Source organism: Anopheles ziemanni, chromosome X (genome assembly GCF_943734765.1).
Source record: "Anopheles ziemanni chromosome X, idAnoZiCoDA_A2_x.2, whole genome shotgun sequence".
Taxonomy (NCBI): Eukaryota; Metazoa; Arthropoda; class Insecta; order Diptera; family Culicidae; genus Anopheles; species Anopheles ziemanni.
Window position 1 is genome coordinate 10,935,458 of NC_080707.1, and position 114,602 is coordinate 11,050,059.

The window sequence follows — 114,602 nt, forward strand, 5'->3', positions numbered from 1 at the left end:
TCAGGTTGAAACGGCAAATGGCATGATAGAAAACGGTACGGCAAATATACAAATATCGGTAGAGCGCATCTTGCATCGTCGATCTTGCGCAGTGGCGAAACACGAAAGGGGTTTGAATACATTAACACTATAATATTACGATTTCTACCTCATTTGCTATCGAAGAAGTTATTTAGGGTTGAATCAAGGTTTCAATGTGTAGGGTGCTTCGAGCCAAACGTATTTGTTAGCGTTGGAAAGTTTCCCTTCGGCCGAGGTCACCGGCGGTGAAATCACGGTTGAGAATTGGTTCACGGTATCGAAAAGATGTTTTTATGCGCCCTAGTACGTGAAAAACAGCATAAAGTAAATAATTTAACGTTTGCTACCCTTCGTTCATTGATCGATTTAACATGAAATGAAAACTCTGGCTATGCTATCACAAGAGTTGCGCCTTGTTAGTAAAATTTATGCAATCGAAAAATGTATTTAAGAAACCTAAATCGCATTGTCCCACAAGCGATGAGATAAACATTCTCATGCAACATTCCGTGACGGGTTTGCTGGGTTGTTTCGTCCGTCCCGCTCGCGGACATAAATCTACCCGCCCGTTACCGGAAAGATGCGCCACAAACTCCCATTTGTACCGGGGTTTACGCAGCAGTGAAAGTGTTTTTTCGACTCCGATATCGTCGGTCGAGCTTTCGCCCATTTCATAATGTTTATCGGCGGACGCCGTAAAGAAAGATTAGCGTTTTGGGTAGCGCGAAAATGAGTTCGTCCTGCAGCGGCGGCGGTGGCATGCCGGAATTCGATATTCGGCAAGAAATAGCACCTTGAGCACACCCGAAAACCGGCCAACAGGTTTGTGCTCCGAACCGCCGCCGTTAGGCTAGGAAGCCCCCCCCCCCAAAATGTGGTTCCACGGCAGTCCTTCGGTCGCCAAACACCGCCAAAACGCTGCGCGGATGCGATGAGATGCAAAAAGCCTCCAAAAAAGTCAAATCCAAATGAATCCATAATTAGAATGGGAAAGTGGCAGTATGTAAACCTGTTCCGGGTGCGCATCTCCGCGTTTGTGCCATCGCCGCCGATATCTTTAGCGCATCGGTCGGTTCGCGTAGATTGTTCCAGTTGTCTGTCATATACCGGTGTCTGCTGCTCTATCTGGTCAGTGATGGCTTCCATCGGCTGATAAGCAAAGCACGCCGATAAATTTGCGCCCCATTTGCGTGACGATGTCCGGTGCTTACTTCCATCCAAAACAAGACGTTTGGCTCAGATGCATAGACATCAACAAACCTTACTCTAAGTGCCGAATATATTCTCATAAAAAAGTAAACGTCTTTTTCTTCATAGCACTAAGTCTAATTTGAGTGATTATGTTTTTAAATTAGTAAGATAGAGAGATTTAAATAAGATAAATTTTCTCTTTTAAAATAATAATTATAGCCTTTCTCGATAAGGAAATATCTGGCCACATTTGCATGCACACCTTTGAGCGAAGCGGAATTTTAGAACCGTACCATTTTTCTATTGGTATTTGGGGTTATAGTTTTGTTGGATCTTGGACCTGTAGATCCACAATCTGTCTACATGGAACGTTCTGAGACAGATTCAGGACATGCGAAATGACAAAAGCTCTTCCAGTCTGCAGCGAATTGCTATATAAACATTTGTTCAATGAACGATTTCACATGTCCGTCAATTTCGACATTTCTTGATAGCTTGGCTATCCAGATCTTATTTCAGAATAGTATTCATGGCCATTTGGAACACATTAAAAATCGGTAGCCATTTTAAGTATTAAGCAGTTTCTGTTGGCCCAACTCCCAGAACTACGATTAATCCTCGCTCTTGCTTGCTCTCGTTCCAAAAATGGCAGACCAAACCTGTTGGATCTTTTAAGAAAAATTGTAATGTACAATATTACAAAGCTATAAAAGAGAGAGTGTATGAACAGTAGCGTCTCCTCTGTGACTCTAGTAAAAAGTGTATGTAAATATATCGGACACGGTGTAGATCGCCCACTCTTCGCCCGTCAACTTTCCTCCAACCACCCCTCGTTCATCATGACACGCTGAAGATTGAATTCAAAAATCTACATTTGAAAAGCATAAAGCAGCGATCCGCTGCCAGATAGCGTTTATAGGCTGGAGTCCTTAACGAGAATCGATAGCAGCGGACCGTGACCCTGATCAACTCGCCGTCTCCCCAGCTCCACTCGCATCTGGCGAACTTTCCCAGCCCCGTACGGTGTTCGAAATTGCCGTTACGCTCAGAACATTCGACCTGTCGGCGTTGAGTCGGTCGATGAGACTTCAGGAAGGACTACTACCATAAGACTGAAAATGGTGCGCTTCGGCTGCGGCCGAGCTTGTGCAAGGCCACCTTCCTGGGAGGGGGAGGCGAAGGATGGGAAATAAAATGATAGGAGAGAAAAAAATGTCACAACTAGCTTAGCCCCCCGTCGAATCGCGTGCGACATCTTCGCGGCGAAAAGAAACGCGCAGGAAGGAATTCGTTTCGGCGCGGGAAGAAGAAAAAAAAGCGAAACAAAAATCATAAAACATAGAGCGGTAGAAAACGAAAGACGAAAACACACTACTCCCGGGGCTGGCATTTTCCCTGATATTTGCCGAATTCGGCGCGCAGTTCGTCGTGCGGTTGAACTAGTAGGCATAAATTAAGTCGCCATCCCAAATCGTAGGCCGGATATAAAACGGCTTATCTCGCGCGTGGTGCTGCTCAGTTCGTTCGCCACATCGGAAACGCAAAGGTGCTCCCCGGGCTTGAGAATGCAGGTACGAGCAGGTGTCCATCGTGATCGTGCGTGTGATTGTATGTGTGTGTATGTGTGCTGAGAACGATAACAGAACAGTTCCAATTCTAACCGGAAGTGCGGCTAGACGACCTAGCCATATTCGAAGAGTAGTCCAGAGCTGAGTAGTGAAAAACTTTTTAGTCCGGAATACACAAATGTGTATAAAGAGCTACTTAGCTACCTCTGTGCCATTTTTCAGTACCCCCGCGACGAAGTTCCAACTCACAAAGCTTACCGATTTCCTCTGATCTTCCTTTCCTCCCCATCTCATAGCTGTTGAAAGTGCTCCTCGTGGTGTTGCTCGCAGTGAACTTGAGCGCCGGGTTTTTCTTTAAGAAGAAGAAAGTGTACTCCCATCATGCGGCGCCGGCCCCAGCATATCATCACTATTCGGCACCACCACCCGCCCATCACCATTACCAAAGCTATCAGCAGCCGGCAGCGGTGGCTCCAGGGTATGCCTCCTACTACCATCAACCAGTCCATGCCGCCCCCGCGTACCATGCCCCGGTAGCACCAGCTCCACCTCCGGCCCCGGTGCCAAGCTATCACGCACCAGCTCCTGCACCAGCTCCAGTATATCATCAACCCGCTCCAGCTCCTGCACCAGCTCCGGCTCCAGTGTATCATCAACCCGCTCCAGCTCCTGCACCAGCTCCAGCTCCAGTGTATCATCCACCCGCTCCAGCTCCGGCTCCAGTATATCATCGTCCAGCTCCAGCTCCAGCTCCTGTCTATCAGCCTCCAGCTCCAGCTCCAGCTCCTGTCTATCAGCCTCCAGCTCCAGCTCCTGTTGCGCCTACTTTCCAACCTGTGCCTGTGCCGGTGGTTGCCGTTGCTCCAGCACCCGTGGCTCCGGTACCAGTACCAGTACCAGCTCCAGCACCAGCTCCAGCACCAGTATCAGTACCAGTGCCAGTACCAGTACCAGTTCCAGCACCAGCACCAGCTCCAGCTCCAGTACTACTTTCAGTTCCCGTTCCGGCGCCAGCTCCGGTTCCTCAGCGTCCCGTCGAGGTGCTGCCAGTGCAGAGTCTGCCCGCCTTCGAGCCCGCCGCCTTCCTACCAAGCACACAGCAATCGGCGTCGTCCGCGTCGGCGGATGCAGGCAGCTTCAGCATAGTGCCCTCGATCGGTACCGAGCTGGTGCCCTCGGTTGGCGCTATCAGTGGTGCCAGTGCCAGTTCCAGTGCCAGCGCTCTGGCGAACGCAGGCAGCTTCGAGATCGTACCCTCGCTCGGCTTCCAGTCCGGCTCGTCGACCGACTTCATCGAGATCGTCAAGTCGCAGGAACACTCGTACGATCTGCCACCGGAAACAATACGCATCGACGATGGGGAAGCGGGTGCTGGAGCTGTCAGCTCGGCGGGTGCCAGTGCGACGGCTAGCGTCGTCGAAACGGTCCTGAACACACAGTTTCCGACCGGCGCCGCCAATCCTGTCCCGCTCGCCCTGGAGTTGGATGTTCGTAACAATGCGGTGGAGGTGGAACCAGTTCCAAACACCGGATCTAGCTTCAGTTCCGCAAGTGCTAGCAGTTCTGCCAGCGCCAGCAGTTCGGCCGTCGCTCAAGCCGCAGTTGAATCGGATGTAGGCTTGGCACTGAGGACCGACGAAGATGCCGGCGTGCAAGACGTCCCGGCGGTACAACAGCTTCCGGCGCTAGCAGTAGTCGACGTCACCGAGCAGCCCGTCTACGAAGACGTTACGCTCGATGGCGCAGCGCTGGTGGAAGACGCGGGCCTCAAGGATGCCGCCGTCGTTCCGACCACACTCGGCGTAGTTCCCCAGTTCGCCACCGGGTCCGTCCAAAGCGAACCCGTGGCACGCCCCGCCCTGACCAGCGCGGCCGCCTCCGTCGCCGTTTCGGCCGACGCGGTCAATGAGGAGGGTCTCACGAAGCTTACCAACCAGAACGTCATCCTCACGTCCGTCGATCCGAACGGCGATCCCGACCTCGACCCGATCAACTTCCCCGAGGTCCAGCAGCTGCTGAACGAGCTCGTCAACGGGCGGCAGGAGCAGGAGGAAACGCGACGCAAGAAGCACATCGCGTCCGGCGACGACCTGAGCGTGTACAAATCGGTCGAGATTGATCCGCGGGTCAGCTACAGCAGGGTAGCGCGACAGTAACCGACACCGGAAGCCCTCGAAGATCGAAAATACATCGCATCGAATGCGACGAACAAACCTAGCTTTAGCGTTTATGTTAAGACAAGTTGAACAGATGGACGACACTAAATAAAACGATCATTTAACGCACAAGAAACACGTCTTTGTTGTATTACAAATTACTTTGTTATATTGCGTTATCGGTTATCGAACAAACCGTTTTAAAAATCGATCTAAACCAATATTTTAAATAAAAATTCACCCAATTGCCTACATTCAGGCGCCTTTATTTTGGCTTTGTCGAACCAGCCGAAAATACCGTTACTTTAATTTTAAATGAATGGAAATTATCCTACAAAACCAACACATTTATTGTAATGAACTGGGGCGATATATAAGCAGATCTCACTCGGAAAGTCTCAAGCGGACGTGAAACCGTGTGAAACAGTGGACTCATATCTACATTTTCGTGAATGTTAATCACCAATGAAATTGACATTCGCGTCCTGGATATGGTTTTGTCACATCTGCTGACGACGACGCATTTCGGGGATCTCTTCTGGTTTTGCGTGCACTAAAAACAGTTGCGGTTGACATGGTGCGACGATCGATACAGATGTCCATATTGATTCCCACAGCCATAATTTGTGCGAGCGGGTTAAGAAAGGGGGGAGGGGTTTTGGCGGAAAAGCTTAAAGGTCATTCGCAGAGAAGCGAAAAAGTTCATCCTGGGCCTGCCGGGGAGCGATGAAATGGGGCTTGCACCTTACGTCATAGCCTTTGGCTAGGGTGTTTGGTCTTCGAACCGAGGCTGCTTCATAAACGCCCATAACCGCCCGTCGATGGACGAATGATGCTGGGATCGGTGCTTCTCCCTCCCTCTTTGTCTCGTTCGCAAACATACACTCTCGCATGTAGGGAAGGTTACGTTACTGTTCCTCATTTTCGAACAAGAGTGTCAATCAATCCACTGGAGAAGACTCACTTAAACTCGAACAGAAGTACGTCACCGACGCCGACGGTTTGCGGATTTAATGAGCCAGCCCCGTGTTGTGCAGTAAACTCCGCTTTATACGACGTAGAAGCATTTTCAAAGCGTATGCTTATGCTTATCGGCAACTGGTACAGCGGTAGAGAAGTTAACCGAAGGGTTCCACTCAAATACACTTTGCTTAAGGTGTGATAAATGAAACATCCGAGGAGAAGAAAAGTAGCGAATACGAAAATTCCTACCATTGCCCCCAGACGCCACTCTGTCTGCGGACACATCGGTGGTGGCGGGAAAGTGAAAGTGAACGCGCAAACAAACGCAGTGCAGTGCGGCCGCCACGTGCGTTCCCGCGTGCGCAAGATCATGGTTTCGAGCCTAACCTGCCCTGCTTGCTCGATCACGGCCACCGGGACCTTGAACAGGGTCCGCGCAATTGCTCGCCTGAACTCGCGTCACCCACTGTCACGTCATCCACCTTCCGGGTGGAGGGAGGGAATGATAAACTCCAGCATAAATATGCGTCAATAGAATCGACAAATAATGCAAACAGGAAACCTGGTCTCTTTAGTGAAAGAAATAAAAGTACAATTTACACATTTATGGTATATTTGAAACAGGCAAATCGACAAATTGCTCTTTAGTAAAAGAAATAAAGTTATAATCTACACATTTGAAACATCATATGAAACAAACAAATTGATAAATTGTGCAAACAGAAAAGCAGTTCCTTTTAACCCAAGAAATAAAAATAAGATATACAAAGAAAAGTGCAACCAACAATTTTGTATAAAACTTAAAACAGGACAATCGACAAATAATGCAAACGTAAAAGCTGGTCTCTTTATCAAAAGAAATAAAAGTACAATATATACATTTATGGTATATTTGAAACAAGAAAAATTGACAAATAATACATACGCTCCCTTTAATCCAAGAAATAAACGAAAAATATAAAAGAGCAACTAACAGTTGTCTGGAAAATTTAAAACAGTGCAATATAAAAGCACAGTAACAGTACAACAGGCAAGGTGCTCTTTTTAAAACAAGAAACGAAAATACAATATACAAATGAAAAGTACAATACAAAAACTTATGGTAAATGTGAAAAATATCAATCGACATATAATGCAAACAGGAAGGCTGTTATTTGTAACACAAGAAAATCAGGCAGAGCGACCTTATTTCTTCAAGAAAATGTATAGTACACAACTTTCTGGTTTATTTAAACCAGACGAAATGACAAATTATGCGAACAGACAAGCTGCTCTTTTTAATACAAGAAATGAAAGTACCATATACAATTTTCTGGTATATTTGAAACATTTATCGACAATTTACAAATACTGCTGCTCTTTTTAACACAAACCAAAATGAGGCGAAACAAACATATTTATTAATAAAAAGTGTAATATATAAGTTTCTGGTTTATTTAAAAACGGGTCAAATGTAAAAACAATCCCCTTCTGTTAATTGTGGTGTACAGGCAAAACTATGTGAAAATCATGGCTTAAATCAAGTTATGACATAATTTACTAAATATTTACCTTACCTTCCGCAAAGGGGGGGACTGTTTGCACACGTCAAGTAGCGTGAGAGGTTCATCAACGCCATTTATCGTGTTCTGTCAAGGTCTGACGGATGACTTCCCAGCGGGGCAGAAGAAAGTGGACACTCACGCGAATCATCGGCGAGACCAATTAATCCGATTTAATTTGCCGGGATTTGATGGTTTCGGAAAGAGGGAAAAACTCATCGCCACCACCCTCCCTGCCCCGTTGGTTCGGTCCGCCCACTCGACGGCCGGAATCGATCACGCCACGCTTCTGTCGCCAGGGTTCACCAGCTTGAAGCGGGATCTTGCGCAAGCCCATGGGATCGAACGCTGTTCACACGGGCTGTGGCCTCTTCCTCTCCGTTTCGGGGAGCGGCAGCCTCAGAAATCGATGTCTGATGGGTAACGCTGAAGATTTCTGCCGAGAAAGCGTCGATAAAACACCTCTCCTCTCTCACCCCAGAACCCCTCCGCCTGTCCCTTAGGTTATTACCATCGTTTGGGGGTTATTTCCACCCCGAAAACGTTTTGTGTTTTGTTTCTCCTCACTTAAGCTTCCTTCATCGGTTCGAGGCCCCTCTCCCTCCCCGTACTCTTCGGATGCGCCTATTGCATAACAGTGCGCGGGTTTCCATCGAGAGCCTGGGCTAGGAATGCTGCGCTGTTTCTTTCCCTCCAAAATTGATTTTCCCTTTTCTCATCCTTTTCTCCCAGCCACCTAATCGAAACACACATTGTGGGTTATTAGGTATTGCTGCTTGAGTTACAACGAGAAGAGAGTTAAAAACACGATGGAAATTGCTCTTTAGCGTACGTTTATCTACTATACCACTGACCTACAACGCGTGCGTACCCATTTAAAGGGAAATTGTACATGCAATTACACTATTCGATCGCAGGTGAACACTTTTAAAGATACCGAGATTGCACAATGAAACTGACATAACACTGTTGCCGATAGAGATAGGTAAACAACGATTGCTTTCAGCATTCCGCAAGCTACCGGGCGTTTGCCAAGCATGCAAAATCGACAATCGACAAACAAGGTAGACAATTGCAAACAGTTCGAAGGATTGTTAGAATCCGGAACTGGCTGGACGCTGGACGAGTGGCTTGTAATAGTAAATCAATATTGGTTCACGCAACATACGCTGAGCAAATGGCTAGAATTCATGGGAACGGCAGATCTCACGGATGGCTCGGTAGCGAGGCATATCCGTCCGTCGGCAGGGAAGCATTTTTGATACGTTTGACATTTGAACGAGCACGGATAGACACGGGGACTCCCAGACGCAAATGCTCATTGAATCTGGTGTAGTGAAGGTATGATCTAACGGAGAAACCAACATTGGCCGCTGTTGACACGAGCGTACGATCAACGCCGTCGTCTGACAAATAGAGATCCGCGGTAAGCGTGCCGCTGTAAGAGGCCTTACTTCCTTGCACTCAGCCGTGGAAAGAGAAAACACATTCTAGGCGTCTAGAGGGGCCTCCCCAAGGCTACCGAAGTGGGTGCGTGCGCCGTGTGTGTTGCCCAACCGAAGTTGACGCTGGGGTTTATCTACAGTGCGACCCCCATCGTCGCCGTGGACACCGTTTGACATCAGGCGACGGCACCGGCGGAGGTTGAAGGTTACTGGAAAAGGTGGATCCGATAGTCGGTGGTCGAACGGATTGGGCAAGACCCGATGCCACCAGGTTGATAATTGGTCAATTGGCTGGTGAGGGTGAAGATGCAGGACTGGGCGCGGGGCGGTCCGAGTTTGCTTTTCACTTGTCGCGGGGGAGACGGGGCGCGACCACACTTCACATTCGCAAACAGAGAAAGAGCTGAGCTACGAGTGTACAGCGATCATACTACTGGTTATCCTCTGGGAGATAGGAAGATCAGACTTCAAGACTAGACCCAAAGCAACCTCAAGGGTAGCTCCAAGGTGCTCCACCTGCTTTCCATCGGTTGCGTGGTAGCTTAGAGATTGGATCAGAAACCTCATCAAATCCAAGGGGAGACTTCCCCCTGCTGTAAAGTAATACCTTTAGAGCTCCCTCCAAACTAGTCATCACTTTCGTAAATAGAGATATAAATATAAATAACCTAGCAAGAACTAGGAGATAGGAGAATCAGACTTTAGGACTTCACAAAAAAAAACTCCAACAGAAGCTCAAAGTATTGTCCAAGGAGTCCAGATACTTTCCATTGGATGCGTGGTAGCTCTCGTATCGGATTAGAAACCTCATTAAAACCAAGTGGGGGATTTCCACCTGATGTAAAGAAATAACTTTAGGGCTCGCCATAGTCCAATCTTTACATACCCACGCTGAAAAAGAGCTGGGCTACAAGAACACAGCGACCATACTACTGGTTAACCTCTGGCAGATAAGAAGATCAGACTTCAAGACTACAGCTAAAATAATCTCAAGAGTACCTCCAAGATTCATTGTATGCGTTTTACCTCCAGCATCGGATTAGAAACCTCATCAAATCCAAGGGGGACTTTCCACCTGATGTAAGGTAATAACTTTAGGGCTCGCTTCAAAGGCGCTCGTTAATGTAGGTCAATTAGTTGTGAACCGTGTCTTCTTCCGTTACTGGTTACGTCCGTGGGAACGGGTTGTGACATCAAGGGTCATGTCACGGCACTGGACACCATTGGGGTGGCATTGTCCGGCAAGTGACACGATTTATCAATCTTTGCGTAACGACCGCGTAAGCGTGCGAGATGGCAATCCACGCATGGGATCTACATACAAAAAAAACACTCGGCACTCGCCAACCCACGGGTATATGCCCGCTGATCCCATTTATCGGTATGCGGGGTGGGAGATCTCTGGTACCATCTTCCCTTCTCCTTCTCCTTGCTTTTCCCACTCCCTCCCTCTGGTGACGAATGCCAATTTATGCAAAGTGCAAGAGGTGCAATGTCTCCTTCGTCGAGATGCTGCTATTCGTCAACAATCGGTCTACAAACCCTCAAACAAAATGCGAAATCGTGACAACAAGCAAACAGTTTGAGACGGAGGGAAGCGTCACGCGTAGGTGTTACTTTACGCATCGGACTGGGAGGATGGCGGAACACTGATATAGCAGATGGAGTGTAGACTGATAGGAAAACACCTGCCGCAGTGACCATCAGTGTGAAACAAAAAGTTCGAAACAAGCTGGAGCAGCCCAGCTAGGAGCTTTTTGTGTGTTTCCAAAACGCAAACGATTTTGCAGTGACGTAACGCCCGTAAGGCATAACCCGGGTGTTCGATAGTCCGAAATGTCACGCCGATGATCGGGTGATCGGGATGAATATTTACCGGTCCATCTTATCCTGCGTGAGAGAAACACTTGTGGAATGGGAAACATGGTGGACAGGAATCCGACACCAACGTACCGAAAGGCAGCACCGGGGTTTTTGGGGTGAGCGCGTGTAATCGCAATCAGCGGAATATGTTTCAAGTGCATCCCGACGCACAGCACGGCACAGTTTGTCATCTTGCGACCACCTCCTCGTCCGCGTCCTCGGCGCAAGCCGTGTCAAGCCGTTGCATAATCGAGACGCACCACGAATTCAATCTTTCCATCTTCCTTGTTTTCAAATGTATTGTTATGCATGATACGGGTTTGGAAATGGTTTTTTTGTTTTGTGGGGATGCTTCGCTTCCTCAGGTCGCCTTCGATCGGCTCCCAGCCGACCGAGATGGGTGCCGATAGTGGCGGATGTTCGATGGAGTCTGTTTTCATCATCTTCATCATCACCATCATCATCATCACTCGTTCCCCGCGATGGGTTGTGGTTAAGCTAGATACTCACCGTTGCGGCTTTGGCAAATGAAGTGTTGAAGACATGATTGTATCCTTAATGGAGAATGCTGTATGATGATCCAGATGCAAGAAGGGTTTGCAGAATTTCAAAACGATCGGAAGTAAAAGTTGGTACCGGGAGAGTCCGTCCCTATCGGGAAACGGCATTCCACATCACGCGACACAAGTGATGAGCTGCACCTGCAACGTTGTCACTAAAGAGTCGAGGAAATCGCCGCAAATACCTGCCACAAAAGGGCGCTGATTATCTACAAACGACCGCTTCGGTGGCGCATCAGCCTCAGTGCTAGCCATTGTTGCCACGAGCCGGGAAGTGGAAGCACAGCCCGCAGTCGGCTAGGAGTCTCATCAATACCGGCGAAATGCCACCGGTTACCTGAGCACTCACCTCACCTCAGATTAAACAGCGCAACCGCTGCAACGGTCATCGAAGGACCGGGCGGCACGGATCTGAGGACGACTCCCAACAACATGTCGAGCCTTCCGGGCACGTCTCGGCACGTTCCGGTGCCGGGTGAGGTTGGATGGCTGGTGGCCTATAAATCAGTGCCGTTGCGTCACAGTCGAACTTCGCACCCGTTGCTTCACCATCTATATGTATACATATATATCGGGCTCTGGCCATCTCCCCACAGTTTCTCCACTCGACATCCTTGTTCCCCTTTCCCTCTCTTCTCTCTCCGTTTACGACACTCGAAATTTCCAACCCACCACGGGTCAACAATGGACATAGGAGACGCTGACCGCCGACCTCGCCGGCCCGATTGAACACGCAAAATCTTATCGTGATCGCGCCTTCGCGAGGTCGCCCTGTTACGACGCTCGCAAGGGCCCTTGGGCATGCCTCGGGACAGCAAGCCGTGTAGACACGCCTTCACACGCATGTTCGCACACTCGGTGGTCTGGACACGACTACTAGATTGCGGCTAGGTTCGATTGTCGCGCCTCCGCTTTCTTATCTTCTATGGCAGCTTCCAAATATAGTCCCCGGCCTGGGATGCGCCTGCCGCCCTATGTTGTGGTATTTACAGCTTACGAACCCACTGTCGATAAGGCGAACAGGCAAAAAGTCGCCAAAAATTTGCATTGAAAACTCGAAATGACTTAATGAGTGAAGAAGTCTTATCTGTTATTCAAATCGTCGATGACATCTATATCTACCACTCCGCACTGAGCACCAAACACTCTGGATCGAATTTCACCAAAAACCCTGATGTGGGGCAGTCTTATGTTTTCATTTATGTATAATCAAACTGCTGATAACAAGAAGTACCGCATAGTTCTTATGAGTGTAAAGTACCCATTAAAAGCCGCCAATCCCTTAATATCTGTCCAAGAAAAAGGGTGCTCCACCGGAGAGCTCTAGGCGCGGTGAGAGTTCGCTCGGGGTTACGCAATACTTTGGGAAAGAGAAATTTTATTCAAATCAGCTCCTCATTAGCCTTGGGCTGCGGGGAACACGGCAGGCGGTAACCTACTTACGGTGCGCCGAAGTGGTATGTTCCTGCGCGTGCCAATCGCCCTTCCCGATCGTGTCCGCAACAGGGGCAGGGCAGCGGAGCTGTAAACACACACACACACACCGCACGGCCTTGGCGTAATGCGTGAAGATTCGCCCCGAGGATGCGCTTTATCGTCAAAATCAACTCGTTCCGGACAACAGGCAACTCCCGACTGGTTCGCTGCACGGCGTCTTGAAACAAAAACCAGCTCCACGAGGGAGCTCCGTACTGGCATATGCCATGCGACGCGTTACCAGCATTGTTTGCAGCTTCCCCAGCCAGTCCGGAGTCCGGACCCAGCCCGCTAGGCGGCGTGGAAGTGTGTATGATATAATAGATGCTATTAAAATAATTTGTGTTAACGTCACACTCGTCGCACTGCACAAACAAATCGGCACCAATGCGTGCTGCGCCTCTGCCGCCGGTGCTGGTGGTGGCGTTTGCCACACTTGTGTGTGCATTAGCCAGGCGATTGCCATCGGTGTGCACTCAGGATCACAACATGCGCCGCCTCAGTCTTTCGAACGCCTCGAACGTCAGAGATTCTCAACTGGGCCGCCAACGAATCAATATCCGAGGATGACGGCAACCTGTAGGTACCGTAGGAGAAATTGCTTGAAATTAGGCAGCTCAATCTCAACATCACCACATGCTTCAGCGATGCTGCGAATCACTGGCCCGCACACTGGGATCAATCTGTAGCCATGGTTAACCCAGAAACATCTCAATTTGAAGATTCCACAAACATCGCCGCAATTAGATTCCATTAATTTATGTAACAATTTCTACGAAAGTTGTCCAAACGCGAGCTGGCGTCACGGTTCGTGTTGCCGAAGCGTCTGTACCTAACGTTATGTCCCATAAAAAAATGCAAAAGTTTTCAATGCGTATTTTTGGGTAGCTTTAAACACTATTTTTGCTATTATAATTTGTGTGTGTGCAATCATCGGACAGAATACTCTGAGACGATGTAATCAAAACCTTGGTTCTCGAGTAAGAAAGTTGAGTAAAATGTACGCCAAGGAGATTCTGCTAAGTTTGGTATACGCTCAAAAGCTTGTAAAATAAATTGTAACGTAAAATCACATCAGATCGATCCAGAAATTGGCTAAGGAAGCAGATATTTAAAAGTCTACCAAGCATCGGTTCGTCAAACATGCCTTGAAATGGTCGTCCAGAGCAAGAGTAAAGTATTACATTTTAACAGACCGAATCAAATAGCTACGCCAGAAGCTCTTGAAACGATTGGTACCAACATTTAAATAGAGAAATACCAGCATAGTCTGAGAAAAGGTTCACCAAAGATGCCACACCTAACACGAACGAGGTTAATTTCGTTGAAGAAGATTGAGGATGTTCCAATGAAAGTGAAACTCAACTTTAAATTGTGGGCGATTACATTTTCCCTGAATCCTTTGGATTACTCGCATATGTTCAGGTTAAAGCCTGTGAACGTTCTCCCATCGTTGGCTCCCTGAAAGCTTCAATTGCCAAGACATAGAACTCGACGACTAACTCATACATTGAGAAGGAGAAGGTGATGGAGAAAAATGGTGGACATATTGAATACTCATCAAAGGCTTACGAAACTATTCCCTAAATCTTATTTGAAGCTAAGGTATTGATTTTCGCATTTGGTTTATGGGATATACTGTAAAGCGTAAGGTGCTGATGCTTTTAATCCGTCATCGTCTAAGTACTAATCATGTCTGGTTTCGGCACGCGGTGACAACTGTTCAGCCCTCGCGCCTGATGACTTCCGAAGCTCTAAGGTCGCAGGCATTGGGCAGGTTGACCATGGACCGTGAACAGCAGTGCAAACACGCACTCGCTCCTTCAACCATGCGTCATACACACGCATCGTTCCAATCAACCGTACCAGAACGACCGGCGTTCGATAAATAGCGAAAGTTATTAGGCGGTTCACGGTCTTTCCTCCAGCAGTACCTCGAAAGGATCGGCCTACGGGGCGCCTAAGCCTAGCCCACGTCCCAAACGCTCCACGCCATCCAGCGCATCTTTGGCAAACATTTACCCTCTCGAGTGGATGACGGAGGGAAATGCACTCCCTCACTTACCGACTTACGGCCGGCGGGCTAGTTTTTCTTCCCCGATTATGACATTTTCCATTCACTACTTGCGGCGCTCCGTGAACTCCAAGGCTTCGGCGTGTGCTGTTGCAACGTGTCGACAAACATTCGGCTGGACGTGTCATCCGCGCACAACATGGCTAACCTTTGAAGGGGTTGAAAATTGTATCGAAAAACATCCTCCTCCGCCGCCCATCCTCGGCTACAGCTGCACCTTGCGTGTGCGCGCCGCGGTGACCTCTAAAAACCCGCCGCCTCAAAGGTAATCAATGCAATCCGACGAGTTTTCCATTTGGACCACATTTCTCCCCGCGTTGGACCTCGTCCTTCGAAGGTAGGAGCGCTTTCGGAGCCTAACCAGTATCGCCGCTTCATTGCGCTTCCCGGGCCGGGCCCGAAACCTTTCGGTGACCTCGCGAAAGCGACCACTCCAGCCTCCAGTCTCGAGCACGTGCCGGCGGCTGTTCGCTGCCTGGCCGGGGTATCTTCTCCGGCACAAATGATAAAATAAAACCACATTAGCATAATCATGCATCAGGCGCGCAACAGGTTACGCGGTTTTTAGAAAATTGGAAATCGACCAAGAGAGACGGTGAAGCGTTACGAGTAAATCATTTCGATTTCTGATGCGGCATTAGGCGTCTTTGGCCGTGGCCGCATAGAGAGAGAGAAAGAGAGAGAGAGAGAGAGAGAGAGAGAGAAAACCAACACGCGCGGAAGCTGCTATAATTATAATTCCTAACTTAAATATTCCTCATCAGCAATTTGCTTATTAAGAGCGTTATGAAAATCCGCCACCTTGCTAAGGGCTATGTCTCAATACTGCGGGGTCTACTTTACGCGCTACCGCTTCAGCTCAGTTCAGATCCGGACAGGTCGATAAATCTTTCCCATTAGGATGCCGGATGCCGCTCCCAGTGTGGAAAGTGTTCGCAGATGCAGAACGCTGGCATTGCGACAATTGATCCATACTAATTCCTCGCGTCGACGGCGCCAAAGTGAGTCGTCATGGGCCGCGATGGCTCTCCAGCACAAAGGTGCTCGTTTATATTCTCCGCCCGACCCAAGGAAGTCAAAATGTCACCACTACCTGGTCGGTGACTGTGGAATGTTTTTATTAACACGCTATTAAAACGCCATTGCGTCATGGTCGTGCATTTTTATATTTCTCTATGATTTCTCCCGCAAAGGTCCATCATTGTCTGTACGCCGACACCTGACACCTTAGTTAGTTCGAGCGCCTAATAACTTGGGACCCCTTTCGACACCAATGAGCGTTTTTCAAAAACTGTCCGTTAAACCAATCGGAGGGTTTACCGAAAAATAAAAAGGACATAAATCTGACACAAGGTTTTTTGATGATATCTCGTGCCGTTGGATTTGGTGACAGGGTGATGCCTTCACCCGCAATCCTTTGCCTAACAGCTCAAAACTTAAAACTTAACATTTATGATGCGGTGTTTGCTTTTTTGCGATCTCAGCTTCTGCTCGACGACGGCATCGATGCCGGGGGATTATGGTGACCGGTACAACACCTGCACCAAGATCGTCGCGGATTCTAACCAAAGGCGTATAAAACCTATAATAAGAAAACCAGGCGATTCCCACCAAACTTGGGAATATGTTGCCAGTTGCCTTTCGTCTTCGATTTGACAAAAGCTTATGTGGCTCCGGTTGTAGCTGTGTAATAAAGTTGCCAAACGGCGGGAGCCCGAGACCGGTCAAGAAAACAGGGAAGCCGGCTGGAAGGCCATCGGGTTAATGCGAAAGCGAGAAACCCAATGGATGGCTCTGTTACACATTTGGAGCTCGCTAACGAACCAGTTCGCATAAAATTTAGCAAAATTGTGTATCTCCCTGCGTGAAGATGTCGGTATATTCGATAACCCGATCAGCTTGGCTTGTAAACCATCCGACAGCAGCCTCCCAGCGTCGCTGTTAAGTAACCGCGTGGTGCCGCACTGAGCGCTGACCTGCTTCTTGTAGGAAGGATACAGATGTGATGATGAGCAGCCAATGGTTGACGGCTTCGTCCAGCGCGTGTTCCAGGGATGCTGGCAGGCTTCACTCCAACTCCAATGAGGCGAAATAAGGACGACTCGCTGTCGTGAATCTCTCACCGATCGAAGGCAACTCCGATCGCACAGAAATATCAACATATTTTCCAAAACCACCGAGAGACCGAGCGCAAGCAAGGGGAGCATGTTGAAATCTCCATCTGCCACACCGCCTCCTTTCCGCATCCGTTGTCACCCGGCATAGGGACCCCACCCCAGCGCCTGGTTTAGGGTAGAGACTCGAGGATGCGTTCCATATGTTTGAGGTCTCCACTGGAACTCGGAAATTTGAATGCTTATGGGTATTCGCTAAGGGAGACGTCGATCGTCCCCAGCCGTACGCTTCCATCGATGCACCTTTTTATCTTCTTCCTCTTCATCGGCAGCCGAATGGGCGTTGTTGACCGACGCGTCCAGGGGCGCGGGTCCAACGAATGGAAGGAGAGGGGCACGTGTTTCATAATACCATAAATATTGGCCGCGGCGGACGTCACTGGGCTCGGGCTTGAAGGCTAGTCGATCACCTGTTAGGGGAGAAGGAGAAGGACGGGACGGGAACGCAGATAAACTTCAAACCGAAAAATGCAACAATGAAAACTATGTTGAATAATCAAAAAACAATTTCTCCCTCTCTCTCTCTTTCTCGCTCCCTCACTTCCAAACGCCACCTGTTCGGGGTCTGAGAACCTACGAAGAGAGTACCAGAATGAACTATTTAACACTAAGGTTGGTGACATCTTATTCCGTGCAAACAACTTCCGTACGTACCCTTCACTTACCGCTGACTAACAATGCGTTTGCGAGAGCCGATCCGCCGATCGATTCGTTGCAGCGTCGCTTCAAACAACAAAGCACACGACCTGGACAGCCCGGTTCACAGACGGTGCGGATGATGATGGTGATGATGAGCGCGCGCATGACAGCATCCCCACGTCCATCAAATCCGGACCTGCTCGGGGTAGGAAGGTAGGAAGCGTGCCGAACCGAAGCTGAGATCGCACCGAAGCGGCCGGCCCCGGCGTAGAAGGGGCAGCAGGAAGCCGAGGGAGGGCGTTACACAATGGTGCGCCGACTACCGACAGCTCGCGCGTTCGGCAGATGAAGATGCTGTGGCGGGCAAACGCGAGCCCGAAACCGGCCGCCCGAAAGAAGCGGGAGAGCCCAACCGACGGCGTAGGGTATAAAATCGGACGCATCTGCGTTACCAGTTATCAGTGTGGCAGTGTCTCGTGGATCTGATACAGCACGCAGCCAACATGAAGGTTAGTGTCCAAAAAGCGAGTTGTCCCCCAATTTTTTGGGGAGATCGAAAACGAAACGAACTGTCCGGCACACGAGGTGCCAGGATCTAGTGCCTACCGATTCAGGAACAAATAGTGCCTCAAACCATAGTGCAAATGCTAAAGTGTGAACAACAGCGTCCAGAAGAACAGCTCAGAGTGGCAAACTTTGTGATACGTGATTTGCGAGAACAGAATGAACAGTATCTGTACACCAGGAGCATCCTACGGGAGAATCCGTTGCACGGAAGTGCTACACTGTGTCGCCCGCTTTGTTTTAGAACGAACTCATACAACCACAGGCTGCACAACCGTCATCATCATCATCATCATCAGCGATCAAAATCATCGGGTCAACATTCAAGCCATTGTTTTAACGCTCGGGAACAGCTTCTGTTGCTGAGGTGCAACCGACTACGACCGACAGGATTAACGATCCTTGTCAGCGTTGGTCTAGCATACCTTTTGGTAGTTCACTGGAGCCCCTATCTGGAATATCGTGATCGTTTAGCACAGATGTGTCAACAAACTTACCAGTGTGCTACCGATTCTCTAGCCAAAGGGAGCAAGTGCTGTTTTTATCCCTCAGAAAATGTGAAACGTGACAGCTGCACATTAGCAGATCGGTCATAGTTGGAGACCCTGAAAAGATTGATTGGATGATTAGATTTACACCGGCCAAGCGGTATGATTTGAGTTCATAACAGAATTTTCGAGATTCTGTAACGAGAGTACTCCAGACAAATTAGTGCGTGTCAATGAGAGCTTAGGTTTGGCAGGTTTTAGCTCCTCGAGAGTTGGAGGATATAATGATTAATATAGGGCACTAGTGCCTTACAAGGAATTTTGAGATCCGGACATCGATAGAATGATTCAGAACTGGTTAAGGCACCCCAAGAATAGCTTTTCGATCTGTGGTACTGTATATCAAGCTGCATGCGACTAACCAGTACGTTCTGTGCCTTCTGCTTACCTCTCTTCTCCCAGGTCCTTTTAGTACTGTGTGCACTCACGGTGTGCGCATCAGCCACTTTCGACCAACTGTTTAAAGGAAAGAAGGACTTCGACCTCAGCGGACTCTTCGAGGGTCTGTTTGACAAGGGAGGTCACTCAAAGGGAGGACCTCCGCCTTCTTCCTACCACCCGCCGCCTCGTCCCGTCTACGGACCTCCACCAGTGCACCACGCACCCCCACCACCGCCGGTGTACGGTCCGCCTGCTCCAGTGTACGGACCTCCACCAGTGCATCACGCTCCGCCACCTCCACCCCCGCCTCCGCCAGTGTACGGACCGCCTGCTCCGGTTTACGGACCTCCGCCAGCACACCACGGACCTCCGCCGCCGCCACCTCCGCCACCACGTCCCGTCTACGGACCTCCGCCAGCACATCACGGACCTCCGCCTCCGCCACCTCCGCCACCACGTCCAGTCTACGGACCTCCGCCAGCACATCACGGACCTCCGCCACCACCTCCACCACCACCTCGCCCGGTCTACGGACCTCCGCCAGTACATCACCACGCCCCTCCTCCACCACCACCACCACCACCACGCCCGGTCTACGGACCTCCGCCAGTACATCACCACGCCCCTCCACCACCAGTATACGGACCGCCTCCGGTACACCACGCACCTCCCCCACCACCGCCACCACCACCACGTCCCGTCTACGGACCTCCGCCAGTGCATCACCACGCCCCTCCACCACCCCCACCACCACCACCACGCCCCGTCTACGGACCTCCGGCTCCTGTGTACAACCCACCTCCGCCACCGCCAGCACCTGTGTACAGCGCTCCTGTATATAGCGCTCCTCCTGCACCTCTACCACCGCCACCGCCGCCACCACCGCCGCCGCAGCCACAGCCGGTGTATCAGCCTCCGCAAACGTTCTACAGTGCGCCGGAGCCCATCCAGCTGCTGCCGCTCGAGCACAAGCCGGTCAGCTTCTCCGGCGTCAGTTCGGCCTCGGTCGCGTCCGGTTCCGTCACCGGCGAGGGCTACCACTACGGTGTCGGGCACGGCTCCGGCCACTAGCGGCCGCCACCAGGCACTTCCCCACTTCCTCTACCCCACCTCCCGCACCGTCCCTCCAACCAGCCAGCAAGCAGATCCGCTGATGGATTGTGTTATACCAAAAGAGTTTTTGTTTATGTTCGTTAAAAAGATTCGCCTACCCGTACTCGTCATCGTATCGATCGCACCTTAAGCAGCAAACCGTCAACGGAGGGCCAAAAAAAAAACAACAACCCGTGCCACGTGTCGCACCGATTGCGACCCGCCAGCAAACCGCCCAGCACCCCCCTTCGCTTTCTAGTTCAGAAAACTTCAATCTCTCCTCACTTCCTCCGTTAAAAAAAACGCTGCAACGCGCTTGGTAGGACCAGCGGCTCCGACAACGGGTAGCCAAGATGTCTGTGAAGCAAATTGCTTTGTAGTGAAGCACACCGAGCGCGCACGGTTCCGTACGGGATGCGCGGTTCAACAGTTTTGCTCAAACGTGCCGTCAATTGCCATATGCCATATCTTGTTCGCAGACGACAAGTTACATTTACGGAACGACGAAATCATTTCTAATAAAATGACGTATTGTATCAATTATCGTGTGCCTTATTTTTTAATTGTCTTCCAATCGCCTATCATCCCGAGGAAATACGAACAACAGTTTGTTTTGCGCTCTTCTTGTCGTCAAGGGAATTTCGAAGGAAGTTCGAACGATTGCACCTGAATGTATGCAAACAGTAAGCCACTTTCAAACCAACACGCCGTTGAAAATATTTAAACGCATAATCTAAAACCGTTTTTTCTGCTTATATAACATCCCCTTTGTACATCAACAACCTAGTTTTCGATTTGTTTAGCATAAAAGGAGTGTTATGTGATAACTTTTTAAGTTACTAAAAAAACATTGAGCTTGTTGTGCAATCTTCTTAATAATAAAAGCAAAGATTAGCTCTGTTATTCGCACAATAAATACTTTCGTGTTGTTGTACTCATTATTATTTTAATCAAATAATCTACTTTAATTCCATAGTGTTTCCGATTCTCTCTTTTTAATTTCTTGTCGATTTGGGACTTCCAATTGTTCGCAACACTTTTAAGCTCCGTCAGCGCTAGAAAAGCGATAGTTTTCAATTTACAACTTAAAATATTCTTTGAAAAGAGCTTTGTTCGGAAAGATCAACTTCAACTAGTGTTGTGCTTAATGAATCTTTCGATGAGATTCATTCATATGAATCTTCTGCAATGAGTGATTCGATTCACGAACCGAATCTTGAATGAAAAAATCTCCACGATTCATGAACCTTCACGATTCTCCTCGATTCTTCGGAGAGGTGTGGATTATGCGACCAAAAAAAAACAAAAAAGGGCCCTCAAGCCAGTTTTGGCTGATGTCTTTTCCTCACTTGGTGTGTCTTGAGGATTTTCTGATTCATGAATCTTAATCAGATTTTAGACAACTTTAGTGCTCTCTGATTTTCTTCCTTCTAGCTCTAGCAAAGCCGGGTTTCATTAATCTTGGAGATTCGTTAATCTGAATCTGATTCGCACAACAACTTCGTACAAATAACTTCAACGGATGGGGTTGGACTTTCAAAAGAAGTGTAAACAAATAGCAGTAGAACTAATTCCCCTGTACAACATCATTTTTACTTTTCGAAACGATTTTAATGGTTGTGTTAAATTGTGCACAACGAAACACGGTATATTTTGTCCTTATAACATGGACGATAAAATATAAGAAAGTTGAATGCAACCATTCAGGGTGTTTTTTGTATATTACATAACCGAATGTTATTCCAAAGGGATGAAACGTAATAACTTTCTAGTTCATGGTACCACTATAATATGTAAAAAATGGCGCTGATTTCGTAAAGTCCACTACAACAATTGTATGATCAAGGATCTTTAAGTTTATTCTAAAATGGATTAAAAAAACCTCATAAGTGAAATTTTCATATATTTGAAAACTCTAGTAAAAGTAGAAAACTGCCCACAAATTATTACTACATACCAAAAGTATGCAATATAGTAGTAATAAACATATCTACGTGACATAAACCATGTCATGCAAATTGCATACCTTTAGGCGCCCGGAGTCGATTGGGGTGGGTCACTTATGTGGAAATTCAAATTGTTTCAAATCATCACGCGTTAAAATTATTCGAAAATATAAACGAAACATTATAAAACCCTTGAAACTGAAAGATTATTTAAAATTGAGTCCGCCATCTTTTCGTTTCGCGTCTATCGCAAAAAGTATAGGATAGTTGTAGTGGGCGTTTCCAGATGGAAATATAACGATGCAGTTGGCTCCGACCGTCAATCGGACATAGAGTATCCGAGCGCTCATCGTTTGAAAATAGTCTTCCGGCATATTAACCTTCCACTAACGTAACAAACAAACCGACATTTCATTTCCGTGCCTTTCCTTCTTTCACGCCATTTGCAATGACGTTTGTCTTGGTCGATATAATAATTACAACATGCTCGTAATGGACAACAGTATCCTCGTTGCGTTACGAGTTTTGTACGGCTCATCCCTAAAAATATGGCATGCGTACGTGTGGCAAGTGCTCGAGCGTCCAGGTACTGTTGATGTCCAACTCCCACGAGTCGTAGCGTTTACATCTGACGCGAAACAATTTAAAACAAGTCCAGATCGCACGTTAAAATTTGTTTTGCTTTTGTTAGGTTTGGATGGAAACCACATTTGAGAACAAGACATCAACCGTCGGAGATTTGTAGCGCCAAGGACATCGTTATGCTTATTATGCGGACAGCGAAACATTGAGTAAAAATAGCTTCCCATTTTTCATGTTCTTGTTTATTGTATTGTGTACTTTTTAGGTCCGTGTTTGCGATTTACTTGCTGGGTGATCTCCAGGAATTGAGTTTGTTATTCCATTTATGCTCTAGTGATTTCCAACTCCGGCATTGCTTGATCTTTAAGTCCGACTTAGTTTTTGCCGGAAAATTTGGTTGGTTTGATCAATCGAGCCCACGATCTTACAATTTATCAAATTTCTCTTGATGGAACAGGTACTTTTCCACACGTGGGATTTATTTCCGTGTCCAACGTCTTTTGATGTACGCCTGTTCCGTACCCCACGTTATAGACTAACGGAAATTTCAGCTCGTAGGTGTACTGAGCTGGTTGGATACCGATCTACGATGATCTCGGGCATCAGCATTCGCTAGTGGGAGGTTGGGCGTATTTACTTGAAGTAAAATCAACCCATATTAAATTCCCCGCATCAGCACGCATCTTTAGATTGCCCACAACACGTGGCAAACCCTCAAGCTGCTCAGAGCGCAACGATCCTCGCACCGAAGTGTTTACAACCCTTTTTCTACCGGGCGAAAAAAAATGCTGTCGCCAACATAAGTACGTTAACTTTATTTTTTACTTGTTTTATTCTATGCTGGCTTCCTGTTACTCGCGGGTCATGCCAACGAACAGCGAAAGAGAGGGAGAGTTTTCCACTGGAAGAAAATAGGGAAAGACTGCTATTATGCAGATGGAGAGAGGAATGTTTCTCGGAAAATCACGCCTGGAGCGCCTCCAGTCGGTGGAAATGGTGAGAATTTATCCGTACCGTATGTGATTTCGAGCGCATCGCAGACTCTCGCTAGATGTGCTTGGTAGAGAGTTTTTTAAGTAATGCTGAGCAAAGCGCACTGTGGTACTACCGCGAACAAAATGTGCGGTCATTTACCAAAAACCCTTAAAGTAACAGTGGAATATGAGATTTTATATTTATTTATTAATTTGTAAAATCGATGATAAACTGTTTCGGGCTAGACAAGCAAAGTTTGGAAATTCTAATTAAATTTAAACTAGCGTTTACCACTTAACTTTAACTTTACCGCAAGAAAGCTTACTTGACTGGTATCATTCAAAGTTCCACCCTCCTATCATTTGCATTTAACTCGTAATCAAACAGTATTGAAACAATTATTGATCAACCTATTCATTGTAATTTGTCAGCAATTATTATTTTTTCTAATGGCTGGATGTTTATAAAATCCAAAGCAAATTAGCCTCCAATCTGTCATTTGGGTAATTATATTTAAGGATGTAATATCGGAGTACATCGATTCGGTGGCGAATCGCACGAACGATTTGGTCTAAGACACGAATCGTTGTAATCAGGTTTAACGATTTGGTCTAAGCTTGCTCTATTCCCATAAAATCCATTAAGAAAACAAACACGCTCATTTGCTCCATAAAATAATTAATTCCAAGTCGTCTTTCGACAAACATGGAATGAAGCAGGAAAATGAATAAAGTTGTTGAGGCTATTAAAATACACACTAAAATATTTTTGTGGACATTTTTTTCAATGTGTGGAGAAAGTGAAAGTGCTCGCCACTACGAACGATATTTTTATGCGTTTTTGTTTGTCCTTTTACTAAACTTGGTGGTACGTATTATGCGTGCTTAGTTTTTTCCCGTACAGTACTCAAATCAAAGAGTGATTTTCGACAACGAGGCATGAAAATGCTGACTATCGTTTTTTCGGTAAAGATAAGGAAAATTGATGAAGTTTCCTAGGAAAGAGCGCAACGAGCAAAGGAACTGTGAAGCACCCCATGAATGAGTTGGTTCGATGATCCATCCAAAATAGCTCCAGCAAGGCGTTATGCACCCACCAATAGAAAGACCTATTCATTTATGTTGTCAAAATTGGTTGGTGGTTGTACATACCTAGGAAGGGCCAGCATTGCGTTTGCCGATTGACTCGGGTTGCACTACTTGGAACATCTCGATTACCGCCGATGCTGCTACTGATGACCATACTCCACTTCATAGGTACGAAAACTACCGAGAACAAATGAATATTTCAACTGCAAAACTAATTAAAAGCAGTAAAACTTATAAACAACAGACACAACACTGCACGGATGTTAGCGGTCCGTAAAAACAAAGCCGGGCCTAGCTGCAGAAGCTGTCAAAGGTTCGTAAGGAAACAAGGGCGAGAAAAAATAGACTTTATAATAAGTGTCGGGGAAATTTTTTGAAATTGGTTAACAAAATGTTAAAAAGTGATGATACGATAAGATAATACTTATAATGCTCCCTTTTGGGCTCCGAATAGGCAATCGCTTAAAAAACTAATTCATGTACCGTATGTCCACGGTTCCGGCCTACGGTGCGCTGCTCTTGAGCGCCATGCTCCCGTTATCTCGCGGACATCGCGGAACGTGCGCGTGCTCGCCCTTTTTCTCTCGCGCTCGCCGGCTTCTTCAATCGTTGGCGCGCGTTCTGTGAAGAGCGTATCGGTTGGCCGACCACGGCACAAGCCACAGTTTCATCCGAGCTAGCGACCGCGGTGCACGTGCGAACCGGGGACTTCCGTTCCCGCGCCATCCGGACGCGTGTTTAGGCGTGCTTTTGCATTCGGTGCTACGTTTCCAGGAGTGCTAAATTCGGTGTCCACCAGTTTCGGCAGTTCAGTCTAGCGTAGTGCTTCGGCGGACGAGGTTCGCCAATACCCGTGAGTGTTCCCCCAGTGTTAGGCCGGCGTTGGCGGGTGGGCTTTGAGTTCAGCTCATCCGGGTTTTGTGGTGCAGGTTGAGTCAACCGGCTTAACGGACGCCTCCGTTGTTTGGTTTGGGGCCATCTTTTTTAACAATTAATGGTGACGAAGCTGGTGACACTTGTTCTTCAAGGCTTCTTCAGCCCTGTGGCTCATGATTCACGGTGATCCCACCCGGTGAATCAGTCTGCCCTGGTGTGCCGATCTCCTGGCGCTGGAGATCCCATTCATTTTAGGTCCACCATTTCTGAGTAGGAAAGATAAAGTACAGTGGGAGTGGTGGGGGACGAAACACACACACCTCGCAGCCTCCGGTTTCCTTTCACCGGAAAACGGTGTACTTAATCGAGCGAGCGAGTGAGAGGGCGTGAGTAAAAAAAACAACCCAACACCCCGTCTTACAAACCGAAGACAAACAAACGTGTCCGGGGCAAACACCTACTCCAACAGCTGGCTCTGGCACCTTATCACCGGTGTCTTGGGGTGTTGTGGGACCCGAAGCGTGCATGCTTCATACATTTTATTCGGAAATTTCAAACAATTACTCACCTATCCGCGCCGGCTGAGATGTTGTTTTCTAACTGTCATTAAGATAGTGAAGATTTGATTTATACATATGCACGTTTGTTTCCGTTCGCCTTCCATCTCATCAGTGTCGACCCGAAGTGCATCACCCAGGTGATACCAAGTGTACCAGTGTTAAGGAGAGAGTGAGTGAATGTTTTTGCCAAAAAAAACCCACGGCTGAATCGTGATAAACTACAATCAATCAGACCAAACGAAAGACAGATCAGCAACGCGTGAGCCAATCAGCCTCCAACCAACACAAACCAACCAACCGCCGGAAGCGGTGCTAGGGGCACCAGCGGGAGTCCGCGGTTTCTTCCCGGAAGGGCGCCCGAACCATTCAAACTTGACGCGCCGTAATCAACGTTCTCCGGTAGACACGTGTTCAACTCCAAGGTAGGTTAAAAATGTTCACGAAGCAACACTTTTACGATGCGATTTTTAAAGACCGTTTTTAAAGAGCTTTCGGTTGGCGCAAAATGCACACAACCGATGCACCCGGTGGTTCCGATGCGATTCGACGCGGATTGAACTGCAGCCCGGTGTGCCCCTTTTTCCTTGGCGTTCGTTTGCCGCAGGTTCCTATCTCTCGCTTTATTTCTTACTTTTGTCATTAATTTTATCGGCACTTTCCTTCGCTTCGCTTTGGTATTTCTTTTGCATTTTGGGAGTGCAGCCCCGAAACAGAACACACAGTAGGGGTGTAGTGAAATCGCAAAAAAAGGTCGGGATTTTAACAGAAAAACGACTGAGTAGAGCAGTGCTTCTCAACCCATCCCTGTTTAAGGAATATCATCAGAATGTTTTTTAAACAAATGCAATAATTCGATTTGCATTCCGCTAGTTACTAGAAGTAGTTTAAAGTTTAATCGCCATGATTTCAAACCAAATCGGGGAAAAATGATTAATTTGGCATTTCATAGACTCTGAAAACAAAAGCGCAAATTATACATCATTATGTTAAATACATTACTAAAATGAGTAGAGCAGAGTTTCTCAACCTCTTTTCCAAGTACGATATTATTTCGTTGTTAAAAATAATGTTGTATGTGAAACATTTTAGGATTCGATTTGCAATTCCGGTATTAATAAATAAAATATTTTGATCACTATGACTTTTGAAATTTGCTATTTCTAGAAATTTACCGTCAAAATAGGCTCTTGCAGAAGACGTTTGACATAAAATATATGTCCGTTCGTTTTGATCATTTTCATGCTTGAATTTAGCTTTCTACTCTTTTCGTAGAGTAGCGAACGAAACGGGTTTCAAAAAGTACACAAATCGTCACTTTGACACAAAATTTCCGGGGTCCCGTTTGTCGGTAAGGAGTTATTCGGTCAGGCGCGATTTAACGGTACTTTGCTAGGCACGGATGACAGTAAAAAAAAAGTTTGATATACCGTAGAAAACTTAACTCAGACCGGTAAAAATGATTAATTTAACGTTTCATAAAGACATCAAAAGGAAATGGGCAATGAATGAGTAGGACAGAGTAACTTAACCCCTTTTCTGAGGAAGATATTTTTTATAGATACTTTCGATGACGATTTTCAAACATCTTACAAATCGATTAGTCGCCATGACTAAAGAAATTACGAATATTACCAAACCGGTAAAATTCAAATCGAACAGGTAAAAAATGATTAATTTAATGTTTCATAAAGACATCAAAAGCAAATGAGCAATGAATGAGTACAACAGAGCAACTTAACCCCATTTCTGAGGATGATATTATGTACTGATGATTTTGATGACAATATTGTACATGAAACCAGTTTTCAAACATCTTTCAATTCCATTAATCGCCATGACTTAAGAAATTTAAAATATTACCAAACCGGTAAAGCTCCAAACAAACCGGTAAAAAATGAACAATTTAGCGTTTCATAAAGACAGCGAAGGCAAATGTGCAAATCATGTGATGCGATGTAAAAGGCATAGATAAAATAAAAAAAAAACCCCCGTCCCGTAGTCGTCGCTGGTGCACAAAAGTGGGTAAGAATCACTGGTTCGCGGGAGAGCAGGGTGAAAAAAAGTGCGCTCGGTGCAGAGAGGGGAAAAAAAGTGTGCAATCACGCGATATTGAGGCACGCATGTTGCACATTATCGCGCGGTCTCTCCCGCCCTGCAGCGAAATGCATTAATATTGGGCGTTTCGCTCTTTTCCGGGCCGGGTTCGGGTCGGTTTTCGCGGTCGCGCATAAATCTTCCATTTAGCGCTGCACCTCCGGCAGGATATTTCCTCCCTCGACCCCCTCCCCACCCTTCCCATCCGTCCGGCAAGAGTACACAAAAGACGGAAAAAACGCATTCTCTTTAATTACCTTCCATTGGCGGCGTGCTCCGAAGTGCTTCCGCGCACGTTTGGCGACTTCGGGTGGCGCGAACACACGCACTCCGACGCGGCGCACTGGCCAATAGAATAAACAATTCGAGTTTACTCTGCCTTGGGGGCTCTTTATGGCTACTGGGCATCACGATCCTCCAGCGAGCCTCGCGCCATAATGCCATAAGAAGAAATTTGCGTCAGGTTTTTATGACGCCTTTGTTGCACAGGCCGGATTTATGACTTCTCTAAAAGGAGACATAAAGTCGGCGATGAAATGTGTGCGTAAGGTTCATCCAGTGCCAGGATTCTGCCCTTCTGCCGGTAACACATTTCGCTTCATTTCAAGAATAGACGCAGTTAATAGATCGGTGACCCGAGTCTATGTCCAAGAGTTCCTTATTCTTTACTTTATTTGCAACATTCAATTGAAATGAAAAGGATAAAATAGATGATGGTGGATTTATCAATTCAACACTGTCCACTTTCACCTTAACCCCGGGATCATATTTCGCGTGCTTGTTTTGCGTCTATTTTGGAGCACTTGTTAAATTACGCTGATTATCTTCCGCCGTGTGTTCTGCCGACAAGAGTTCAAGCTTATCTCCTTGGCTTTTGATCCACCGGCCTCACCACTGTTTACTTCGATCGGTTTCCGATCGTTTGTGTGCACTGTTTGAACCCTGCGAACCGGCAAGGCACCGAGATGTCGTGTTGGTTTCATTCGTCGATTCTAATGTTGCGTTAGTGTGTCTAAAAGGTGATTGACGCTCCATGGAGTCAGTAAAATGAGGCTGGATTTACCAGATCGTCTCAGAATTGCAAGGAACTCTGGATGAGGATATAGTCCAATCAGCGAACGGAGCGGTATCAACAACCAAGGTGATTCCTCACCGACTTTTCTGACAGTTCTTTTTTAGCTGAGGAGGATCCCGCCTTCCCGTAACATAGACGCCTTTCGAAGTGAACCGCTGTGATCCTCCCGCCGATAAGTGGTACGCATCTCTGTCGGAAATGGACCTGCACAACTTGGCTCCATTGCAATCACTCATGGTGTTCCCTGTCGGGCGGTGTTTAGAAAGCTGTCCACGTAATTAGTCAACATAGGTTCGCTTGATACGCCCGATAACCACCATCGTGTGCTTATTTGTTGTTCACAATATTTTTGAACCTAACCCTTTTCTCCCACCCTCCCCTCTCACCCCTATTTGGGTGGGAAGAACCTGACTAACTTTGCAATCGTACGTATCGCATTCGTCAGCTTGTAATCTGCGCTTGTTTTGCACTCGAACCTGCACCAAAGTGGCGCCCGGAAGATCCAACACATCAGGCTGGCTGAGGTTCGATTAGATCAGGGGTCGGCATACGCTCCCTGAAAAGGGTCAAATGATGAAAAAGAGCCCGAAAGCGCGGGTTAAAACGATTTGTTGAAAGTGTTATTAACCTTTTCACAGGTTTTGCCCGAGCCCGACTCGAGCAAGCGGATGGAATTTGTACTGCTTTTTTGTCGCACGCTTTGTTTCGACCTTCGTTACGCGGCATTTATTTCGAGTGCACCTGCTTCGTAAACTCGTTCTTATGTGTTTGTAAATGTTGATTCATTTATTTGACTCTATCCGATGCAAGGGAACCAAAGTTCTGCTTATTATTGGCAAATTATTACTGATTAAAATCACAAATGGTACATATGCAAACTGACCATCATTTAATCAATGAAATACTAAAACTTTCAGGAAAGAATAATTTTTCTTCAATACTAGACCAAAAACTATACAAAAATGTAAAAAAAACCAGTATGACAATTTTTGAGCTTTTTTCTCAACTTGGCACTACTGTGAAGGGGTTAATCCTATTTGTTTTATTATAGTATCATCTTTCCAATCCAGAAAGAAACAGAACAATAATTTTGAATATTGCAAAGCTTTAATCCTTACTATTTATTTAATACTCATTCTTGGAATTATGTACTTTTTAGAATAACTTTGAATTATGTACTCGTAGGTCGATTTGTCTTTCATACCTAAAATGAGTACTCTAATAACAGCTTCCGGATGTTTTGAATTTTGTTAACTGGGGACCCAAAGTAAGGACTTTAGTTTATAGCTGAACTCTGGACGAGATTCACGAGATTTTTAGATCGTTCGATAGTTATAACACGATCGAAAAAGTCTAATAAAAGTACCTCCTCACCTTCTAGTACCTTCTTACCGACTGGACTTTGCCGAACCCTGGATTAAATGATGCCTTCTGCACGTCTCTTACTCGCCGGGTAGGAGAGCTCGTCTTCCTTGACATAGCTTCCATCAGTAAATATAATTTACTTTCTCCATCCAACGGTGAACTTTTCCTCCCTGGAGCTACTTCCACAATTAGCCTACCATCTTTACCTTAAATTGTTTAATCAAGTAACGCATAAGGTTATTGCCGACGCTCGCTAGTACCGAGGAAACATTCCATTGTTCCCGGAGTTCGAAGAACGAACGCAAGCCGGATTTATGTGCATCGCTTTCCATTACCGTTGTCCTGCGAGGAGTTTAAACTTCTTCCCCCAAGGGAGAGTTCGACCGAAAGCTGGTGCACCGCAGGCCTCTGCCGTGCCCTTCGGAGGCGCTCGATTTGCACTGCAGCACTCCAGTTCCTTTCCAGCGAATTCGGGAGAGGTGTTTGACCGCACCGGTGACCCACTTCCAGCAAGTTCGCTTTTGGCTTTTCTTCCTCGGTCCAATTTCCAAGGGCCTTCCCCCACACGGTGAAAGACAACAACAAACGCAACGTGAGAGAAGGGACAAAAGGGACACCGAGCTAGAGAGATATAGAGCGCGGAAAAGCGAATGAGAGAGAGGACCGTTGAGACATTTAACTGTTACGCAATAAAAAAGTCCCAATTTGATAGTTTACGCTAATTACGCCCGAGAGCCAAACGGAACCGCGCACGCTGGTGAGGTGATATACCCTGCCTGCCTGCCATCCTTCGGAAAGATAAAACGGACGCCCGGGAAATGGAATGGAAAATCGCTAAACATGGACCCGCTTGTCGGCGGTCATGGGTTTATTGTTTTTCCTTCGCGGAAGGCTGCCAGACACAAGGTCTGGCCGGGTCGTGAAATGGGGCTCGGATGGGGCCACGACCAGACAGGCCAGAAGCACAAGACGAACAGTGCGCGCATCGACGGTAGCGAAGGTCTCCTAGCAATTTGACCTGAATCGAATGTGACCCAATGTCTGAAGGGGGGAAAAAACGTAGTTCTGGTAGGTTGTGCTTTCCCACCAAATGAAAACGGAAAAATACCAAGTTCTCGTCATAAAGAAATAAAAAACTATGATGGCGGGTAATGTGTGTTTCGCACTAGTGATGAGATTAAGAACTCTTTTCACAGGTTTGAATCAGACTAAACAATCCGAACATTTAGTTACTAGTTACTCTCTATTGATTTAAAATTCGAAAAATAAGTTCGAATAAGTCACCACCGAGATTTAAATCCTTGACAGGGATTCGAGTCCCAAAAGAGTGATTCAGTGAGTAAAAGAGTTGATAGAAAAGATTCGAAATAGAGATTTGAATCCATAGTAGGGGTTAAGTGAAGTGGGTGAGTGAAAAGAGATTTGAAATTTTAACAAGGAATCGAATCCTTAACAGGGAGCGGAATCCCAACCAGATCCAGATACATCATCAACACACCTTCTCCCTAGATTATTTACTCTTCAAATTACTCTTATGGGTTTCAAGTTCCTGTTTTAGTTTCAAATCCCTTATTAAGGTTTGAATCACTAATTGCGATTCATTTCCTTGTATGGATTCAAATCTCTGTGTGGTGAGTAGTGACTCCTTTATTTACTCAGTCCTTCTTTAAGGCTACAAATCCGTGTTAGTGATTCAAATCAAAAAAGGATGGAAAGGAAACTGTCCGTGGTGATTTAAATCAATTAACTCAATGGTAACATTGTACTGACACACTTATTCTCTCTCAGTACGCACATCACTATTTCGCGCCACTCCTTTTAATCGCATTCGTAGGCACCACTTGTCGTGTGCTGAATTTCCGAACCTTTTTTCATTTAACAGCCTCATTAGTTTCCAAATAGTTCACTTTGGAAATTGCGAATACATCGCGTTTACTGCACGGAACACTCCGTTTGGAGAATGGGTACAATATTAGACGGACTTCTTTTCTACTTCAATACCGCCCATCATTTCCAACGTCGTTCAATCAAACAACAGTCAAATGTTGGCGCTTATCTTGTTTCCACTGTTTGGCGAAATGATCCAACCTCTGTGTGCGAGAGGGGCTTGCGTTATTGCCCTTTTCTATTTCTCAAACAAGCGCATTCATATTACGAACCTACGAGCGTAGGTACCTCTTGGAATGATTAGTGCGTCGTGGAAGACACACCAGATAAAGATACATGTTGAGAAGAGAAGACAACGTCGGAGAGAAATAGTAGTAGAAGTAGTATTGGCAGTAGTAGCAGCAGCCACCACACATTCCTTCTCCCATCGGCGTTAGGCGCCAGCGGTTTCCCCTGCCCACTATCGATTTTGTATTACTTTAGCTCCCCGTTTCCTATATCTCCGGCGTCCGGGACTACAACAAAGTCACTAAAGTTGACGCCAGCGTGTCGTATCAGCTGTGCCAGCGGTGTCGGCCAAATCTCGGCCACCCCGGGCGATAAAAAGCACTCCAATCTGTTGTCGGCGATGTGTGGAGATGACCGATTTTACCGCGCCAGTTCCTGTGCGTCATTAAACACCGACCGTTTTATGTATCGTGGAGTGGTTTAATGTCCGGTACTTTTCGTTTATGCTTTGCTGCTCATTTCAATTGTTTACCAGTCCGAAGCTAGGTAGTTTGCTCTTTACTTATATCAGAATTCTATGCAATTTATTTGTTTTAAAAGGTTGGTACATATACTTTTATCCTAAACGCATCGAGTATCAACTTCAACTTCCAAATTAGATATTTGAGTTTTCAGAATACAAGAATTCTTCGGTTAGAAATAGACTTATCAGTTATGTACCAATTCGTCTTATAAAAATCAGATGAACTGCAACGAATAGTGGAAGAAGTGCAATAGTTTGATGCAACTGCAGTAGCGAGTAGACATTCGTGAGGTCACTGTGTGCACCTCGTCGAGCGGTGCCTTTCACCAGCTAGTTCCGCAACTCGGTGGCGCTCTGAGTCACGACGGTTTCAAGGGCTACACTTCGCTTCTCCCCTTCCCCACCTTCTCCCCTCGCCGCACCACCCCACATTGGGGCGTTTGTCATCCCGACGTCACCTTGGTGCTATTTTTACCAATCTCTGCATCGAACCACCTCGAGGGCTTCTAGGTGCAAATTCGTCATTTCTTGCCGTTGCGAACGTTTGAACCCCCGCAGAGTCATCCTCCTCCCCCCTCCCACCCCAAGCATCACCTTTTCTTCACCTGTTCAGGCAGGCTGGCGGGCGTACGTGGAGTATGAAACGAGCGACCGATTAGCCACACCCATCAGCTCACCGAAGGCTCCGCTGAAGAACACTCTCGAGTGAAGGAGGACCAGGAAAACGGGGGGAAAAAACGAGGAAACGTTAAGAAAAAAATGCGAAAGTCTCTACCCCCGCTATGAGGCCGCGGATAGAGTGGAGGATGCACACGTATCCGTTGTGTGTGGCCACTAAAACCGAAACCGCGCTTGGGAACGGAGCGCCTGTAAACGATCCGCCCGGAGATTCCAGCACAACGGCGACCGCGGCGGTCCAGACCGGGTGGTAATGTACCCGGTGCACGCCACCCCACCGGTGACAGGGATGGCGAACTATCCGTGGTCAAGCGGTGTCAGAAGACAGCTGAACGTTGCTTGTTCAAACAATCCATTGGGTGATTGATTCATTTTCCACAGCAAATAATTGATAGCGGATCGGTGCGTATCGCTTCTTCCAGCAATAACCAACACCTACCAGGAAGGATGAACCCTAATAGACCGACCTGTCACCGTACTGATAATGAGTCTTTTTCGCTCTAAAACATTAGAATATGTAAATTGGTCGGAACCTCTAGCCCTATCTCGGTTGAGCTCATCGCTTTTACTTATGAATCAACTGCTGGAATCGTACGTGTCGCATTTATCGCGAAATAAAAGTACTCACTCGTCAGATTCGTGTCCAAGTATGACGGTCCAAGATTTTTATTGACGACACGTAACTCGATGTGCAGTCCCGGTGCGTGCCGTGTTGTGGTTCTGGTGCTCCTTTGTTAAAGGTACAAAAAGAAAATACAATGAGAACTCACAAACTGTTGCTCACGAGAACTAGAGTAACTAAGGATCATCGCGTGTATCGTCGATAGCGTCATCTGTGGTTTATTTATGTTTCGCAATTTGGTTAAAATTGCAGCGTTGTTTCAAGCTAGAGCTATTAGTTTGTTGTTTTACAATACTAAAACTACACTAAATAACCACAGAATTTTGATAGATATTCGATTAAAGTGCGATCGAATGAGCTAGTGGTTCGTTTGTTTACGTTTTGATAAGATTACAGATGCGATTATAGGGTATGAATGTCAAAATTCTTTTTTACAGATTGAACAGTGGAATTGCACGATTACGTTTCGTTTCCCGTTCAAAAAGGTCTAAGTTCCTACGACAACACGGAATACCAGAAGACGGGACAGCAGAAATTACTTAATTTTGCTGGAAATGGTTCAACAGTGGTTCTAGCTTGTACGGCTGTTTATATTCCGTTCAAAGCAGTGCTAGCTTGGTTAAACATCAACACGAATGTGGGGCGTTTACATATACAGCTGCTAGAATGACATTGCAGAAGTGACATATATTTTCATTGCAGTAAACCATTGCATTCGACTTCTAGCGCCATAAAGAGACAGTTTGCTCTGAATTCATCGCAAGCTCTTGGATGAGTTCGCGCCTCGAGCCATATTTCGCAAGCAAGTCAATGTTACGAATCAGAGTAACAAACTAGAGTAGAAAAAACACTTTGCTTTGATTTTGAGATTCATGAATCCGAAATATTCATAGATACTTAGAGAACAGAAGAAACACCTTAAACATGAAAAAAAAAAACTGGAAGAGAGTCCTAACCCCCATCCTCTTTTTGTCGTTTCATCCACGTCGATGACAGAATCATGATGATTCGTGAATGATTCAAGGTTTCGAAAGATTCATCAATATTTTGATAATCGAGTCCCAAAAGATTCATGAAATGAAATCTTTTCATTGGTCAATCTAGGTGAAAGATTCATATGAATTAATATCGCCAACAGATTCATAAGACATTACTTCGAACTGATTCGAAGACTCTAAAGCTATTGCTGGTAGTGTAGAAATTATCGCAGTCTCGTTGACTTCCGGGTATATGATAAACATGTTTGGGGTTTGCCATCGCTGATGAGTCCCTCCCCGATCGCGCGCATTCCCTTCTCTTAACCGTACCGAATCCAACTGCACCGGCAGCAGTACCAGCAGCAGCGAAGGGTGTGCCCTTCTGCATGCTAATAGATAGTTTGGCCCCGGCGTTTGGTACTTCGCTGAGAAAAGTTGTCTTCGCTGCACGACCGTGCAATCGATCGGTAACGGTCGAACGCGGACAGGAGGAGCGCGAAAATCGATAGTGAAGAGTCCGAAAAAACCGCAACCGCGCAGGGAGCGCTAGGTTCTAGGGCTTCGGGACACATCACGTCCCGCGAGGGCTGCGGTCAACGCTGTGCAGCGGAGATTGGCCGGAACTTTGCCGGTTGACAGGAAGCTGCAGAGGCGTTTCGCCGGCTCGGGTGTTCTGTTGCACCGTTTCCTGCTCCGACCGACGCCGCCGAAACCGCACACAACGTCATCGCGACACTCGGCAAGATGCCGTACTTTGCGTTGAGTTCAACTTCAGATCTCTCTTCAGGAGGAGGATGTAAACACCGGGCCAGAAACATGTCGTTAGGTGATGTTCACCATTGGTATTTGAATGAGCACAACAACACTCTAAATTAAAGACCGGCACTGACAAGGATACTCGCGACCCTCCCTTCCCCCCTACTCCCCTCGTCCTCTTGGTTGTCTGTCACGGTTCTTCTCGATCGATAGATTATCTTCAGATGACGATGCTACATAAACATCACGCACCTCTCCTGTCCCCTGCTACACCTTGCACCTAACACCGAGCTGTTCTGAGTCGCTAGCGTTCACCTTTATTGCATCCCTCTTACATACCACGCAGACAACAATAAGCGAACCCCACTCTGAGTCATTTGCGTTTGTGAATTTAATTGAGCAACTCGTTGATTCCCTCCCGTTGTCACCCGAGCGAAGGGATGGATTAAAGATAGGATGGGAGGGAAGTAGGAGTGTGCGGCGGGGGAGTGGAGGGGGGGTCTTTTTTGTCTCCTTTTGCTACGTCCGCCGTATCGTCCTTTTCCATCCGCACCCGTGTTTCGACCGAAATCGCGAACCGTCGTGCGTTTATATTTTTAGCGTGCCTTTCCCTCCCAGTCCCCAACCCCCGTTCCCCGCTCCCAACCCGAAAAAATGTGGGTTAATAAATAAATTCTTGCGCGACAACACGAACGATTTTCCACCTTTTCGGTTTTAAAGCCGACGGTCTATTTATTCGCCAAACCTGTATGCCACCTCATTTGCTTTGGCGGGCGGAAAATTCGGCCAACGCGTTCGGGGAAAGTTCGTTCTCTGCTTCTCCGTACCTCTTCCCCCCCGGTGGTGTGTCTCGCCACAGAGGTGGGGCAGAGCAGTGACAATTGATAATGATCCGCATCCGTTGTCTGGTCTCGTCACCGTTTTTTGAGTAGTTGTTTATGTTTCAATTTAGACATGTTTTGATTTTAAATTGCTGTTGTTTTGCTTATAAGTGGACCACAGGGATCGTTACGGGGAGATGATTATCCTCACACGATGTATTAGATTACACTAGGGAACAACTATTAAAAGTGTCAAGAGCAGAGAAAACCATATCATACAACATTCAAGCTCCCGAATCCACCGGATACGATGGGAATAAACATCTTAAGAGTGTTTGTGGCAAGGGTCACATTACGGCGCCAAGCATAAACACTATCCTGCCGGAAGTAGGAACATTTTGGAACACGCTTCCCTTCCCACATTTATCTGCACAGCTTTGAACAGATACTGCATTGGATAGAAGAAGTTGAGGAGTGGCGACTTAGGAGGGCCTTAGTTTATAATTTGCGACATCCTATCCTTCCCCAGCTTGACACAGAGTATTGCACGGTATCCAAGGTGAATCTCTACCCAGCAGCCTTCTAACGAGATCATTTCAAAACAAATCTGGAGTTGTGTCTATACGTCTGGTAACTTACATTTGGCGTTTAAGATACCGCCGCGCTCATTGTGTCTATGTACTTGTTGATCTGTATTGGGCGTAGTGAGATCAATCCACGCTAATTGTCTCATCAGCTCCCGTTATCGCATTTGACGTACGTTGAGGTGTTTACGACTCAAAACAAATCCAGAGTTATGTCTAGACGTGTGGCAACTCATGTTTTGCACTTTGTGACAATTCCTTCCACATTGTGATCTAAGAGATTGTTGATCAATGCAAGTAATTTGTTCGTTCCACTTCACCAACGCATTGGAAATACGTTGAAATAGAGATGTTCGAGATCTTGGCGTTTCAAAACAAATCCGGCGTTGTGTCTATACGTCTGAACTCTCATGTTTTGCACTTTGCGATATCTCCTCCCTGGTTGTTAATCCTAGCTGTGCATATTGTGCTCAATGCATGCAATTAGTCTCATCAGCTCCCATTATCTCATTTGTTATTGGTTGAAATGACGATATTTGAGTTATGTCTACACGTCTGGCAACTCATGTTTTGCTCTTTGCGACATCTCATGCCTCATTGTGTCTATGTCCTTGTTGATCTGTATGCGTTTTGAGATCAATGCGCGCAATTTGTCTCATCGTACGTTGAGATATCCACGACTCACAACAAATCCGTAGTTATGTCTACACGTCTGGTAGCTTATGTTTTGCACTTTGTGACATTTCCTTCCACATTCTATGATCTAAGAGACTGTCGATCCTTTCTGTGCATATTCAGATTAATGCAAGCAATTCATCCCTTGATTTGAACGTCTCAAAACAAATTAGGAATTGTGTCTATACGTCTAGTAACTCATGTTTTGCATCCCTCATGGAGATCAATGTAGGATATGTATCTCCTCAGCTCTCGTTATCACATTTTTAGTACGTTGCAATGAAGGTATTTGTGGAGCACACGGTGTCATTTGTAACTTTCTAACATTTTACCTAATGAGATCATCAGTAAACTTGGTCGGCCTTCCATTAGGCATCACGTACCTTCGGACCTGAAGGACACCATTCCGCTGCAAGGAACGCGAGACAAGCGTGGGAAAGTATGTACTACCGTCGGGCGACGGTCATGCATGATTGAACATAAACATTCTAAGGCCTGGCTCCTGGCCATCCCCAGACTTAGAGAGAATAGCCGTTAGTCCGTCCGTCCGTCCGTTCGTTGGCATGTGGTCACCATGTGGTCATCGGTTGCACATTTGCTGTAAATATTTTGTGAACTATCACTAAAATTAACGCCCGGCCCGGGGGGGGGGGTAGCCGGACGGGGACGCCTACGGTAGAGGCGTCTGCCTAAACAGTCGCACCGCAAGCTGGGGCAAGGTTGCATCGGACATTATCGAATCGCGCGGCGACCGGACCGGCGACAGATAAATAAACTTGTTTATTATTGAACACATTGATTGCAGCTGAATCGATTTGCAATGAACACGTTAACTGACCGCCTTTTCCCCTCTCCCCCACAGCGTCCACCAGCAGCGGCGTATCCTGACCAACCTCCGTCGGTACGGACCATCGGGATCGGCATCGGAGCATCGTCTCTTCTGGCATCTTTTTTTGCGGAACAATCGTACGGCAGACACCGCGCCGAAATGGACCCGGGCGGCTACGTCAATGAAGGTAACGGGACGATACGCACACCTCACACCTACAGATAGTTTCCCATTTTCCCCCGCTGCTTGCCGCTTCCGCTTCCTCCCTACCCCCTAACCCGCACCACGGCCACGGCCAACAATAGATCGCGCAGCCGGAGACGCGTCAGATTAGCCCGCGTGTTTTGTCAGCTGCTGCGTGCATATGGTGAACACGTTGTCAACCCTTGAATGAACCGCGACCGGCGAGCCGAGGCGGGGTTTTTCCGCAGCATAAGCAGATTGGACCTAGTGTTGTGCCTTATGAATCTTTTGACGGGATTCTTTCACATTGATCTCTCACATTAGATTTATTCAGATGGATTCATGAATCTTTCAAGATTCGAATCATCAAACATTTGAATGAATCTTTCAAAACCTTAATGAATCTTCATGAATCTTTCATGGATCTTTCACGAATCTCCATGGTTCTTTCATTCACTTTCACTTTTCATCAGTTGATACATCCCTGGGATTCATGAATCTATCATTATAAGATTCATGAACCTCTCAAAAGGCAAAGAATCATTCAGATTCATGAATCTGAATCTGAATTACGCAACTCCAGTTGTACCTTATTGGCGCAACGTAGCAAAAAAAAGGGACAGGTTCGCTTCGATGGTTGACAAATTCGTTTGGAGCTTGAGAAATGGAGAGCGGTTGACAAGTGATGAACTGTTCATTCGCTTGCCGCACGTCAAGGGTTCGGATGCGTTGGTTAGCCGGCGCATCGGACGGCCAAAAAAGAAAAGATAATGAGTCGGCGACGGCGGAGAAAAGAGTGAGTGCCTTTCACCGCCCGGATCGACCTTCCGCGATGAGGTGAAATATTTTCTCGCGTCGGGCAGATGCTGGTAGAACGGTTTCCCTTCCGCAGACTTCGCGAACCCCCGGAAGGGGGGGGGGAGCCGGTGACCGATTAATTGAGACAATTTTTCCAACCCCGGGTTTTCGGGCTCGGAACTTTGTCTCCTAGCGCGGAACACACAATCAGACTCTTTTTCTTCGCACTTTCTTTTTCTCTCTCTCCCTCTCTCTTTCGCTCTTTCTTGTTTTCTTTCTCCTTCGAGCTAGTCTTCCTTCATTCACCGGATTTGTAGTCGAACAGATGAGCCGGTTGCAGTGCAGTTGCAGCTTCCAGGTTCCGTTCTATTAATATCCGCCCCGCTGCCTCGCGCCTGCTAACGATTTTCCCTATCCCCCTCCCCCACCGAACTCCTCGCTACCCACCCCTCTTAACCGTGGTTGGAAGGCGAGCTCGCCGTAGAACATTGCCATCATGTGCTGCCATTGTTACCATTCTATCGTCATTTACGCCCCTCGAAACTAATACCTATATTGTACATCTATTCTCTTTCCTCTTGCACACTCGTTTACTCACGTGCTGCGCCGCAAATGGAAAATGGTGGGAAAATAATTAACGCAACGCCGATCACCCGATGCTTTTTTTTCTTGTTCGGTTTTTAATTTTACTTCAATCAATCATGTGCTCACCTTTTTTGAAATTCCTACCTTCACAACACCGTCGCAAAATGCACAACATCACCAAAATTGGGATAAAACATCTTTGGAATGCAAAAAAAACACACACACACACACACACAATAATAATATAATTATAAACACGTTCCGCAAACACACGTTGGCAGATGATGAATTGGAACCGGTTATGGACGATGAAGGTAAAAGGAGATGCCGATTGCAGAAGTTCCAGCGGCTCGTTTGATACTCCCCGGGGTTTGTTTTGGATATCGCGATCGCTCTTCTCCCTCCCTTCCCCTCTCGCGTTCGTTTGTTACTCCACGGGATGGTTTCTTTTCCATTCTGTTTGGTTGGTTTTGTTTTCATCTCCTGTTTTCATGTGATTTCCAGCATCTTCCCCCTCCGCACGCCATTTCGCACTTGACCTGAACAAAAAGGCCTCGCTATTATGATTGGGAAACTCTATCCCTCGCGCTTCCGGACTTGGCCTGGGGAGTGATGGACCCAACTCCATAGGTTTGCCGGGGCAGGGCATCTCACTCTCGGGGGGTGATCGATTATTTCCTTCGTGCCGAGTACTTGGCAGATGGGAAGCGAAAACAGTACTCAATCAATCTGCACGGGTCAATCGTCATTGCGAGGACAGGCACACTCGAGCGACACTTTTCCCGGCCGTGTGCGTCAGAAGGCGCCCGTGGTCCACCAATGTTCGAGAGCGCGGGGAGGAATCGATACCATTTCCCCCGTAATGGCGGACCTCGATTAGCGAGCGGTCCCGGTGCCTGTTTTGCTTCCTTGTTTTTCATTCTTTTATAGCTGCACTAGTTTATACGCCTTCGGCGAAGACGTTCCGAACACCGAGCGGGGTGCGCTTAATTGGTGTGTTTGCTACTTTGCTCGCTTAACCTAGGCGGTAAAGCACTCACCCACACACACACGCATAGTCGTAGCAGATCAAGGGCAGAGGTTATGCACTGATTGATTTAGATTTATTTCGCGTACGGTCATTACGCTCGATTACGGACTGTGCTGCGAATTGCAACCGTCACTATCTAACGTCACCAGTAAGTGTTTTGGAGTTAGTCTGGGTGTATGTGGTTGTGCCCTCTATTTGTGCGCTAGATGATAAACGGCGACCCTGCGGTGCACTTCGGTGCCTACCTCGGAGTTCCGCGAAGGTGCAGAACGTCACGTAGCAGGAACGGTCAAGGTGCATCGTCCACCGTGTGTGGCATCAGCTTCCCACTTCCCCGGCCGGGGAGGGTCCTATCTTCACTGCGCAGGAACCTGGCCCCACACAGCCACAGATCACCCGGTTCAGTCGACGCCGATGACCCGCGGCGGTGACTTATCAGGATGAAAGTAAATTGCGCGCCTAAGACTAATAGGATCGCCCGGCCAACCTTTGGACCATCGCGCCTGGGAGGAGTATGCGGCCGTTATCAAGCCGGCCCTCCCAGTGCCACCGAATTCCTAGAACGGAACACTAGACAGCCTCACTAGATAGCCGCCTTGGAGATGTCACAGCGATGCCGCCTGCCGAAGTGCAAGGTTGCGTCTAGAAAGGTCAGGCCACCCGCGGCTCCTCAATAAACGGTCGTTGTTCGGTCGAGTTAATTTTCGTTCATTGCGAGAACCGCTGAAGTTCTGGGCGTCGCGTCCCTCAGTAGGCGTGTGCCAGCTAACGAGCCGCGGCGGTACATTGTTGTGCAACCGTTGTTGCCAGTCTCTGTATCAGCACACACACACACACCCACCCACAACCCTGTATGAAGACTCCATTGTTTCCACTCATTGGGTGGCCGCCATCTGCGCTCGTAATGCGAAGATTTTGATCGATATTTTTAATTTCATTATCCCGCGCCCGGGTCTCTGGTTTCTGGTTCTTTAGACCATAATTTGTAGCCAATATCATCGCCAGTCGCGAGTAGAATAGCTCGGAACAGATTTTATGACCACACACTTGGGGTGCTATTAGGCGACCGAACCCGTTTGTAAAAGGGGTAAAGAAAGGTCTATCACGATGAAATGAAGTGTTTATTATAACAGAAAAGTAGACAAAGTGTTTAGTAATAAAAAAAAAAACATGGCGTGCTGAAACATGCGGCTCTGGAGTTGGTAATCAATGTTCCTTTTGCGTGCCAACCATACGTCGTCAAATTTATCACTCCAACTGGTTCCGATATTGAGTGCACTTCTGAGAGGGGCGCTCATGGCGCAGCGGTAGCGCGAGGACGCAGTACGCTAAAGGTCGCCGGTTCGAATCTCGAGTCGACTTGTTCCACTGGAAAGGATGTCGAGGTCTATTTGAGAAGGAGAAGAAGTACCATTCCTTTCCCATTTATACGTGAAAAATTATATCTTGTATTAATGCGTACTTGAAGCTTAATTCATTCTAAATATGCAACCAGTTCGTCCGGTTTCGCCTGGAGACGTCAAAGACGATTTTGTTTTTTTACCTTTGGACGTCTTTTTGAGGCCAATATCAACCGGGGCGCAGGTTGTTGGCAGCGAGTCTGAACGACGCGTCTCGTTAGCCAAGCATGACAAACTGTAATTACGGCCAGTGGTGTTCAACCACTTGTGTTGCTGATGCGATTTGTTGTGTTACCGGTACTTTCGCCGTTTCCATTTTCCAGCCAACGGCGAGGTTGGGAGATGGTGGAAAATTCGATGGGGGGGCGCTTGGGCCAGCATGGATTGGGTCACAATGGTTCGCCGCGAGAAAGAAGCATTATTTGCGCATCGATATTTTGGGAATGACGTTGCATAGACACAAACCCTTGACCACACGCTTGGGTTGTACGAAATTTGTCTCCTCCCGTGTGGAATGGGTGATGACCTAAGCTAGGTATGGATACAACACCTCGCGAGTAGGTGGATGACACCGCATTCCTACGCCCGGTTGCACTTCGTTCCGGTCCGCCCGCTCGCCCCCCCTCTGCGGGGTCGATAGTTTTCCCAGCGCACGGTCTGCGGACCTGTCGCCGCGCCCGGGGGAGGAGGCGGAAAAATGTTGCACGCTGTCGGATAAATTGTTTCGGAAAATGAAAAACCCAGTGTACCAGCTTACCTGCCAACGGTGGAGCGGGGGGGGGGGGGGGGGCATGGTGAGATGAGCAGCCGCGTGCTAACGACGGTGCGCCAGAAGGAAAAAAAAAGATTGGCAAACCGTGTGGCCTTGCGATCGCCACCGACTCGGGTTTCGGGGAGGAAAATTAGGTGAAAATGTGTTTCCATCGTGTAGTGCAGCATACACACACACACGCGCGCTCACACACGATCACGCGGAAACCTGTGGTATGCAGTTCCACACACCCGAATGCCCTGGATTGTGATCTCAAGTGGTCAGGGCGGCGAACGGTGGGAGCGCACGGTGCGCCGAAGCATGGACAAAGGATGGAGGAAAGATTAAAAAACCATAATGGATCGGGCGCAGATTGCCGTGCAAACGATGGGAAGAGTGCGCACATAAATTATGGTAAAAATCAGGCAATGGGGAAGAATGGGATTTTAGCACAACATTAAATCACCCGCCCTCCCTCCCTCGGTAAGCGGGTAGCGGAGCGCAAGGAATGACCTGCAACGGCTCGATGTGAAAAAAAAAACAAACAAAAATCATATCCAAACCGCCACAGTTACACCTGACCAGCAGGAAGATGCGAATCCCACGTCAACGTTGAACGGGCGCTTAGGAATCAGCGACATAGACATACGGCAAAACTAAACACACAAACCCAAAAGGAAACAAGTAACCTTTTTCGGCCGCCATTTAGAAGTCGTCGCTTCGCCCCCGGGCCAGATGTCGATAACGGCTGCAATGCATTGGCGTAAGCCGTAAATGCGTAAACAAACCGCGATCATACCGCCCACCCGCGCACGCTGGTCGAGCGAGATGGACAACTCGGATGGATATTGATCGGTTTCGGGCAGTGAGTTATGGGTGAAAGTAATATTTCCCTATGCCAGTGCCATTCCGGACAGTTTTCTTAACGCAGTGTGTATTTTTTCACAAAAAAAACCAAAAGCCTTGAAGCCGTTTGCGTCTCTGGTGCAGATGGAACCCTGTTTGTCTCTAGAAATAACAGATCAATCAGCAACAGATCATCAGCCGGCGAATTTCGACACTCTAGTTTTTTTTTTTTTTTTGCCATTTAGGCAGCGTCAACTGTCGTATGGAAAGTACGTGATATCCCAAGCAAATTGGTTTTATTGAGGTTTTGCATAATGCACAACAGTTTTAATAATTTGAGCATCTTTTTAACCTTTTAATCCGTTGACTGCCAAGCGTTTTTAGCACACTTTTACAACATTTTTTAATAACATGCGTGTATAACGCTCATTAAAGTTTTCGAAGGCTAAACAAAAACTTCCGAAAGAATTGATATTAGATATTACTATAATTTTCAAGTCACATTTTCATTTATTTATGGGTCAAAAACGCTTTAGAACTAATGACAGCTGGCTATCAAAAATGATAGCCAAGGTAGTCAACGTGTTAAAGAGCGCTATAAAGCCGACCATTAAGAAGTTTTAAAGGGATTTGAATAACTTTTGTTTCTAAGATTGTTTTCAGTCTAGAAATAGGTTTAAGGAATGGTTTTAACAACGTCTTACATTTAAAACGGATTTGCGAAGCTTTTATCTCAGCACTGAACAATTTTTACTCTTTAAGGATAGCATTAACAACATTGTTAAAGTCATGATAAAACTTTAAATGTTATTTGGTATTGTTGTTTTAGATTTAAGTTGACATTGGGTAATAGAAGCCATTTGCTGTCATTTTCTTCCACGATCGCAAGCAGCCTTTGATCGTTTGCATGAAAATGTCCGCGCAGGTAAAGACACTGAACCACAGTGCAGCGGTGCTTAGAGCAGAAGAACGCCCGGTGTTCTATTCTATAGCCCGGTTGAATGCCGATGGGAAGCTCGGGGGAGTTGGTTTGTAAACATGCCATTCGTTCGGCCGGTCACGTTTCTTGTTTCTCGCCCTGGGCGAGTCTCTGGTGCTGGCTAGTGCAAGGCTAGTGAACCTTTCGCAACCCGTTGTACGGGGACCTACTCCTGTTCGAACCCGGAGGAACACTCTTCCGGAGCGGAGGTAAATCGTTCCGCTTCGTTCACGCGCGAAAATAAAGTCTACTTCCGATCCTTCGCTATGTCTCCAGAAGCCCCAAAGAGAGACTGAAGAGACCTTCAGCCCCTCCGCTCCGTGTCGGTCCCGGCAGGAAATTATGTCATTGGTGTCGATGGTTTTTTTTATGGTGTTTCGTTTTTTTTTTCTTCAATGTTCGATAGTTTTCATAGCTATGCTTTCCTCGTGCTGGTTTTCGCGCGACCCCAATTGTTCCGGGCGTTAAGTGAGGCCGCGTTCGAACCTTGCGCAACACGCACTGCATCGCTGCACTCGGATGCACTCGGATTGAGGAGACCTTATGTTTGCTGTCCCCACACACTCCCCCCGCCCTCGGACCGTGCGCACCCGTGCAAAGATCTCAATTGATGAAAAGCTGGTAATAAAATTCGCATTTACACTCGTTGCCATCGTAGTCCATCGTCATAGTCTAGCGTCCCTGTTGGCGGCGCCGCGGCGATCGGGGATGGCGAAGAGTGACATCACCCGTTCAGGCGCATGTGCGAATTGGGTAGCGGACGCGATTGCGAAGTAATGTACGTATCGGGGAGTCCCGCCGGGAAGTGCTATACGTACGCTTGTACGTACAAAGTGTTAAATCGAGCGCGCGCCGCCTACAACCGGCACGCATATGCACCACGTCTTGCGCAACGGGCGGTGGGCGATGCCAAGAGGTGCAGTTTGCATCGGCGGAGGGTATGGAACAGCATGTTGCATCGGGTCAGCTGGGTGACTCGCGTGCGTCGAGAGTAAGCTGGAGCGTTGTTGTGCCCTTTGCCGGACCATATTAGAAATGCCTCGTAAAAGGCAATCTCCATCGAGTCGATGTGTTTTACACTGCTTCTAAGTATCAAGAATGTCGGAAAAATAAACAAAATGCTTGTAGAATAATGCTTGCAGATTAATGATGTAAACTGATAGCTGTAAACAAAAAGGTATAACTTTTCGCCACGTAGCCTCGCGCTGGTGCCCCACTGTGCCCTTTTGCTACCACCGCAGCCCAAGGGTGCTTGGGTGACGCAGACGACACCCACTGGCACACGCACATTGATAAACGACGTATCATAATCATAATGAACTGATGGAATGCTAAAGTTGACCGATAAACTACGCGGACTTTGGGAGACTTATGCCTGCCGAGCGCCGTACACTCCCAGTCGTCGGTGTCTGTGTGGCGCGAGCGATGTCGGCGACGTAGGCGTCAGACAGGCAGAGGCGGGAAACCTGACGATCGAACACTGGCACCTCTCTAGAAGCCGTCTATCAAGATCTCGGATAACATATATACCGCATCGGCGATTTGTAACCGGACGGAAAGTAAATCGTGTGGGTGACGCGACTCTCACTCTTCGTCGGTCGGCCTGCCGAAAATCTAGTCCACGACTCCCGGACTGGACCGTCGCTTCGGTGAGCTTTGGCGTGTTTACGTTCCGCTTTATGGTCAGCCGGGCTCTAGTTATGGCTACGGTCAACCCAACCACAACCGAACCGCAACTTCCTCCATCGCCCACCACTCTCTGAAGGGGTGAGCTCTTCCCGAATGCGTGCCGCCGGTCAGGTTCAGCTCTTTTTTGATAAGTTTCCGGATGGCGACTACGATCTGATTCGCGTCGAAAGGCCGTGCCAAACTTCAACGTGGCAAAGTGTTAATTGAGACGTTTTTGGGAGGATACTTCAACGAAGAAAAATGAGTTCATCCAGGCATTTTTGCTGACTCAGGTCGATGCCTTCGCTTGGGTAGCTGATGAATCCCTGAAGATCGACGATGACTCGGTACGATATAACCAATTTGCATGTAAACTGCAAAGTATTACCCAAATACCGACAAGGGTGTACCACAAATAAAATATTATTTCAAGAAGTTCGGTGTCGAGTGGTGAAGGAAGACGAACTGTCCACTTCTCGCCATGATTTCGATGCAGGCATTCGGGCCTGTGTGGGGTGCGCAACCGGCAACAGGTAATCCAATGGTGGACACAATCGAATCCAAAACCCTTGGAACGCAACAAAAAATTACAGGTTCGCTTGACGGCTGTTAGACCTTGGCTGTCAAAGGGTGTTGCCTAACCAGAGCTTAACGCAACAGCAATACTGCTGGAGGAGTAGTAGCACTTCTTTTCTTAACATTCCGATTTCACATGACTGTCAAATGTCCAGAGTGGCCAGGGCTTCCCGCCAAAGCGTACGTAAGCGCTTTGCGGCGACCCGAATTGCCGAGGGGAAGAAATTCGAAAAATTTAAAAATCCATAAGATCGATTGCATTTAAGATTCGATTGCGAGCTACTGCGCACGCCTACCATTCCCAGGTCACCAGCGGCGCCACCGTCGGAACATTCGGCTAAGAGCAAATCGATGTACCACCGAGGGGGTAATTGGCGCGAACGCCTGCATACACAAATGCCGATTAGTCCGTCTCGATCCCGACGGGTCGCTGTTGGGCACGTAAGCGAGATGGGGCGTCAAGGTTTGGGCCGGCGTGAAGTCATAGCGTAATCCCATGACACGGATTACTTCGCTCGAACGACACGATGGCTCGGTACGTGTATGTCCGTCCAATTAGCATACGGTGACGATTCTCAATTCTAAGTTGTTCGACCTGACTCCAGCAAGTGCCTGTAGTAATATGTAACTGCAACTAGCGGTTTGCGAGTGCAGAATGCTCAAGCAGCGCTGCGGATGTATCTTTCTCCTCAGGCATTGGCATGCTAGCCGGTCTTACACCCGGTGCAGGGTAAGTTCATGTCCTGCCTGTTGCAATTGGCAACCAGGTCTCTACCATCGAAATCACCGTCAGGCAGCGCGATGTAGTGTGCGGTGATGTAAGCGATTAGCAGGCAACCGCGACGTGTGCTACACCTATTTTGCAACCCACGCAATCCGGCCTGATAGATGTGATGGTGATCAAGTGTCGGTGGCGCCAATTGCACCCGCGTCTACCACTGCAGAGAACATCTGGCGTCGTTATGGTCCGGCACAGCCAGCCCGAAACTCAGCCCATTGTCAGAGGTCAAGCAGGTGCCGTTTGTTGTGAGAAGCAACATCAAACGCTATACGCTTTTGGGAACTCTCCGCATCAGCGTTTAATCCGCAGAGAGTCCTCCATTTCGGGGGCTCGAAACTGCGTTGCCCTTATCCTACATTCGTAAACCGGGCGTCCAGGGCAAACCGGTTCGAGTGATGCGTGATTCATTCATTTCTGACTCCCTTCACTCGGTGAACTTTTGCACGCGGGGACGGTCGTTTAGCGACTCGGTTATTCGGTGGAGAGGACACATTCTGAGCGGGCGGCACATCGCCCCGGTTTTTTTTGCAAACGAAAGTCATGAAGTAGCCCCGAAACAGTTGAGTAAACAGCGGGTTCGTCAGCGTTTGGTGCGACGTGCGTTCCGAATTCCTATGGCTTCTACCGGTAGTACTCACCCTCCCGGTCGTATCCAGATCGCCAAAGGTGAAGTGCGTGTGCTATCTGTCGAAGCTAGCCGATCGAACTCGACCACTACCTTCTCCCTGCCCGTTGCGTGGCATTTCGTCCGCCTGTCAACCCGCAGGCAATCGGGCTTGTCACGCGTATCTCGAGGCACGGTGACGTACATTATCTGCCGGTCGGCTTCATCCTGTGACAGAATCTAACGCACGTTCGGTTGTTGCTGCTCTCGCGTTTGATAATGTAGGGTGTTTGTGTACCGCTTTTGTTAGTTTTTCTTGTGTTTGCTGCCGCCCGATGCCGCCGAAAAAACCGCCATACAGTCTGTGGTATGTTTATTTATGAAATATTTCGTCTCCGCGCCACCCCTCGCCCTGGGACCACCATCGCTCCAAGTGTCTCGAGATGTGGGCCGGGGTTCTGGTTTGGCCATCTTTTTTGGCGCGCTTTCGCTCTCGGGAGAGATTGCGTGGGCATATTTTTGGATCCCCGCCCCGTGTTCCCTTTCGTTATTCAATATTTCATACACTCGAGCCTGGCAATGCGGACGGACCACCGCCGGCGTACACCTTCACTTCAGTTCCTTCCCCAAAAACCCACGATGCCGATACCCATAACTCGTACCCATTGACAAATAACACACTGTCTTCGTAAGGAGACTTCCGCCTAACATCTTTATCAATCGCCTATAACTTGTATCCCAGTATCTTGAGACCTACTGGACCTACTTGTCCATGTCTACTTATCGGGCGTTTCACAACAAACCGTCAGCCATTTCATCCTTCATGAGTTCATTTTCTTCATTCTTCTCGATCGCATGATTCCCTCGGCAGGTGACCTTCAATTGCGTGCGTCCTTGTTTTCCACAGGTGGTCAACTGAAGTCCAGCAATGGGCAGAAGTATATCATCAACAATCCACCAAGGGGCCGCTACTGCTCCAACTGCACCATCGCAGCGCTGGTTGGACTCATATTTCTGCTGCTCGCTACCTCGATCGGGCTGCTGGTTCTGGTGCTGCATCCGGACAGGTGTGTTTCGAGATCCAACGAACATAGGTATAGACGCGTACAGTGATCGACTATCTACGAACTATTTCTTCCAGCCTGTGCACGAAAACATCGACGCCCGTCAACGGAGCCGTTCAGCATGCGTCAACCTTCGGGTTTACACGGGCTCCAGCGAACCCGAAGCTGAACACCGCTCTCCGTACCCTGGAGGATGGCAGTGCTGACGGTGCACGCAACGAGGACTACATCGACGATGCCGCGGAAGCTCAACCCGATCCCTTCCCCGCTGAAGCGAACAACGACGCCAAGGATCCGGCAGTCCAGCTCTCGCGTGCCGACTTCTGGCTGCCGCGCTCTTACAGGTAGGCTAATGTTAGCTTCTAGCTTAATCTGACCTGATTCGGCGAGGTTACTGCACTTCTGCTTCCGTTCGGGGAGATATTTCTGGCTCGGGAAACGGACAAGCAGCTCTAGCAGATCGTCACTCCAATCCTCGGTTTATTGTTACCACATGTTTCTGCATGTACGAACCATTTCCATTGCCGTTGCGCCCATCCATTCCTGGTTCCATTTTCCGGACAATGATTGTTCTATTCTCTTCGCTTACGAGCATGTGTCAACCGACGTGTCGACACATGCAGACGAATCCAAGCATTTTCCTCGTGAATGCACTTCATTTGTCTCATTGCGCATCCTCGCGTTCATTTTCCGTTCAGTGGAATGGTGGATTTTCCTCTTGGCTATTTCCTTTTCGGTGATATACGACGCCACTGGCACGTACAGCATCCGGTCGGTTGGCGACCGCTGTCTGCGGGTTAAATTTTTTAACTCGAACTCGAAGCAAAGGGAAAACTGTCGAAGCTAGCGCCCACGATGGTTGACACTAGCCCGCGACCAAGTGGTGCGAGCGTTGGAGCAGAGGAACGATGGTAAATCATAATTTAACGATCAAGTCTTCCTAGGGTCGTAACCGTGGGCTGATGATCGACGCACGTACGTGCTTTTTTAGCAGTTTGCTGATGCAGCAAACAGGCTCTTTAAGAATCTTCTGGACGGGGACCTGCTGCCGAAGGGGCTATTAAAACCGATCCATCCGAGCTACGATGGCGCCGCATAAAGGAGACGATTGTGTGGCGTAGCTGATACTGCCGAAGGAACATCCAGGCAATTGAAGCGGAATGAATCGCTATCACGTTCGCGCTTGTCCAACGAGAGGGCCGGTAAAGAAGCTTAGGTTTCACTTTCACCGTCGTTCGATGGCTTCGAGGCTATTGGGACGCGCAATTGACGCGGAAGGTTGACAACTTCTCCTAGTGCTTAAGAGTTACGCCACGGCGAACAAAGAGTGGTTTATTTGTTTGTTTGTTTAAACAGGCCGGATTTATCTTAAAGCGGATCAGCGCTACACGCGACCCGATCTCTGACGGCTCAGGCATGGAAGTGTTTACATTATGCTTCTATGCTGCGTAGCTCATCTTCGACGAGGTATAAAAAATGTATCCGATCGTGTGACATTGCACCGGCCTATCAGCACTTCTCGGGGCACGAAATTCGCTTGATCGAAACGTGCCTTTTCAAGGATTACATTCCCGGGCCGCCGCAAATCTGGCACATCGCATAGCTTCGGGGTACCTTTATCGCTGAATGGCGCCTTAAAACCCAAACATGTCCCATGTTCTACGAAAGCAGAAATCGGAAACCTCCTGAAACGGGCGAGAATAGCATTTTGTAAACTAAACAAACCCTTCATCGAGAGGATCATGTTCCACATCACCAATAACTTTCAATAATTTAACAATGATACTACACTCCGTCTTGGTTGTCACTCCAAGATAATGTCAACGATATGTATGAGAGTACCCGTGTGTTTATCTTATCCAGCATCATCCCTTTGCGCGTTTTTTAGGACTGAAAGGTGCAGAATTACTCCAAAGCTACTTGTTTACGTCAAACGTTTGGTATCAAAGGTAGCATTGTATCGCTCCGCAGAACCATCATGTACGAACTATTTCCTGGAGTGCTGTTTTGGTTGTTTTTGTCAGCGTCAACATCTCCGTCGCAACCACAGATGTTGCGGTGGTTGCACGATAACATCGAGAATATGCACGAAAAGACTTTACTGAAATCACGCACAAGTGTTTTTATTGTGCAACATCAAACCTTCGATCGATTCTGAAGACAATTCAAGGTGCAGAATTACTTCAAAGCGATGTTTGTGACAGGATATACCAAGATCTAGTGGGTTTTCTTTGAAATTTACTATTGATTTAAGTAAGGTTTCGTTTAGACAAATATCTGCATCAAAGATACGCACAAGTGCATTGTACCGGGCGGCAAGATCATTCTCAACATATCTCCGTCGGAAGCACAGATGTTGCAGTTTTTGAAAGATAACATCTAGAATAAGCACGAAAAGGTTTCCAGATGGTTTTGTGCACGCACAAGTGTTTATTTAATGCAACATCAAGAGTTGGACCGATGCTAAAGACAATTGCTGATGCAGAATTACTTCAAAGCAAGTTCTGTGCATCGTTTCTTGCAGAGGATACACAAAGATATTGCAGGTTTTCTTTAATGTTTACATTTGATTGAAGTAAGGTTTCGTTTCGTTTCAAATATCCGGATCAAAGGTACGCACAGGAGCATTGTATCGAGCCGTATGGCCACCGTGCAACTATTGCTGGAGTGTTGTTGTGTTGTCAGCCTCAACACAACTCCCTGTCGGGAGCACAGATGTCGGTGGTGTTTGCACAACTGATTCCATTGGGGCAGAGTTCCGCGCGCACGTTCGATAACTGCAGAGGCTTTGGGTTCTACATCGACGTTCACGGTGCACATGTGAGCTAACATGGCCCGCGGTACAACTACTTTCCGGACTGCATATTTCTGCCTTGGACAATAGTAGCAGGGCCCGAGAGAAAAAAACCCCCAGACACCGATGCACTTTGCAACGTTCGAAGGCATTTTCGAGCTACTTGCGGAAGACACTGCACAGCAAGATGGGGGGGGGGGCGAATGGCAGATAAAAATATCTCTGCTGCCCTGGCGAAAGGTGTTCGTATGGTGGCGAATGTGTACGGGTACCTGGCACCTGGTAAGAGGGGTAACGGGGTGATTTGGCATTGTACCCCTGCCGCGTTGGGTGGTGGGAAAACGGTACCATCTCTCCCCATTGAGGACACGGCCCTGTTCCGCTTTGGAGAAGTTGTGAAAACTCATTCCACGCTAGATTAGTTTAATATTCTTATTCAGAATATGCCCCCCCTCTAGCGGGACTTGTGGTGATCTTTCTCCTAGGAGAGAGTTGGTCAGCAGCACACACACCTTCGTTATAACGGGGGTTCTCTCGAGGCTCGAACCCATGACTTCCAGCGTGCTGTGTCCTCGCGCTACCACAGGACCACGAGCTACTGATCAATGCGGACAGGTTAATTTTAATCGGGTCTAAACTGATTTCCTAACTAGAGAAATTTCCTTCCGATATCGACAACAATCGGAAACCCTTGTGGAGTGTCTTTCCCAATACCGCTTTCCAGCGAAACGGTGCGTTTACAGAGCTGTCTATTATCAAAGCTCGAGCTAACGAGTTCAACGTGCCCTGGGTTTGGTTGGAACGTCCAGAGCGGGCGCCCTCGGACCCTCGCCTACATGGGAACAAATTAAACATCGATTATGCGTACTGGCGTACCTCCACCCACCTCCCCCAAGGCCATAAACCGTTCGGCCAGCCACAGTCTTCGGACACGTGCAATCGAAGCGAAAGAGAGAGAGAGAAAGAGAGAGAAAGCGAGGTAGCCGGGAATAGAAAAGAAAGGTGATCGCCGCGGCCGAATCGATCGGCGATCGGTTCGAAGATTTCTCATGCGTTTGTTTTATCTTCACGCAACGCCACACACGCGGGAGAAGGAAGCCGTTCGCGTGCGCCTGCCGGCTGCCGGCGCTGGCTAATCACCGGGATTCTAATTTTAACCCGAATCCCGCTCCTACTGCTCCAGCGCACACGGGTTGGCGAGGTGGGGCAGGGTGATCCCCTTGTTGGGGAATGCGTTCTCCAATTCTGGGTAAATAAAGCGGGCCTCGGCACGACTACGGTTCCGGGCTGAGTCAGCCGCGCGCCGAGGTTGGGACTGCTGATGTCGTGCTGCCGTCATATACGGCAGAGGTCCGGTGGCTCGGACGTGGGCGCCTCGGTCCCGTCCACTGGTCATCCGGTGGTGGGCGAGAGGTCGCGATTCGGTGTGAGATAAATTTGCTTTATACGTTTCTCCATCGCCTATTCGCCGACCTTCACCTTGCCAACCTCAGTGACCGACAGCGAAAATCATTTTCAATCAGCACGCATATGAGGTGGGAAGGAACGCTCCAGATAGAGCTCACCTGATGAGCAACAGAAGTGTGCGTGCTGGGGAGAAGGTGGTCACAAATTATGTAAATGCTTCAATACGATGAAATATGTATTCATCAATTACATGGACATCTTTTCCGTATAAGCGTTCGTCCTGTTAGATCTAGAGTAGTGCCTTATGAATCTCTCAACTAAGATTCATTCAGATTGATTCATAATTCTTATAGGACTTAAATCTCAAATCATTGATGAATCTTTGATGATTGATTTGGTTATAAAATTTATCAAACCTACGACTTTCCAGAGGATATATTTTGCAGGTTCCTATAGCCTTATACTATATAAGGGCACTACTGGATTAATGTTAAACGCTGATGTTGATTTCCGCTGTCACCCACGAAACGAGTGACGTGGCAGTCAACGTGTTAATCTTAATGAATCTTCAATGAATCATCATGATTCTTTATTGGGCATGACACAAGTGACAAAAAAGGAGGTCTTCGCTTAACTTTTCTGTGCATCTTCGGGCTTTCGATGATTCACGAGTCTCTCATTCAGTGATAAATTCATTTCAAAATCAAAGTCAAGATTCATTCAGTGTCATGAATCTGAGTTTGATTAAACCACCCTCTGTTATTACCTGTTGCTGACACAACCAAATCAAAGATTATCTAGTGTTTAACGTAGATTAACTTGAGCTTCACTTTCGCATCGTGATTTTATCCACATTGCGATTGGAAGCGGCGTGCGGAAGCCGCGAAAAGCTGATGGAGCTTATCATAATCCCTCGAACAGCTCCAATCGAATGCGATAGTGACTGACAGCTTGTTTACGAGCCGAATCGCAGGAGGTGCGGGGGTGGTTGGGGAACGTGGGGTTTAAAAAAACGGAACAAGCTAAGGTTGGTTTGTTATCAAACGCGGCGCAATGAATTCGCGCAATGTGTTGGAAGTTCGCTGGCGGTCACTTTTAATTTTCCCAACCGTACGTGTGACGTATTGACGATCGAAACCCCCGTATGGGAAAACCCGGGGGGGGGGGAAAACTTTTGTGGGAAACCTTGAAGAAATAAAAAAAAAACAAGGTAAAGAAAAGCGATGGCGGAGGAAGTGAACGGAAAATAAAACAGTAATAATAAAAGCAGTAGGAAAAAAAAGGTTGGAAAAACAAAAATACACCCAGCAACATGTTGTTCCGCACGTGGGTGTTAAAATCGGTAAAACATCGATCGTTGATGTATGTAAATTGAGTAATCCGAGGGGAATGAGATAGAAAGAAAGGCGGTCGGGGGAAGGGGAGGGATAGGGGGAGGAGGGGGGGGGGGGGAGGATGGTAAGGAGTCACCAAGGAAAACAAGCGCGCAACGTGGCTACTCTGGGCCGGTATTTTGTGTTTTATTTTTTCCATTTCTTGTCAATGGCAATCGATGGATTACGAGGTTTCAGCGCAGGGAGGGAGATGTGAGGGGGATGCGAAGGGAGGAGGGCAAGCATAAACAAAGCGGGCCCCAGCATACCACCCCACACGCCAGGAGAGCCGAAGCGGAATCAATCGAATGCTGCGTTGGAAACACAATGATGACGCATGCTAGGATAGAATTTATTTAACCGGATGGCGGTGATTTAATGTTCCAAAAAGCTAAATGTTTCTTTAGCCAACAAAACAAAGCACAAACAGCGCGGAGCCACTTCCTCTGGCGAATTTGCGCTGCTTTTGCGTTGCCGCGTTTGCTGGAAACGGTTCCGCAAGCAAGGGAATCCTTCCCGGCACGTCGAATACCATCCCGGGAGGTGATGGGTAAGGGAAAACAACACAAGTCAAAACCGGCTCAAATGAGGAGAAACCGGGACGACAGGATCGTAAAACAATCGGAACAAGCAGCTCGGGCGGGAGGTGACCGAAAATAAACCCGCGCCGGGAACGGGAAAAAAGTGGAAAACGAACATGGCCAAACACCAAAACTCGACTCCAAAAGGCCACAAACCGGTGACGACTTCGCAACTCCCGACCCGCTTCCAGCTATGCGCAATAATACTTAGCTTAGGACTGCCGGTTAGGCAGTTGCGCGCGTTCACACGGAAGGCTATAGCTAGGCGAGGCGCCAATCCGATTTTATTGCAGTTATTTATAGTGGGCACACATGTGGGCCCCGACTCCAGCGACCGACGGCAGGAAGGACCTGTCGCTCAAGACGCAGGAAAATGGCGTGCAGTGCGTGTGCCGGCCGCAGCTGGCCTTTTTTACTACCCCGAAGAACGGCGCCATCACGCGAGGCGAAGGATTTGCTGGCGTAGAACATGATTAGTGCAGCCCGCCAGCTGCCATCGCTCACACAACAACATTCGATCAAACCTTTCCCCGTCCGATGGCTGTCCGTTAACTAACGGACTTTTGCAGAAAGATAACATTTGAATTAACTGTACTGCAACCAAGAAAAAAGAAATTAGCAACTCTCCGGTTGCTGCCATTTTCCTTTTTCAAATACAGTTCTACAAAGTTTGCCTCAATACAAGCACGGTTCATGTGATAAGCTCGAAAGAAAAACCTCTGTTTTAAGTTAATCAATTTCATAGAATTCGGTACCGAAAAGAAACAAATACAAAACATCGGCTTTCGAAAGGCTTGTTCAATCAAATAACATTCAAAATAATGTATAGAACATAGAACACGAGAAACTAAACAAGTAACTAAAGCTTACATTTTACTTTTTCTTCAAAACGCTCTAAAATATAGCACATGGGGTTTCCTGCAATTGAAAGGAAATGTAAAATTTCCTCTACAAGTTGATAGCGCAAAGAAACAACATCAAAACATTGGTTTTAACACGTTCTGTTACGTCACCCATATATTGGTGACGCTGTTATTCGTGTTAAACATAGATTTTCGAATACTCCATAACTTTTTTTTCTGTGTAAGATATGGTTAGTTTCGAAATGGCTGATTAATGGGAAATGTTAACTGTTACAGCTGCATTATTGGTTGCTTTTTTCTACCTCCGCAAAACTGGCAAAACTCGTCCGTTGATAGTATTATTTTTGGTACGGAACATGTTAAACAATTTTCACACATTTTGCTTTTTGAGTAATCGAATGCAAAAACAAATAATGTATTATTATTATTTATGGAGTAATGACGGACGTTGCCGTATTGTTATAAACAAATAATGTATAGAGCATAGAAACCATGAAAATTATTTAGTAGCTATAGCTTACATTTACATTCCAATACACTTCTGCAAAATATAGCTCGAAACAAGCACGCATCATGTGGTTTTCTAGAAACGTTTTTAACTTTACACGTTAGTACAGCAAAGGAGCAACTAGAAAAATTGGTTTCATCCAGTTTTATACATTTTTTTGTGCGTAATCGAATTATCGAAAACAGTAAAACATTCCTTTTCTACTAAATTCCACGTAGCTTGCACTGCACGTAGCCTAACAAGTCCTCAAAACAAGTTTCCAGTCCTTTTTCTGGAATGGAAACCCTCTGCTTAAATTAGTCAACTTGATTTACAAGTTAGCTCCGATACAAAGATAACAGAAAAACTTAGTTTTCTTTACTGTAATTGTACAATTGGGATGATTTTGTTACAACGTTTTTTTGTCACCAATTACCCTATTTGAGTGCTACCACTGTCTGATTGCTCGTATTGCTTCTGCTTGTGAAAAACGGGCCACAAACGGTAGCATCCAGTTGCACGCGAGTAGCTAATAAAGCAACAAACCTCAAGAACAGGGTTGGCGCAAGGGTACCATGCCCCGTTCGTGGCCAGAACCTTGCGTAACCGGACCGATGTTGCCCGGCAGGACTTTATCGTTATCGTGTGCTGTTCGATGAACACGCTGCGTGTCTTATCAGCCCCCTTGGGCTGGTAAAGTGGGCCAATCTATCCCGGGCGGGTGGAGCGGGTTGTTTGCGTGTGCAAGTAGTTTTACCCCACCCGCCCTACAATTGGTTGGATGGAAACACGCTTTTCTTTCGATGAATGAAAGTGCATCGAATGCGGAAAAAGGACTTCCTTCCAACAATTATATGAAGTGACGAAGGCTGAAACGGTGGAGTAGATTCTTCCTTCCATGATGTCATTTATGCCGGATTCCGTAGAACTATCGAGAGCCCGATGGTTGAAGTACCGTTGCCGGTCCAGCAACACATTGTCTTGCCGGTAATCTAGATGTGAAGGGCACCGCCGAGGGTGATAACACCAACACACCACCTTATCACATCACAACCGGACCGGTACGGAAACAGATAGGTACGGTGTGTTGATATACGCCGGTGAACGGGAAGACCAAAACACAGAGCACAAATAAATCAACCGCAAACTAGTCGGTAAACATAGTTAGATAAGTTCCGACCCGGTACAACAACGCAATGTATCGGGCCGTTATGCCGTAGCAAGGAATGTGCGACCCTGAAAAACAAAAAACACGGCACAATTTCGCCCGGGGTGGGACCGGGTGGGTGGATTTATGGTGAGCTTGTTTGGTCAGCTTCGCCAGCCCTTTTTCCCGAAAACTTCCTGTGTTCGGGAGTAGTGGAGGGAGGGGGGGATCGGATGACATCAACAGCCCTTGGGTTTGCGTAGATTGTTCGACTTTGCTGGCAAATATTTATGCTTCCTTACCTCTCGGCTATTTGCTCCGCAACTTTACCATTAGCAAGTAATCATCTTAAGAAGATTAAACGAAAACAACACACGCGCACTCACAGAAAAAGCACACCAACTAACGAGATCCAACTTCGACCGGTCTTATGTAAAAGCGTTGCCCTAGGTTCACTAATTTTGCTCGCATTAGTGCACAATTTTGGAAACTAATCTACCGCGCAATCGAACTAATTGATTATGACGCATAATGGATACACTTTGACACATTTGACAGCTTGATAATCGAACCGAACATCACGAGCGCGATCAACAACGGTACGGTAACGATCGAGATCGAGCGGAACAGACGCTCGAAGAGCTATGGAGGCTCTGCTGGCGACCTTCCACCGGTGGTGTTGGACATCGAAGATATATTCATCCTATCAACCTCGGGTAAGGCTCTGAGGATAGCTGAGGTTATCCTTCGGATTGTGCAAAACCGCTTGCAAATTTACATTACAATTCCATTTCTTTCGCAGTGTTGGACACAAACAGCGGTGAGGAGCTGCAGTACGAGACTTACTACGGTCCGCAGAATGCGTCGTTCGTGTTTGAGCTGAGTGGCGACCTGAAGTCAGGTCTGCACAACGTAACGCTCGTCCTGAGCTTCGTGAGCAAACTGTCCGACACGCTGCAGGGCTACTACCGGGGCTACTATCCGGATAAGGACGCACCGGACGGTCGCAACTGGTTCGTCAGCACGCAGTTCTCGCCGATCGACGCCCGCCGCGCCTTCCCATGCTTCGACAGTCCCGACCGGAAGGCCACGTTCGCGATCTCGGTGGTGCGGCCGGCCGACAAGCACATGACGCTGTCGAACATGGACCGGGTCGGGCAGTACGGCGAGCGGCCCGGGTTCGTGCGCGACGTGTTCGAGGTGACGCCGCGCATGTCCACCTACCTGGTCGCGTTCATCACGTCCGACCTGGAGCTGGCCCAGCCGCCCGCGCTCGACTTCAAGCCGTCCGTCAGCATCTGGACCCGACCGGACGTGCGCCACCATACGAACTACGTGCACCGCCTCACGATGCGCATCCTGCCGTTCCTGGAGGAGTACTTCGGGCTGAAGTACCACCTGCGCAAAATTGACATGGTCGCCGTGCCCGACTTTGGCTTCCGGGCGATGGAAAACTGGGGACTCATTACGTTCAGGTACGTAAAGCAATCGAATGGAATACACTCCGCAAAGCAATACAATAACTACAATAAATAGTTTCCATCAAGTATGGAAGGTTATAGCAAACAATTTTCCAACTTTTTGGTGGATTACGATCGTATACTATACTATTTATTTAATCATTTATAAAATCTCTTCTTCCATATCTATAAAAGTGAATGTTTGTTGGTTAAACTTGTTTGTAGCTTAAACTAACTACCGGCTGGACCAATCTTCATACGATGGTTTCGTATGAGTTGTCCCTTTTTACCCAAGGAAGGTTTAGGGAACAAATATTTGAAAATTCCCCGGAAAAGCCGGAAATTTTAAATATAATTATTTACAACGCAAACTAAGAAACTGCTTGGCCAACCTTAACGAAGTTCTGGAATAATTTGTTTTTTTGGTCCAAAAAAAAGGAAAGTTAGAAAATTTCAAATGAAAAACCAGAACATGGAAAATTTCGAAAAAAACAGCTTTTTCCATACAATTCCATAAAAATTCAAACAAATCGAAAAATGAATGATCTGCAATGATGCCAGTTTGCATATGAGTAGCAATAAATCGACTGAAATACATAATCATGCACCAAACTGACGGATTTACGCATACGCATACGAAAAAGTGCTTTTCCGACGAATGAAGTTTGTTGTTCGTTCTCTAAATGTTTCGTAATACTTTTGGCACGATCTTCGAAAAAAAAACTTGGTGTTAAAATGAGCCGGAACTATGGTGGTACTACCAATAATATGGGGAGGTCTCTTAAATGCGAGGAAAGTTTACCTTGGCGTGGATCTCACTGACAATGAACTCGAAAATTGTACTAACAAGCTTAATTTCTGGGTTTAGACCTCGTGTTCCTGGAGGATGATACTGGAATTTACAAGCTTATGCTGATTTTAGCTTCGTTTCCTGAAAAAAATTGAGATTTCAAAGTGGCCAGCATGCTCTCTGCATCCCAATCCTACTAACTACCGCCATTAAATTGTATTTGAATTGATATTTTTGTTGGATTATCTTCAACTGCTGAACAGACGCCAAAGTGGTGCTATTTTTATTTCTCTCCACCCCTTTTTTATAAATTGTCCATCCTTAATGTGAATAGTACACATTAATACGATCCTGTTCCACAAAAAAGTTGTGACACTAAAAACCCAAAAAGCTCATATTTTATGGAAATTATAAAAATATTGGTACAAAACACAGGGTGGTACTATTCTTGCTCCGCTCAAGTGTAGTAGTAGTGAGTAGCAGGAATAGCAGTGTGTTCTAACTGTCTTCTCCCTGCACAGAGAGTCAGCGTTGCTGGTACCGGAGGACAATAACCGCAGCTCGTCGGCCAAGCACACGGAAGCGGTCGCATCGGTAGTGGCGCATGAGCTGGTGCACCAATGGTTCGGCAATCTGGTCACGCCACGCTGGTGGAACGACCTCTGGCTGAAGGAAGGCTTCGCAACGTACCTCAGCTACGTGTGTCTCAACGTCGTAAGTATGCATGAGGATGGGGATAATGCGATCATTTTTTTAAATGTGCCTTTTACATCCAGGCCGAAAAACGCTGGCGCCCGTTCGAGATGTTCGTGCAGAAGGAGCTGCAGGAAGCGTTCGAGAAGGACTCGGACCGCAACTCGCACCCGATCTCGTTCCCGGTCACGGTGAACTCGGACATCCGGCGCATCTTCGATCCGATCTCGTACAGCAAGGGAGCGGCAATCGTGCGCATGATGGACAGCTTCCTCGGAACGGCCGCCTTCAAGGCCGGCATCAGCGAGTACCTGCGCCGCTTCCAGTTCGCCAACGCCGAGCAGGACGACCTGTGGGAGCTGCTAACCGCGCACGGGCACAAGGCCAGCACGCTGCCGAGCGATATCGACGTCAAGCGCATCATGGAAACGTGGACACTCCAGCCGGGCTATCCGGTGCTGACGGTCGAGCGCAACGGCACGCAGCTTCACATCTCCCAGCAGCGCTACATTCTCCCGTCGCGCACGGCCAGCGACGACACGCGCTGGTACGTCCCGTTCACCGTCGTGACCGAGGGCCAGGCAGAGCGGAAGCCACACCCGATGTACTGGTTGCCATTCGACAACGCCTCGATGACGCTCACCATCGACGCCGCGGAGGACGAGTACGTGTACGTGAACGACGAGCGTGCCGGGTACTTCCGTGTCAACTACGACTACGCAACGTGGAAGAAGCTGACCAACAGCTTCGCCCAGCTGCCACCGCTCACCCGCGCCCAGCTCATCGATGACGCGTTCAATTTGGCCCGTGCCGAGTTCATCCAGTACGACATCCCGATCACGCTGATCGTCATCGTGGTGAATCGGCCGGACGACATGGCGGCCTGGGCGGCGTTGTCGCGCTCGCTCACCTTCATCAACCACATGATTTCGCGCGAGCCGGCCTACGAGTCGTACCTGGCGGTGATGCGTGCCGTGCTGCGCCCACCGTTCGACACCATCGGCTTCGAGGACCATCCGACCGATAGCCACCTGGCGATGATGCACCGCGAGCGAATCGTCGGGCTCGCCTGTCTGTTCGGGATCGACAAGTGCTCCGTCCAGGCGCAAACGCTCTTCCGCCGCTGGATGTCCGACTACCGCGACAACCGCATCCCGCCGAACCTGAAGGAAATCATCTACTGCACGTCGGTGCGCGATGGTGGCGTGCCGGAGTGGAACTTTGCCTTCAAGCGCTACATGGAAACGGACAGCCCGTCCGAGAAGGAGCTCATCCTGAACGCGCTCGGTTGCAGCGTCAAGCCGTGGCTACTGACAAAGTAAGTATACTGGGATCCAACGAAACGCGAGCTAAGCAGCTATAAGTTGAAGTTGACATACACTACATTCACCATTTATAAAATGTCAATGTAAATGATGCCACACATTTTTGATACGGCATAAAATTGCGATTTAACTTCAATTTTCCTCAATGTAATTCCATCGAAAGTTTTCAATGCCAAGCGCCTTATTATCAAACCCTTATTTCCTGCAACCCCATCAGTAACATTCCTAGAGAATCATTTTCGATGAACAAAATAGACAGATGATTTATTTTTTACCTTCTAATTGAATAACTTTTCACACGTTTTAAAACTAAACAAGTACTTTTGTGTGAATTGCTTGGAAAAGAAAAAGGTGGTTAAGCTATTATTATGTTTGTAAGTGTGCAGGATATCTGAGAATTTTCCTCGTCTTTAATATTAATTTTACAGCGATCTTTTTACGATCTAGTGATCTATCTAGTGCTCTAGTTCACGTTAGTGCATCAATCTTTTAAATTTTAACTAAAAAAACACCAAAAGGTGACGTTTCGTAACCTTTTCTTCATCAAAACACAAGTCTGAAAGTACGGGGTCCCAAGCACCTGCTAAGTTTGCTTACCGTATGATCCTTCCTGCGCCAGCTAGCCAAATACCAAAGTATGGTATCCTTTCTTGGAGTTAAGCAATTAATTGCAATTAACTCTTTCCTTCGAATCTAATGCAGATACCTCAACATGACCATCGATCCCAACTCGGGCATCCTGAAGCAGGACGGTGTGCGGGCATTCCAATCGGTCGCCACCAACTACGCCGGCAACGACATTGCCTTCAACTTCCTGTACGAAAACATTGAACAAATTTACGCCTAGTAAGTGACGCCAGTCCCTCGATGAATATTCTGAAAGAGAGACACTATTACATAACTAAACTCACAAACTGTATCGTTAATGTACTCACAATGGTTTTTCCCCCTTTTCCTCGACAGCTACGGCGACGGGTTTTCCGCCCTCAGCAAGATGATCGACGCGGTGACGGTGATGATGAACAAGCCGCAGCACCAGGAACGGTTCGATCGGTTCGCCCGCAAGGCCCACCGTCTCGGTCTGACCACGGTCGAGAAGTCGATCCGGCTGGCCAGGGAGCAGATCTTGAACAACATCTACTGGCGCTCGCGCTCCTACTACGAGCTGGAGCGCTTCCTCAAGCAGTTCATGGTGGACATGCACATCAACCTTTACTAACTGATCGATTCAATTATTTAACAACAATATTTACGTAGGTTAGGCATATCGACGCGCCAAACGGTGGCAGTCGTTTTTAGTGATAGAAGCCAATCCGCATAACGCGAAACAAACGCGGCGGACGATTAGAAGCGTAAGAAGCGATTTGAAAAACAAACAGTTCAAGATCAAGATCCAACAGCAGTGAGGAACAGTGAGAGAGAAAGAAAAGATTGCGGCCGATTAGGAGCTGAAGGGATTATTGCATAAAGTTTCCCAGTTGCCATCGCTTAATTCGATCGTATTTTCCGGCAGGGTTCCGGGAGGGGGATACACTGCTTTCAGCCCTACTTCTTCCAATCGTAATAACATGAGCCAGTGTGCCTCGCAAGAAGACCTTTAACAAAGAGGAAAACATTTTACTGCTATAAACGTAAGCATTTCATTCGAATCTTTCACCACCCTTGGTTATCCTGCGAAAGTGCTTTATCCTACGATGATGTGCTGGTCCAATCGACAGGCATGACTCAAACAATACGTATAATAACATTGTCGGCAGCACGGTTCTGAAAACGAAAAAGACCAGCATTGCGAAAGGCAATTTATTCCGTTCCCAAAAAAAGCAAACGCCTCGGGGTGGCGATTGATTTAGACCGACGTGTGAGGAGACGTAAACTTTAGTAGCTAAGAAACTCAACGAAGAAATTTAATAATTTAAAATTAAGAACACTAACTTTTAAGAATATTTGCATTGCTGAATGCGGCGGAGACTAAGAGAACCGAAACGATATGGTTGAAACAGAACGGCGGAACGATGGTACGCGATTTGATTGGCAGGCTGTGCATGTTAATTCGTTATTTTACAACTCTATTGGACTGTTTTGAGCACCAAACGGCTGCCTCCGCATCAACTTTTTGTGCACGAAGCGCAAAACAGGATGGGCGTACAAGTGCGATTAGGAAAACATCAGGTAAATTTCGCAACCGCTGTGCTATTTACCGACGAAGGCTGTTCTCGTTATCTAAAAAAAAGCTAAAAATCCAAAATTATTAGGGTCTGCCAGGCAAAAGTTTCCTATTAAGTGTGTAAAACCGTAAATGTATCAGTATTTATTTTCTCACTTGCGTTTCACAATACATGAAAGAAGAAAAACCCATCGCAGCACCGGACACACGGCCGTCGGCCTGTGTATCGTGCTTTCGCATAACTTAAGTCATGATAAAACTGCTTTGCCGAGCAGCACGGGGTTTTCGGCACATCTGGACACACACTTCCAGTAGACGAAAAACCCCCCACAACTCGCAGCAAGCAGCGGAGAGGAGAAGAAAAACGGCGTTTCCTACGAGCTGCGGGACGCAGTGAAGCCATAGACTAGACGTAAGAACTATTGATAAACTTTTTCTTTTCACAATTTTAATTATATTATACATCAATACTACATTGCCATTTGGAGAGGGCGATCGTGGGGGAAAATCATGATGCGTAAGGCGGGAGAAAGAAAACCCTATAAAAAAAATACCCCACGATCGATGCAACAAAAAATTGTTAACTGATGAAATTGTTTCACAGCCGAAATTGATAAAAATGCTTTGCGTAAACGCAGCATGCAACGAAGTGAATATCGAATTCTTAGACTAAGCAATATGTGTAAAACCAAAATTTTATGAAAATAAACGAATAATAACGAAAATCTCGGCTCGAATAAATTGAATGCTGTAACCCTTGAGAGGTTGAGGTTGAGGTTGAGCCGGAGGTTTGATAGATGCAATGGTTCCCCAAACAAGCCGAACGAATTTCTTAGACGGCAGACGCTGAACACGGTCGCTTCGGATTAGTTTTTGGGGCGGGCAGCAAGTAAACGGTACGAGCACTTCTTGTTTTTGTTTAACAGCTAGCGATAGATTAAATAATGCAGTGAATATATTTCCGTTTTTTACTTTATCTCACAAGGGGCTAGTAGAACGATGTTCTTCAGTTTATCATAAAGGAAATATATGTATAATATTAAATTTACCAGCCTATTGTTTGTGGCTCTTGACGGGTCCGTCGCCCGCTGGAAATGATTACATACGTTCAATCGGATAAAGATGAAAATTAAATCGTTGTCCTATTTTCCAAAGCACCAGGTATCAAAAGGTCCTTGTTAGGGAAAATATAGTTTAAAAACTTTAGTTTACGGTCATTTTTTAAGGTTGCACACTGTCTTCCGGCTTCGTTCGCTCACAACGTCCGGCACATCACTTTACGCGTGTAAAAAACGGGACAAAACAAAAATTGGTCATCCACTCTTGTTCACTATCATCACTCCTCGGCGTGCGGCAGGTTGCGGTTTGGAATGAAGCCGTGCTGGTCGCTACCGGACCGATCGGCTGTTGTGATTTCGGCCATAATGTAGACGATGCACACGATCGCTATTAGCCCGGTCACGACTAGGAACCAGTTCTTGCGCCAGATGGGCCTGGCGGACGGAGCGTACAGCCGGCGGGACCAGCGTGAGAAAATTTCCTGCGGCGTTCGGCGCTTATACTTGTTGTCATCTCGGTCGGAGCCACCGATCGGTGGTTCTCGCGAGAGCAAATTCGTTCGTCGGCTGTTGGCTGAAAGGTTGAAGCATCAGGCAGTATATTACATTACGAGCCCAAAGACACTAGATTGCACCCGCACTACCTACCAACGTTAACATACTGATCCAGGTTGACTATCGAATGTGGTGAATCGGGACGTTCCTTACCGGACAGCAAAGGCACGGAGCTACCGGCCGCACGCATTTGAGCCAAGCCACTGTGCACGCCACCGTACACGGCTGCTCCGTTCGTTGCTGCCACCGAATCGTTGCCTAATCCCGACGACGTCGCAATCGGGGTCGTCGAAGATACGGGAAAGCTTTTACTGTGGTCCCTCTTCTCGTCGAGCAACTGAAATGGAACAAGTCGCTCGTATCCCAATTGCTTCACGGCTCCGAGAGAATTCTTACCAATGGTAGGCCAAGCTCATTTCGACCCCAGTTTGCTTGCCCTAGCCGGACGCGCAGAACATCCGCCACCGGTGAGACTAGGTTGCCGGGTGGAAATATGGGATCGCTGCAAATTGGGCAGGTGTGGCCGCCGGGGGCCGTATTCGGGGGAAGCAACTGCTGACGAGCGTTTAGGCATTTCCAATGAAATACATCTGTGGAGGCAGATAATAGTAGAAATTAACACCGGTGGCCGATTTGACACCGCCTGTCGGCACACGTACGGTAGCATATAAGCCGCACACAATCATCGCTGTCACGGGGGCTTCCGCAGAGTGTACAATTGGAATCGTAATCGCTATCCTTCAGCCACTGTATGTACGATTGCACTGTACACTGCGACGAACAAAGGAAAAAAACGTTAATGCAACAAACCAGAAGAGCAGGAAAAACAGCATTTCACCGCAATCCGGGTAATCCGCATCGAACTCAACGCATTTGTTTACCTTGGTGTGATTTACCACCATGCAATTTTCACACACATTTACGCGATGCTCGAAACAAAACTGGGTCGTCACTTGCCGCTTCGGACACTTGCACAGACCCATTTCGTGCCGAGTTCAGATGTTGCTAATAGATACGAAAATTTTGATCAATTCTTGTTCCAGCAAGTTTTTACGAACGGCCACGTCTGTTGTTGATCACTGTGATGAATCGATGTACGTTTGACAGCTGTATTATGACAGGAAGGTTATACAGAGTTTTAATTGCTGTTTCCGACTGGAATCCACAAAACAGCCAAGTTTTCGAGATTATTTTGCATAATTTAGAAATAATGGCTGGTCTACAATGTTTTGTGTGTATGAACACCCTCAAATATCTTCACTAAAAATTTCAAATCGATCCGACATCTCGGTAAAAAGATATTTGGTCAGAAGTACAGAAAAATGGAATCTCGGATAATGCATGGGCCACACGGGTAGGTCGGATAAATTGTTTAGTAGGTAGCTACTTGCTAAGGTAATTTTGTTGCATATATTAAATAATCTGTGCATTTACCAAATTGTTAATTTTCACTGAAAAATAAAAAAGTTCATGCATTGAACCTACTTTGCTTCGGAACCATTAATGTCAGTCGGTGCCACATGAATCTACCTTTGTTTATATTATGTACCTGATCAACATTGTCAACTTTCGATTTAGTTTGTGGTTTTCTTGGAAAATATTGGCTTAGTAAATTCTAGGAAGCCGGTTTGAAACGAGTTCAGTGCGTGGACCGCAACTTTTAATATCGTATAGCGTATTCATAAGCACGAAAAATGGACAAAGTTGATGTGAAAGCTGGACAGAAAATCTTACTAGGAGTAGAGGATTGCATTCGAGTTGGCGACGTTACGTTCGTTAAGAAACGTTGTTTCATCCGATTGAACAACATACGAGATGTTAACACTAACTCGGAACGTGGTGAGGAATTTTACTACGCTCCCGAAATACAATCAATTCGAATCGTGGACAGTGTAATGGATCGTACACTGACGAAGATAAAAAACCATGTGTTCATCAACCAGATAGATGTCCTATATCACGAAGCTATAAAATACATACGACTGCAGGCGGAGTTCGGAGTAAATATGGAATCTATCGAGCACGGACGGCACACGGAATTTCCATCCCTGCTCTCCATTGCTACGCTCCGCTGCATTTTCATTTTCGATATCCTTTGGATTAGAATACCAAAAGATCTTGCAGAGCTTTTGAGCAGCGACCGTTACCGACGCGTAATTCACGATGGGCGTATGATTAAAGATGTGCTGCTCCACCGCTACCATATAACGTTGGGGAAATGTTTCGATACCCTGGTCGCCCACATTGCCACAAGGAAAGCTGCCGAGAAAGAGGTTGATTATAGACTGCCAAGCATCGATATTTCCATTCAAGACTGCGTAATGAAATATTTTAAGATTCCTGACAAGTTTTTCCGTGAAAATGTAAGTATTTCGTTACATTTAAAAGTAAAAATGTCAGTAACAGTATAGTTGACTAATCTTAAATTTCCTTATGTCGTTCTTTCTCACCCAGGTCGACTTCTATAAACGAATGTTATCAATCGAAAACCAACTAGAAGCTGCAAAAAATGTTGCTTTTCTGGTCGATCTACAGAATCACTTCTTGGCAGAAATCATGTTGGTCGATGTTATCAAGCGTTGTTCGGTTTGATTGGTCGGCATCCGACACCACTAAAAAAGACGAATTTAAAAGAATTTATTACTGTTCCTTATATTTCAAACATGAAATATACTGTTCCTAATGAAATAACTCTGCTAGTTATTTATTAACTGTGGTTTAAAATTTATATCGTTTAATTTTCGCGCTTGGTTACCTCAGATTATTTATCTGTAAAATTAGATATTCCTTGATTATTCCATCTATTTATTGCAGAGTCGAATGTATTTTCGCAAAGAAATTGAATTAAATTAAATAGTATGAAAACATTAGGAAAGAAAAACAAGGAACATCAGTTTCACCGATCCGATGCATCGCCAGGGTACCTGAACGATTGTAGCGAACACTAGAATGGTGTCTGGTGTCTCGGAGACTTGAGATTTAGAGAGATTAAACATTTTCTCACGATGTGAAGAAAAAGAAATGATTATTTATGAACCAATAAAGTAACACTGCTCTCACACAAGTTTTTCTTGCGTGCAACCAGTATGCAGTTCGGATGAAAGTGCAGTGAGCAACGAAATGTGCAAAGTTAGGTAAACCTAATTGAACGACATCACCTTACGCGGTGTAATTTGATCTCGATTAAACCTTCGCCCACATATTTTATTCTTTGCACTTGACCAAAATTGCGACATCATAAATAATGAAGATGCGAGGGAATGTAAGCCGTTACTAAAAGGCGATAGTTTTATTCACTAAAAGCGAAAAAGCAGTTGCTTTGTTGAACATTTGGTTTGAATTTATATCTTTTAACCAAAATCCGCATAGTTGGTGGGCCATCTCAAATTTGATGAGAATTAAACCTTATCCAGAAAGAAGTGTTTTTTTTCGTTGCCAGAGCTCCCATCGTTGCTCCCATTCAAACGTTCAATTGCGTGGGATTGGTCCCAATAAGTCGGGAGCCAAACTTGGACAAAACTGTGCGAAGCGGCTTTCCGCTTGAAGGCGGAAACATGCTCCAAGACGATGTAACCCTTTAAGGCACAGACTCGATGCAATCTACCGTGACAAAGTGTATCGATCGCCGGCAGTTACCAGGAAAATAATACACCATTTTTGGCTCAAACTTTGGCTCCACCGGTCTCTAGCGCTCACACGCCTCCTTCGGGGGGGTTTCAATTGGAACTGGCTTAAGCGCTCCATCAGCCGCCCCACTTCCTTATTCCTCCTGTTCCTCCAAGGCTTAAGGTTGCCCTCCGCCTATAAAAGCGAGCTTCACTCAGAACGCAGCTCTCAATCTCACTTCACATTTGTTGCCTTGCGGACAAATCGAGTGGACCTTCGAGCGTGTTGTCGCGTCCTGTACCGGCCTACTTTTCACACCCCCGGAAAGTGTCCTTTGCCTGCACGGAGTGTTTATGTGAGTGCGTGCGTGCGTGCGTGCGTGTGAAATTCATATTTAATCAACTCGTGTGTCAAATCAATTGCTGTAAATTTTCTTCGCTTCATCAATCAAACTATTCTACTCAATCAGCAAAATGGTGAGTACGTTTGTCATTGTTTCTAGTTTGTACCTCGACGTGTACCGTTTTATTTTATTTTTTTGTTATGTTGTAATATGCAACGGCTTGTTTTTCATTTTTAAAAAAATTGTGTAAAAGATGACCAACGGTTTCAACTATAAAACTGTTAAGAAAAGAGGTCTATCGGAAAAACGTTGGACAAAGGAAATCAAGAAAACCGATAAGGTCGATAGATTTCTCAACAATCACGATGTGTTTCGATGTGGCGCTAACAATTTTCCACAACAAAGAAACAATGACTTTTCTTTTAAACGGTCAAGTTTTCCCCTGCGACGCTGTCGACAGTTGACCTCATTCACACGCTGGTTCCAAAACGGGCTGGGGAAAGGGAATTGGGGAAGCAAAAGAAACAACAACACATGCAAACACGCCACGCAATTAGATGGAAAATAGGTTCAATGCACTTTTCCCTCCCCAGCGCCCAGCGGGGTGGGTCTCGGAAAAGTCGGCGAAGGAGAAGAGGAGAAAAAAGAACAAATAGAAGTTGCGGGGTTGATGAAAGCATGCACAAATCTGCGTTGCGCCCCGACCAACAAATCCATCATGTCGCTTGACCTCCCGCTTCTGGTTTCTTGTATTTGGCGTATCCTCTCAGGAGGGTGAATATTATTTCCTACCTCCTACGAACGAGGGGATGGTAATGGGGAATGGAAACGTTAAGCCGCCTGTGCGCTCGGGGCCGATAATGGAAATTCGTTGAGTAATGGCAACACGCTGCGGTTTCAGGATATTAGGTCGAGGGAAAAGTAAGTCGCCAAAGGATGTGTTTGGAGGAGAAATTGGTCGATGAAACGGCTGGTGTATTTACTGTGTGTGTGTGTAGGGGTCCACATTGGGTTATGAAAATATGGTTGGATTAACGTAGAGTTGCGCTCCATTAATGCCGTTGAAGGGAGGGCCAAACAAAAATCAATAGCCGAATTCATCACCGTGTCCTCGAGAAACACTTATAACAGCCGAACGAATGTACGTTTCTAGAACGATCCTACCCTAGGGTAGCATCTTATTGCTGACCTACATATAAGGCTGTTGCAACCATAAGAAAAACAAAAGTGAATTCATTTTTCGGTTATGAAAGAAAAGCGTTACGGGTTTGGTAGCATCTAGTTAAATCGAAGATTATTCCCGTTTCGACGTAAAACGCGTAATGCCCCGCTAAGCAAAAATAAAGAAAACTTCGCTCGGTTATTCCCAAAAAAGTAAAGACGTGGGCATCGATTCTCCCACAGGAGAAGCAGTAAAGCAACCCTGTTTTAAATCCACCGATGCGTGTCCAATTATCCAGCGTGCAGCCAAGCGGCATTAAACGATCACCCGATTTGGTGCGAAACGATCCGGCCGCTCTGTCATCCCATATGAGAATCGGGAAATGTACGATATAATTGGACAGCCAGTTCGATCGGAAGACAAACGACAGAGAGAACATAAAAAGGAAATAAACTATGAAATTACCGTTTTCAACTGTCGCGCGTTCTTCTGCGTTCGAATGCAGAGAGAAGAATAAATGAAACACTTTAGTCGTTGGGAAATCAAATAATGAGCAATAAAATGCCTTATTGGGGAGCTAATCTGCTATCTCCCTCATCGGCATGGAGACGCATGGTCGTTTTCGAATGAACACAAAAATGAATAGAATAGAATAAAGCACCTACACGAAGCGTTCATATTTTAAATCGCATCTTTTCGTTCCTTTTCATTCGCCATTCGTCCAACAGCGTGAATGCATCTCAGTGCACATCGGGCAGGCGGGTGTTCAAATCGGCAATGCCTGCTGGGAGCTGTACTGCCTCGAGCACGGCATTCAGCCGGACGGCCAGATGCCGTCGGATAAAACAATCGGCGGGGGCGATGACTCGTTCAATACGTTCTTCAGCGAGACGGGCTCCGGCAAGCACGTGCCCCGAGCCGTGTTCGTCGATCTCGAGCCGACGGTCGTTGGTAAGTAGTGGTGGTGGGCCCTTTGTAGCAACCGGTATGTACGTGTACAATCCCGTAGACGAGGTGCGCACCGGTACCTATCGGCAGCTGTTCCACCCGGAGCAGCTGATCACCGGCAAGGAGGACGCGGCGAACAACTACGCCCGCGGCCACTACACCATCGGCAAGGAGATCGTCGACCTGGTGCTGGACCGCATCCGCAAGCTGGCCGACCAATGTACCGGGCTGCAGGGCTTTCTGGTGTTTCACTCGTTCGGCGGTGGCACCGGCAGCGGCTTTACCTCGCTGCTGATGGAGCGCCTCTCGGTGGACTACGGCAAGAAGTCCAAGCTCGAGTTCTCCATCTACCCGGCACCGCAGGTAAGTCGACCGAACCGTGGGATATCGACCGGCATTCAGGGTATCGGGTTGGAATCGTGCAGGTGTCAACGGCGGTGGTGGAACCGTACAACTCCATCCTGACGACGCACACCACGCTCGAGCACTCGGATTGCGCGTTCATGGTCGACAACGAGGCCATCTACGACATCTGCCGCCGCAACCTGGACATCGAGCGGCCGACCTACACCAACCTGAACCGGCTGATCGGACAGATCGTGTCGTCGATCACGGCCTCGCTGCGCTTCGACGGCGCGCTGAACGTCGACCTCACCGAGTTCCAGACCAACTTGGTGCCGTACCCGCGCATACACTTCCCCCTGGCCACCTACGCGCCCGTCATCTCGGCGGAGAAGGCCTACCACGAGCAGCTGACCGTGGCGGAGATCACCAACGCCTGCTTCGAGCCGGCGAACCAGATGGTGAAGTGCGACCCGCGCCACGGTAAGTACATGGCCTGCTGCATGCTGTACCGCGGCGATGTGGTGCCGAAGGACGTCAATGCGGCCATCGCCACCATCAAGACGAAGCGCTCGATCCAGTTCGTCGACTGGTGTCCGACCGGCTTCAAGGTGGGCATCAACTACCAACCGCCAACCGTCGTGCCCGGTGGCGACCTGGCGAAGGTACAGCGAGCCGTATGCATGCTGTCCAACACTACCGCCATCGCGGAGGCCTGGGCTCGGCTGGATCACAAGTTCGATCTAATGTACGCCAAACGTGTAAGTGTGCGACGTTCCACGTGATCCCAGCTACCCGGTAGCGACGACTTACTGTTCTTTATACTTATTTCCCCGCCTTCAGGCGTTCGTGCACTGGTACGTGGGTGAGGGCATGGAAGAGGGTGAGTTTTCCGAGGCACGTGAGGATCTGGCCGCGCTGGAGAAGGACTACGAGGAGGTCGGTGTCGACTCGACGGAGGAGGTTGGCGAGGGCGACGAGTACTAGGCCGAGCGGATATAGTCTGGAGCAACTCCCCCAGCACACACTCACCCACTGGCGCACACTCATGCACACAAGAACCGGAAGTTCTACAGGTCTCGGCGCACCTTGAGAGTTTACTTTCGTTTTTCCTTTTGTTTGTGAGCGCGTGGAAGGCCGCATTCCGTCACGTACGGAGCCGGCCTCGCGCACCAGCAGCGGAACCTATTATTGGAGCAAATAAAAGGGTCATCTACGCACTTCCTGTCATGCACTTGACACCACGAAATGAATCGAGAAAGTGATTGCGTTTGTCACTTAAGGCGTTTTTGCATCTGATGACATCTTTCTAACATGCAACTAGGGGTGGTTCTTACATCAGAAACGTAGCATGAATCAACAACCCAGCCTTTGTCCTCAGTATGCATCGGCGATATTTCTGGATGTTCCTGCCTCGCCACCATACAAAGTTCAGCCTTGACCGAATAGGTAAAAACACGAGCGAGACCACCTGCTAGGAAATGGACTAAATGCCGAATCTGTGTTCTTGTTTGCCAACCCCGCAAATCCCTACCCTACTGATAGTAGCAGGTTGCTTCACCTCGACCTTCGACATTGACTATCCATGTAGCCATTTACTTAGGGATTTCATCGAGAGCGGCGGAAGCACCCAGGGTGCGAATTTGTGTTTGACCACATTGTTTGAACAAGGTACACACACCTGCTCCGTGTCGTGTACCATTAGGCAACCATGTTACTAGTCTGATGCACGAGAGCGTTTATCACCGATCAAATATTCGGTGGAGCCGGACCAACTAACCGCGTCCAAAGAAACCGGAAGTAGCCGATCGTAGAAATGTCGCAGGTGAGGTTGTTTTCATTCCTCTGCAGAAATATGCAGGTGAATAGCATTAAATGTTTAAGAGGCTCAATTTTCAACTAGATATCTAGAATCTCTAGTCTAGTTTATGTTGAAAAATTTATCAAATAATTATAGAATGCTGTAGCAGAATGGGAGGATGACAACAGACTGTAAAACAGCTTTATAATTCCGCCTCCAACCTTGAATGTACGGCATTTGCTTTATCAGTTCGCGTTAAATGTGCGTTGTTAGCCCATTGCAACGGAACAGATACCGAAGTTCTGGGCCGATGCTATGCAGCTGATACTCGCTGGTGCACTCCGGGTTAAGTAAAGGAAATCCCTTCGCGTGGGCCGTCGCTATACAAGACTAAGCCGAGGTGAGCTCTAGTATTGCTTGCCTGTTACGGACCGAACCAAACCGTGAACCAAAATCAAATAAAACATGCGACATCACACTCTCCTACACACGTGCGAGCTTGACATTACAACGGACAACATTTTTTGAACGAAACAGCCCCCGTTGGAGATGTGCACTTTAGGGAGAATGTTCTGAACACGGACGCATCTGCATACCCACACATACGAACGATGTGTCTCGGGGTTGGGGACGCAACCATAGGCGAATCTCTAATAGCACTTTGTGAGATGCATTTGTTTGGTTTGGAGCGCGGTACACCCCTTCCGGTCCCGCCTGTGCGCTTAGGCGATAGAATAGATGGCGTAGCGAAACCCTACTACCAACTATGGTATTTGCCATTCGTTAGTGAGAGCCCGAGCCGTTTGGACCTATTCTGTGAACGCGGGACCTGACGAGTGTGCAGAGCTGTAGCCTTTGTGGTTCGTACGGTGGCCCGCACGTGTATGGAGACAGTGGTGGCCCCAGGGACAGGAGATTACCTCAGGGCACGTGCCTGAGCATTTGCCACAATCAGAGTGTTCTACCGTATTCACCGAACACGTCTGGACGTAGTGTGCTGGGAAAGATGGGCCGTCGGACAACAGGTCCGGAGGCTGCAGTGCAATGTATGAGTCAGCTTTTCGCGTTGGCGTTATCAGCCGTAGCGGTGACTACGTCGATGACAGCAGCGTCCATTCTCACGATCAACCAGTGCGATCAACAACCGCCAACCAGCACCAACGACTGTTTCTGCCCTCCGGAGTACGCAAGCCTGCATCCCGTACCGCTGTGTATCGGCCTGCGATCTCCGGGGCCGTGGGAGGACGCATGTGTCACTTCGGGGAGCAACACCGACTACTACGATCTGGACAAGGATGAGATGAACCTGGTGCGTGTGTTTCTGGCCACGCAGAATGTGGCGGAGTGTTGGATATCGGCCCGGCGTATTGCTCCCCGTGGGGCTCTGGTACGCCGTCTGCCAGGGAGCAGATGGAACGAACGGATTGGACCGGAGTACAAGAAGGTTCCGTTGGTGCCCGGCGACCAGGATCCGCTCGGGCCGACGGATCCCGGGTGTGCCGCGATCGGTGGACCCCAGTTCGGGCAGCTGGTGATTCGCAACTGCTCCAGGCCACTGCACCATCTCTGCCTGTACCGCGAGAAGTCAAGCCTGCTGACTGCCTACTGTCCTCCGGGGGAGCATACCACCCGGTACGCCGCGCCACAGCAGCACTTTTGCTACACCGTACGAGAACTAACGCCCGACACCCAGTCCTGGCTAAGCGGCAACCCCGAGTACGAAAAGCTGAACATCACGACGGAACGCACCCGCCATCTTGGGCTCGAACTTCTACAACGGTTCTCATCGAACACTCGGAAGCCCTGCCCAAAGGAGATGTTGCCACGACTCTCCGACACCCCATCCCGGCTGATAAAGCGTGCCCACCACGACAGCAGCTCTGGGTCGGTGTACAAATGTGCTGTGTTCCAGCGGTATGCGTTGAGTGATGCGGGCGAGCAACCGCCCAGCATGCATCTGTACTTCGATAAGGCGCGCCACAAGCTGTTTCTCACCGTGTACGAAGGGTGGCGGTTTTGGCGCGAGAAGTCGAAGGATCCCGGTTTTGTCTGCTACACCAACGCGGACGTGGCGCTTATACGCACGGTGCAAACATCCCAGGTGCGCAAGTTCCCACTGCACCGACACCGTACTCACCGCGGGGACGACGACGGCGACGACAACAACAGCGACGCCGCCGATGACAAGCCGGACAACGCGGAAGGAGAGCGAACGATGTACGAGGTGCGCTTGGTGGACAGCGGGTCGCCCGGGCAGTACTGGTGCGAGGCCCACCTGATGCCAGGCCTCAAGCATCTCGTCTCGCAGCCGGTACTTGCTGGACGCCGGCCGGATGGCAAGAGCTTCTTCTCGGCCACGGTCGACCTGCTGCTAGACCGCTCCGACGTGGAGTCCATACGGCTCTCGACCTACGAGAGGTTCATAGAAGAGCACATCAAACTACACCGGTCCCGTCAGCCCGAGCTGCAGCCCGTCTTCGACCTCATGAAATCGACCCATGTGAAGCGAGTGGACGCTACCTGGGAAGCGCACGACCAAAGTGGCAGCCACACGGTGCGCTTGATACTGCATGTCGTCATGAAGCGCGTCAAAAGTTGGCGCAACTTCCCCGCGATTCCGGAGCTGGCGGCTAATGAAATAGGTAAGACTCGCTGTACGCTGTCCAGCTTGTTATTTTTATTTTGGCGGATTCGCTTGCGACATGTCGACCAGCTCGGGGTCGCACTGTCGCTTCCTACGATACCCCTTTGTGGGGCTTGGTCATTGTTCTTATTAAATTAATCATACATTTAAAACTTGGTGGTACTCTGTCCGCCTTACGCACGGTGCGCCTTCTCCGCTATTGCCGTGTTGTCTACCGGCTCGGCTCAGCCAAAGAACTTCTGACTGGTGGCGCTGTTGCTGGCGAGAAAGCTGTCGAGCCACTGCTCGATGACAGGCAGATTTTCGTCGCTCCATTTCGTCTCCTCCTTGATGTTCTTCAGCGACTTCTCGATGATGTGCTCGGCCGTGCCGAACTCGCCCTGGTGCTGCACGTACAGCTGGGACACCATGTCGTAGCCTTCCTGCGTCGTGAACAGACCCGTGGCCGAGTTGATCATGTTGTCCCAGAGCGATTCCCGATCCTTGAAGCTGCGAAGACGATAGAGATATGAGCAACCCAGCGCTTGGGAGCGACACCGACAACCTACCGCAGCTTGATCGTGTCCCAGTTGTTCTTGAGGAAGTTAAACAGTGTCGAATAACCACTCGAGCCGCCGGACAGCATCTTAAAGATCAGGCCCACGTCGTTGTCGGTGAAGTTTCCGTTATCCTCCAGCACCGTGATGTTGAGCAGGCGGTCAATCTTCGACGGCTGACTCGGGCATCCAGCCAGCGTCTTCAACAGGTATGTCCTCTCGCTTTTAACCCGCGACTCGGGGAAGTTGATGACACGCTGCAGACCAAACTCCCACTCCTCTCGCGTGCCCCACTTGAACACCGGGCAGATGTATTGGTTGGCAACGCTGAAAATGAATGCGAGAACGAGTTTGTCGGATGGTTCCGGCTTTGACGAGCGTCATCAGCACTTACGGGTTGCCTAGGTCCGGCTCCGGACTGTCCATCCACTTTTTAAACGCACGCTGTGCCTCCTCAATGCACGGTTTGTAGCCGGCCCGGCACAGGAAATTTTTGGCCAGCGAGCGTAGATTCGCCTTCCAGGTTTCTTCGCTCTCCTGCTGGCTGCCGACCAGCTCCTCGTACAGTGGCGTCAGCAGCGTGCGAACGTAAGTTTCAAACTTCTTGTGCACGGCGGACATGTCGATGTGACGACCGATATGGTCAATCAGCGTGAACACGGGATTCCACACCAGATGGTTGCGCTCGAACTTCATGAACAGCGTCATATTGAACGCCGTGCCAAAGCTAAGGTCACCCGCGTACGCCAGGTTCCATGCGTCGTGCAGCAGCTTCGCTCTGGTGAAGGTTCGGTTGGAAACAAGACGACATGAATAATGGCTATGATGGGGCTCGCCCACTTTCCTCACACTCACCTCGTGTAGACGGGGATTCTGGCTCGGCCCTCGTCCGTCTGCAGGAAGCTGGCCAGCAGATTCCAGTTCTGCTCGTCGTAGTTCACCGGGAAGGGTCCGATTTCTTCCGGGTTCACAATGATGAACCGATCGTCCGCTGGCAGATCCTCGAGTACCACCTCGCGCACCTGCTTCATCCACTTGGTGGCGCTGGTGTTGGAAAAGTCGAGCCGATCCTGCGTGACAACGACCAGCGGAATCCACCAGAGCATCTTATCCTGCTCCGGTACGTCGTGCGGACGCTCGCGAAGGTACAGTCGCTGCGTGACGGTTGCCGTGCGCTGTCCACCGTACGAACGCTCCACCTTCACCATCGGAATGCGATCCTTGGTGATCCACGAGTTGACCACATCGTTCACGGTGGCCGACTCGCACAGACGCTGGTCGAGGTGTGCCTGCTTGGTCAGCGCCTCCCACACGTCGTCACCGTAGAACGTCTTGAACTCCCGATGGCGGATGAACTTCTGCAGTCCCCGGCGGAACGTTTCCTCGCCGAGCGTGTAGTTCAGCATGCGCAGCACGAGCTCCGTCTTGCTGCAGGTCGTTTCCTGCTTCATGGCGGTGATGCGCGAATGTGGGTACCGCTTGCTGAACTCGTAGTAGATCGAGTACAGGATGGTCATGGGCCACTTGCCCTCGAACTCGGCACCACCGTCGATCTTGATGGCGGTGTCAGCAGACAGGAAGCCGGCAATTGCCTTGTTTACGTGCGCATCACTCCACCAGTGCTGTTGGAGAAGGAGAAAGAAAACATAAGATGACACCAGCTGCGGAAACAAAACATCCCGTTATACCTACCGGCGTAATCCATGATCCAAGCCACTGATAAACGAGTTCCTGAGCCAGGCTGTAGTATCCCTGTTGCAGCTCACTTTCCCTGTGAGATAAAGTAGAACAATGGACAACCGGAAGCATTAGCTGGGAACGGCTGCTACCCTCTGAAGCAGTTAAGGACGCACTTGAAAACTATCAAACCCCAGTTGTCGGCCGGCTTGACGTAGGAGAATCCGGGCAGCGCGACGATGTCCAGCTTCTCTAGTGGCAGCTCGACGCCCCAGTACTCCTGCAGCTTCTCGAGCGTTAGCCGGACGCGCTTGCGCACCTCGGTCAGGCTCTGCTGAAAGTCTCGCCGCGACCAGACGCGAACCTTCGGCCGGAAGTCGGGATCCTCCGCGTCGGCTGTCGCGGTCACCTCCTGCAGGTCGGACAGCAGAAAGCCGAACGTGAAGGTGGACATCGGTGGCGTCGGCTTGAACACGTCGATCACGATCTTGGAGCTTGGTCCGAGCGATTCCGTGCGCTCCAGTTCGGTGTTGAACAGGACGTGGTGTGTGCGGGGCCGTGCGATGCTCACCGCAAACGGCACCTTGTAGGCGGGCTCGTCGAAGCAGGGAAACACGCGGCGCGCGTGGTGCGGCCGACAGTACGTGCCAATGTACGAGTGCTCCTCCGCGTCCACCGTCAGCGCGACGTCCGACGTAACGGCTGCAGCGCCATCCGCCTGCTGCTTGTACTTGCCCTCGAACACACCCTCCGTGTTCTCCCAGATGTTGCCGGCAAACTGCAGCCGCGCCTCGTACGTTTCTCCCACGGTGAGATCGGCTTGCAGGAATATCACCAGCAGCGGCTTTTTCGGCACCCGGTCGACGCGCCGTATCTTGAGCGGCTGCGTCGCGTCCTGCGTGTTCACCACCTCCAGTGCAACTTCGTCCACCTGCAGATCGTGGTGGGCGTGGAGCGTGATGCGGTTCGTGCGCTTCGTGCACAGCATCGTGACGTTCACGCGCCCGGTGAAGCTGGACTGCTCCAGCACCGGGTGCAGGTACAGGCTGTAGTTGACCGGCATCAGGTCGGTCGGCAGCTTCGCGTCCGAGATGAGCGTGTTCGCCGCCGACAGGTCGATGCTGCGGCGTATCCTGTACTCCCGCCAGGTGTAGCCACAGGGCAGCAGCGTGACGGCCAGCACGGCGATCAGCAGCGAGAGAATGTGCCGTCCCATCCTGCCTTACGGCGTTCTTACAGCCAAGGGGGTTGGCACGCTAGGCGTTGTAGCTGCAATGGAACAGAAAATCGACGTAACACCATCAGTTGGAGAGGTTTATCGAATATCGATTCGAGCAAGACACGACACGCGAGAAATAAAACATAGGAAGACATCTCCACCTGAGACGAGCTAAATTCACATTATTGTATCTCCTTTTGGTTTGTTTTTTTGGGTTACAGAGTTGCCGGAGAACTACATGCACTACTACAAGATGCGGTGGTATTTAAACAGCGCACTGGAGTCGATCGCCACCGCCAGCTTCCGGCCGCTCGGTGTGAACAGCACCGAGTACTGCCTACCGGAAAGCCTGCGCGTGTCGCGGGGGGGCAACGTCTGGTGGACAGCTCGGCTGGGCGAAACAGTCGCACCGAAAAACCTCTGCCTGGTGGAGGAGACCGGTCTGCCGTTAACGCGGCGCTGCCTAGGCGACTTCCTGTACGGCTGCGCCTGGGAGCCGGAACAGTGGATCGGAGTGGAGCAGTGCTCACGCCTGCAGCACCAGGCGACACGCGTCCTGTACGAGTACAGCACTGGCCAGCTGAACCGCAGCATACTGTCCACCGTCTTCCGGACGGTCGATGACGTGCTGGCCGTGCCGACAAGCGTGCTACCGGCTGACCTGTTCTACATCTCGAAAACGCTAGAAAACATGCGCCACGTGCTCGTTCCAGAAGCGCAGGAAGAGCTGGGAGAGATGCCCTCCAGCGAACCCACCGGAAAAGAGTCCGATGTGGGCGAGTACTACTGTAACATCACCGGCATCATGAACCGGTTGATGTACGTGAACCGAACCATCGTGGTGCGATCGCAGCTGGCCCTCAACACGACCAACATCTTGCTGGATGCCATCGAGACCATGGTGAACGGGATGGCATTGGCGAACGACTCGATGGTTCTGCTCCAGGGTGCCGAGCACGACTGCAACAGCGGTTCGACTGATGCGGGACAACCTGAGCCGGAGTCGTTGGCTGTGGGGAAGAACAGCGGCACGGTGCTGTTTCGCAGTCCGCGGTTGATTGTGTTGATAGTGGACCCAACGGTGGCCAACATTTCGGGCATGGCAATGTTCCGCAGCAACGCAACGAACCACGATCCGGAAGCGAATGACCAACGCTCGGAGGACGTGAACGAGGAAGGCGACTTTAGCGACTGTACGATACGGTAAGTACGTCTGGAGTGGTCCAGAATAGCGATTCACCAGCTTTGTTTCGCCCGTTCGCTCATTCTAACGCATGTGTTCTAGATACCTGCACAAGAACCAGTCCCAGCAGGCTCTGTTTGCTGAGAGCAACCTAGAGATAGGCTCGTTCGTGCCGGCGTCGGTGCTCGACGATCTGGGCTCGCTGCAGGCGGACATGACGAAGGAAGAACCCGACGAGGAGGCAGTGTTCGCCAGTACCGAGCAGCCGGTGGCAGCAGGTAGTGTCGTCACACCGCCTCCCCTTCGCATCGTCATCATGGTTTACTACAACGATCGGGCGTTCCGCGAGACCAAAAACGGTACCATTGCCCGACCGAACTCGAAGATTATCAGCGTCACCATACCGGGGTACGGGTCGCGCATGCCGGACGAAATACCGATCTACACCCGCCAGCACGATCCGGTGCGGGAGAGTCGCTGCGGCTACTGGTCGTTCGATGCGGACGACCGACCTGGAGAGTTTGGTCGCTGGTCGTACGACGAGTGTCGGCTGGTGAACGTCTCCGGGTCGGGTGAGCTCACGCAGTGCGGTTGCTACCACCTGACGTCCTTCTCGAGGCTCACCATGGACACGCAGATGGTCGAAACGGTTGGCGTGTCGAAGAAGCTGATCGCGGACAAGAGCACCCTAGCGCTGGATGTCATCACCGTGATCGGGTGCTCGCTGTCACTGCTGGGCGTAATTGGGATACTAATAACGGCGGTCCTCTTCCCGAGCTGGCGCGTCAAGGCGAGCAGCAAGATCTTGCTGCAGCTATCCTGCGCCATCGCCGTCGAGATGATTATCATCTTCTTCGAGGGGCCGGATATCGATAAGCAGGGTATCAGCACGCTCGACGAGATCGAGTGCGCGCTGCTCGGCAGCGTCTTCCACTACATCATACTGGTGACGTTCATGTGGATGCTGGTGTCGGCCTACCTACAGTTTATGCGCTACGTCAAGGTGCTCGGCCGGCTGCGCCCATCGCACTTCATCCTGAAGGCGACCATGTGCTGCTGGGGCCTCCCAGCCATACCAGTCGTCACCGCTCTCATCGTCGACCATCGGCTCTACCTGAAGCAGGACAACTTCTCCGACATTTGCTATCCGCACGGCAGCGCGCTGTTCTACGGCCTGCTGCTCCCGATCGGTTCGATCATTTTCCTCAACTTCATCAGCTTTGTGTTTGTGCTGTACAACATCTTCACCATTCCCAGCAACCTCACCAAGACGGCCGATCACGACATGACGCTGGCGCAGCTACGCCTGTCCGTGTTCCTGTTCTTCCTGCTCGGCCTGCCGTGGATCTTCGGTATGCTCACCACCGGCAGCGTCGATAAGCTGTTTGCCTACCTCTTCTGTCTCACTGCGCCCCTGCAAGGCTTCGTGCTGTTCGTGTACTTCATCGTCATGGATCCGATTGCGCGGCGGCTGTGGCTACGGAAGCTGCAGCGCTGCCCGTGCCTGACACGGCTCGGCAAACAGCTGGACGAGAAGGAAACGACCTCGCCTAGCACCTCGTTCAATACGCATCTTTAGGTGCCGCTGCATATGAGGCCCTAGAATCAAAGCCTCACATCCTCCTCATCAACAAACGAGGACATCGTCCTTATTTCTTTCCCTTTTTTTTTTTTGTAGATTAGGTGCGGTTTTTGATAGAAGGCGTACTCATGAGACATTTATCCGTTGCGTTGTCGGTGGCACTTCACAGAAACTCACTGACTCTCATCCTTTATTCTAATGCGTTTACCAGCAGCCCTTCCCAAGCGATTGCTCTTCCAATATCTTGAACTCCTTAGGGCACTGTTCACGGGCGGGGCGTGTTTGTGCCTCGAGTCCTCGAGAGCCTTACCTTAAACAGCCACTGACCAATCCTACACAATACCGGATGCTTCACAATCTACACACAGTTTCACACGTAGAGAGGGAAAAGGAAAAGTCTTCTTCAGATCCTACCAAATCCGCCTTCCAGCCACAGTGGAGACTCGAACGAAGGCTTGTTTGCAATGGGTGTTGTGTTGCGTCCACCCGTCTTAAGATCAACCAGGGAACTGAAAATCCTCCTGCTACTAGGCTATGCACTAAACCTGCCCGAGGTGGGCAAGTCCGTGGACCAAACCCGGGGCACCTTGACGAGGGGGAGCAGCCCGAGAGGTTGGCCAACACGTTGGCGTACAGAATCCGTGTACGCAGTTGTCTATTAACTGCTTAAGAGAGCGCAAAAGTAAAACACCATTATCCAATCAAGCCAAAACGGCAACCACTTACTTGAAGATTCCAAATTGATTGCTCGCATTATTCAATTTACGCCGATGCCGAGTTGTGCGCCATCTACACTCTCTTTGCATTGCGTGTCTTTGATTACTCGAACCACAAGCAGGCTGGCAAATCCGGGTGTGCTTCTTCCTGCCAATTTCGGAATGCTGGACGAGCGTACGCTGACGTTGATGCCCCATTCAGTTGCCCATTCCCAATTTCAGCCCGGAACCCGCGGCCACGACCTCCGGCCACTGCCACCCGGCTACCTGACCGTGGGCCATCCACGTGGGGAATACTTAAGCCCGGTACTTACGGGTTCTCATACTGCCCTAGTGGACGGTGACAGCTTTCTATTGGGCTCTATAAAGATATTTACAAAAGGAAGCACCCGCCGTAGATTCCGCCATCCTGCAAAAGGGGTCAACCGAGAGGGGGACTGGAGCAGTGAAAGGTGCATCGAAATAATTCTGATCGATGGATAAATGGACGAACAGGAAGCAGTGACAAGTGCCTGCGTGTACCATACCACAGTAGGAGACAGGTTTGGCAACATTCACGTTCAGGCTAGAGTAATTAGAGGAAGCTGTCTGGACCGTACAACATAGTGTTGTTGTTTGCTTGAAATTGTTGTTTTTATTTGGCTTGTGTTGATCACTTCATTAATAAAAAGACGCGAAACACTGCAATTACCGCCCGACCTCACGTCCGGATTGCTTTGGCGGACGTGGAAACAAACAACAAGTTCATGGCTAATGAGTAAATACTATGCAAACACATTATCATGTATCAATATTTATCCTACGTGGCAAATAATAAAATAGAGACTGACGAAAAAACGAGTTTTGTTGTATTTTTTTCCCCTCTGCATCCCTCCGGCCCAGGTCTGCAACGATTCGAACTAGGTTCTACTTAGCTGGAATAGTAGGAAAAACTAACAAAAACAATCCCTTAATTATCAAAGTACATGTCGTTGCCAGAGTATGCTACAAGATAGTCGAGATAAGGGGTGGTAGCGACTGACGACACAAAACAGACTTAGAGGCAAACATAAACACACAAGCACAGCTTAAGTGATACTCGTCTTAATGACTCACTACTGAACATATCGCTGGAAGTTGGCATTTATTCTCTTTAGCACTGGCATTTGTTTCGGTTTTTGTATCGACATTTTCTCATCGTCCAAAGTAGTGTTTTAAGCCCTTCTCTACCATCTCTTTACAAGCGCGCTGCAAAAAAAATATCCATACCGAAATAAACAAGGCATTTAAAAAAAGAATGCGCGAACTTTTCGAAAGGTGTTTTTTATAAGACCAGACTCGACTACAAAAAGATAAATCTACGCTGAATTGTTTACCAATTTTCGCACTTTGGGGAAAGTGTTTACGAGGTAAGCGGTTTATAGGTATAAACACGTTTAAACAAAAAAAACCCTTGTCTCAAGCGTGCAGAAACATCGACCGGCTGAATGTAAATGTAGCTAAAGTTCAGAAATTGCCAGTTGCATAATCGGTATAGCACGATGAACGCCACCTTGGGTTGGCAATACACGTGAATGCAGCAAGGTTGGTACCGCTGCCATTAGATAATATCGGAGGTATATTACCTTTCGGCTTGATTTATACTTTTTAAAAATCTTTTACTTAGACGCTTTGATTATACACTGTTTCTATCTTACTTTTACATTTGCGACATACTATGTGACAATTTAAATATATCAGCACATTATAACGTCATGCGTAATAATGGATAACATTACCTAAAGTACAACACCGAATAAAAATACCAACCACATTGGACCTTTTAACAAACCAACCCAGGTTATATTCTGTTCAGTTTTTTGCGAAGCACAAAAACAGGTTTTGATTTTTTGAGAAGAATAAAAAAAAAGCAAGTCATGGGTATACGACCCGAATAGAATGAATCCAATCAAGGTGTATGAGAGGTGGCGCGGCAAGCAGCGGTTGGTGGGCCTCGAAATGATCGAATTTCGTTCTTTGCTGAACCGCGCTTTGAAATCAGCCTGCATTCGGCAAGGTCACTTGGATTTATTACGCGCATCTGTGTGGAATGTACCGGGGGTCCAGGGCAGCATCCAACAGTGACGCTGACGATTGTGATGGCAGTCAAGCACACATTCGCGCGGCATTGTGTCGGCCATCGGAGGTGTGGGCATCGATACGATCGGGTTCGATTAAATAGTCACGGGTGCAGGTGGAAACGGGTTGTCTGGTGCCGTGTGCGATATCTAGTTTTGCCTCGCGCACGTTACTAACACGTGAAGCAATGGAGCAGTGATGTACGGAATAGGGTTTTTATAACTTTATTGATCCCAAGCACAGCCAGCGGTAGTTATCGATCTAATCCAATATACATGTCTGATTTTTAGCACACACGTCGCTCGGAATCCATGATGCCTGACAAGTATTCTCCTATGGAGTCTCATTGGTAATCTTTTTCCTTCGTTCTTTTCGCTACGATATGCCCAAAAATAACACTTTCAACCAGAAAATGAAAACCCAGTTTTTCAATTGTTTTCCCGCCAACGGTACATCACTGGCAACGGAACAGTGACAGGGTAGGCGCTCCATTCCAATCTCGACTAATTGTATTGTGAAGTTCCTCATCGGACAGTCCCCGAAAGGTGTGCAATTTGTCCATCCGCCCCGGGAGGTTTTGTACTTTTGGGGAAGAGACATTTTTATGTCGCCCCTGTGTTGCCATGTTCCGTCATCCACGACCGGCGGACGCGGGCGTGTGACGTAGGCGCGGGAAAAACGCTTGTCCACGGTGCGGACGCCACTGGCGGTGGATGGAACGCATTCAGACAACGGCACGGAACAATGGGCACCGAATCCGGTTGGGGAGGACCATCGTCGGTGGTGCAAAATCAATACAGTCGAACCGGAACACTCGTGGGCGAGATGGCATGATACGGGGGAGAATTAATTTTTTTCCCGTACGCAACGGGCGGGGGAGGGGAGGGGGGGATCCAGAACCAACGGTATATACGGCACGAGGCCGATGCGTCGCAACCGAAGCGCAATGGTGATATTTACACGGTGATAAGCCACTGCGGATCACTTGCCTTTATGATGCCCATCCCAGATCGGCCATCGCCAGAACCCCGGCCATGGGAGTTACAATGCTTTATGTGGATGCAGACGGACGTCACCTCCACCGTGCGGCACCTGCTGGGCCCGTTGTAGCCGCACCGAGACGACACGACGGTGACGGAGGAGCACGCTGGCCGGAGGCGACTGGAATAAGATTAAAACGCGCGAAAGGCAGCGGAGGTGAACGGGCGTATGGCATGGTGGTTGAAGCATGGCAACTGAAGCGTTGCCTATCTAGAATTGGGAGATTCGAGGTGGCTATACGTCGCCATTTGAAGCCGCTGCTGCTGCTGCTGCTGCTGCTGTTGCGTGTGCGAGTTTTATTTGGGTTTAGTCGCGCTAGGACGTCCGAGCGCGCGCCTGTGTCTGGGCACAGACTCCGGTTCGAATTGTGCGGTGTATGTGTGTGTGCGTATGTGTACGTGTGTGTGTGGCAAAGAAAGAGAGAGTTCGCTGATGCGCCTTGGTGTGTAACTTTTGGCGAAAAACAAGACGAATTATTCCCACCAACAAATAGCGGGACAACAGAACGAAGCACAGGGAACGGAAGCTGTGAGGTTCCGAGGACGTGATTCCGGTAAGTGGTGTATCCAGCTCCTTCCCCTGCTGGACACCGTTTCGGTACACCCACTCAACCGTTCGCTCCGTCTTCGCGAACATTCAAACAATCAAACATAGTTGCGTATCTGCGACCAGGAACGCGAAGAAAACGACACAAACAAACGTGTACGGGCCCCACGGCTATTGTGATCCGTTAGGCCAATTCTGAGCAGTTAGCAGCGCCGGACCGACTTACGCTTCCTTCCAGAAGACTCCGAGCTGACCCGGCAGCCAAGCAGGCAGCAGTAGAGGCCGGAGAACCAGTTTTCAAGTTCACTTCACCTCGATCGTTTTTGATCGCGCCCGACGAAATTCGTCGACCCCCCCCCGACCAAGTGCGGAAGGAAATTATTGTAAACGATTCCGAGACCGGACGCGGACACTCGGTTTTCGGTTGGTTTGGTCAAACCTTGCGTTGCGGTTGGCGTCAACTTGAATCTTGATGCCGAAAACCCCTATATCGTCACAAGCATTGCTTGCAGAGTGGGAGTGCGTTCATAAAACGATGTACCTGATATGATATAACTTCGTTTTCTCGGCCTTCTCTCCTTAGGCTTAGTGACGAGTCGAAGCTTTGCGCTGTTCGCCAGTAGGAAACCGATTTCCTCAGTGGCGGAAAGGCATCGCCCCGAGAAGCAGCAATGAACCTTGACGAGCGTGATCGCAAGAAGGTGTTTCGCTATGCGGCCCATCAGCCACCCACCCACCACGTCTACAGCCAGCACGGGCCGCAACAGCACTCGCCGTATCATCAGCATGGGGGCGGCGGGGGATCGGAGTACACCTTCACGCCCGGGTCGCCGGTTGAGGATAGCAACATCGAATACGAGCGGAAAGGCGGCTGCTTCGTATCGATCTGCCGCGGCATCAGCATCGCCGTGCTGATCTTCGTCTTCATCTTCTTCATGTCGTTTACGATCTTCTTCAGCACCAAATATGCATACGAGGTAGGTGTTAGGGTAGGTAGGAAGCGGCTGAGGTTTAGGGTTAACGTAGCGATACGCAGCGAAACAGGTCGGAGAAAAAAGGGGCCATTCGCCATTTCGAAAGCAGGTTTTATTTATATTTTTTTAAATGTTGTGTGTTTTTATTGAACAACCCTCCTGAAGTGGTGGGTTCGCTTGGATGGTCCTCTCGTGTGTGTTGTACAGCGCCAAGCTAGTTCGTTTTGCGCTAATCCGTCTCCTCTCTCACCCTAGCACAAGCCGAACCTGACGCTGGAAGACTTTCTGAACCACCGGGCGTACCTGATCGACAAGCGGTCACGCATCCCGAAGCACGTCATCCCGAAGCACTACCGGCTGTTTGTGCACCCGGTGTTCAACGAGACGGACAATCCCTTCAGCTATACCGGCATCGTGTGGGTGACGGTGACATCGAAGAAGCAGAACAACAAACGCATCGAGCTGAACGTAAAAAACCTTAAGATACGACTCGAGGATGTGGCCGTGCTGAAGAGCATCCGGCTGACGAACGACGACTTCGACGAGGATCTCGACTGGGACCTGAGCGAGGAGGATCTGTACTCGCTGCCACGGCTCAATCGTCGACGTCGGCGGCGTCAAGTGGCAGCGGATGGTGATCAACCGGCACCACCACCAGCTCCATCGGAAGCTGCCAGTGATACCACGTCAACACCAGCGCAGGAAGAAGATCAAAACAGCGCACGGGAAATTTTGGATGATGAGGAGAATCCACCGAACGGGCGAGAAGCGGGAGAGGATGAGCGGGCGGGTAAGCCAGATCCGATCAGCTCGAGCGTGGAGAATGCCACCGTTATCGATAAGTCCAAGTTCTACCACCATCCCGTGTTTCCGGCCGATGACTTCGTGACGATCAAGATACTGGACATCGAGTTCGACGAGTCCAACGAGAAGATGATTATCTTTCTCGGTACCGAGATGAAGAAGGAAAGCTACTACATCGTAAAGGTCAACTTTACCGGCAATATGACGAACGACAAGGGCTTGTACTACACGCACTACGAGGATGACGCGCCGGATCACAGGTAATCGGAGTGGAAAATCGACTAAGACCAGTGGCGGGTTTAATGAAGCGAGGATTGAACGTCCACGGGGGGTTGGTGCCCGAACTTGCAAGGGTCAAGTTTCCAAGAAACACCGTGCGTTTCATGTAACGCTGTGTTTCAATCCTTATCCTTGCATTGAAGAACATAAGCAACTATTATATAGAATTCATCAACATCATTTGAAGATCGACGTATCCTATGAAAATTAATGCTATTTACAATCAGTGTGCTAACTAGTCAAGCATTTTGAATTATTTTGACTCGAACGAGCAAAGTTCCAAGGATATGCCAGCATTAACTTTTGATAGGATGTAAGAACAAATTCCAAAGATAAAAACGAACACAAAAAACTGTTTTATAGTAAAACAATTGGAAATAAGCATGTGTTTGCAGCAGGACAACTAGGTTTTGGAATACATCAAGCTAGCCACTAAAAAAATGTGTTGAGAAATTTCAACAGTTTCATCTATCTGATACCGTTAAAGGTGTATAGAAACAACCATTTTCTAACCAATTATCTAACCAAATCCTTGCCATTCCGAATAAAAATGTTTCAGATAAAAAATCTTTGCACGATTCTCATTAGGGAAAGTAAAAGTATCAAACAAGAATTGCTAGACTAAATTAATATAACCAACAAACATCGATTAGTCCGGCAGAAGACATGTTGATAGTAGCTAATTGAAGTTGTAAAAGTAATAGGTTACAATGGATTTCTAAGAGAGCTTAAGAGAAAAGACGAAAATTTACTATTGTTTACGATATTGTACAGGGCTTCGTTCGTTTCCCGCTTAGGGCCCCCATAAAGGTAAACCCGCCACTGGTTTAGACAAACTTCGACAAACTAACACGGATTTTCGCTCCCGCAGACACTTTGCGGCGACCGTTCTCGAGCCGAACAACGCCCGCCGGCTTTATCCGTGCATGGACGACCACAACTTCCGGTCACCGTTCGAGCTAAATATCGCGCGCAAGAGTAACATGCACACCGCGTCCAGTATGAACCTAGAGATGTCGGAGCCGATGGAAACCAGCGACATTGTGGTGGACACGTACAACACGACCGGCATGGTGCGCGCCTCCGAAATCGGGTTCGTCGTCACGGATATGGCGCCGGAGGAGTATAACATCACGAACCGGGTGAAGCTGCTGGCGTACACCCGGACGCGCTACGACGAAACCATCAAGAACGCGACGGGTGTGTTTTCACGCATACTGCAGATCTACGAGCAGTACCTGGGCGTACCATTCCCGTACACGGTGATACGCTATGTGACCATCCCGAACATCGATCACACGACTTACGAAATCAAGGAAGGTATGGTGCTTTCGAGCGAGAAGCGCCTGATCAAGTCGGGCGACTACTTTCCCCCGCTGGACAAGAGCATCGACCGGGAGGTGGCGAACGAGCTGGCGAAGCTGTTCATCCACAACCTGGCGGACTACAAGAACAAGGAAACGTACTGGCTGCACGAGTCGATACCGCTGTACCTGGAGTCGCTGGCATTGCGCAACGTATGTGGTTTGGGAGGGCAATTTGCGGTGCCCAGCGCTCGGTTATTGACAGCGTTTTTAACTTTTCTCCCCTTCTTATAGATGACTACCATCAATTCGACCACCCTGGATGACTTTCTATTGGAAGGGCGGCTCCGTTCGATGCGCGAGGAGATGAACACGAAAACGTCGGCGCTCAACATCTTCACCAACCACTGGGAGGAGGACACGCACTTCGAGCTGGTCAAGTACAAGGGGCTCAGCGTGCTACGCATGATGAACTATACGCTCGGCGAGAAGGAGTTCGATCACTTTCTGCGCGAATACTTCCGCTACCGCATGGAGAGCGAGTCTATCGATGTGATAGAAATCCTCGACGATGGTGACGCCGGCAGTGGACGCACAGACGAAGTGTTCCATAGCTTCCTGCACAGCTGGAGCAGCCTGGAAAAGTACCCGATCATCAACATCAAGCGCAATAACGCGTCCGGGTACTTCGAGCTACGACAGCTGCCGCTCCCGTTTGAGGAAGAGACGGCCGATCAGCTGTGGACCGTACCAGTCACGTACATCAACGACACCAATCAGCGGCTGTTCGCTGAGAAGGTGCGCTGGCTGACGGACGTCGATAATCTGCTAACGATCAAATCGAGCTGCGAAGCGATCACCAACGGTTCGTGGATCATCGTTAACCCGAGCGGGATCGGTAGGTTTTGAGCCGGTGACAAGAACGCCACACTCTCTAACTGGTTGACTGTTTCCAGGCTACTATCGTGTTAATTACGAGCCGTCACACTGGATCAAGCTGGCCCACGTGCTAAATAGAAACTTCCACTACCTTCCGTACACGACGCTGGCGATCATTGTGGACGACGCGTTGAATCTTGCCCGGCTCGGATTGCTGAACTACTCGATTGCCTTCAACGTGGTGTCCTTTCTGAAGAAGAACAACGAACACTACCAGCCGTGGAAGCTGGCGCTAAATAACCTCGAGTTTGTGTACCACGCCACGGAAGATCTTCCTAATTTTCGTCACGTTGAGGTAATTAGTGAGGCTAGTTATGAGATGCGTTGGCCTTTTCGCTTTTGGAAACGACGCGTTAATTGAGGACGTACTAATTGATTTCATGGCTCGATTGGAGCGAGGAGGCTTGTTTTCAAAACGACTTCGTGGAATTCACACAAATTTACTTTTACAATTGCAGCGCTTCCTGGAATATCTTATCGTAGAAAAGTACACCGAAATCGAGAGCAGCGATGGCAGCAACTACTACAATCCGTCGATCAAGGAGCTGATTGTCCAGTGGGCTTGCAAGCTCGGGGTGTCGTTTTGTGTAGAGCAGCATAAGGCGATATTTAAGCAAATCTTCTACAATCAAAGCATATCACCATTCACGCAGCGGGAGGAGAAGTTGCAACGCGTCCTGTGCACCACCGTGCGATACAGCGGACTGACCGAGTGGAAAACAGTGGAGCAGCAGTACCTCGAGACGGGAGACATTAATTATCAGCGCATTCTGATCAAAAGTCTCGGATGCACGCGCGAAATCAGCCTGATCAAGCGCTACCTCAGTCTACTGAAGCACCCACTGTTCAGCATGTACACCAAGGAAATACTGACATCGATCAGCGAGAACAAGGTGGCGCTCAAGTACACCCTCGACTATCTCTTCAACGACTGGATTGACGTGCGCCGCTATCTGACGCTGTACGACATTTCGATCCTTCTGCGCAGCATCTCCAACACGAACGAGTTTAAGATGTACGAGCAAATCTTCTTCCGCTACTCGTATACGTTCCAGACGATGGATAAGGAGATTCTCAAGCGCATGCGAGACATGATTATGAAACTGATGCGGTGGCGAGAGGAAATCGCCCCAATTATTGAGTTTGAACCATTCGATTTCGGTACCGATGAAATGCGGACAGATGTATCGCCCGAATATAGTATTTAGTAAAGGCTGTTTGTTTTACTCCCTGTAGCAAAACATCGTGATCCGTTCAATACATCATAGTGTGTAACTGACCGACTAATTAGGCTGTTGCGATACTGACACGTTTCAGCACAACACCATGATTTATGTTTAGTGTTTAGTCTCTACTCGTTGTACAAGACACAAGTGATAATATCCAGCACCGTGTTAACCGCCACAAGAATAGGAAATAAAAGATTGCCTAAAACCAAGGATCGGTTTGAAACATTGTTTTTCTGGTGATAAATCTATTCGGATTAATTATTTTATAGTACGATAGAAAGACGGAGATTTAATATCTACAACTAGAAGGTAGCACAATTTTTAATAAAAAAAACTGTAAACAGAATATACGTACATGCTGTATGAATGTTTGTCCCGGTTCACTGCAAAACATACTCTCTGTATTTCGTCTCATTGTCTCGATAAAACTTTGCCGTGAAATCGCATTCCAGTTTAATCTTCAGTTTATTGTCGATGGCGTACTCAAACGCAGCCTGAAAAGGTCATAAACGTTTATTAGAACGTTGTTTTTAATCAGTACATCTCGCTCATACGTGCCTGTGCCAGCAGCTTGCCAATGCCTTTCCCTTTACCAGCATCCGGTACGAACGTATGCTCCAAGTTTATCACATTTCGTTTCGTATCAATCGAATACTGCAGGTAAGCTTCGTTATTTTTATCCAGGTTCATGGAGAACGTAGAACGTTTCAAATCGTTGGTAATTTTGGAGCTGTACTGCCGGCTGCCGGCGCTCATACGCATCGCGATGGTTCTACCAAAAAGCATACACGACATGATGATCCGGGAAATGTGTGCGATTCTGTATGTCAAGATTACGTTACAACTGAGGAACCTTTAACCTGAAAATACATTCACGCAAGGAGTTTAACCATTTACAATGTTGCTTTTGGAACGTCGTAATTAAACCACACGTACGGTTATGAAATAAACGAAAATGAAAAGTTAAGAAAGTGCTTGCTGGCAAACGATGCAACGTTATGCACTCTCTTTTTCTCACTTGTCAAATGTAAGGCAAATTGGTTTATACACTAGAGAGTGAACAATTAAGCAGAAAAAGCTTATGCAAACACGAATAAACAAAACTATCTTAAGATGAAGATAAAGGGTATCGTCGAAGGCGTAATATCTTCAACCCTGCTGGCGCAAAACCTATGTTTCGATTTTTGTTTTGATTTGAGTACTTCTGTTTATGCACTCGATTTAACTTCTTCGCTCTTAAGGATCATGCATCATTAACTCAGATCCTCAATCAGGAATCAAAGGAAGTGATTTAAAACCTAAAAACAAGAATTCTTATTTAGCCTTCTAGCTCCTATTCCATAGCGAATCACTGCAAAGCAACAGGGCGAAGGCCCGGCGATTGTTTGTAATTCTTTTGTAGTAATGTTTATGAATAAACTATCACGATTTTACAACGCGGACCAATTTCATCAATTTAGTCGAAGCATTTAAGTGCTTTGCAACGTTTATGCTTTGAATATTGGATTTAAACGAGCAATCAAGGTTTTTAATTAACATGTTTACTAATCAAACAATTTGTATTGAAGTTCGTTTAACGAGCAAAATTTAAATTATGGTTTTTGGAACTGAGTCATTGGTACCTCATTTTTTAGGATCGTTATGAACCTAGCCCGCTCTCGTCCCATCTCTTTACTTCATCAACTTTACTTTAGCGGCCTTGCGTGCTTGTTGTGGATTGAAATACGTTAGTTTAACTACAGTAAGGTATATTTAGATTTTTTTGTTCAACATAAACTATGGACACTTGTTTCAAATTGACTGCGGATGTGCCGATGCGTAACAACATTCGTCAAATGCTGCTACAATTCGGCCAGCTTCAACAAGTGTTCGTACCTAATTTTAAGAGCACGGTTATATACGTCAGGTATAAAGAAGCTAGGTAAGCATGTTTTGTAACATGAAGCGACCAACACGGGACATATTAGAGGACTACATCGCCAGCTTGCCAAGGCCCAGAAAGCTGGAATTAATAGCCGTCCTGTTGTAGATCCTCACAGACGAAAGAGAAGAAGAAAACCATCATTTACGATACCGTGTTTCATTGTTTCAGCTCTGCGCAGGAAGCAAAGAAAGCGTTATTGAAGTATCCACAGATCAACAAAATAGAAGACTTAGAAGATTGGAACTTAGACACCTTTTCTACGCCGCAGGAGGTGAATGTAAGCTGGAAAATTTATAACTTCTGCATAACGTGCTTACTATTATTTTATGATTTATCTAGGATGTGCGGGGAAGTCCAATTTCGGGCGAGCAGGACAACGATTCATCGTCCGAGGAAGAAAAAGTATGTTGTAAATTCAACAACTAATTTAAATTCGTGCTATTCCAATTTCCTATATTCATTCATTCCAGAACGAGGAAATCCTGCAAAGCCTGTCTGATGGAATACCGATGCACTTCAAAGTAAGCTCATTTCACAAAAAAGGATATACGTAATATGCTTACCACATGTTTTCGACTCTTCTATTTCAGTATCAACATAGTCTACTAGGCCCTGCACCATCCGCATGCCTCTTTTGCTATAACCCAGCGCCACTATACGAGTGTTACCGTTGCAGACAAGGCTATTGTAACGAGAAATGCCGAGATGCCGACTGGGAAAAGCATGTTGATGAATGCAAGGCGTAAGTAATACACATCTTTTGAGCAGTTTTCACAAAAATAACAATTTGCTCTTTAAATTTTTGTAAGGTTTTTGATACTAAAACCTCGGGCCCCAACTGCCGATCCCGTTGACAGCGATTGAAACGACAAAATGGTCTCGGCCACATGTGTTTTATACAACTACAGAGCTCTAAATCAGTGCCTGCCTACCTTATCCAGGTAGCGTTATAGTAATAGTAATGTATTTCCTAAGATTAAATGCATGAATTAAAAATGAATCAATAAAAGAGTTTATATTCCAATAGTTCATTGTTTTATTATGTGTTGTATGTGGTAACCTTCCTGCCGAGCTTCCAAATTTGTGCCGATGAAATTACGTAGCGAAAGACGTACTGCTCAAATTTGCTTAACTTACTAAACATATATATTGTTAAAATAAAATTTGGCAACATTTAACTGCTGTAAGCTGTTCTGCAATCAGTTAGCATAACCAGCTGTAAGCAACGTTAAGTATAAGAACCAAAATTAACAAATGTTATTTCCTTACAAAGCACACCCTGCTAATAACAACTCAATTATAGTTTCCCAATAGATTTGTATTTCAAAAAACAAATGCAACAGGGGTGATCATCGATAACCCTTCGACAATTGTTCTGTGGAACTAAAGCCGAATTGCTTTTAAACCAAAAAGGGAAGGGTAGCCTTTTATATATTTCTCACCCTTCCGTTATGACGCGATCCACCCTCTTTCCTGCCCTTTTTGTTGTTGTTATGGTGCAGTTTTCATACGCGATGGTTCTGATGCGAGGGCTAGGAAAGATTCCTATCATGCAAGTAGTTAACATCCTAATGTCTCAGAACAGGGATTCCCGTGACGATGATGATGTATTTTACGTTATAGGGGTTGCTCCCATGATTTCCACGCAGCCTCGACACCCACGGCACGTGTCGAATTTGGTGATATTTTATTTATTTTTCTTGCAGGTTATTACCCGTGGTACTTGTTGTCTATTTCTTCATTGATGAAAAGGGCACAAACAGTTTACAGGGTTGCATCTTATTTTCTATTGTTAAGAGGTAATAAACGCATTTCTTTGTTTTGATGACTGTCAATTTATAATATACTTTCTGCAACAATTTGTATTGCAGAGCATAACAAAACAGCTCGAAAACATTTTCCTCTTTCGTTGCAATGCAGAGAAGAACACAACCTAAATGTAAGAATTAAGAATCCATTCCTGGATTCATTTATTGAATCTGTTTGATTGCAATATATTGTTTTAACACTTATTATAGCTTCTACTATGGTGAGGAAATCTAACACGATTCTCTGTTGAATATGTACATGAAATATACATAGGATGTATTAGACACAGTAATGAAGATATTCTATTACTTATCGTTGTTTAAATGACTTAATTCAGCTAAAAACATGCTGGTGCATGTTATCCCAATTATAGAATTTTGTGGTCAGGCCAATATAATTTTAATTATAAATCTTGAATTTCATTGTAGTATCTCCGGCCTAAGAAGAACATTTTATAATTTTTAAACCACCCTGTAGGAAAAGCTATTTTTAAATTTTTTTCAGTTGGTTCAGTGTTTGTTGTTACTCTTAAACTTCAGGTAATGCACTTATACCAAATTATTTAAAAATATTAAATGTTGACCTCAGTCGTTTTTCCTTTTCTTTTCGGCAGTTGTATCCTACTCTCCTTCATTAAGTTGCTTTTTTAAATCTTGCTGGTGTATCTCAATTTGAGCCCCCGTTCGCTTTCTCCATATCAATGCAAAAGACGCACTCCTCTTCCATAATGCGGAAAATGGCCCCAGAATCGGACGGCCGGAGGATGTCTATGGCTTGCAAGCGATATGAGACGAAATGGCGGAGGCGCTTCTAAAACCGATCACGAGGAAGAAAACATTTTGTCAAAGTCTTCGATGACCACTGAGGTGAAAACGGTGACCAAACCGGTTTGCTCCGGTGTGGCTGCGGTCCTACGAATGGTGAGCGGGGGTTGTGCGTATGATGAGATGTACTACACTGGGTAGTGAGTCGCAATTGGAACGGTTGGAGATACATAAAAAGGGGGGGGGCAAGAGGTGGTAGTATCGGGTTTGATCGTTTTTTGGGGATTTCAATGTTCCAAGTGGACTGCAATTGTTGGGATGAGCAGAATTGCCCCGCAGCATCGAATCTTCCCGTGAGCAGAATGTGAGGTTTAAGCATTGTTGGTACTGGGGAAAAGGGGAAACGATTGGGATGTTCCCCACATACGGCCATTGATGTGAGTGGCCCCAATACGCCCCTCCCTGCAGTACAGCGAGACGGTGGAATGTCGCAGCACCAGCTATAAAGCTGTCCGACTCCATCGCGAGGCTTACGCCTCGTGAGCCATCCATCAGCAATCCGCACAGCGGATGAGGTTCGCGTGAGAAGCGGGCGCCGTGAGCTTGAGAAACACTGAGCACCAACCGCAGTGACCATTCAAAAGAAATCCAACAAGTGTGCGAATGGTTCGGTACTGCCATCTCACTCGCGCCAGAGGGTTCGGTGTGCGAAAGAGACAGCACACGCCAAGCAACGCACCTACTCACTCGCGAATGCCGCCCCATGGGTGTGTGTGCGTTCGTGGCCGCGGGTTTGATGCTGCAGACGACGGAAACTCGTTTGTGAAGCGCCCTTACGACAGCCGAGCGTGTCGGGGTAACGTATACGTACACTTTTCTCCATTACTGCGCCAAGCTCTGCCCAGGACGGGTCGATCGTGGCATGGACGCACCGAATTGTTTTCGTGCGATTTTTTTCCCCGGGGGTTCTGTTTGTTTGTAAGTCTCCGGATTCGGAAGAGCCTCCCGCAAGTGTTGTGTTATGTTTGTGACGTGTTGTGCGCACGAACCTCCCAGTTTGATGTTCTGCTCGTGTTTCGGACGTCGATCGATCGACCATCGCACGGTGTGATACGTGATTAGAAAGCTGCAAACAGCAAGTGTGCGCGTCCGGTTTCTGGTGCCTCACAAATTCCGAAAGTCTACCAGCCATCAACATCGCCAGCTAGCAATCAACCTCGCCGCCTATTGACACACGCATACACACCCACGCGCCAAGACAGTCGCCGTGGTCCGTTTGGGCGATCGTTTATCCTTGTGTTTTTTTGGTGTTGTTGTTTCCGCCTGTCTCGTCTTCTCCCTACCTGCCCGCGGAGTGATCCGAAGGCCAAAATCCGGCTGGAAGGTACAAAGGTGATGGTGGTGCGAGGTACGCGGGTCACGGGCGATCACCAGGCACGCACGCGATCCTCATCGCTCACGATCGGTGAGCTCGCTGGCGGTTTGGCGGTGAAATCTCACGTAAAAAGTGCGTACACCGAGGGCGTGTGAGCGATCATCATCATCATCTCGCGTGTGTCGCGTCGATCGTACGAAAAGAAAGGCCTCTAAAGGCACGCGTGTGCGTGTGTGCATGTGCGTGGATGTGGTTCGCGGGGTAGAAAGCGAATGAGAACAGATCTCTGTGGGCCACATCTCGGATACACGATTGCCTGCGGGGCTCACAGCATCTTTTCGTGAAAGTGGTACGCGTTTGCCTATCGGGGCTGCCTGCGTTTCACCGTGTCGTTGATACGAGAGGGAGAGAGAGAGGAAGTGATACCGATTTTCACATTTTTCCGCCAGTCGACCAGTGCAAAAGCGACCAAATTTTCCATCACGGCGGCAGGAAAAGTCTATACGAAACCATTTTCGCACGCCCAAGAGTCCTTCGAGATGCAGTGAATCCCAACCGAGCCGTGTGCCACTGTGTGTTTGGGCGTGTGTGAGGGTGGCGAAAAGCACTATTGTGAGAAAAACCACCTCCCCGGAAAAATAGGTGGCACAACAACGCGAACGTCACCACCGTTCAACATCAACCGATTTATTCGATCCCGTTTTGTTTGGTAAAGCAGGTGGAAAAGCTCGGAACGAGAAGAGTTTTCCACCGGGCCCAGCCGACGTTTACACGACAGCAAGCCACACAGTGAGTGTTAAACTGTAAATCATAAAAGGACGACAAGCGAAAAGAACTACATCAGCCGTAAGTACGCGTTGGAATGTGAAGAACTTTTCCTTCATGTGTTGCAGTTTTGTTTAATCTTAAACCTTATCGGTGTATGTTTGTAAAGGCTGTCAGCCACTAACAATTGTCGCCCTTCAGTGTCGAGCATTGGAAAACTAACTCGTGTAGACGCCTCGGAAGACAAACGGACGAGTAAAGGGTGCTTCTAAATTAATCCTTTAATCCATTCTGCTTTAGTGTAGTGATAGGAAAATCGTTGGATAAGGGGTAAATTAAGCTAACTACCCGCACTAACATAACCAGTCTAGTCTTTTAAGGTCGTAAAAGAAAAACAATCTCCCCACAAGCATGCAAATATGGCTGCGAGTCATCGTCGGTCGGCGCTTGACGCTGAAAATTCTCGCATTACTTACGCATCCCTGCACTTTCCGCGATGGATGGAAAAGTATGAGGAATAGGGGGGGTTCGGGTTGGAGGCTTGGGAAAATCCACCCCATCGAGCAAGCTGGGGAAATGGCGAGCCGGTAGCATCATTCTCCGATCACGGCGGGAAAACCTTACCCGTGGAAAATGGAGCGAAAGAGAGAAAGAATTGGAGCAAACGTGAAGAGAAAGGATTCTTGTGAGTTCGCGAACGAGAGTGACGGAGAGAGAGAGGGAGACAGAGAGAGTGATGTGCGTTGATGCGCTTGCTCCTGTGGAAATGTCCTCCATCCCGTATCAACCGGATTCAGCCAATCGGTCGGGCGGAAAGCAAAACAATATTGCACCGCATGATCGTCAAGAGGCAATCCCGGTGGCTTTCCCAGGACCGCTTTTTCAACAGCAAAACAGCCTGAAAATGCCGTAGATCTCCTGTCGATTAATCATTTCCTGTTGCGAGTGACTTACAGTAAGAGATTCCAAAACTTGTAATTGGAATCGTTGATACTCGGAATATATTTGTTTTTCTTTATCGTTTCTTTTAGGTATTAAACTATATTCGCTGTGCAATGAGATGAGTGAACACTGGAACGGATGATTTATCTGTTGTAGTCCTCTCAAGGATATCATTTAAAGAATGTTCTGGTGACTAATGATGGTCCGGTTTTGGTTTAGTTTTTCCCAGAATAATACCTTATGCTTTCTTCTAAATCTTGAATCCCCCAGGAAGAGGTTGAGAGGGGCGGAGCAGCTTCATGTTAACATCTCACTCTCACACGCGGCACCAAGGCCTTGCGGCGGACACTCTGCCGGGTTTTTCTCCATGTCCGGTCCGAGTTAATGGTGCGTCTTTCCGGAAGTCGTTATCGCGCCGAGAAATAAATCATACCAGCCAAGCTGGCAGCCCGCTTCCGGCACTGAAGGACCATTCGAGGGTCTCGCTTGGGGGCTCGTTTCAAGCACTTCCACCACTTCTGTGCCATTGCTCGCATCTTCAGGCGGCTTGTGGCCGGATCTTCCGCCTTTTCGCATATTTGCGAGGCTCCAATGTGAATATAATTTCCCGTGTGTCATCAGCAAGTTGTGAACACCGCCAGGGTCACACGGGCCCGGGGTGACAAGATGGCACTCAAAAATCAATAGCTTCACCGCAAACAGACAACCACCGCCCGGGACCTACATCGCATATGCCAATTTTCACAGGGTACGGAAAAACCCAACGCAACGCCACGGGAGAACTCGAGAGAGCTTTGCGAGGGAGAAAAACGAGCACCGGGAAATCCACTCCCTTTTGGTGGCCACGGAACGAAGGGTTGAGGTGGAGGGGAGGAGGGTGCGCTTCGGGTCGGTCGGTGATGCGACGATTTTCCTGGATTAGTTCCATGCCGCTGGGCACGGTCGGCTCTGCGCAGTCGCGAGCGAGACGCAGCGAGGCGTGATCGAAAATTATCGATTTTTATCCGCCTTTCCCTCCACCCGGCTCCCAAGCGCACTGTGCTGTGTGCTCCGGCTTTTGCCTTGGACGTCATCAATCGTGGCCAGTGAATTAAGCCTTTTCCTTTCCGTGTGGTTTTTTGTTCACTTCTACTTTACATTTCCATTCTAATCTGGGCTGAATTTGCTTCCTTCGTCCGAGAGAATGGAAATGGGTTTCCTTTAAGGATCACTGTAAGGATTTCACCTGCCATTGTGCTCGCCTTCCATCTTCCATTTGTTTATCAAACGAATACAAAGGACACCAGTCGACTAAAATGAGGATTTTCTTTTCCTTTAAACAAGTAATTTAACTGATCAAAAATATCCTCACTTGGCTTACAAAAAACCATTATTAACTGGTTAACATTGTGCGCAACTATTGGTTAACACTTACTTGAAACATGAATGTAATATTGTGATAGGGTTTTAACTGCTCTTAAATAGCTTTAAATAGCAGGTTAATTTCCTAATAAAAGGATACTTTGCTGATACGTGTGAGCTTTTGATCTACGGAGAACTATTTTAACAACACATTCATACAAATTTCAATCCAAATTTAATTTGATTTCCCACGTTTGATTTGAATACCTCAAAGTAAACGTGGGATTGACTTTCTAAGAGCTTGTCACTTTGGCTTTGAAAGCCTTTTTTCCTAACGGTGCAAGAAGACAAATAATGGTAGCAGAAGGCATAAAGAATCTGCAATAACTAGTTAATTTAAAATGGTAAGGAATACTTCAGTATTGCAGAATATCATAACATAAAGTTTTACTTCCTCGAGAAAAGTGAGGTTATCAAATGTAATGTGTTTCAGATGAATGACAACATGTGGATTATTTATGAAATAATAAATGATATAGGCAAAACATTTCAGAGTCTCCAACAATCAAGCAAATAAGATAGGTTAACAATAATTGAGGATTTCAACATGATGTTATCAACTTTCTTTTTTCCCTCAAGAAAAAATAAATTACTTCGACGAATGTGAAAAAAGACAACATGTGGAGTGTTTATGTTCTGAAAGCCTACCTTTCTTATGATCTAAGACAAGGGTTGGCAAAGTTCGGCTCGTAAGAATATGTTAGTGCTTCATATAAAAACCCCATCTAATTTTTTATCGGATTTGTTTACAATGGTAGGTTTGGTTTTTTTACCCAAAAATGCAGATTAAAAATGTGGAATGTTCTAAAACTCCTAGTCTCGACACTCACGAGTCCAAATTCGACTTTTCATCCAAAATGGCTACATTCAAAAATAAACAGTTTTTATACTCATTACGATTTGAAATAAGACTAGTAACATTGAAAACTTCTCGTAACTGAGTTATTTTCACTACTGAGAGTAAGTCAACAAAACCAAAATACTTTTAAACAATTTGATTAGAGAATCTATTTCAAGTATAATTAAAGAAATTGATTAACAGTACAACAAACCAAAATGCAAATTCTTGAATTTTGTCTACAACACCTTTTCATGTAACTTTACTATTCAAAAACATTTTACTCTGCACAAAAGGGTTAAGCATTACTTTGAAACCATGAAATCATCATTGAAGGTATCCGGCCCGTGCTTTCGGAATGTTTTTGTAATGTATGGTGGGCTAAGATGATAAAAAAATCTAAGCCAAAGCGATTGGGAATCATCAAAAATTGGTAAAATAGAAATTCTTAACAATAATTGAGTATTTTAGAATATTATCAAAGCAATACGATAATATCAAAATGTGTTTTGCGCGGAGAAGAAGATGTAAGAAAAAAAGTAATCTAAAAAAGATAAATAGAGAGTCTCCAAAAATCAATCAAATAAAAATGGTTCCGTATGTGATCGAACAAATATGATATTATAAAATTTATAGAAATCTAATGTGTCGCAGAAGAAAGGGAACATCTCAATTGTTTAACTTTTGAAAGCCTACCTTTTTGGTGTTGAGAGAAGATGAAGGACCTAAAATGTACAGTTTGATGGTCTCCTACCATTAATACGATTAAAATATTAAATAATATTTCAGCTGTTCAGAATATTATCGAACAAACATGACATTATCAAAGTTTGTTTTCCCTCAAGAAAGCTGAGTTTATCAAAATGAATTCCGTGCAGAATAAAAACGACATGGATTGTTTATGATTGCTGTTGCAACGAACCGTACGGCTCAACATCAGGATGGATCTTTTCTTGACGCGCGCCAAGATATCGTGTACAATTATACGGCTGTGTTGGGCGACGCGCATATGGCAACGCACTTTCTTATCGGAAAATATACATTGCATCGCGGATGCAAACCCACCCCGATCCGGAATCGATGCCGGAAGCGCCCTTGTGCTTGTGTGTGTGTGTGTGTGAGTGATGCAGCGCACACTTGATGACGAACCCTTGGGCCCGACCATCCGCCTGGCCCTAATTTCCAAGCCCCGCTCGGCAGCCCGTGATTTTCCCCTCCGCGCTCCCGGTATTTTCCCGGGCAGGGGAAAATCCCTCGTACCGATAGTATCGGGTGCTCGCACTTGCGTGCCGAAGTCCCGGGGTTTAAGGGTGCGCACCCCTTGCCGATACGCGCCACTGACTTCTGCCATTGTCGGGCCACCTCTGCCCCGGATTTCCCGCTCCCCGCCCTTGCCTTCGCCCGAAGAAAACAATCCATGTCCCGCGCCTGATTTTCCTCGCCCCGAAGACGGGGGTTGATAATTGAAAAAACGAGTCCTTCCGCGGCCTCGCATCCGATCTTCTCCCTCTCCCAATTTCCCACCCTCTCCTATCTTCGATGTAATTGAGATGACGGCTGGCAGGGTAGGCAATTGTAGGCAGCAATAAAACCGCCCTAATATCGCACACAAAGAATTACCCCCGAAAGGCCGTGTTTTTGCGTGCCGCTTATCGGTAGGGAGTTCAACTTTTTTCCATTCCATGCGAGCGGGAACGAGGGACCGACGGATCAGACGGCCGAGAAAATAGTTCTGGGAAAATGTAAAACCTTCCTCGAGAAACCCCGGGGAGGAAACGTGTTAAACGTTCTCGGTAGAATTAACTCGTTTTTTCTCCTCTTCAGGTGATCTTTCGAGTCCGTTTTGTTTCGCCTTTCTGGAGCGTTGGGTCCATGTGGGTTTAATAACTTCCTCCAAACTGTCGGCCAAACCGCAACAATCGCAAACCGATGGTGCGACGATGCTCGGTGTTGGTGCCGACACGCTTTGCAACATCCACGTGTCCCCGAGCACGTTGCGTGAAAACTGCCCGCGGCGAAGGACTTGCTCCCTCCTGCCGGAAGTGGTTGTTAAAACATTTGCTCGGTGTTTGTCCTGATGCTGACATGATTGAACAATTGAACGAGATCGAGGTGGGACTAATGTTTTTACTATTTGAACTTCTTTTTAAGTTTTTAAGAAATGAATTTTATGAATAATTAAAAACAAAACGAAGGACATGTTGTTGGGGATGTTTTGCAGAACGAAAACAACACATATATGTGCAGTTAATTAAATATCCACCGCGTTTAATTTCAACATTCATGTTAGGGGCGGCTGGGGAAATATGCACACCTGAAGCAAAACACGCCTTTCTTATGAAAAGCAACGTTTTGGTTGTGGAAAAGTAGTCATCCTGCAAGAGTGAACTAAAATATCGCCACCGTGTGAGTTTGATAGCTCTACACCAGGGGTCGGCAAAGTCCGACCCGCGGGCCAAAACCAACCCGCCAACTGATTTTATCCGGCCCGTTAGAAAACTTTAGTGCTACATAATAAAAGTGTTTAGTTTGTTTTCTTGACAAAAAAAAAAAGATTAAAATTGTTAAACGAGGTGTTCCTATTACATGTTCCATAAGTATCGAAATTCAACGAAAATATGTATGAAAATGTTTAAAAAAGTTGTACTCATTTACCCTTTTACCAAAATTTCTAAAATTTTAAGGCTATACTCCATTGAGCAACTTAGAAAACATTAAATCACCGTTTAACGGCCCTTTTTAGTAATTTTATGCCGAGCCCTGCTCTACACTATCAGAAAGGCGAAATAAAAACAAAGCAAAAACATCACCGGTTCGGATATTTTCTGATGTAACTGTTAAGGAATAAATAGTGGAAAAATATTTGTTTTTTTTTGTGCAGAGCTTTAAACTGTTTATAAGCATCTCGGTATGAATGCAAATTTACTCGCAATTTAATTAAAATAGTGCTCAACTATCTAATATTTAACTAATACTAACTTTATTGGCATAGGTTTCGGTCCGTCCAAAATGACAGTATTACTCTTAATCTTACATCGATATGACATTTGAGTTTTGCGATAATAGCTGACATGTTAAACGACTATAGAATTGCCTTCCCCGAAATCAATTACACAAGGATACAGAAACTGTTCCCAAAATCTGTCAATAATAACAATTACTTTGGCGTTAACCAATGGTTGTATTGTGCACTTAAGGAGGTTACACGGGCTATGTTAAGTTCAGTCTCTCTTTCTAAGACTATTTGTAGTCCAAAAAAGGTTTTAAGAGATGCTTTTGACAATGTTCTGTAGAGTAGGAACTCTTACACTTTAAAAAGGTTTGTCACAGCATTTAGGATGTTTTACTCTTAAGCTGAGATTTCATTAAATAGGTCTAACAACATCAAAATGTTAATTGGGAAAGAACACAAAACATTCATCGTGCACTGTGTACGAATAAGAAGTTTATTTCCGTTTTCGAAGTAAGAGATGATTTCGACTTACTGTTGACCACCAACAAAGAACCCGCTTTTGGGCAAAGGGCACGCCGTTCTGTGCGGAACGAAGCGAAGATTTTGCGAGAATACCACGGGTTTTTCGCACCTTTTCCACGCACAGCCGCCCGCACCGGTGCCGGCAAAGAATGCTGCTTCCATGTTCCACGAAGAAATGTGGTGCGGAAAACACCCATCCGAACATCGCCCGTCCAGCGCGAGCTGCGCAGACTCGCCGAATGAGTGTTGCCCAGTCGGTTGGAAATCCGGTGCAGCATCGCAAACCCACTGCAAGGGAAAAGAAAAGCCCTCCCGACCGTCCAATCGCAATGAAGCGTGAAAAAGCGGGGTAAAAATGGGGGGGGGGGTGGTGGTTCGGAACGCCAATCGTGGCCCGGAAAATCCGACGCATTCGCGTGTCAAATTTTCCCGCTTGCTCGCGATGCACTTGGATGTGCCGTATTCGAAACCGGCGTTTTGTTCATGCATTCCACAATTCGTGATCCTTTGCTAGCAGGATAATGCATATCAAATGAATTCTGTGGTTGTTGTTGTTGTTGTTAAGGAATCCTAACCACACTTTCTTAGCTGTGTTACTTACGGCTATCAAAAACATTTCCTTTCTTGTGTTGTCCATAGTAGAGATCACCGGGATAATATAAATAACTTAAGTAGAACTGCTGAGCTCTCGATTAAATTTGTTAGTAATTATTGGTTTTATAATTTCATTTGGTTCATTAACATAAAGTGGCATTAACAGTGGGTAAAGCAATATTTCCCACTTTTGCTAATCTTCATAATTGTTCTTTTTTGTTTTCTAAAAAGTTCAAATGTAGATAAAATATTGTTGAGGCAAGATGCACTGTGGTAAAACGTACCGAAACAGGTGGACAAAACGAACCACAAAATTGAGTTAGAATGCACTCCTTAAAAAATAAATTTTGTATCAACTGAAAAGTTGGATCATTTGCTGGTATTAGACCGGATCTAGATGAAATGCAAGAAATCTTTTATGAATCCACATTTTTATTATCAATGATAAGAATTCGTTTTGGTTTGTTTACAAACTGTTGCGCTTTGTCCCGCTTCATAGTTGAACACTTCTTCTTCTTCTTCTTGGCGTAACGATTTTGTTGGTTGTTGGCCTGACCCATTAAGGGCTTAAGTCTTCTAATACAGCCTGGTCGTGAGCCTCTGCGCTTGTGGGCCGATTTTCTAACCGGCGCTACCACCACCCATTATCATAAAAGGGTATTCCATCTGCTTAATGCTTTGGACAAAGTTGCTAAACGACGCTCGCGTTATTTTAATAATTCCGGCGATCGTATTAATAGGTTGGATGGAATCACTAAAACCCTTGGCCATCGCGCTAAACGATGGTAAAAGCTGTTTGTTGATGTATTACGCTTGTTCGCCGTTCACCGTGTCATTAATGAACAATGATTTCAACAAGTACGGCTACAGCGAATGTCACAAAAAATATCGACATTTCACAACACCGGTTGGAATTATTAAATCTGTTTTGCATAATGAAAATTTTTGGCTTAAATAGTACAGCAATGTTGAACGATTGATAAAACTTGTGGAAGCCTATTAGGAAATGTTACTTGGGCTGCTTCTAAGTTTTCCTCGATTAAAGCAACGATAAACATATTGCAAAAATGGTAGTTTTAGCTTTAAGATTGTTTATTCGCCACTGTTCACACCTTATCGAGTGTTTCCGTTCGGCAACAAACAGTGTTCGTGCGCAAAAACACACATGAAAAGACTTTCCCTACCCTGTTTGCTTTCTTTTCCATCTCTTTTTCCTTCTCTGCTGCCGCAATCGAACGGGATGGAATGGAAGGAAAAAACGTAACCAAAATAAGCGATGATTGATAAGAAGGGCTTTCGATTCGTTGAGGGGGAGAAGAAAGGACCCAAAGGAACCCCTTGGAATGGAAGAAGAAAAACACTCCGTTCTGTTTCTCTTTTCTCTCTCTCTCTCTCTCTCTCTCTCTCTCTCTGTTCTCTCTTCTCTCTTTTTCCTACACGCAAAACAGCACGGACCGGCAAGGCGTGCCCAGGATGCGCTAAATGAGCTAACATTTTGTGTTTTTACAGATCGCCTGGACGACACACTGTGCCCAGTTTATCACACCAAATGGATTGCATTTAACCTATACAGTAGCTAGTAGTAGTAGTAGTAGTAGTAGTAAGAGTGTTGGTGACGCGAGAGGTGTGGGGAACTAACCAAAAGCGGCTAACTAACACACGTCTTTTCTTCTCTTCCTCTTTCCTCGTTTGCATGTGCTTATATTAAACACTTCCTTTAACCACCTTCAACGACGACTAATAAACACACGCACACACTCACACACATACATAAACAATGAACTGAGGTGTAGGTGTGGTTCTCGAACCGGCGAGCCAAGTGGCGCAGGGAGGAGAAGCTGCGCTCGCAGAAGCGGCTCATCAACCACGTGGGATCGATCGGCGGGGGTGGCGGAGGCCTTGGCGGGGGAGGAGGCGGCGGCGGCGGTGGGCTCGGAGGCGGCAACCAGGGCGGCCAGTCGGGTGGCGGCGGCGGCGGTGGCGGCCCGAATGGCGTCATCGGAGGGCTCGGGTCGGCGTCCCTCTGCTCGCCGTCAGCCGCCAAGCTCTACCAGTCCGAGTACGACAACCCGTACGGGGCGGCGGCGGCGGCAGCGGCGGTGGCCGCCGTCCAGCCGTCCGCCTCCGACTGCTACAGCAGCGCCATCTCGAACTCGGCCGCCGCCGTCGGGCTGATGTCGTCGCAGCCGCCGCGCGACAACTACCAGTACTTGCTGTCCGACTCGCTGCACTCGCTCAGCATGCCTTACTCGTTCCACCATCGGCTGCCGTGCAGCTCGCCCTCCAGCGTGCAGCCGATGGACCTGAACACGCACTCGGCCGCCTCAGCGGCTGCGGCTGCGGCAGCTGCCGCCTCGGCCGCTGCCTACAGCCAGTCGATCAGTATGACCGACCTTACGCAGATGACGCCGCCGAGTGCCGCCGCGGCCGCCGCAGCCGCCGCCGCCGGCCTGCCGCCTGTCCCACCCCGCCACCTGCCCATCATCACCAGTGCGATCGCGTCCAACGTGGGGGCGGCTGGCGGTGGAGGCGGCGGCTCCGGCGGCACTCCGGGCGGCTCGGCGGCTAATGAGCTCGAATCGTCTGGCGGTGCTGGTGGAAGCGGGGGCGGTACCGGCGCTGGCTCGGGGAACTCCGGTGGCCAACAACAACAGCAACAGCAACAGCAGCAACAGCAGCAACAACAACAGCAGCAGCAACAACAACAACAGCCCCAGCCGCCAAGCGGCCATTACATCACGCGGCTAGAATAATCTTCAATCCCGTCGGCGGCAGTGACGGCGGCGGCGGCTGTGGCGGCAGCGGCGGCCGCCGCGGCCATGCTGCCCATGCTCCATCCTCCCCACCCCTCCACCCCCTCCTCGTCTTCCTCGTCTGCCTCGTCACCCACACCGCCTTCCGGCCGCTCGTCAGCCGCCCACCAGTCAGCGGCCGTGGCCCTTCCCCTCGACCATCCGCACCCTCACCCCGGTCCTTACCCTCCCGCCTCCCTTCCGCCACCAGCCGCTCCAACCACCGATCCCCTCGTGACCGGGCTGTCGGTGCACCTCTCCAAGCTGTCCTCCGCCCCCTCGTCCCCCTCCGCGTCCTCCTTCTCGTCCGCTTCTTCCTCCTGCTCGTCCTCCTCCTCCGCGCTGGCATTCTCCACGGGAGGTGGCCACCACCACCACCACCACCACCACCATCACCCTCTCGCAAGCCGCCATGGAGGCCATCAGTATCCTCACCACCTTCACCCTTCCCACCATCAACATCAGCTCCATTACCAACACCAACAACAGCAGCAGCAGCAACAGCAGCAGCAACAACAACAGCAGCAACATCTCCACCACTACCACCAGCAGCCCCTCCGATCACCCTGCCCCTCACCGGCGTCTCTGGTGCATGAGAGCACCTCCACTTCCGGCAAGTCCGCCGCCCATTCGCACCTCCCCCCCGTACCCTTCTCCAGCCTGCTGCCCCACCTATCGGCCCCCCTTTCCCCACCGCACCATCAACAGCAGCAGGACACTCCCCACCACCACCACCACCACCACCAACACCATCCCCACCATTACCAACAGCTCCACCAGGAGCAGCTTTACCTCTTCCGCACGCCCGGTCAGTCCCTGTTCCGCCATCCTGGCTCCGGGACCACCACATCGCCCTCCACCACTCCCCCGCCGCCACCTCCACCACCTCCACCTCCTCCACCACCACCACCTCCTACAGCGTCGACAGCCGCCACCGCCTAACACTGCGAAACACGAAACGAACGAAACGAAACGAAACGAAACGAACGAACGAACGAAACGAACCTGCCGAGACTGAGAAGTGAGCCGGCGAGCGATATAGCGGCGTATGAGCGACTTTGGACGTCATCAGCGAGTGTGTCAGCGAGTGAGATTTTAATTACGGCTTACTGCTAGCGGAAGCGGAAAACGACGGCAGGCGCTCTTAGTTCTGAACGAAATGTGATAACAAACAAAAAAAAAAGCAGAGAACAAAACAATGGTTTAAAACAGTACTATGTGTTAATTAAAGCAAAGGAAAGTGTATGACAAATATATATATATAGATATACATAGATATACATATATTATACATTTACGAAGCCCCACTTTATGCGTACAGTGTGGATGTATAGTGCAACCAGCCCGATTTGCGTCAGTCAGTAGACCGTCAGTAGACAGTGTATACATGTACCCCAGGAAACTCCTTTTACATGTAAGTCGAGCAGGGTCGTGAGTGTTTTTTTGTTCTGTATCTGTTTTGTTTCACAAACTGTAACAAATCATTAGCATCTCGCACAGATGCCTTACTACTTTCATTATTTAGTTATTTATTTAATGATTTATTTTATTTGTTTTCTTATTGCCTTTTGCCTCGAGGCACAGTGGTTCAGTCAGAGGGACGGTTCGATCGTCTGAAGATTCTACACAATTTTTGTGTTTTTCTATAAAATTAAGAGATTATTAGTTGTTGGATGGATAGAAACCAATATTTAACAAATTTGTTAACAGTTTTACTCGTCCTTGAATTTGGCTGCCAAACTTGCAGCTACGGTCAACCGGTTCAAGCAAAATTTTTAGTTCAGTTATCTGGACTATTGCTTATTTCTTGATTCTTCTTATTGCTTGAGTTTCTAGTCTAGTTTCTAGAAATACTGCCTTATGAAACTTCATAAAGTAATTTCTTATGAGTTTTATACTAACTTTTTTTAAATAATGCTCGCAAATGGGCAAAAATATTGTTTCCTCAAAAATTTATGGTACACATTTTTTTTTTATAAATAACTCACATTCCTCTTTGTGCAACTTTAATTGGCAATATCTCTCACAATTGTGCATCAAAAGAAGAAATATTTTGGTGATTTATTTGAAAACTATCCCTCTGTCATGTGAAAGAGAGATTTTCAAAATTGATTTAATGAAATGTCAAACCAAAAAATTTAATCCTGAGCCACTATACGGGGGCTTTATAACGTCTAACTTAATCATTACTTAAAAAGGATTACTTGTCTTCATATTTACCCTACGTTGAATCTCTAACATATCAAATTCGGTTCGTGTCCTTAACAAGGATTTTATTTATTTGTAAAACTCGTTTTTACCAGTTTAACGTCACCATGCTCGTGCTCCCTTGCTTTTCCAAGTGTACACTTTCTGTTGGCAAACTTTTCGATTCCAACTCACACCGAAACACACAGACACACCCACATAAACTTTTAGCAATACGAGTAAGGATAATAATAAATGATAAATTAAAGTTTAAAACAAACAAACATGGTGCTAACGCATGATTGTAGTCAATGATAACTAACAAACAAAGACAAACCCTTGCTTCTAAGAAGGACTTCCCCCTCTCCCTCCCGCCCTCCGTACTGGGAGGGGTCAGTGAAATCAAGCGTTTTCTAATTAACTAAGCATGTTAGTCGATAAACCGTGCACGGTAAGCCCTTTCGATGCTTCATCCAAAAGATCCCAGCACATCTGTTTAACTCCTCCGTATCGGACGGACTCCGTTTTAGAGCTAGAGCGTAAAACGAACAGACACACACACGCACACTTAAAAACACAAAGAAAACAATACGATAAGTGCGAGTGTCCTAGAAACACTCAGTGATTGAGTAATAGGAAGGATAATAAACGAAGCAACATTAAATTCGTTTCGAGACGAGATGGCCTGAACATAAACCATTCGGTTGAATGAAACAAAGATTGATTTTACCATTCCACGTCCTGTTGACTATCCCCTAGGTTGTACGAAGCGTTGCAAAAGTAAGGTAATAGTAACATATAAAGGTAAAAATAAAATTAGCGAAATAGAGCACAATGCCATAGCATGTTTTGTTTTACGTCAATGTTCGCATACTACTCTATAGCAACGGAAGGAAACTGTGTGTGTGTGTGCAAAGCAAACGTTAAGTAAAATACAAATGACAAACAAGAAGACTTGAGCAGCAAAACCACTAAGGCATGTAGCACAAACCGAATGTTTGAAGATCAAGTTGCGCAGATATAAAGCAAGTATATATATTTTTAATTTGACGCACATAAAAGAAAAACAAACCATCATTGAGGGAGAAGAAAATCAGAGAGGGAAAAATGGAGACAAAATGATGTAAAAATGAAACAAACAAGGCGGGGGAAAAAGGCCGAAACGAAAGGAAGGAAGTGGAATAGCACACGGCGCGTGTGAAATGTGTTGAACGCGCAATAACGAATTATTAGTCTATTAAAGTGAGAACAAATTTATTAACATTGCGTTTGCGTGTGTATGTTTTATTTGTTTTTTTTTTCACTTCTATTTGGGGTTGAAGGGGGTTGTAGTTTTAGCTTTTTCGACGTGTAACGCTTGGTGGTAATGGTGGGGAAAATTGGCAAGCTTTTTTTATTCAGTAAC

At 47.6% G+C, this 114,602-nt stretch overlaps 11 protein-coding genes across 11 annotated transcripts; 8 read left to right on the forward strand and 3 right to left on the reverse strand.

The window, feature by feature from the left end:
• The first annotated feature begins 18,174 nt into the window (after positions 1–18,174).
• Positions 18,175–20,235, forward strand: LOC131291047 (uncharacterized). The gene is made up of 2 exons (XM_058320236.1): positions 18,175–18,180; positions 19,186–20,235. The coding sequence occupies exons 1-2, from the start codon at positions 18,175–18,177 to the stop codon at positions 20,233–20,235; spliced, it is 1,056 nt and encodes a 351-aa protein (XP_058176219.1).
• A 19,321-nt stretch (positions 20,236–39,556) lies between these two features.
• On the forward strand, positions 39,557–64,821 carry LOC131291048 (aminopeptidase N). Its single transcript, XM_058320237.1, has 10 exons — positions 39,557–39,584; positions 41,245–41,277; positions 50,506–50,665; positions 50,740–51,006; positions 59,873–60,030; positions 60,117–60,789; positions 62,086–62,278; positions 62,341–63,575; positions 64,285–64,428; positions 64,546–64,821. The coding sequence occupies exons 1-10, from the start codon at positions 39,557–39,559 to the stop codon at positions 64,799–64,801; spliced, it is 3,147 nt and encodes a 1,048-aa protein (XP_058176220.1). The 3' UTR covers positions 64,802–64,821.
• Positions 64,822–66,754: 1,933 nt separating this feature from the next.
• LOC131290787 (zinc finger protein-like 1 homolog) lies at positions 66,755–68,435 on the reverse strand. The gene is made up of 5 exons (XM_058319962.1): positions 68,241–68,435; positions 68,019–68,130; positions 67,756–67,949; positions 67,453–67,696; positions 66,755–67,378 (listed from the first exon to the last, which is right to left on the reverse strand). The coding sequence occupies exons 1-5, from the start codon at positions 68,340–68,342 to the stop codon at positions 67,083–67,085; spliced, it is 948 nt and encodes a 315-aa protein (XP_058175945.1). The 5' UTR covers positions 68,343–68,435; the 3' UTR covers positions 66,755–67,082.
• A 597-nt stretch (positions 68,436–69,032) lies between these two features.
• Positions 69,033–69,955, forward strand: LOC131291273 (piRNA biogenesis protein EXD1). Its single transcript, XM_058320461.1, has 2 exons — positions 69,033–69,722; positions 69,814–69,955. Exons 1-2 carry the CDS (start codon positions 69,054–69,056, stop codon positions 69,949–69,951), a joined length of 807 nt encoding a protein of 268 aa, XP_058176444.1. The 5' UTR covers positions 69,033–69,053; the 3' UTR covers positions 69,952–69,955.
• Positions 69,956–73,204: 3,249 nt separating this feature from the next.
• On the forward strand, positions 73,205–74,747 carry LOC131291437 (tubulin alpha-1A chain-like). The gene is made up of 4 exons (XM_058320647.1): positions 73,205–73,421; positions 73,480–73,781; positions 73,844–74,521; positions 74,604–74,747. The coding sequence occupies exons 1-4, from the start codon at positions 73,301–73,303 to the stop codon at positions 74,745–74,747; spliced, it is 1,245 nt and encodes a 414-aa protein (XP_058176630.1). The 5' UTR covers positions 73,205–73,300.
• Positions 74,748–76,567: 1,820 nt separating this feature from the next.
• On the forward strand, positions 76,568–84,399 carry LOC131291049 (uncharacterized). Its single transcript, XM_058320238.1, has 3 exons — positions 76,568–78,203; positions 81,859–82,840; positions 82,923–84,399. Exons 1-3 carry the CDS (start codon positions 76,568–76,570, stop codon positions 84,397–84,399), a joined length of 4,095 nt encoding a protein of 1,364 aa, XP_058176221.1.
• On the reverse strand, positions 78,306–81,676 carry LOC131291446 (aminopeptidase N). Its single transcript, XM_058320658.1, has 6 exons — positions 80,595–81,676; positions 80,434–80,512; positions 79,597–80,363; positions 79,136–79,519; positions 78,754–79,068; positions 78,306–78,694 (listed from the first exon to the last, which is right to left on the reverse strand). Exons 1-6 carry the CDS (start codon positions 81,632–81,634, stop codon positions 78,430–78,432), a joined length of 2,850 nt encoding a protein of 949 aa, XP_058176641.1. The 5' UTR covers positions 81,635–81,676; the 3' UTR covers positions 78,306–78,429.
• Positions 84,400–89,473: 5,074 nt separating the features above from the next.
• Positions 89,474–94,310, forward strand: LOC131291050 (aminopeptidase N-like). Its single transcript, XM_058320239.1, has 6 exons — positions 89,474–89,779; positions 90,032–90,840; positions 91,731–92,376; positions 92,458–93,061; positions 93,120–93,397; positions 93,561–94,310. Exons 1-6 carry the CDS (start codon positions 89,474–89,476, stop codon positions 94,308–94,310), a joined length of 3,393 nt encoding a protein of 1,130 aa, XP_058176222.1.
• A 372-nt stretch (positions 94,311–94,682) lies between these two features.
• LOC131291363 (protein NATD1-like) lies at positions 94,683–95,185 on the reverse strand. Its single transcript, XM_058320563.1, has 2 exons — positions 94,890–95,185; positions 94,683–94,825 (listed from the first exon to the last, which is right to left on the reverse strand). Exons 1-2 carry the CDS (start codon positions 95,124–95,126, stop codon positions 94,712–94,714), a joined length of 351 nt encoding a protein of 116 aa, XP_058176546.1. The 5' UTR covers positions 95,127–95,185; the 3' UTR covers positions 94,683–94,711.
• A 15,207-nt stretch (positions 95,186–110,392) lies between these two features.
• LOC131291383 (AT-rich binding protein-like) lies at positions 110,393–110,971 on the forward strand. The gene has a single exon (XM_058320584.1). It carries the CDS (start codon positions 110,393–110,395, stop codon positions 110,969–110,971), a length of 579 nt encoding a protein of 192 aa, XP_058176567.1.
• A 66-nt stretch (positions 110,972–111,037) lies between these two features.
• LOC131291051 (protein enabled homolog) lies at positions 111,038–111,952 on the forward strand. The gene is made up of 3 exons (XM_058320240.1): positions 111,038–111,351; positions 111,418–111,598; positions 111,782–111,952. The coding sequence occupies exons 1-3, from the start codon at positions 111,038–111,040 to the stop codon at positions 111,950–111,952; spliced, it is 666 nt and encodes a 221-aa protein (XP_058176223.1).
• The last annotated feature ends 2,650 nt before the right edge of the window (positions 111,953–114,602 follow it).

Coding starts and splice junctions, on each gene's coding strand:
- LOC131291048 (XM_058320237.1), top strand. CDS start 39,557: ATGGACCCGGGCGGCTACGTCAATGAAG. Junction 41,278..50,505: donor ACCGGTTATGGACGATGAAG/GTAAAAGGAGAT, acceptor TGTTTTCCACAG/GTGGTCAACTGAAGTCCAGC. Junction 63,576..64,284: donor AAGCCGTGGCTACTGACAAA/GTAAGTATACTG, acceptor AATCTAATGCAG/ATACCTCAACATGACCATCG.
- LOC131290787 (XM_058319962.1), bottom strand. CDS start 68,342: ATGGGTCTGTGCAAGTGTCCGAAGCGGCAAGTGACGACCCAGTTTTGT. Junction 67,950..68,018: donor TGTGCGGCTTATATGCTACC/GTACGTGTGCCG, acceptor CTGCCTCCACAG/ATGTATTTCATTGGAAATGC. Junction 67,379..67,452: donor GGATCAGTATGTTAACGTTG/GTAGGTAGTGCG, acceptor TCAACCTTTCAG/CCAACAGCCGACGAACGAAT.
- LOC131291273 (XM_058320461.1), top strand. CDS start 69,054: ATGGACAAAGTTGATGTGAAAGCTGGACAGAAAATCTTACTAGGAGTA. Junction 69,723..69,813: donor ACAAGTTTTTCCGTGAAAAT/GTAAGTATTTCG, acceptor TTTCTCACCCAG/GTCGACTTCTATAAACGAAT.
- LOC131291437 (XM_058320647.1), top strand. CDS start 73,301: ATGCCGTCGGATAAAACAATCGGCGGGGGCGATGACTCGTTCAATACG. Junction 73,422..73,479: donor TCTCGAGCCGACGGTCGTTG/GTAAGTAGTGGT, acceptor ACAATCCCGTAG/ACGAGGTGCGCACCGGTACC. Junction 74,522..74,603: donor ATCTAATGTACGCCAAACGT/GTAAGTGTGCGA, acceptor CCCCGCCTTCAG/GCGTTCGTGCACTGGTACGT.
- LOC131291049 (XM_058320238.1), top strand. CDS start 76,568: ATGGGCCGTCGGACAACAGGTCCGGAGGCTGCAGTGCAATGTATGAGT. Junction 78,204..81,858: donor GCTGGCGGCTAATGAAATAG/GTAAGACTCGCT, acceptor TTTGGGTTACAG/AGTTGCCGGAGAACTACATG. Junction 82,841..82,922: donor TTTAGCGACTGTACGATACG/GTAAGTACGTCT, acceptor CATGTGTTCTAG/ATACCTGCACAAGAACCAGT.
- LOC131291446 (XM_058320658.1), bottom strand. CDS start 81,634: ATGGGACGGCACATTCTCTCGCTGCTGATCGCCGTGCTGGCCGTCACG. Junction 80,364..80,433: donor TTGGATCATGGATTACGCCG/GTAGGTATAACG, acceptor CTTCTCCAACAG/CACTGGTGGAGTGATGCGCA. Junction 79,069..79,135: donor GAGCCGGACCTAGGCAACCC/GTAAGTGCTGAT, acceptor ATTCATTTTCAG/CGTTGCCAACCAATACATCT.
- LOC131291050 (XM_058320239.1), top strand. CDS start 89,474: ATGAACCTTGACGAGCGTGATCGCAAGAAGGTGTTTCGCTATGCGGCC. Junction 89,780..90,031: donor GCACCAAATATGCATACGAG/GTAGGTGTTAGG, acceptor CTCTCACCCTAG/CACAAGCCGAACCTGACGCT. Junction 93,062..93,119: donor CGTTAACCCGAGCGGGATCG/GTAGGTTTTGAG, acceptor GACTGTTTCCAG/GCTACTATCGTGTTAATTAC.
- LOC131291363 (XM_058320563.1), bottom strand. CDS start 95,126: ATGTCGTGTATGCTTTTTGGTAGAACCATCGCGATGCGTATGAGCGCC. Junction 94,826..94,889: donor TTGGCAAGCTGCTGGCACAG/GCACGTATGAGC, acceptor TGACCTTTTCAG/GCTGCGTTTGAGTACGCCAT.
- LOC131291383 (XM_058320584.1), top strand. CDS start 110,393: ATGTCGTCGCAGCCGCCGCGCGACAACTACCAGTACTTGCTGTCCGAC.
- LOC131291051 (XM_058320240.1), top strand. CDS start 111,038: ATGCTGCCCATGCTCCATCCTCCCCACCCCTCCACCCCCTCCTCGTCT. Junction 111,352..111,417: donor TGCTCGTCCTCCTCCTCCGC/GCTGGCATTCTC, acceptor CCCTCTCGCAAG/CCGCCATGGAGGCCATCAGT. Junction 111,599..111,781: donor GCCCCTCACCGGCGTCTCTG/GTGCATGAGAGC, acceptor CATTACCAACAG/CTCCACCAGGAGCAGCTTTA.